The 144,179-nt window shown below is 41.7% G+C and overlaps 6 protein-coding genes across 14 annotated transcripts in view; 3 read left to right on the forward strand and 3 right to left on the reverse strand.

Moving 5' to 3' along the window:
• Positions 1 to 2,049: 2,049 nt before the first annotated feature.
• Positions 2,050 to 8,245, forward strand: SAXO3 (stabilizer of axonemal microtubules 3; the record flags this gene model as incomplete). The annotated part of the gene is made up of 5 exons (XM_083378962.1): positions 2,050 to 2,205; positions 2,451 to 2,639; positions 4,993 to 5,154; positions 5,707 to 5,834; positions 7,493 to 8,245. The coding sequence occupies 5 exons, from the start codon at positions 2,050 to 2,052 to the stop codon at positions 7,833 to 7,835; spliced, it is 978 nt and encodes a 325-aa protein (XP_083235088.1). The 3' UTR covers positions 7,836 to 8,245.
• Positions 8,246 to 42,653: 34,408 nt separating this feature from the next.
• LOC310650127 (lutropin subunit beta-like) lies at positions 42,654 to 45,198 on the forward strand (the record flags this gene model as incomplete). Its single annotated transcript, XM_083378963.1, has 3 exons — positions 42,654 to 42,658; positions 43,318 to 43,546; positions 44,425 to 45,198. The coding sequence occupies 3 exons, from the start codon at positions 42,654 to 42,656 to the stop codon at positions 44,653 to 44,655; spliced, it is 465 nt and encodes a 154-aa protein (XP_083235089.1). The 3' UTR covers positions 44,656 to 45,198.
• A 232-nt stretch (positions 45,199 to 45,430) lies between these two features.
• On the reverse strand, positions 45,431 to 69,262 carry MED25 (mediator complex subunit 25). 5 transcript variants are annotated; one of them, XM_083376913.1, is made up of 20 exons: positions 69,207 to 69,262; positions 68,160 to 68,305; positions 65,551 to 65,596; positions 63,700 to 63,824; positions 62,438 to 62,536; positions 60,276 to 60,396; positions 57,021 to 57,177; positions 53,829 to 53,956; positions 53,655 to 53,748; positions 53,285 to 53,481; positions 53,038 to 53,160; positions 52,858 to 52,940; positions 51,551 to 51,608; positions 50,384 to 50,491; positions 49,500 to 49,670; positions 48,827 to 48,928; positions 48,624 to 48,692; positions 46,601 to 46,774; positions 46,169 to 46,376; positions 45,431 to 45,690 (listed from the first exon to the last, which is right to left on the reverse strand). In XM_083376913.1, exons 2-20 carry the CDS (start codon positions 68,294 to 68,296, stop codon positions 45,581 to 45,583), a joined length of 2,310 nt encoding a protein of 769 aa, XP_083233039.1. In that variant the 5' UTR covers positions 68,297 to 68,305; positions 69,207 to 69,262; the 3' UTR covers positions 45,431 to 45,580. The 5 variants fall into 5 exon arrangements, with proteins under 5 accessions (XP_083233039.1, XP_083233040.1, XP_083233038.1 ...); XM_083376914.1 differs by having other exon boundaries at positions 52,882 to 52,943; XM_083376912.1 differs by having other exon boundaries at positions 48,827 to 48,925; positions 52,858 to 52,943.
• A 236-nt stretch (positions 69,263 to 69,498) lies between these two features.
• Positions 69,499 to 80,994, forward strand: FUZ (fuzzy planar cell polarity protein). 3 transcript variants are annotated; one of them, XM_083378497.1, is made up of 12 exons: positions 69,499 to 69,735; positions 70,724 to 70,845; positions 72,226 to 72,310; positions 72,680 to 72,748; positions 73,196 to 73,300; positions 74,357 to 74,554; positions 74,638 to 74,733; positions 75,215 to 75,321; positions 75,483 to 75,553; positions 75,697 to 75,798; positions 76,251 to 76,489; positions 80,089 to 80,994. In XM_083378497.1, the coding sequence occupies exons 2-11, from the start codon at positions 70,763 to 70,765 to the stop codon at positions 76,454 to 76,456; spliced, it is 1,122 nt and encodes a 373-aa protein (XP_083234623.1). In that variant the 5' UTR covers positions 69,499 to 69,735; positions 70,724 to 70,762; the 3' UTR covers positions 76,457 to 76,489; positions 80,089 to 80,994. The 3 variants fall into 3 exon arrangements, with proteins under 3 accessions (XP_083234623.1, XP_083234622.1, XP_083234624.1); XM_083378496.1 differs by having other exon boundaries at positions 69,524 to 69,728; XM_083378498.1 differs by having other exon boundaries at positions 69,606 to 69,728; positions 70,782 to 70,845.
• AP2A1 (adaptor related protein complex 2 subunit alpha 1) lies at positions 78,733 to 114,387 on the reverse strand. 3 transcript variants are annotated; one of them, XM_083378495.1, is made up of 24 exons: positions 114,250 to 114,387; positions 108,216 to 108,284; positions 103,580 to 103,722; positions 102,194 to 102,387; positions 101,401 to 101,530; positions 100,409 to 100,510; positions 97,439 to 97,547; positions 96,019 to 96,169; positions 95,070 to 95,238; positions 92,427 to 92,564; positions 92,087 to 92,269; positions 91,424 to 91,521; positions 90,828 to 91,059; positions 89,904 to 90,068; positions 89,048 to 89,208; positions 88,279 to 88,335; positions 85,894 to 85,965; positions 85,384 to 85,466; positions 83,532 to 83,622; positions 83,281 to 83,403; positions 82,610 to 82,726; positions 81,008 to 81,077; positions 80,147 to 80,281; positions 78,733 to 79,902 (listed from the first exon to the last, which is right to left on the reverse strand). In XM_083378495.1, the coding sequence occupies exons 1-24, from the start codon at positions 114,314 to 114,316 to the stop codon at positions 79,825 to 79,827; spliced, it is 2,937 nt and encodes a 978-aa protein (XP_083234621.1). In that variant the 5' UTR covers positions 114,317 to 114,387; the 3' UTR covers positions 78,733 to 79,824. The 3 variants fall into 3 exon arrangements, with proteins under 3 accessions (XP_083234621.1, XP_083234619.1, XP_083234620.1); XM_083378493.1 differs by lacking the exons at positions 85,894 to 85,965; positions 88,279 to 88,335; XM_083378494.1 differs by lacking the exons at positions 85,894 to 85,965; positions 88,279 to 88,335; positions 92,087 to 92,269.
• A 28,750-nt stretch (positions 114,388 to 143,137) lies between these two features.
• LOC310650129 (testis-specific serine kinase substrate-like) overlaps positions 143,138 to 144,179 on the reverse strand; it is a gene marked incomplete at both ends in the record, with an annotated part of 12,786 nt that continues 11,744 nt past the window's right edge. The window contains one exon of the mRNA XM_083378965.1: positions 143,138 to 143,291. Coding sequence (XP_083235091.1) covers positions 143,138 to 143,291 — 154 coding nt within the window. The remainder of the gene's footprint in view (positions 143,292 to 144,179) is intronic.

The raw sequence follows: 144,179 nt of genomic DNA on the forward strand, positions 1-144,179 counted from the left end.
TAGTATACAGAGAGATTAGGAGGAACAACAGTAGGAAGTAATATGGGTTCAATTTAGATAATCAAATCACAACTCCCCCCTTCACACTATACAGCATAAAACATGCTTAGCCAAAGATAAATATCATTCCAAGCTGCAATGTGGGCTCTCATCAACAAAGGGCATAATCAGATAGTAATTTCTATCTGGAAGGGAAATAGTTAAAAGTGCTATAATCTTAATTCATTCTTTCCAGTATTTTTTTCTGTGCATCCAGATCTCCAGTTTATTCAGAATTGTTCTGCATTCATTCATTCTGCCTTCCTACAAGGTGACTCTGCACACTTTGCAAACATCTTTTAGACATTGAAAAATGAGGTACTGTACTACATTTAATTTCTCATGAAACATCCTTTAATACAGGGGTCCCCAACCCCCAATCCATGGATTGGTACTGGTCTGTGGCCTAATAGAAATTGGGCCATGCAAGTGACAAGGTAACGAGCAAAGCTTCAATGCACATGCGCAGTATGTAGGTTGTGCACAAAACCATCCCCCCTCCAGTGTGTGGAAAAATTGTTTTCCATGAAACTGGTTCCTGGTGCCAGAAATGTTGGGAACCACTACTCTAATATATTCTTATGCCCTTCCTTGATCCATTTGTTGCTATTTTCCTTTTGTTCAATTGTGTCCAATTTTCAGAGACTGCCTGGACAAGTTCCTGCAATTTTATTTTTCAAAAGTGGCTCCTCATTGCCTCCTTGCTAGGGTTGAGGAGAAGTGACTGGCCAGTGATCACCCAGCTAGCTTTGTGTCCAAGGCAAAGCAAGAATTCATGTCCTTCTGGTTTCTAGTCTGATGCCTTAACCACTATACCAAACTGGGTCTAATACAGGATCAATGGCTACTGTTATGGATTTTGTATAAAACCTAGTTGCTTTTGCAATACAATCTTGCATGTGGCTGTTCAGAAGTCAGTTTTATTGTTTATAATGCAGTTTGCTCCTTAGTACTCACTGCAGGAAGATAGGCTTAATGAGCATAATAAGCTCATATAATGAAAAGTGTAACTTTATATTTGATTTCTTTTCTACAGGTATTTGTGCTGATTCTAGTTTTGTATGCTCTGTCAACAAAACTATTCATTACATGAATTTGTAAATTTCAAAACTAACAGAACAGCTTATAACAACTTATACTTTTAATAAGACACAAAGTTCTGTGGATTCTTCAGATTTGATGATCAAAATCCAAATTTGGCAAGACTACAATTATCTCAAGTGTCTGGACCAATGTTTCTCAACTTTGACAGTTTTAAGATGTGTGTACTTCCAATTTCCAGATTTCCCCAGCCAGTGAACTCAATGAAAATGCTATGTTGAAGTTTAATGCTACATTATGCTACATTTAAAACATTTGCTAGTGTTTAAAGTGACTTGAGACACTCTGTATATTGCCCAAGTCCAAGTGGTTGGTTTTTGTCCTAACCATCCCAGCCTTTTAAAGCACGGCACAGCACTTTCCACATAACCGCTAGATCAAATCTGCATTATTTGGTCCCAAGTGCCATCTAATGGTTGTTATTGGAATTGCAAGTTTTTATAATTGGTGAAGGGTTGCAGAACGAAGAATATTAAATAAGTCGGATGCTGGGAAGAAGAATTATCGTAACAAGTCTGGTAACTGAATGAGAACTCGATTGCACTTCAAGCTACGTTTAATCGCCAATCCAATTTCTTAGAAGAATAAATTCAAATAGCAACATGGTTGCGGAAAGGAAAGGAGAGGGGGAGGCAGAGAATAGAGATAAAATATCATGGAAACGAACATTTACTTTTTTCAGATATTGCTAGTCCTGATTCTCCCCACCCCAATTCATCATAACCGCTGCACTTCCCTCAGTCGAATCAAAGGAAAAGAGCCACAAAACGTTACGCTGAAGAGTTCTGTTACCCGGGCAACCTTTATCACAAACATTCTAGAAGTCCCACCCCTTTCGTGATCTTGCATTCGCCGCTGCCGCTAAGGCAACACTCCATTAGTAACCATGTCCAAAAAGCAGGAGCAAGCATGGCAGACACTTCCTCCGCCTTTCCCTTCGGTTGGGAGGTGGACTCCGGCGCGCTGGTACCTTCCGAAGGCCGCCGACAAGACTGGAGACTGACTAGCAGTGGAGTGGGGCTCAATTACAGCCCATCATTGCCTTTCCCGCCGCCTTATGCGCGAGTAAGCAAGCTGATATTTAGCAGGATAGCTGGTGCAATCCGGATAGTTTGTAAACACTAAGGTTTGGAGAAGAGGAGGCGGCTAAGATCCCTGGGTTCTCTGCGAGAGGGCTGGAGTGACACCAAAAAAACAGGACGGGATGCTTTGAGGCAGATCCTGTTTGTATCCACGTGGTCCCCACATTTTTTGATTGTCCATTCTTTTTCTGTGTACTCACTGTTCCTCCTGCAACTTTCCATTGTTAGTCCACGATCCAGGAACCGTTGCCACCTGCCTCCCAGAAAGTATGGCAAGATGAAGTCATTCCCCGGCTGGCTACCACTGCACAACTTGCCCACTGCATGAAAACTCATAGGGAACTGCTAGCTCAACCCCGCTACTCTGTCTCTGCCTCACATCAAGACGTCCGCTATAACAAAGATTTGAGAGAGAAGGTAAGAGATTCTGGGGGAACTTTAGCAATTGGGTGCTCTTAGGAAAGTGTCTTGGAAAAGGCATTAAGAAGCAGATTCCTGATTTTACTAGAGAAATAGTTAAGGTCCTATCTGGTTCCAGGAAGACCTTAGTGCAGCAGGATGAAGAGCTGACAATCAGACCCAGAAGGAACAGCTCTGGGAACACTTACAAACACTTGAATCATTTAATGCTGGGCTTTGCTTTTTTCACTTCCCTCCTGACCTCTTTTCCTGTGTGCAAGACTCTTCTATTGCAAGCCTGAAGGCAGAGCCTACATACCAATACAGTACAGAGTACAGAGAAGAGCAACCAAGATGATTAGGGGACTGGAGGCTAAAACATACAAGGAACGGTTGCTGGAATTGGGTATGTCTACTTTAATGAAGAGAAGGACGAGGGGGGACATGATAGCAGTGTTCCAATATCTGGGGTTGCCACATAGAAGAGGGGAGACAAGCTATTCTCCAAAGCACCTGAAGGCAGGACAAGAAGCAATGGATGGAAACTAACCAAAGAGAGAAGCAACCTAGAACTAAGGAGAAATTTCCTGACAGTTAGAACAATTAATCAGTGGAACAACCTGCCTCCAGAAGTTGTGAATGCTCCAACACTAGAAGTCTTTTAAGAAGAGATTGGACAGTGATTTGTCTGAAATGGTATAGGGTTTCCTGCCTGAAAGGAGGTTGGACTAGATGACCTCCAAGGTCCCTTCCAACTTTATTATTATTATTGTTGTTGTTGTTATTTAAAAATACCCATATTGCTTGGCTTTATTTGCTTTTTTCAAATTTCCAAAACAAAAAAAAGTCTATCTTGTTTCAATTACCATAAAACACTCTAGGGAACAAGTGATAATAATAAAAATAAAATGTATTAGGCACAAGATATTTTGTCACCAAAAGTAAAATCAAGTTACAAATTACCCTATGCTACTCTGATACAGTAGGTGAAACTGGAGCATCTCACAACTTTATTTATGGTAACATTTTATATAACATTCAATAATAAAGTAACATTGTTTCGCATAATTACCAGCCAATGATGGTTGTAGGACAGAGGGATTTGTGAATAACACAAGTAACCTTTCTATTTTGAACAATAAATATTTTAAGAAAGTCAACTCTCAATATGAATCAAATCAACAAGGATAATCTTAAAAATAAGGAATTTCTCCCTTCCCCGTAGTCTTAGGAACAGTATTAACTTTCATTACATTTAATCATCTGTCCCTCTTTTTAATATAATTTTTAAAATTTGTTTTTATAAAACATATAAAAACTAACACAAACTAATAAAATGTAGAAGCAGGAAAGAAAGAATAAAGTGAAAGTGTAGAAAGAATCGAAAAGAACAAAAAGTAGCTTTCAATTTCCTTTACAGAAATAGTTACAAAATTCTCTTACTCTGATTACAAAAAACATGTCCTTTTTTCTATTTTTTTTTCTAATAATCAAAACCACAAATCACCTATGCATTTTTTCTGTTTCAGGCAAAAAAAAAAAATAAGTGGTTTCTAATTGACCATAAATCTAGATTACATTTTCCTCTAATTCATCAAAAATAAAAAATGAAGTTTGTTCCTTAGCGGTTGAAACCTTTCATAGGTCCTCCCTTAGTTATATTTTTTGCAAATAAATTTTAAATCTTTAAGCAAAGTCTCTTATATTTCCATAATCTAGAAAGACTAATCACAAAAGATAAGACATCACAAGAAGTCTTATCTTTACTGCAAAAGAAAATCTCTCTTCAGTTGTAATTGATTACTTCTTAAAGTGATTAAGAGAATGGGGAGAGTAAGGCTGTAAAGTCCCTAATGGTTCCACTGAAGTGTAGGTGAAAGTCTAGGATTCCCAGCAGCTCAACTCCTGATCTAGCTGCAATGCCTTTTCTGTTTTTGCAGCTTAATCAGAAGGAGCTGCCATCAAGAACCAATGTAATTAATCTATGAATCTCTCTTTGATCCAGAGAAATAAAAGCCAGCCAGAAATCATCTCCCAGCTGGCTTTCAAAGGCTACAGCAGCTTTCCTCACTTTGGAGAATATCAAACTGTCACTCCCTTCAGCAGAGGTCCCCAACCTTTTGGGCACCAGGGATCGGTTCTGTGGAGAGGTTTTTTCCACGGACTGGAGTGTGTGGTTTTGTGTGCTGCCTGCATCTCACAGATGGGGCTTTGCTTGTTTGTGCAGACCGGTTGCTGGCATGCCGCAGCCTGATACTGGTCCATGGACCGGGGGTTGGGGACCTCTACCCTATAGGAAACAACTCAGCTGTCCTACTTTCTACTATGTATTCTGTTTCCTGAACTCTCAACCTGCTCTTGTCACCAACAGCTGAAGCTTAGAGCCTGGAGGTTCCCCCTAACTATGGGCAACCAGAAGAGTGAGATCCAAGCAAATTTTCGTGGTTGGCCCAATCTCCCGCACAACCCCACCTTTCATGCTGGGCCTCAGCCATTCAGGTTGGCAGCTCATCACACAGATGGAGCATCCAAGGTATCTGGAATTTCAGAGACAAAAGGAGGACACCCACACTTCTTTTTCCTGAAGAGTCAGCTTTACTTGCCAGAGTCAGGATCTCCAAATTAAGGATGTTTCATTGTGCATGTTTTTGCAAAGTTTTCTTGCATACTGTGTGTCCCCGTCTTTTTGATACTAAGCAAATGAATGTTTAATGTCCTTTAGGCTCTTGCCAGATCTATGTGCAGCTTGTGTATGCTGGAGGCACATCAGCTAGGGGTGGCCTGGGGTTAGGGATGACTTCAAATTTGCAGAGGAACAACTTCCAGAGATAGACTTTGGTAGTTTATCTGACAGGGACAATATATAGCTATTTAAATTTCCTACAGTGCATTAAGTCTACTAAGGGAATTGTGGAAATTTTAAAAAGCGGATGTCATGGGGGAGGGAATTAGGTGGCCTTTCTAATTGATGCTGGACCTGACTGAACAGTCATCTTCTTAAAGATATCTTCTGCAGCAGAGAAAATGTTGCTTAGCAAATTCAGAAAATCCTGTCCAATAGTGGTCTTTATTCTTTTCACTATAGTTGGTGGTAGCCACTACACAGAACAATGTCCTCGCTGGAAGACCCTTCTACATCTGTGACAAGGCAGTGCTGAAGCGTAATGAACCCTACTTATCTACCACTGCCCAGGACTTCCGGATCTTCACACAGTTAGTGGAACATCTGTGGTATCTTTTCCCCACTCTTTCAGTGTCATATAGGTAGTCCTCAACTTAGGATCAAAATGAAGCCCAGAATTTCAGTCCTACATCATTCTGGTTATTTTAGAGTCTCAGTGGTACTACTAGTTTACATAACACCTTCAGAATCTGTATTTACATCTGTAAATGTAATTCTTAATTTACAGCGATAATTGGGATTAGATTCTGGTTGTAATTCATTACTGTTATTAAGTTGAAGCATCTATGTAATAAAAACAATTTTATGACATTTTCTGCAGCAGTCATTAAACAAATCACTGCGCTTGCTGAGCGAACTTTAAAGTCATACCTGTAAACCCATTCTTTCCACTGAGAGTTTTTACCAGACAACAGGCAAAAAAGTCATAAATTGTGGTCACATGACCATTTGACCTACAACAGATCATAAAAGCGCTGGTTGTCAAGCACCTGAAATGTGGTCACATGACTACAGTGTATGGCATGGCATTTTACAACAGTCAAAAGTGTTTTACAGACCATAAAGCATCCTATGACCCTGTCATAATTTTAAATGGTTATTAAACGGTTGGTTGTAAATCATGGATTACTTGTATTAGTTGCAGGGGAGCAAAGTGGGAGGCATATGCTCCTAGGTTCTTCAAAACACATAGCTGGAAAAAGGATACTGGACTCCACATGATTTTGCTTTGATTCAAAAAGCTCTACTTTTATAAGACATTTCCATTCTTGCTAACCTGAATTTTCGGTATTCTTTTCATTAGCCCACGGAGACTCATTTCACTTTAATCACTGTAAGTTCCATTCTGCCAATTGTGCCAAATATGCTGATCAGTATATATATGACACAATTGAGCCCCAAATTTCCATAGCTAAGCAAGACTTTATTAAGTGAGTGTTGCCCTATTTTATAACCTTTCTTGCCACAGTTGTTAAGTAAATCACTACGTTTTTAAGTTAGTAATACAATTGTTAAGTAAATCTGGGTTCCCCATTGATGTCGCTTGTCAGAAAGTTGAAAAGGGTGATCACATGATCCCAGGACATTGCAACAGTCTTAAAGTCATGTCAGTTGTCAAGCATACGAATTTTAAGTATGAAAAATGGTCATAAATCACTTTTTTCAGTGCCACTGTAATTTTGAACAGTCACTAAATGATGGTTGTAAGTTGAGGACTACCTATATCTTGTTCTGCACAATTCATCCTACCTATGCTAGTCTATAACCATAGTAAATTTTGATTCATCCTATTAATTTTGCTAAGAAAAAGTGAGGAGCTCCCAATCTCTCTTCTAGAAGCTTGTAAAACCTGTAGGCATCACCCACAGGCATCGCCACTGTAGTCATAGGGACTAGAAATATTTCTTCTTTGAAATTAAAAATTAGCTTCTTAGTAAGCTGAATTCTAAATGTAGTGCTCTATTTAATGCCCTCGAAGCAGCACAAACAGACTTGAGAATTTATTCTTGCATTACTATATATAAAGGAAATATAAGCATCTGCTTCTAGAATGAAATAAACCTGCCCTTCTTGTCTTCTTATAAAGTAATTGAGTCTCACTCCATACATAACACTGCACATATTTCCTGCTTTTGTCTACCTTCCTGAAAAAAATGATTTCTTTTGTTCTATCTCCATTCCTTCATAGGAAAGAATTTCAAGGGTATACTCAGAAGGAAATTCTCAATTTGAATTCTTATCCTCTGATTCGTGAACCTGGGCCTATGCGAGATCTCCAGATGTTTCCAAAGGCTACCCGGGTACCCCACCTGATCCTGAACCCTGCTGTGCCTCACCGTGGTTTATTCAGCCTGGCCCAAGAAACCTACCAACTTCCCAATGATCACAAGCGAACCTGGAACCGCTTCTGCCCTGTGCAGCAGCCACCAACAGTTTCCTGTCGGGTGCCTGTGGTGGAAATCACGTGTGTGCCACACATGTATGAGACTGAATATAAATGCTATGGAAGTGGCAAACCTATGCCAGTGTGAGATGGACAGAGATTTGTACTCACTCACTAGTCCCTTTTTCTACTTCATCCAAAAAGAAGAAGAAAAAATATTTTATCATGTTTACTTTTTGATCATTTTGTTGAAATAACTAAAACAAAAACTCTAGATGCGTTCAACAAACAGAACATTTTGACTTATACTTTGCTATACTGTCTTAGCATTTTAGCTTCAGAAAGCTGTGACCAAACTAGGCATAAGTTGCCATGCATCTGTGCTCACCTGAAGAATATTAGGCCCACAGCAGTAAGCAAACCAATACAGGATTAATGTGCAAGAATTGATTCTTGCACTACTGTATATAAAGAAAATAGAAGCATCTCCAGAGGGGACTTCTGGAGTGAAATAAATCTGCCCTTCTTGTCTTCTTATAAAGTACTTTAATCTCACTCCATACACAACAATACCAGAACTACATGTAGCCCTCAATTTAAGACCAGTTGTTTAGCAACCATTTGAAGTTACAACAGACTTCCATGAGGATACTTATAATCTGGTTCCAAAGTTCTAATGGTTAGGCCATCGACTGCATTTTGGATGTTCAGAAAGTGGTCCACATCTACAGCTGTTTGCAGTGTCCTGCAGCCATGTGAACATGTTTTGTGATGTTTTCTGAAAACTGGCATTTCTTGTTTTTGGCAAAAAACACCCAATTGTTTGTTTAATGACCACGTTTGCTTAACAACTGCAACAAAAAAGTCATAAAATTGGATCTGTTATATGAGTGATCCATTTTATGATTGTCACAACTTACAGTGATAACGGGCAAGCTCTATTATGGTCATAAGTTGAGGACTACTGTACAATGACACTGAATTCCAAAACAAAAAGTCATAAGGGAATAGCAAATAAGAACTAGCATTTGCTAGGCCTAGCTAATTCTTCAGGATTGATAGCCATAGTCATTTGCTTCAGTTACCCACAAAACAACCCCGCCCCCTCTATATTGGCTCTTTGCTATGTGGTTCACTGATGCCTCAAGCATGGATAGGTCCTCACAGTCAGCAACCAGGTTTGTTACATCATGCCTGCTTCAGACCCCATTTTGTATAGCCTGAACCGTGAAATGTATTGCTATACTAAAGTTTGCTAATTTTGGCTTAGTCTATTATGTAAAATCTCCCAGTGTGTGGTTTATTTGAATAATGTTTGAGCAATGAATTAGTGCAATTGTTTGAACCCAACCTGAGAGATAATTTTCACATTTATATTCCAACTTACTTGGTTTATATGAGATTTTCCAATTTTCTCTTCAATATCACCTGGGAAGTCAGTTAGCTAGAGAGAGAATGACTTGGCTTGCCTGAGTAACAATGGCACATCTCAAAAAAGAGGCATAGGATTGTATTGTTCTAAGCAGTTCTATATTTGGATACAACACCCAGAACAGATATATAGGATTCTCAGCAAGAGAATATAGGATTCTCAGCAAGAGTGAGAAACCAATAGCTCTTAAAATGACATTTATCTTCAGCCCCATTGTCAATCAATGATTAAGAATGATGGTATCCAATAAATAACATCTGGAAGGCCACATAGTTGGGGATTACAATTTTGGATTGACAATGAGCAGTTGCAGATTCAGTTCCATTGCTAAACTGATAGTCACAAGGTGTCTATCTTCCTCTAAAAATACACGTTATAGGATTGTGATATGGATAATATGTGAGACAGAAGCAGTATTTATGATGTGAACTTCTGGAAGAGAGATGGGATATCAATGTATAGGTAGTCCTTGATTTTTAACCACAACTGGGACCATAATTTCTATCACTAAACGAATGCAGTTGTAGTCATGTCTATATTATGACCTTTTTTGATGCAGTTGTTAGAATCATGGTGACTATTAAGGAAATCACATGGTTATTAAGAGAATCTGCAAGGGACTTTGCTTGTCAGATGCCATTCAGGGAGGTCATAAATGGTGATCATGTGATTCCAGAATGCTATGATCATTGGAAATACGTTTTCCAAGTGCCCTACTTTTGATCATGTGATGGGACTGCAATAGTAAATGAGGGTATGGGTCATAAGTCACTTTTTTCAGTGTCATTACTTCGCATAGTTATTAAATGTTTGTAAGTTGAAGACTATCTGTTATTACATAAATAAGTTACTGCATTTTTGTCTCTTCATTTCAGAGAAACATAATGACATGGGCAGGCAAAAAAAGCAATCAGGGTAACAGCGACTTTCTTGCTAATTTGACCAGAGCTGACCACCCTTTAGCAGCTAGTGATGGGACCAGTCTACCCTGCCTCTGGAGATCTACAGCAGAATTGGTCTCCTGATCTCTAAAGCTGAAGGAAGGGCCAGTTTACCTGCCTCTGGAGGGCTAGGTTGGACCAATCAATGCAACAGCATTGAAGTGACCTCAATTGCTAAATTTCATTCTAACAGGATTTGTGGATCTCAGATTCTGGATGTGTTCTGTATGTTAGCCCATTTGAGTTAACTTGGTTTAAAAAATATTGGACTATCACTATGATATCCCCTTTCACCCAGTTTAAGACACTACAGTTTTAGTAGAGATAAATTCCAATGGAGCCTGTCTATCACAGTTGTAGGGCGGGACAGTCATAAAGTAAATCAGTGGTTTGTATGGGTGCAATTTTGAAGGGGGAAAAAAGCCAAATGCCATTTTTTAGCAAAAACATCATAAAACAGTCTCATGACTGTGTTATGCTGCAAACTGCAGCCTGACTGCTGAGCACCCGAAATATGGTCACTTGACCAGGGCAGCCCTGGCATTTGAAACTTCAAATCCAGGTTGTAAGTATCCCCAGACAGGTCAGTCATAACTTTGAATAGTCACTAAGCAACTGGTAATACAGGGAGTGCAGAATTATTAGGCAAATGAGTATTTTGACCACATCATCCTCTTTATGCATGTTGTCTTACTCCAAGCTGTATAGGCTCGAAAGCCTACTACCAATTAAGCATATTAGGTGATGTGCATCTCTGTAATGAGAAGGGGTGTGGTCTAATGACATCAACACCCTGTATCAGGTGTGCATAATTATTAGGCAACTTCCTTTCCTTTGGCAAAATGGGTCAAAAGAAGGACTTGACAGGCTCAGAAAAGTCAAAAATAGTGAGATATCTTGCAGAGGGATGCAGCACTCTTAAAATTGCAAAGCTTCTGAAGCGTGATCATCGAACAATCAAGCGTTTCATTCAAAATAGTCAACAGGGTCGCAAGAAGCGTGTGGAGAAACCAAGGCGCAAAATAACTGCCCATGAACTGAGAAAAGTCAAGCGTGCAGCTGCCAAGATGCCACTTGCCACCAGTTTGGCCATATTTCAGAGCTGCAACATCACTGGAGTGCCCAAAAGCACAAGGTGTGCAATACTCAGAGACATGGCCAAGGTAAGAAAGGCTGAAAGACGACCACCACTGAACAAGACACACAAGCTGAAACGTCAAGACTGGGCCAAGAAATATCTCAAGACTGATTTTTCTAAGGTTTTATGGACTGATGAAATGAGAGTGAGTCTTGATGGGCCAGATGGATGGGCCCGTGGCTGGATTGGTAAAGGGCAGAGAGCTCCAGTCCGACTCAGACGCCAGCAAGGTGGAGGTGGAGTACTGGTTTGGGCTGGTATCATCAAAGATGAGCTTGTGGGGCCTTTTCGGGTTGAGGATGGAGTCAAGCTCAACTCCCAGTCCTACTGCCAGTTTCTGGAAGACACCTTCTTCAAGCAGTGGTACAGGAAGAAGTCTGCATCCTTCAAGAAAAACATGATTTTCATGCAGGACAATGCTCCATCACACGCGTCCAAGTACTCCACAGCGTGGCTGGCAAGAAATGGTATAAAAGAAGGAAATCTAATGACATGGCCTCCTTGTTCACCTGATCTGAACCCCATTGAGAACCTGTGGTCCATCATCAAATGTGAGATTTACAAGGAGGGAAAACAGTACACCTCTCTGAACAGTGTCTGGGAGGCTGTGGTTGCTGCTGCACGCAATGTTGATGGTGAACAGATCAAAACACTGACAGAATCCATGGATGGCAGGCTTTTGAGTGTCCTTGCAAAGAAAGGTGGCTATATTGGTCACTGATTTGTTTTTGTTATGTTTTTGAATGTCAGAAATGTATATTTGTGAATGTTGAGATGTTATATTGGTTTCACTGGTAAAAATAAATAATTGAAATGGGTATATATTTGTTTTTTGTTAAGTTGCCTAATAATTATGCACAGTAATAGTCACCTGCACACACAGATATCCCCCTAAAATAGCTATAACTAAAAACAAACTAAAAACTACTTCCAAAAATATTCAGCTTTGATATTAATGAGTTTTTTGGGTTCATTGAGAACATGGTTGTTGTTCAATAATAAAATTAATCCTCAAAAATACAACTTGCCTAATAATTCTGCACTCCCTGTAAGTCAAGATGTGCATCACAATTTTTATTTAAAAATATCAGTAGTAAACTGTCCTTGCTGCACACATTTCCTGATACACTGCGGCATACTGTCTGTATATGGTTTGGAGATGAGTTTGAAAAGAAAAAGTAATATTAAAGGATTCAAGTGCAGTTTTTGATAATGAGTCTTAACAATGTCAGTTCATTGTGGCATTCCAAGCAAACATTTGTGAATGTAACTTTTCTATTGCTTAGTTTATAAATACCCTAGTTTTTGCACATAAAGAAGAGAAAGAAATCGTTGTTAATAATAAATATGGTTTTCTCAATTTTAAAAAGAGGCATAGATGCCGTGCTAATCTTAATGTCAACTTTATTAAAAAGCTAATAATAAAACCTAAAATTCTTGGTAGGTATTCGGAGGTCCTTCCCTGAGCCAGGTCACCCACTGCAGAAATCTGAGAGCTGCAGCCTTCTTCCTTCCGAATCCCTTCTCTGCACCGACCCCAATTAGGGCTTCTCACATTTTTCAGTTATAAATCTCGACCAAGAAGCATCCCTACGTATCCTGCGGCCGAGTAACCGAGAGATGCATAAAACCTGGGACGCGCCCGGGATGTGACGTCAGGGAAACCGTTGGCCAGCCGCGCCGGTTGTAGTGGGAAACCGTTAGCCACGAGCGCCGTTTGGAGGCGTGGCCTCGGGCTCAGCAGCTTCTCAGACAGAAGCGAGGGCGGAGCGGAGAGAGGTCAGGGCGAGGACGACTTCAACAGAGCAGCCTCCCGTTTGCGCTTTAACAGAGTCCTTTTGGGCAGCTATGGGTTAGTCCAGGGGTCGGCAACCTCGGCTCTTTTATGACTCGTGGACTTCAACTCCCAGAATTCCTGAGCCAGCTATGCTGGCTCAGGAATTCTGGGAGTTGAAGTCCACGAGTCATAAAAGAGCCGAGGTTGCCGACCCCTGGGTTAGTCAAATTGGCAAGCAATATCCACACACTAAAAAAGGACGTGTCGACCTGCAGCAGGCCACACTAGCAGATGGCCCCATGAGTGCCATTGTGAGCAACCGTGAAATTATCTCAGTCGATCTCTGCTGGGATCCAGCAAGGTGCGTGGGATAACCGCCTTCCAGAATTGACAATAAAGATTATCTTATCTTAAATCCATTCTGGGTTTTATTTTTTTTAAGCAAGCCGTGGATGAGGTGAAACATGAACATGGTCTGTATATCTGTGCGCGATATGTTGAAGTTGTTAGTGATTCCAGTGTAAACTTGTCTTGGGTTTTTAAAAACATTTTCCAGTTATAAAGATGGCTCAGTTTACTTTCAAACGGAAAAGGGAGAGAAAGATGGGAGAAGTGGATGAAGCAGCAACTCTTATAATTCGGCAAAAAGATGAATTGAAGGAAAATATGTGAATAAATTGCCTGGAGTTGGGTTCATTAAGCTGCTCGTCCATTTCTTGACTTTCACCAAGCTCTAATTTATTCATCCCATTGGTTTCAATATGATCCACAGACCAATTGCTTAATTCACACCTTCACAGTTAATCTTTTTTGTTTCCTTTTTTCAGTTTAGATCTTCAAATTGTGCCCTGTAGTGCAAAGTGGTAATAACAGGCTTTACAAAAAACTGGCAGATTTTTAAAATTGCTTTGTCACCTGGAAAGGAATTCTTGCAAACTCAGTGGTTGGTTAAGTTGGTTTAGTAAAAATGTTGGTGGAATAAGAATAAAAGTAAAAGTATGATTTGTTCACATAACACAGCCTCAGATCATATTTATTTATTTAGCATATGTCATATCATTTATTTATTTATTTATTTATTTATTAGTTTTTATAAACCGCCCTTCTCCCGAGGGACTCGGGGCGGTGTACAGAGGAAGGAAGGTATACAGATTGAACAATAAAGATAATAAGAAACACTAATGAACACAAACTGGGACCCCAATTAACGCTATCATGCCAGGCCAGCCTGCTGAAACAGGAAAGTTTTTAAGTCGCGACGGAAGGTACGGAGGTCAGGGGCCATCCGGATTTCTGTTGGTAAGGTGTTCCAGAGGGCTGGCGCACCCACTGAGAATGCCCTCCCCCTGGGGGCCACCAGCCGACATTCCTTGAGCGGTGGCACCCTGAGGAGGCCCTCTCTGTGGGAGCGCACAGGACGGTGGGGTGCTGACATCGGCAGAAGGTGCTCCCGAAGGTAGTCCGGACCCATGCCATGTAGGGCTTTGTAAGTCATCGTTAGCACCTTGAACTTCACACGGAAGGCAGCCGGAAGCCAGTGCAGCGCACGGAGGAGAGGTGTGATATGGGAGTATCGGGAGGCTCCCAAGAGTGTCCGTGCCGCCGCACTTTGCACCAGTTGAAGCTTCCGAGTGGATCTCAAGGGCAGCCCCATGTAGAGAGCGTTACAATAGTCTAGGCGAGATGTCACAAGGGCATGGGTGACTGTACGTAAGGAATCCAGGTCCAGATAAGGCCGTAGTTGGCGAATTAGTCGAACCCGGGAGAAGGCCCCCTTGGTCACAGCTCCAATGTGGTCTTCCAGGGAGAGCTGCGAGTCTAGGAGGACACCCAGGTTGCGGGCCCTATCAACAGGGGGAAGTAACTTGTAACCAATGTTAAGCAGTGGGACGTTCTGAATCTCCTGGCTTCCCGGTACGTACAGCCATTCAGTCTTGTCCGGGTTCAGTTGAAGCCTGTTTCTCCCCATCCATTCCCGGACCGCTTTCAGGCAGCGGGACATCACGTCTAGGGCATCACTGATATTGTTTGGAGTTGAGATAAAAAGCTGGGTGTCATCAGCATACTGATGGTACCCTACTCCAAAACTGCGAATGATCTCACCCAGCGGTTTCATGTAGATGTTGAACAGGAGAGGCGAGAGGACCGACCCCTGAGGGACTCCGCAAGCGAGAGGCCTCGGGGTCGACCTCTGTCCCCCTGTCAGCACCGACTGCGAGCGACCCTGGAGAAAGGAGGAGAACCAACGCAGAACCGTGCCTCCCACTGAGGCGTCGCAGCAAGATACCATGGTCGATGGTATCGAAAGCCGCCGAGAGGTCTAATAAGACTAGGACAGAGGAATGGCCCCTGTCCCGGGCTCTCCAGAGATCATTCATCAGAGCGACCAATGCCGTCTCCGTGCTGTAGCCCGGCCTGAAACCCGATTGGTACGGGTCTAGATAAACCGCTTCATCCAGGATCTGAGGAAGTTGGTGCGCCACCACGCTCTCAACAACCTTCGCAAGGAAGCGAAGATTGGAGACTGGACGAAAGTTATTCAAAGAGGATGGGTCCAAGGTGGGCTTCTTGAGGAGAGGTCTCACCACCGCCTCCTTCAAGGCGGTGGGGAAGTGACCCTCACTCAGAGAAGCAGAGATGACCGCTAGGAACCAGCCTCGTGTCGCCTCTCGAGCTGCATAGGCCAGCCAGGAAGGGCACGGGTCCAGTAAGCATGTGGAGGAGCTTAACCTTCTCATAATCCTGTCCACTTCCTTAGGAGTTACAGGATCAAATTCTTCCCAGATGACGTCGACAAGACTGTCCATGTCTTGTTCTTCCATCTCAGCCCAGTTGGAGTCCAGACCAGTTCGAATCTGAGCGATTTTATCCAGCAGATATTGACCAAATTCCTCGGCTCGACCCTGCAAGGGTTCCTCCCTCACCTCTTGGTTTAATAGGGAGCGAGTCACCCTGAACAAGGCAGCTGGGCGATTATCTGCGGACGCGATGAGGGTGGAAAAGTAGTTGGATTTTGCCACCCTTATCGCAGCGAGATAAGACCTGGTGAGGATTCTTAGTCGCAATCGGTCGGATTCGGATCGACTGGACCTCCAACGGCTCTCTAGGCCCCGTCTCCGACGCTTCATCTCCCGGAGCTCCTCGGTGAACCATGGGGCTCGCTGGGATCTGCGCCGGGTCAGAGGCCGCAAGGGTACAACTCGGTCCAGAGCCTCCGTGGCTGCCTTTTCCCAGGCTTCCACTAAGGCTTCCGCCGAGCTGTGAGCAGGGGGTGCATGCGAGTCCCTAAGCGCTGCCTGGAACTTATCAGGGTCCATTAGGCGCCTAGGGCGGTACCATCTGACTGGCACCGTGCACCCACGGTGGGGGGTGGCAAGGGGGAAGTCTAGCCGCAGGAGGTGGTGATCGGTCCATGACAGGGGCGTAACAGTTGTGGCACCCCCACCGACATCATCACGCCACCGTCCAGACAAGAACACCAAGTCTGGGTTGTGGCCTCTCTCATGAGTCGGCCCAGAAATTATTTGCAACAGGTCCATGGCCGTCATGGAAGCCATGAACTCCCGAGCCAGTTCGGACGATCCTCCCAGGGACGGTAGATTAAAGTCGCCCAAGACCATGAGTCTTGGGAATTCAACCACCAACCCTGAGAGGACATCGAGTAGCTCGGGTAGGGCCGCCGCTGCACGATTAGGTGGTAGGTACGCCAGCAGCAGACCCAGCTGCGCCCCTGGGCCGAATCTCAGTAGGAGAGACTCACACCCGACCATCTGAGGGACGGTGGTCTCTCGCGGGCTAAGGGATTCCCTGATGATAACTGCCACTCCCCCGCCCCTCCCATGAGCCCGGGGCTGGTGCAGTACCTGGAAACCTGGCGGGCAGAGGTCAACCAGAGGAACACCCCCCTCTGGGCCCAGCCAGGTTTCCGTGATGCAGGCCAGGTCCGCATGCTCACTCTCCAATAGGTCACGAATGAGGTGAGCTTTGTTGGCTGCGGACCTTGCATTCAGGTAGACCAGCCTCAGCATGGGAGGGTGCGCACCTTTGCTCCCGGGTCCTCCGGGGGAGAACAGAGGGTCGGAGCGTCTCACCGCCTCTACAGAGCGGAGATGACACTCCCGGTGACGATACGGCCCTCTGTCTGTGCACCTTCTGCCATTCCCCACCATCCTAGGGATGGGACGTTCGTCAGTACACCACTGGGTGTTATCGGCGACTGGCCCTCGTTGTACGCCGTCGCGAACGGCCGTGGGCCTGGCATGCATATCATACATGGACTAGCAACATAAATTCACATTTCAACTAGATTAATAGAACCCAATAAAATATAAATGCCAAAAAGACCTATGTTTAAATATCAATGTCTAGACCAGCAGTCCCCGATCTTTTTGGGCTTGGCAGAATGGCGGCCGGGGGAGGGGGAAGAGAGGGGATGGTTGTGTGCCAGTGGCAGATGGCCATATGAGCTCATGCAAGTCCATTTGTGCTACTGGCCCAAATGGAGCTTCCTGAGCACAAATGGCTGTGGCCCAAGGGTTGGGGACCCCTGGTCTAGGGCATCTAACCATTGAAGTGCAGCATTGTTTACATTTTGAAAAATCAGATACTGGACCAGTATATGTCCTCAGTTTATAGCCGGTCACAATGTATAGTTTGATATGGGACCCCACAGTCGCACTAAGGATATTATGCCCTATTTATACAGAGAGGCCCGGCAGATGCCACGTGAAGTGTGAATTCTACTTAGGATTGACCATTAGTAATTCAAAGCTTGGCACCTTTTTTGTGCAGTCATTTATATGTCTTCCTATAACTGGACATTCAGCAACCCATTTGGCTTTCCATTGGGAATTGATGTTAAAGTTGTTGGGCAGATGTGAAGGTGCCAGTGGGGTCTTGCTGTATTTGAGTCTTCCTGCTGATAAATGAGGAAGGTCAACATGCACCTGTAGCAGTGAATTTTTCATATTTTTTCTGTATTCTCTCACTAGTACATCTTGCCTTCATAAAACTGGCAATGTAATATGGCTCAGAACAGGAAGGCAGCAAGTTAGAATGGTTTTAATACATCTGTTTATAATCCTCATGATTATATCAGGAGTGTGGTGTCTAAATGGCAGTTGTTAGCCATACAGGGGCACAGTATTCTGCTGAGGAGGAGACCAGTCCTAGGGCTGATGACCTGAGAGTGACAGCTGAAGATCAGATCATATGCACATTTATCTGGAAGTTTCTGTATACAGGTAGATCTTACAACCAGTAATTTAGTGACCAAGTGTGCTGCCCCCCACACACACATGTAACTGGTTTAGTGAGATTATTAATATTCCCATTAATTCCCTTTACCAATACTCAGAATTGTCCCAATAAGTCCAGCCACAAGCAAGCCAAGATTAATTCACAAATTGGTCAGTAATCCATAAACAAGTGAAAGTTGCTCAAAGAAATGGCTCCACCAAACAAACTTAAATCCAACAGGCAAAAATGAAATATACACATGAAAGGTGCAGGGCACAATTCCAAGCAAGGTGAAGCAGGAAGCACAACAAACAAACAAATGGCCAGCAAACCAATACATTGTTCCCAGCAAAGCCTCCCTCTGCCTGCTGTCATACATAGTCAGCTTCCCATGCAGCCCATCAAGATGGGCGGGGTCTTCTCCCAAATAATCTGGTCTCCATTGCTGCTCAATTTTCTCTGTCCTGTGTGCTCTCAGATCAGGTGCAGAAGGCAGTTCCTCTTTGCTGGCTGGCTGCCCCTGCAAGCTTTCCCCATCTAAAGTCCTTTTTGATTCTCTTCCAGCCAGTTGTTTAGAGCAGGGGTCCCCAAGTCCTGGTCCATGGACCGGCACCGGGCCACTTCATACCAGCAACTGGGCCACGCAAATAAGTGAAGCCCCATCTGCTGGATGCAGGTAGCACACAAAACCACGCCCCTTTTGGTCCGTGGAAAAATATTTCTCCACAGAACTGGTCCCTGGTGCCTCAAAGGTTGGGGGCTTCTGGTTTAGAGTCATTAATTAACTGAGTTCCTGACATGCCAGGAATGCCATCCCTTGAGCTTATCTCTGAGGAAAATTCTGGAGTTGTCCAAGGGAAACATCACACCAAGTTACAAAGGATTTCCCCGGTGACATCTTGGCACCATCTTGCCACAGCCATGCCCCCACGCCTGCCTTGTTGCTAACATCTTGGCACTGCTATTTTCGTGCAAAACAAATTGCCACAGGAAACTTGCCATGGGACAACTCAATACAACCCCCCACACCTCCCTTCACAGGAGATGGCTATCAACCACGGTATTATGATAGGCCATGTCTCCCCCCAGGCATGGCCAGTTGGTCAGGTTAGAGTGCACTCACCTGCTTGGCTGTCTTCAATGTCATCATCACTGCCTGCCTACAAGAGATGTGTTCTGCCTATTGCCCGCCCACCAGTGTCGGTCAATGACTGCTGCTTGGTCTGCCTTTCCAGGGAGGGGGGTTGCCTTCCTTCTCTGAAGGCTTCATCACCTCACTTTCTTGCGCCACCTGTGCAAAAGGCAGGCTAAACAGGAGTCATTGACATTCGCCAGACAGCTGTCACCATCCCTGCTTGTTCCTCTCCCTGCCCAGGACCTGTCAGGGCCCAGCGCAGCACTCCAAAGGAGAAGTTCAAAAAGCCAAGACTGGCATGGATGCCACCCTTCCACGAGGGTAATTGTTTCTCCTCAATACTTTCTTGGAAGGGTGAATTTTATAATCTTTTAAACAACTGCCAGTTTATTTTGCTTTTGTCTCCCTGTGTTCACTCTTTTTCCCCCCCAAAAGTCCACTTGTGGGATTTTGTTTTTTAATGCCACAAGATTTCCAAAATGTAAGCAAATCTATGGTGGTGGGGAGGATAGAACACTAAGGGGCTCTAATTCCTTGCTAAGTTTGACCCTTAACACAGTTTCCTTTTCTGCTGTAGAGTATAATATACAAAAATCTCATGGATTGCCTGCCCCAAATCATCCAGACAAAGGGATTCTGAAGGCGGAATGGGACAACTTGCTGCAGCCAACTTACCATGGCCAACTCTCCATGATACAACTCTGTGCAGGACAATTCAAAAATTCATTTTAATTATTTAAAATTATTAAAACATTTAAATTTTTCATTCACATTTCACTTGGTCCCTCCTTTGGGATCCTTTAATTATTGTACTATTTCTTCAATATTAGTGTAACTCTTGTCCCATGGCAAGTTGGCCATGGCAAGTTGTCCCGTAGTGAGTTGGCTGTGGTGAATAGTTATACACTCTTCTGAGGGGTTTACAAAGATGAAAGAGCTTCTTCTACATCAAGCCATACACAATCTTCAGCCTTTTCTTCTGGGCTCAGCTGCACCAAGCAAATTTTATTTGGTTTCAGGAGTGAAGCCAGCTATGTGGGAAGGAATGCCCACCCCAATTTCCATATTGCTAGTTATCTCAGGGGGAGACCAGACTTCCCTGGGAGTCAAGCCAGTTTCAGATATTTGATGTTAGCAGGCCGATGACTTTTATTACAATGAACGTTGTTGATTGGTCCTACTTGGCCCTCTTTTCTTTTATGTACTCAGTTAGCTTTTCTCATGTCTTAGTCCCCTTCCCTTTCTGGAATAGGACAACTTGCCACGGCCAGCTCAGCATGGCCAGCTCACTATTGCCAGCTTGCCACTGCCAAGTCATCTCTGCCAACTCACTGCCATCAAGTCATCACATGGCCAACTACAGGGAGGCAGGTAGCCAGATGGAGAGTCAGGTGAGCAAGCAAGCAAACGGGCAGAGCAGAATGGGGTGGCAGCTGGGGTATCCCATTTTCACCTCCTCCCTCAGCCATCATTGCTGCCATGCTGACCCATGGGCCAAAGAGGATCAGGGACAGCAACTGGTGGTGTGTGTGAAAATGTGACACTCCTGACTGCTGCCACCTCCCTCCCTTCCATCCTGCCTATCGCCATTGTCCCTGGCCTCTGGCCAATCCTTGATAGCAGTGGTTGCAGCAACCATGGGGTGTGTGAAAATGGGAAGTCCCCGGCTGCCACCACCACTCTGTGCTCTCTCCATCTGCTTGTTCGCCTGCCCACCTGGCTGTCCATGTGGAGTTATCCCTGTGGTGAGCTGACCGTGTGTAATTGTCCTGCGATGACTTGATAGTGGTAAATTGACAGGCAACTTGGCGGTGGCGAGCTAGCCATAGCAAGTTGTGCTGGACCTTTCTTTTCTATCCCTACAATTTAGGAAGAAGATATCATCTAGATCTTCTACCCAGAGCAATAATATGGCAGTTACAACTTTTGGATTGAGGAGACAAATGCATCAAGACAAAATCTTTTTTCTGACTTGAATTTTGTGAAAGAACAAAGCACCATCCCTCCATTACAGCAGACTGACCACTGTCTATTTGGTAATGGCTCCTGACTCCAGTCATTTATGAGAATTCCCAAAAGCTTTACCCAGGATTCTATTGGCTCATTTGCATTCAGTCTGCAAAATTATAGGGCTTCAATAAAGGTTGAGAAAGAGGTTCCGAGTTTCTCAAACTGTTTCCATGTCAACCAATTACATCCACAGCTAGCCTTCATCTATGCCCCTTTTAATTGGTATTACAACTGTTTGGCCCCTAGGTGACGATAGTGTGTCATCTTGCTCTTTAAGATTTACTGTTCCCATTTTCCCCCTCATCTGTATCTCTATACTACTAAAAAATCTTGTGCCTGGGTTTTTCTTTTTTTGGTGTGTGTTTGTGCAACTTTGAATTAGACAAAACGGTACATCATAGGGCAACAGTTTTTGAATCAACATGTCCCAAATGGGATAACTTATAGAATGTGCCCAAATCCAGCTCTCATGACTCCTGAAGAATTGGTATTTGGGAAATTTATGGCCAATTCAGTGTTGCTTTGCTGCCATACTGTCATGATCAGCCACGACCAGATGTTTATCATTTCCAGTGGTTCTGACAGTTTCCCACAAAGCCATGGGGAAACCAACAGGAAAGTCAAAAGTTGCACGGCTAACTCCCTCCCATTCGATATTTATAGCTCCTCTGTCCTTGTGATGCACTGCAATGTTGTACCACTGTGCACTACTAACAACTCTTGCTGCACCCATATGCATTCTCCCCAGCCCATGCATAACTCCTGTACATCCATCCCAACCTGTGCTGCAATGCCTTCCTGCATGGTACCTGTCATGCACTAAGGATGGAATGTCAGGGCATGGGACAGATCAGGATGGCTGTGGAAGAATGTGAGAGAGATGCTACATGGTTTGGGGAGGGCACATGAGAGTACAGTATGAGTTGGCAGGAATGTGCAGTGGTGCAGGAATGGCCAAATGGCAGAGAGGTGCCATATCATTCAGGGAGGGCATGCAGTGGTGAGGCACAAGCCAAGAAAGGTAAATGGGATGCACAAGTGGCCATCATGGTGTGACTGCAGTGGAGTTGTGGAAGTTGCACAGTGGGAGAGACTTGCCCAAGGTACTTGCAACACTCCCTGCTGGATTCCCCATTGCTTTATGGGAAACTGTAAGGGAGCATTGGAATTACGGTTAGGGTTCACATGCTGCAGCTCCCTGCAGGAGTACAGTGGTGTTGCTAAAATTGAAGCAGCTACAAATTTGCCAAAATTCAGTTCCCTTGGGGTCATTATAGTGACATTGTGGAAGATTACTTGATTACAAGGAAGGCAGTAACATTCTTTCACTTTCATGGATCAATGCCTTATCATGGTGAAGGAACTTGTGCAGCTGAATGAAGCTATGAGCTATGTTGTGCAAGGCCATCCAAGATGTACAGGTCAATCAGAGCAATTGCTAGTAGTTCCAGAAAGAGTAAAGCAGATGGACCAAAGCCAAAAGGTGCACAGCTAAGGATTCTGTAAAGCAGGGGTCTCCAGCCCATGGGCCGGGGCCCACTACTGGGCCTTGAGCCTTTCAGAACTGGGCTTTGGAAATAGTGGGCGAGCACATGCATGCACACTTCTCCACTCATGTGTGCATGCTCCATTTGTGAAAATGATGGGTGCATGTGCCCACCAGTTGCACAAGTGGACCTGTGTGTTCATGTTTTCCCGCCACATACATGGGACCATCCCCTCTTTCACACACAAATGCCACTGGTCCACAAAACCGAAAAGGTTCAGGAACTCTGCTGTAAAGAACAATATTGGATAGAAATCTGAAATGTAAGTTCTATGAATCAAGGTGTAGTGGGGCTAGCTGAAAGGCTTTGCAGGAGCCTCCCCAGGGAGAGGGAGGCTCAGACAGCTGCTGCCAGTTTTCTGCAGAAGGAAAGAAAAAGGAGGAAAGAAAGGGGGTGGGGTGGTTTCTTTTGCTGTTATCAGAGAGAGACCAAGTGAAGTTGAAGAGGGATTTGAAGTTTTAAGCTGATCCCTTTCTGTGAAGGAGAGGGAAGGAGAGAGTGAGAAGGTGGAATTTTACTGCTTTCTTTCACAGGGATATCCCAAGCAGAGGCAAGAGAGAGAGTGAGGAGACAGAAAGTTGCTGTTGTTGCTAAATTCAGATTTTAATAATAAAGGGACAGTGGGGAGGGGTTTTGACACTGACAAGACTTGAGACTATGAGCGACAACAGAAGAGAAAGAGAGGCTGGTCATTACTGCTTTGGAGACTAGCGGCTATCTGAACTTTGATTGTTACTTGTGCAAGTTATAGACGTTGTGGGGAGCTGCCCTTGTGGGGCGAGCTGTTACTGCAGAACGCTGACTACCTTTGTTCATGTTCTTATCACTGCCTGGAGGCGGGGTTTTCCCCACCTCACTTGTTTCCAAACAGTCACTGGCAAATCATTGACTATTGCTGCTATGACTGTCTGGGGCTGTTAAACACTGTCACACATTGACTATCAGGGCTAGGGGCAGGTCATCTTTGTTCCTGAAAGCCCCACTTTTGATGATGAGAATCTGCCACCTCCTCACTTTGCATGAGCTTCTGCTAGAAGAGACACTTTACTAACACCTTGAGAGCGCAGCTGCAGAGTGCTATGGAGGGGAGGGGGGCTGGGTGGGCCTGGGCTTTGGTGGCCTCTGAGGGGGTAATGCTACACGTGGGTGCTCGTCTGGAATTCCCTGCCTGCCCTGTCTCCTTAGTAAGGGAGGGTTGGTCTCATATAGGGATATGAGCCAGGGGAACAAAATGGCTAACACGGCTATCAGGTGATGCAAACAGCAGAATAGTGAAGTAAGGACAAGCGTAGTAATTGATGTTCCTGGCAGTGTTTCGTCAGAGAAGCAAATTTTAAAGACATTGAGGGTTCTTGTCCCAGATCAGACAGTATATGTGATAGATACGAGGGTGGATCGAGATTCCCCCCATTTTTATGTACTGCTGGAATGGAAGAAGAGTATTCCAGAGTGCTTTCAGGTTGAAAGTTTGCAACTGACAGAAGATGTCAGAGTAGGGGTGATTTTTCTGACTGTATGGGACACACCTTCGACCACACCACTAGGCCAGAAGAAAGAGAAGCGTACTTCCCTACCCACAGGGATAGCGGAAGTAGGGTTCACATAGGCGGGGGGGGAGTTTGACTTCCATCCAAAACCTGATGGGGGGTTATTGCATAGGGGCTGGATATAGGAAATTATGTACTTTTTCGGGGATGCAACTAGTGCCAGAAGGGGAAGAGGAGTATTTTTTTATTTTTATTTTTATTTTTATTCCATTTATATCCCGCCCTTCTCCGAAGACTCAGGGCGGCTTACAAGCTTAGCAGTAGCCTTTATTCTATGTATATGCCTGCTTATTAGGGCTTTCACACACCCCCCCCAAGCGGCATTATTACAAAGTCAGCTTAATTGCCCCCAACAATCTGGGTCTTCATTTTACCTACCTCGGAAGGATGGAAGGCTGAGTCAACCTTGAGCCTGGTGGGATGCGAACCTGCACTAATTGCAGGCAGCTGGTGTTACTTAAGGAGGCATTAGCCCACTGCTCCACCAAGGCTCCTTATGAAGGAGTATGAAGTTTGGATGGAACAGGCAATACAAGCAGTTTAGGAATGGGATATACTGGACACCCAGAAAAGGCAACAAGTTAGAGAGAGTTTAAAGAGTTTAAAGGGCCCTGCTGCAGAAGCTATTAGAAGCCTAACATTGAGCTGGGGACATGCATGACTATCTCTCTTTGTTGCATGATGAATTTGGATCTGCTGAGATGGTCTCTAGCTTACTCTAGCTTACTGTTTCATTTGGAACACATGTATAAGAAGAGGTTGAGAAGCTATCTGAATATATAAGGCGCCTGAATAGATTATTATATCAGGTTGTGGAGAAGGGGGGATTAGATCCAACCGAGGTGGAACAGGCCAGGATAGAACAACTCTCCCGGGGTACTAGAGGGAATGTTTGGAGTATCACAAGCTTATAAGAAGAGTACGGGCAACTGAGGTAGTGGAGGGGGCGACACTTGAGTTGCCGGTAGGACAGCCCTTAGGCCTAGGAGTGGGAAAGGCCAGGGAAGACGATGATCGGTTAACAACAATGCAAGCCCAGATACTGGATTTAACTAAGATAATAGCTTCCTGGACAGAAATGGATGGCCCGCCCCTGAATGGAGGCTGGGTTGGACCAACTGATGGGGAGATGGGCTCATCCACCCTGTTAATAATTCAATGAGACAAATAGTTTGTTACAATTGGGGTGTGGAGCATTATAAGCGTGTGTGTACAAAACCGTACAGAAGATCAGGGAACCCAGTGCAGTGAGGGAACTAGCTGGATGCCCAGTGATATCAGTCAGCCTCGACATCAAAAATGGGAGTGACAGGAATACCCCCTTTAGTGAGAAATCTCCGTCCCCTTGAATTGACAGAAGCTGGAGCCATGGGGCCCCAGCAACAGTTTGTGGAGAATCAGGTGTGGGTCGTTGAACCAAACACTGGGTTTCCCACTACTGGGGCTCCTCAACAGCTGGTGGGCCCTTCTCCAATAGTGTCAGTGCAAGTGGGAGGTATTTACACTAAGGCCCTTTTGGATTCGGGTGCGCAAGTCATGTTATTATATAGAGTTTTTTATGACAAATATTTGACGTATATGCTCACACAGGAACTGGGTGATTTGAAGATCAGGGTATTGGGACTGAAAAATTTCCCTATGATGGATATTTACCCACACAGTTGACATTTGGGCCTTCTATTGCCAGGTATATGGAGACCTTTGATACTCTGGCTATTATGTGCACTTGCCCCCCGGGAGTTAGTCAGGATTCATTGATTGTGGGGACAAACACCAGTTTGGTTAGGCGGAATGACCCGATAGCAAGGGATGTTCACTATGTACTGCAGACATTATGTCAGAGTTTGGTGCGGGAGCATCAGGCCCCTGCAGAGGGGGTGGGGCAGTTATGGAAATTGGATAGGGAAAAGAGGATAATACAACCAGGGGAAGTGGTGTGTCTGAGGGCTTCTGTTAACTTAGATTGGGAACAGCCTGGCCCATATCTCATTCTTGAACCTGTCCCTAAGGGATGGAATGGTAGAGTGGAATTAATTTCAGAGGTAATCTCCACGTGGCTTTTATGGCAGGCAAAAGGGCGGATTTCGGTTGGGGTTTGGAATATCACAGGCCTTCCTGTACAGCTGAGGGATTGGATGTTGTTGGGGCAGGTGAGGGGGAGGTTTCGATGGATCAGTTCTATCCCAAGAATACACACCTTTCTCTTGAGTGGTGGGAGAGAGCAAAAGACCAGCTTTGGAAGTGGAGATGTTTATTCTTGAGAGATGATTTTGATGTGGGCTGTGCTAGGAGTGCCCAGCATGTAATCTGAATGAGGGAGGATAAACCTTTTAGAAAGAGATCTCAGCGGATCCCCTTAAGCGACCTGGATGATCTTAGGGAGCATCTAGCAGAGCTGAAAAAGACTGGGGTCATTAGGGAATCCCAAAGTCCTTATGCTTCCCCTATAGTGGTGGTCTGGAAGAAGAACGGGTCCCTGAGGATGTGTATAGATTACCGCACTCTTAACCGGAGGACTATCCCTGATCAGTATACAACCCCTCGGTTAGAGGATGCCCTGCAGTGTTTGTCAGAGGTGAAGTGATTTTGTGTGCTGGATTTAAGAAGTGGTTACCATCAGATCCCCATGCATCCAGAGGATAGGGAGAAAACCGTGTTCATCTGCCCACTGGAGTTTTATGAATTTAATCAAATGCTCCAGGGGCTGTCAGGTGTTCTGGCAACTTTTCAAAGGCTCATGGAATGGACAGTGGAGGATATGAACCTGATAGAGGTGTTGGTCTACCTAGATGATATTGTTTTTGATGAGACCCTTGAACAGCATGAGGAGCATTTGGAGAAAGTATTCATAAGGCTCCACGAGGAAGGGCTGAAATTGTCGTTAGAGAAGTGCCAATTTTACCAACCATCTGTCACTTATTTAGGTCATGTCATTTTGGCCGAGGGGGTTGCAATGGACGCTGCCAAACTTGAGGCAGTTGTTTCTTGGCCCAGGCCCCAGAACGATATCACCTGGGTGTGAGGAACACAGATGCAGATGCTTTATCAAGGAGGTCCCAGGATTCAGGGGCAGGTGTCAGTGAGTAGATACAATTGCCCCCTGATGGCATTCAAGCACTGCATTGAGGGGTTGAGTATCGAGTTAGGGAAGCAATTGGGGCTGAATCAGTGGGGGTTGCTACTGCAGGTGTCCCCAAATTATACTGTAATCCCATTCAGGTCAGAGGGGAAGGGAGGTTTGTCCTGACTAAGCAAGATCTGAGGAGGGACCAGGCAGAAGATCCCCTCTGTGGCCTGGTCGAAAAAGCTTTGAGAAGTGGTCAGAGGGGGGTTCTACTTGCTGATTCACCAAGAGGAACCTGAGTACGGTATAAGGAGTGGGATCACTTATAGCTTCATGATGGAGTGGTTTATCAGAGGGGCCCTTCGGATGGGCCTGAAGAAAGGTGGCAACTTTTGCTTCCAGAGAAACACAGAGAAGCAGTGTTGGTTGTGCTTCACGACGAGCACTGGCATTTGGGGCTGGAAAAGACTTTTAAGTTAGTAATGGATCGATTCTATTGGCCCTGTATGAAGATGGAAGTCAGGGACTATTGTAGGTCTTGTCTGTGTTGCGTTCAGAGGAATACCCTACCTTCAAGGACTGTGCCGATGGGCCATTTGCAAAGTTATAGGCCCTTGGATTTGGGTTGCATTGATTTTTTTTGCCTGGAACCGGATGTAAGTGGGCAAGGAAACGTATTGGTCGTGACTGATCATTTTACCCATTATGCTCAGGTCTTCCGACAAAAGATCAGTGTGCTGTTATGGTAACCAAAGTATTGTTGGAGAAGAAGTTTTTTGTACATTATGGGCTGCCTCAGTGCATACATTCCGACCAAGGGAGGGACTTTGAAAGCAGGATTTCTAGACAACTACTGGGCTTACTGGGCATTCGGAAGTCCCGTACTACCCCGTATCATCCATAAGGAGATCCGCAGCCTGAGAGGTTTAATCATACTCTTTTGGACATGTTGGGGACACTCACTGAACAACAGAAGCAACACTGAATGCAACATATTTCTAGCATCGTGCATGCATATAATAGCACAAGGAATGATGCCACCGGGTATTTCCCATATCGGTTGATGTTTAGTAGGGAAACCCACCTGCTGGTAGACATAGTCTTTGGCACCTCAATGGATGACACCTCAGTTAGCTCACATCGTAATTATGTAGATAGATTGAGGAAGAATTTGAAGGAGGCTTATGAAAAGGCCGCAGAGGCCGCAGGGGTTCGAGAACGGCAAAATAAGAGGAACTATGATTTGAAAGTAAGAGTTCAGGGTTTGCAGTCTGGTGATTGGGTGCTATTAAGGAATTTGGGTGCCTCTGGGAAGCACAAACTGGCAGATCGGTGGGGTCCCCAGTCATATGTTGTTAAGGAGAAGCTGCCGGGAGTACCAGTGTATCAGATACGACCAGAGCAAAGTTCAGGACCTTTGAAAGTGTGGCATTGGAACCATTTATTGCCCTTGAATGAGGCAGTACAAGTCACACAGCCAGTCATTGCAGCTGAGCCCCATATAGTGGGAAAGTTAAGAACTAGAGTGAAACCTGATCTGTCTGTAGGAAGGGAAACAGAAGACTCTGAAGAAGAGAGTTGTATAGGTTGGTTGTGGTCATCAGGGGATATTGGGATCACACACCCCACTGTGGGTAATGAGGGGGAATTAGAATAGTTTGGGCCTGACATTTTGGAACCCATGCCTAGAGCTTGTGAAAAGGAGAGGACTCCTCAAAGATTTGAGGTAGGGGACCAGCCTGGGGGATTATTGGGACAGTGGGGGGTCATCGACCCTAGAGATCACAGTGTTAGGGGAGCCATTAGAGATGGATCAGGTCACTTCACATAGTCCATGATCAACAGCATTAGAGGAGGAGTCATCAGTCCTGGGTACCTCCAGGGGTGGGAGGTTACAAGGGTACAGCGCCCGTGATATTGCCAAGCCTAAAGTACAGAGACCAACATGGGTGATACGGCCAGTGAAGACATTAACATACGATGCCCTGGGCCATATCATAGAGAAAGAGTGATGCTTACTGTGTAATGAAGGTTGATTCGCCCCCAGATAATACAGATGCTCAGCAGAAAGTTCCCTATTCTTTGGGGGACCAAAGAAGCTGGTTAGGTTGGGGGAGTGTGTAGTGGGGCTGGCTGAAAGGCTTTGCAGGAGCCTGCCTGGGGAGAGGGAGGCTCGGACAGCTGCTGCCAGTTTTGGGCACGGTGAGAAGGAAAGAAAGGGGGTGGGGGTGGTTGATGTTGCTGTTGTCAGAAAGAGACCAAGTGAAGTCAAAGAGGGATTTGAGGTTTTAAGCTGATCCCTTTCTGGGAAGGAGAGAGTGAGAGAGTGAGAAAGTGGAATTTTACTGCTTTCTTTCACAGAGGGGATATCCCAAGTAGAGGCAAAGAGAGAGAGTGAGGACAGAGAAAGTTACTGGTGTTGCTAAATTCAGATTTTAACAATAAAGGACAGGGGAGGAGGGGTTTTGACATTGACGAGACCTGAGACTGGGAGCGACGACAGAAGAGAAAGAGAGCTGGTCGTTACGGCTTTGGAGACTAGTGGCCATCCAAACTTTGATTGCTGTTACTTGTGGAACTTTGGCCACCTAATGAGAAGGAAAGACTTACTGGAGAAGAGCCTAATGCTGGGAAAGATTGAGGGCAAGAGAAGAAGGGGACGACAGAGAATGAGGTGGCTGGATGGAGTCACTGAAGCAGTAGGTGTGAGCTTAAATGGACTCCAGAAGATGGTAGAGGACAGGAATGCCTGGAGGAACATTGTCCATGGGGTTGCAATGGGTCGGACACGACTTCGCAACTAACAACAACAACCTGTGCAACTTCTAGACGTTGTGGCGAGTTGCCCTTGCAGGGTGAGCTGTTACTGCAGAACGCTGACTACCTTTGTTCATGTTCCTATCACTGCCTGGAGCCGGTGTTTTCCCCACCCCACTTGTTTCCAGACAGTCGCTGTGAAATCATTGACTATTGCTGCTATGACTGCCTGGAGCTGTTAAACACCATCACGCATTGACTATCGGGGCTAGAGGCTGATCATCTTTGTTCTTGAAAGCCCTCTCTTTTGACGAGTGTCTGCCACCTCCTCGCTTCGCATGAGCTTCTGCTAGAAGAGATACTTTACTGACACCTTGAGAGCGCAGCTACAGACCACGACCTGTATGTTTAGCTTTTTAGTAAATAACAAAACCCATATCTTGAGAAGTCATCAACAATTATTAAAGTAAATTTGGCCCCTTCCATTGATGGAGGCCAATTAAATCAGCATGCACTAACTGAAAAATCCTGTCAGATTTCCTATTACTTCTTTGATTTGGCCTCTTTGCAAATAGCACAATCCAAACAGTTGTCATAATTTTTATATTTAAACCTACAGCCAGCTCAGGCATTTTCTATATTACTTCAAAGCTTGCATGACCCAGCCTTCTGTGTAATAAACATGCATACCCATTATGCTTTGGTTCATTAGAAAAGATTGTCTACACACTGCCATCAGTTTCCTTGTGGTTCAAAACATATAAATTGTTTAGTTTCAAACCTTATGCACACAACCTCCCATTCTTTATGACCTTGCATTTACCCTTTGCAAAACTTACTTGTATGAATGTGTCTAAGCAAGACACACTCAGCATATTGTGATCTAAATCTGGTAGACATAAAACCTTATCAAACGACTTACCAATACATGGTACATATGCTGTTCCTTGCCCCTGTACTAAATAATAATAATAAAGTTGGAAGGGACCCTGGAGGTCATCTAGTCCAACCTCCTGCTCAGGCAGGAAACCCTATACCATTTCAGAAAAATGGCTGCTAAGTTTCTTCTTAAAAACTTTCAGTGTTGGAGCATTCACCACTTCTGGAGGCAGGTTGTTCCACTGATTAATTGTTCTAACTGTCAGGAAATTTCTCCTTAGTTCTAGGTTGCTTCTCTCTTTGGTTAGTTTCCATTCGTTGCTTCTTGTCCTTCCCTCAGGTGCTTTGGAGAATAGTTTGATTCCCTCTTCTTTGTGGCAGCCTCCGAGATATTGGAACACTGCTATCATGTCCCCCCTCGTCCTTCTCTTCATTAAAGTAGACACACCCAATTCCAGCAACTGTTCCTTATGTTTTAGCCTCTAGTCCCCTAATCATCTTTGTTGCTCTTTCTAGAGTCTCAATATCTTTTTTACATCATGATGACCAAAACTGGATGCAGTATTCCAAGTGCGGTCTTACCAAAGCATTGTAAAATGGTATTAACACTTCATGTGATCTTGATTCTATCCCTCTATTAATGCAGCCTAGCACTGCTTTTTTGGCAGCTGCAGCACACTGCTGGCTCATATTTAAGTGATTGTCCAGTAGGACAATCTTTATGCAGCCATATTGTTTACTTTAGACAGCTGTTATTTTTCTTCTTCTTTGGTATTGTGCTAGACTGGCCTTTTATAATCTCACTTTTCAAAATTTCCTAAGCTTATTGAGTTGTTTTCCCCTTGAGGATTCTCATCCATGGAATCCTTCCCAAGGTTTCTCTAAGTTTGTCGAAATTAGCTCTCTTAAAGTCCAAGACTAGTTTGACTGTGTTCTATTGTTTGTGCTTGCATAATGTTGAATTCCAATATTGCATGGTCACTCCCCATCCAAGGTTCCTATGGCTTTAACACCTTCTATCATTTCATCTCTGTTAGTGAGAATTAGGTCCAATATGGCTGATCCCCTAGTTCCCTTCTCTACTTTTTTGGGAGACAAAGTTGTCTGTTAGGTTTATCAGGAATCTGTTTGATCTTCCACTTGGTGCAGAGTTTGTCTCCCAGTTGATGTCAGGGTAATTAAAGTCTCCTATTACTATTGTGATGTGCTTCCTACATACCTTAGTTAACTGACTAGCTAAAAGTTCATCTATTTCCTCTGTTTGGTTGGCTGGCCTATAGTATACATCTATGGCAATGTCATTTCCCCCCCCACACACCTTTATATTGACCCAAATGCATTCAAGACAGTTTTCATCATTGTTGTGCTCTATTTCTATAGAGATATAGTTATTTCTTATATAGAGAGCAACTTCACCTCCTCTTTTATTTGGTCTGTTTCTTTTAAATAATTTGAATCTCTCTAGCTGTGTGTTCCATTTGTGGGTTTGATCCCACCAAGTTTCCATAATGGCAACAATATCATATCCGCCCTCATTTACCTAAATTTCTAGTTCACCCTGTTTGTTGCTCATGCTCTGTGCATTAGTGTATAGACATTTGAGTCCTTTATGACTAACCCTAACCTGTATGGTGCCTCCCTTATTTTCTTACCACTTCTTTAGCCAATTGCATCATGCAGGAGCCAGCACTCTCCAACCAATCAACTATAATGTGTGTTTTGGCTCATTGTACAACTCCACTTCTACTAAATTTAAATATCTTAACAGTAAGTAACAAGAAATTAATTGGGGCTCCATGAAGCTTCCCATTTTATACTGGTTGAGGATGAATTCTGGCTTTTGAAATAAAAGTCCACACCTCTTAATTTGCTATGGTTGAAAAATATTGATAAAAATAACAGTATTATGGACTTAGGTTGGCCCTGGCATTAATTAGAATGATTTGCCTGCCTCAGGTAGTTGATTTTGGTGGCATTTTTTTTTATAATGGGAGTGAGAACAATAGTTGCTGAATTTTCTGCCTAGAGGGCCAATATAGCATGGGTAGCTGTCAGAATCCATTTATATCTCATTTCATAATTGTATAGGTAGAACAACGTGCTATTACTGGGGATTCTGCCATCTCTCCGAGGGGGGGGGAGAGGATGGTTACTAAAGCGATTTTCAAACAACAGGGGATGTTTTAACGGGGGAAGGGAGGGGGACAGACAGGTCTGGTTTGTATCTTCATTTACAACTGAAAAGGAAAGCAATAACCATAAAACCAAGGAGAGTTCCCTTTCCCATGGAAGGACCTGACACCTAGCAACTGATGACAGCCTGACCAAATGGATGAGGGGAGGGGCTGAAATGGGAATGGTTTATATAGGATTGAAATGTAACTTTTCTCAGATTCTGTCTTGTATTCCCACAATCGATTCCATCCTAGTAAACATTTTCCTTTTGGACTAAACTTGCATCCAAGAGTTCTTATTTCCTAAGATGTGGATTGAGGTGGGTCCTGACAGTAGACGGAATCTGCTTTAAGAGTCAACCTGGAAGGGAAAACCTTACCGGGTTTATTTGCAACAAATAAAATGTCTGGCGACGAAGCAAGAGAGGAGGGAAGCCCCATGGAGGGGGAGTCTTCCCCCCAAATGGAATCCCAGAGACATTGGGAAGCTGAAGCAGCATATTCCCCCGGGGAAGAAGCGGTGGAGCAGTACGACCGAAAACCCCGGTGGTCGATGGGCGTTGGAAGGAAAAGTGAGTGGGAAAAGGCTTCGGGAGAAAAGACCTTGAGGCGTAGTAACCACCAACCGGAATGGAGGCAAGAGATGGAGAGTTCCCTGCACGCCAGCGAGGAGGAGCGGATCCTGGAAAAGGCCATTGATCTGATGAAAGCAACCCTGAGTTCACTGAGGGAGGAGAGAGCTGAAAATCGCAACCGAGGCAGCGCCTGGGGACGCAACTAGAAAGGTAACGGAGGGGATCCAACACCTGAAACCCCGGGGCCATCCAATGGAACAGGAATTGCTGCCTCAGCAGTACCCCCCCCCCAGAACCACAGAAGGGGACCAGGATGAGGAGCGATACCGGCCACGGCGCAGACAACGCTCCAGCCAAAGACTCCCGCCCCTGGAAGTCAAATTCAAGGGGGAGCCATCACGACTGGGATTTTTCCTAACCCAAGTCCTCAGCTACATGGAAGAGTACGGACGGGACATCCCCAGTGACAAAACACGCATCCGAATTGTGCAATCTGCCCTGGACGGGATGGCTGCAGACTGGGTGGTGAACCTGCATGACTCCAACGCCCCAGAACTCAACGACTTCAACCGATTCATGTCATCTTTGAGGCGACGGTTCGAGGATCCTTTGGCTGACCGTAAGGCCCGGGAGAGAATCAAAACGGTGAGGCAGGGCAGGCGAGCAGTGGCTGATTATACCCAAGAATTCCGAGCCATTGCCAGCAAGCTGAACTGGCCAGAAGACATCCTCCTTAGCCACTTCAAAGATGGTCTGAACTACGACCTGTATGATGCTTGCCTGCCTCGAGGAGACCCACCCCACCTCGACGACTGGTACATCCTGGCGGAGGAAGTAGAAATAGACTTACTGAAGAGACACCGCAGAGGAAAACCATGGGGCCGCCTGCCACCCGAGCAAACACGCGAGGGGGAAAAACCACCAGCCACAGCCAAAAAATCAACAAGTTGCTTCAACTGCGGGAGAGAGGGCCACCGTGCTGCAGAATGTCGTTCAAAAGCCCCCCCACGAAAACCAGAGGCATCATCCTCCAAGAAGCCGGGGAAGCCCCAAGGCAACACAAAAGAATCTTCCATGAAGGGGACAGAGGCTGTAGAGTCCACAATTCCTACCAGGAACTGGGACTGGACTCCGGCCTGCACCGCAGGGACGGTGGACAACTCGGAAGACAGCTCAGAGGGAGAACCATTGGTAAGTGGACCCCTTCCACCCATACTTAAGACAGTGACTATATTAGCTTCCCCTATGCCTGAAGCAGCCAAAATAAAAGCTCTGATAGACTCTGGGTGCATCCGCTGCCTTATCAGCCCAACGCTGGTGGAGAGATTGAGCATCCCAGTGAGGAGGCTAAAACAACCAATCTCTTTTAGTCAATTAGATGGGACAATAGCAGGGGGAGGACCAGCCACCCTAGCCACTTTACCAATCCACCTATCACTGGGGCCCCATGAAGAGGACATAACGTTTATAGTGGCCCCAGGCATGGAATGCCCAATGATCCTAGGACTGGAATGGCTGAAGAAATGGAACCCCAGGATAAACTGGAGGACAGCAGAACTCAATTTCCCAAAGGGGGGGCAGAAGAACTTAGACTCCAAAAGCACCCCCCCCAACCCAGAGGGAGGAGACAGCAGCAGTGGGGAAAGAGAAGGGATTACCAGAGATACCGGAGGAATACAGGGACCTGGCTGAGGTTTTCAGTGAGGAAAGAGCAGATGAGCTTCCCCCCCACCGCCCCACAGACTGCACCATAGAATTCAAACCTGGGGCAAAACTCCCAAAACCCAGGATGTATGCCATGAGCCCAAGGGAGATGGCAGAATTGGAGAGATTCATAAAGAAAAACTTAGAAAGAGGATTTATTGAGCCTGCCAAACCCAAAGTGGCCGCCCCGGTTCTGTTCAGGGAGAAGAAGGATGGGTCCTTTCGTTTGGTTGTGGACTATAGAAATTTGAACACAATTAGTGAATGTAATCTGTACCCCCTTCCCCTAATGAAGGATATGTTATCCCACCTATCGAAAGGAAAGATTTTTACCAAACTAGACCTGAGGGAAGCATACTACCGTATTAGGATTAAGGAAGGAGACGAATGGAAGACTGCATTCAACTGCCCAATGGGGTGCTATCAATTCAAAGTATTGCCATTCGGACTGCAAGGGGCCCCCGCAGTCTTTATGCAATTAATTAATGACGTGCTGAGAGAGCACCTATATAAGGGGGTCCTGGTTTACCTCGATGACATCCTTATCTTCATAGAAACCAAAGAGGAACATATCAAACTAGTCAGAGCAGTCCTGAAGAAGTTGCGAGCTGCCCACTTATATGCTAAATTATCGAAGTGTGAATTCCATCAGGAAAAAATCGACTACCTGGGATATCGCATATCTCCAGAGGGCATCGAAATGGACCCTGAGAAGGTCAGGGCAGTACTAGAGTGGGAACCCCCCCGCACACGGAAGCAATTGCAAAGTTTCCTGGGGTTTGCAAACTTCTACCGCCAATTCATCCCCGCATTTGGCCAAATAGCCATGCCCCTCACAAATTTGTTGAAAACGAAGGGGGGGGTCACCCGTGAAACCCAGCCAGCCTCTGAAATGGTCAATGGAATGTCAAGCAGCATTTGAGAGGCTAAAGAGACTTTTTTCTGCTGAACCTGTCCTAAAACACCCAGATCCCGACAAACCTTTTGTAATACAGGCAGATGCGAGTGATGTAGCGGTAGGAGCCGTACTATTACAAGAAAATGATGGGGGGACATTGCAACCATGCGCATACACATCCAGAAAACTCACAGAAACAGAACAACGCTGGCCAATATGGGAAAAAGAGGCATTCTCGTTGAGGTGGGCATTACTAACATGGCGCCAATTTTTAGAAGGAAATAAAATACCTTTCCAGGTCTGGACAGACCACAAAAATTTGGAAGCACTAAAAACGCCCAGGAAGCTCACTCCTAAGCAAGCCCGCTGGTCCCAACATTTTCACCGATTCAATTTCACTCTCAAACACTTACCGGGGGGAAAGAACTTCCTGGCAGATGCATTATCCCGCATGCCCCAATATAACAGCACAAGAGTTACTGACTTTAAACCACTTGTACCGGAACAACAACTGGCAGCATCAGTCACCACCAGGGCACAAGAAAAAATGAAGCCGAAGGTAGATAGCCAAACTGGAATAGAATTCAGGAAATCTTTGGAAAGTGATGAATGGTTCCAGAAAAATAAACATGTGTGCACAATTAAAGATGGAATGCCGTGGGTGGGGGAGAAGCTATATATACCTGCCACACAGAGAATCAATTTCATGCAACTGTGCCATGATACAAAATCAGCAGGACACTTTGGCTTTGTAAAAACCTTACACTTAAGTAAAAGGCAATTTTGGTGGCCATCTATGAAAAAGGACATAGAAAGCTATGTGGGTAGCTGTCAAATTTGCGCGATGGCCAAAAGACTGCAAGGGAAACCGCCAGGTCTGTTACAACCGGTGGCAAACCCCTCAGCCCCATGGAAAGAAATAGCCATGGATTTTATCGTAGAACTGCCAGAAAGTAATGGAAACACTGTAGTCTGGACTGTCACAGATCTGTTCTCTAAGCAAGTACACTTCATACCTTGCCAAAAAATCCCGACTGCAAAAGCATTAGCAAAACTTTTTGTACAGCATATTTACAGATTGCACGGGGTACCACAACGCATCATATCTGACAGAGGGGTGCAATTTACGTCGGCATTTTGGAAAGAATTTTTATCCCTCTTAGGAACCACCCAAGGACTGTCATCTAGTCACCATCCTCAGACAGACGGAGCTTCTGAAAGACTTAATAATATACTTGAACAATATCTGAGATGCTATATTAATTTTCAGCAGTCCGACTGGACGGACCTACTGCCTTTTGCAGAAGTAGCATATAATAATGCAGTCCACTCAAGCACAGGTTACACTCCTTTTCAAGTAGCTACAGGGCAGAGTTTCAACCCAATACCAGAACTAACCCCAAAAGTACCGGTTATCCCTGATCTGAAGGAATGGATTGCTCAATTACAAAATACATGGCCAATCGTTAGGAAAGCGTTGGAAGATGCCGGAAAAGCATACAAGACACAGGCAGACAAAAAAAGAACCGATCCCACACCATTTAGGGTAGGAGAGATGGTATATTTATCCACAAAATACCTGAAATCACTCCAACCCTGTAAAAAACTAGGACCAAAATATATTGGACCCTTTCCAATTAAAAGAATCATAAACCCAGTAACAGTTGAATTAGAACTACCCAAAAATCTTAGACGAATACACCCAACCTTCCACTGCAGTCTATTAAAGAGAGAACAACAATCACCACTACGAGAAAAAATCCCACCACCACCCCCCCCATCATGGTGGAAGGAGAACAACATTTTGAAGTGAAAGAAATCTTAGATTCCAGAAAACACCATGGAACGATACAATATTTAGTGGCATGGAAACACCTCCCCTCCTCAGAAAATGAGTGGGTTAACAAACTCCATGTTAAAGCACCTAAGTTGCTTAAGAGGTTTCATACAGAATACCCAAACAAACCAGGCTAACATTTATATGTTTTCTTTCCCCACAGATGGACTCATCTTTTTTCTGAAAGGAGAGCCGAATGTCAGAATCCATTTATATCTCATTTCATAATTGTATAGGTAGAACAACGTGCTATTACTGGGGATTCTGCCATCTCTCCGAGGGGGGGAAAGAGGATGGTTACTAAAGCGATTTTCAAACAACAGGGGATGTTTTAACGGGGGAAGGGAGGGGGACAGACAGGTCTGGTTTGTATCTTCATTTACAACTGAAAAGGAAAGCAATAACCATAAAACCAAGGAGAGTTCCCTTTCCCATGGAAGGACCTGACACCTAGCAACTGATGACAGCCTGACCAAATGGATGAGGGGAGGGGCTGAAATGGGAATGGTTTATATAGGATTGAAATGTAACTTTTCTCAGATTCCGTCTTATATTCCCACAATCGATTCCATCCTAGTAAACATTTTCCTTTTGGACTAAACTTGCATCCAAGAGTTCTTATTTCCTAAGATGTGGATTGAGGTGGGTCCTGACAGTAGCCTTGAGGATTATGGATCTTGAGTATGTGTGGTGCTCATGGTAATATTTGTGGGAAGTGCAGCTTCAACTGATGTTATCAAGCCCACAGGTTACCTTTCAGGAGGTCTGCAAGGAAGGTGTCTCCCATGATAATCACCATGATTTGTTCATATTTGCATTTCTACCTTTTGCCAGGGGCCTCAAAGCAGCATAGAAAACAGCTCATTTTACCCTCACAATAACCCTGTGCGGTTAGGAAGAAGGACTTGTCCAAGGCTGCACAATAATCCCCAAGGCAGATATCTCTAGGGAGATGAATGACTTGGAACCAGCTGACGCTTGTCCTGATGTCTTAAAATACATTACCCCACTTATCTGACGTAAACAATGTCTCCACCACCACTCACAGGTAGGAAATTGCTGCTAGCAACCTTTCTGCAAACCTTCACAGGTGTATTGTTTTTCCTTGGGAGAAATTGCCAAGCAGCCAAGGCCAAATGACCTCAGTTCATAAACCCTGCTGGCTTGGCTTAGTTGTGATGGCAGACTTTTGAAACTGTTATGGTACCCACAGAGGAACCAATACTATAGCTGAAAATGCAAAACTATGTCTATGAAAATGGGAGGAAATTGTATCCATAGCTTAGTTGTCCTGTTGCTCAGAAATACTTAAGTAATTAATCACAATGGGGACCAGAACAGAACTTGAGAATGAGCCCTGTCAGGAATTGGAGGCTATGCGGCTGCCAAAAATATTAGATACAGTTGGATTTGGTAGTCAGGTCCTTCCTTCCCTAGGTCCTACAATTAACTAACCAGCTCTGGGCATTTGTGGAAGCAAGATTGACATTTTACCTCCTTGGCAAATGTTTACCTGGATCTCAGCTGGGAAACTGTGAATTTGAGTCAATTCTCACACTGAAGAATGGTTGACAGTTAAAAAGAAAAGAGAAAAAAGCTTCTTCCATTACTATTGTTTTTCTCTTTGAATCCAAGGTGACCCTTATATACTGAGGAATGGTGTGGTGACTCAGCGCTTAAGACGCTGTGCTTGTCGGCTGGAAAGCCAGCAGCCAGGATGAGCTGCCATCTTCACCCTAGTTCCTACCAACCTAGCAGTTTGAAAGAATGCAAATACAAATAGTTAAATAGGTACCACTTCAGTGGGAAGGTAACAGTGCTCTGTGATGTCATGCTGGCCACATGACTGCAGAAATGTCTTTGGACAGCGCTGGTCCAATGGGCTTGAAATGGAGACGAGCACTACCCTCTATAGTCAGCAATGACTAGCAGAGTAAAATCTGCAGGGACTCCCTTTACCTTTACCTCATATACTAAAGAAAAATTATGTGGAGGTAATGCCCAAAATACTGCATGAAGTTTGAGTCTGGTGTGTGTATGGAAATCTGGAAGATAATCTCCTATTGGGGGAAGGGGAACAGAATTTTCCACAATGCTTTAAGTCAGCTTTTCCCAATCTGGTGTCCCTCAGTTCCTCTGCAGCTCTCCGCTAGCCTTGACTATAGTCCCACTGGGTCCTTGAAGCTCAGTTTGGCATCAAGGACACCATAATCAGCAATCCAGGTGGAAAGCAACCAAGGCAGAAAGAGATTTTTCACCTAGCAACACCTGATGTAGTCCAGAGTGGCAGCCTTGGAGACGCAAAAAGCCATGGTTGATGGAAAATACTGCATGGCTTTATCTGATGCTATTGTGAAACAGAGCTTAGGACAAGGCAACCCCACCATGGGAGGGGGAGCAGCAAACTCTGGGCCCCATCCAAGTTCTTCAGAAGCCAATTTGTGGCTCTTACAGCCCTTTTCCTGTGTACTGTAGGCAGAAGTGAATTTTCTTTTTCTTCACATTGGGAAGGAATTTCAAGGAAAAAATGATGCTTTAATTACCAAACTCAGAAAAACAGACTGCCTTGTTCCTTTCAGTGATGTCCCATCAGTGATCATGGACTCAAACCAGGGCTCAAAGTACAGTCTGTAAGCAGGAATTGAAAGTCATGATGATTTAATTCACCAAACTCAGTAAAAACGGCCTGCTGTGTCTAATATCCTCTTCTCTTCCCTTAGAACATGGAGTCACCAATCTAAGCATTTAATACATCAAGAGTTGATGGAGTCAAGAAGTAGCGTCAAATACATTTCCCTCGCCAGAACAAGCAGTTTATTCTTATTCCTTTACCTAGCATGGTCATTCAAAGAACAGAATGCAAAATTTCCACCAATGAAATATTATTATTATTTGGACATTTCATCTTTCCACTAACAAAGGATTCAGGCTTCCCAGGGCATTTCTCACTCTGAGAAGACCTACCTCATGCTTGAAACTCATTTATTCTTGTTATTACCACATATCTTTTGATCCTCATATTCTAACCATCTTGATCCCAATTCCTGCTCATAAAACTTGAGTTCTGTCCTAGTCTTCACAGTATCAACGAACTTCCCAGATACAAATCCTGGCTAGAAGACCATTGTGATCTGACTGTAAATCATTACTAGCTAGCAACAAAAAAGACAGAAAACTCTTTTCCCCCAGTTGGTGACCATCAGGATTTTTGCAGATCAGATCTGGTAGCCCTACTGTAACATACAGTAGTATCTAGGTTATTGCCCACAGAAGAATGGGAAGCTTTTCTCTGGGTTTATAAATGAACTTGGATCAGTCTCTTTCAGCTATATCCACTTCACAGTGTTGCTGCAAAGATAGAAAAGTAACTAGGGTGGAGGGAGGAAGTGCAGCAGGCTGTGGAACTTTCAGATTAAACGAGGACTTGAAACACCGATTGAAGTGAAATTGGTTAAGTGTTGGCTCCTTAATCTAGGAGCCAATATTTAACCAATATTTCCAGAGGGAACTGTGACTATGTTGTTAAAATCCTTTGTTGTTGCATCTTGGTTATTAATTAGATTTTTGCCCTTGAATCTTTTTTATCAGCTGTATGATGGGAGGAGGAAAGCCCTATAAAAAGCAAGGGAGAGGCAGATACACTGCAATTGGATGACAGCCCTGGAGACGCAATGAAGCTAATGCAGGTATGTACAAATGAGGAGGCAGTTAGCTGGGTCAGTGATGGTTCCTGCACGTTAACATGATCTACTGAGGTTGCCAATCAAGGGATGTTGCTTTAGCATAATAGGAAATTGCAAAAAAAGGTTAATTGTTGGATAATAGAGGCTTCCCAATGGTTAGGGACTACCTATATGAAGAATTGGTGGGCTCGCTTTGAACAGAGTCTAGGCAGCCCATTGTTAGGGATACTATAAATACAAAGCCTTCACTAACAGAGCAAAGTTGAACAATTCTTTCCAGCTCTCACATCCAACAAATCTATATTTACTTTCTCCAACTGTCTGCCCTCTGGATGAGCTGGATACATCTAAATTAGCCATGCAGGCTAGGAATTCTGGAAGTTGTGCTGAACACAAAACAGTGGGGAAAGGTTTCTCTACATGCATTCGGCCAAAACAAATATTCTGTGGTGCTTTTGCTTCACTAGGCACTACTGAGCAAGCATGGATCGGTTATATGAACTCTTTTGAGGAAATACCTGCTTGAGACAATTGACAAAATAGATCTTTTTCAAAGATTTCGGTATCTTATATACCCAGAAAAACTATATTTTATGTTAAATATTTAGATTCATGTATATTAATTCAATTATGTGGTACTGAAAAATCAAATAATAGATAATGGAAGGACAAGTTCAGGAAGGGCACCCAATCCTTCCATAAATAGTTGGATGCAGATACCCTTTGCCCCCTTCCCCCCTTCTCTTAGTGTAAGTATAGAAATACAATCCTGGCACCTTTGTTCATTCATTAAAAATTTTTTGTAGTATTTAAAAAAATCAGCTTAACATCCAGGTGTTTTTTTAGGCATACAGTGACTTTGTGGTCAAAAAGATCAGGATGTGTTGACAGAGGTTTGGGCAATGATCTGGAACCTGGAAATATTCACTATGAGTAGTCACAAGAGAAATCAGTAACAATATTTGCATATTTAAATTAGATGCTAAATTTAGGAGTCACTATGAATGAACTTTTGTGTGAAAAGCTTGTAATCTGTGCAGTTCAATATTTTTGCTGACAACAAACTTTTGGGCTTAGAATGTGCTCAGAGGTATTGCCTTTTATTTATGTTTGTCTCTTATGACCATGACTCTTATAAACAATAATAAACCAGATCCAGCAGACAGAAGACTACCTACTGAAGCTATAATAATAATTTATTAAACGTGCAGGCTGCCCAACAATTTCAGTCCCATTTGCACAACATCCCTTAGAGCTTATGCTATAGGCTTATGTTTTGAAACTGATGCCAAAGCTATGAAATCTTTCTCATTTCTTCCCTCTTTTACATCCAGGCAAAGAATCCGTTGCTAGCAACATACTTGTTCCTGGCTGCCACTCACTGCGCCATTCACCAAAGTGGTTTGGCCGGCAGTAACCAACCCTGCCGCCCTGTCAATGCTACCATTGCAGCTGAGAAGGACGACTGCCCTGTCTGCATGGCCATCACCACTTCCATCTGTAGTGGTTACTGTAAGACCAGGGTGGGTAGACGAGGGAGGAGTGTTAGGACAACATTCCTTGTCCCAAGCTAGCACAGATGGCCATGATGTGGGCTAATGTGCCTGGAAGGCACCTAGATGAGAAAGCTATCCCAGCACCCTTTTAAGATTCAAGACAATGCAATGATCTTGTAGATCTAGATTATGCTCATTGGAACCGTTTGTGGTTAATTTGACAAAATGTCTTGTTGGGGATTCTGAGAATTGTCTGCAATTGATGGGGCTGATGAATCTTGCTATCTAAGCATTAGCCCAGAAAGGGGATTGGGAGGAGCCATTTGGAGCCTTAGCATTAAGGCTGAAAGGACATTGTAACCTTCATAAAATAGGACCAATTATTTGACTCAAGGAGTCACTACTCTTCACCTGCTTGGCTACCGTACTACTGGGGAAAAAACTACACATGGCCTCTGAATTATACATTTCCTGTTACATATTACAGCCTAGCAGGATTTGCTTTCCATCTTGGAAGAACAGGCAACCTCTTCCTATCAGAGGCTTTGTGCATCCTTAGTTTCCCAGATAGAAGATATCACTTGGAGAGTATTATTTCTTCATTATTTGCCTTTAGCTGACCACTTTGCTGCCCAGTTTGCCATTTTATCTTCCTACTACTCATTACAAAAGCAGTCAATGTCCCAACCAATTCCTCAGCTTTGATAGCATTGAGAAGGGATCTCTGGAAGTTGCTAGTAGCAGCATATCTGGAGTAGTGGCAAGCCATACACACTCAAATGGGCAGGTAAGAGAAATTAGGTCAACACTAGGCAGAAGGGTGGCACCTGTGCCATTTTTGGTTGCTGCCCTGTGAAAGAGTAGGAAAGAAAGCCCGTCATGTCTAGCCACTCTCTCTTTTACAGGAAATGGTGTGGAAGCCTCTCTTCTCCTCCTTCAGCCAAAAGGTCTGCATTTACAAAGAAGTACAATATGAGACTACACTTCTGCAAGGCTGTCCCCCAAATGTTGATCCATCCTTCACCTATCCTGTAGCTCTCAGCTGTCATTGTGACCTCTGCAACATGGACTCCAGTGACTGTACTGTTCAGGGCACTGGGCCTGACTCCTGTAGCAACCAAAATCGTCTTGCCTAATAAAGAAGGGTGACTAATAAATGCCATGCTAGGCCAATAACAGTGCATATACTTGTAGAGATGCTTTATTGAATGGAACTCTGGCATTCAAGTCCTTTCGTGCTCACTCTATCTCCTTCTCAGTCTTCTAACAAGACCATACATTATAGGAACCCACCCTGACTATAACCTTATCCCATCTCTGCTTCTGAGAACAGTGTAAACTCTAAATTAATTGTAGCATCCTGGTCTGATTTATATTTCTGCTCTAAGAAAGCCTGCATTTTAGAAAGCAAAGTCAAGCAGTTATGCATTTGGAAACCTAATTTGATTACAATGTATACAGATGCTACGATTTGGACAGTGGTAAACCAGAAAGGTTGCTGTGGGAAATATAAGGAAGGAAGCGATGAGATATTTGAATTAGGGTTCCAAGCTTTTGAACTCCCAATTGTTGAGGAGAATGGGGCATGAAGGCCAACACATTTTTGCCCCTTTGTCCACCTATTAAAATAGCTCCTTCTCCTTTCAAAGATTTTAGATCATTAAATATACGCTCTTTGAAATATCTGGGATCATGGGCCAGAACTTCAGAACGTACTTCACAATAGGATCACTTTTACTTTCCCTTTCCTTTCATTCAATTATCTCTTCATACCAAAGTGAAAACCCACTGGGGAACTTGGAAGGCTGGACTGAACTTTTAGTGTACAATAAAGCACAGCAGAACTGGGAGATATTCCTAAAACTGCAGTAGATGGAGTGAGAAACAGAATTAATTTAAGGAAAGACCAACTTGAATGAAAGTGTATAATATTTCTTAACAGAGAGGAACCCAAAAAAAATTACAAACAAGAAAGAATATTCCCCGGAAAGGAAGCATCTTCCCAGTTTACAGAGATGATTTCAGCACTGGGTAACACTGAAGGAGTATCCTCCTCTGTCCTCAGATGAGGTCCCGGAGGATATCATCCTCCATGATGCTGGGAGCAGGAACCTGCTGCAGGCCTGGTTGAGAAACAGGGCCCCGGGGACCAGCATTCATTAGCATTTGACCTGGGAGAGAAGGGACAACACCAAGAAGCTTTAGAACAACAGTGGAGAACTCGTTACAGGATTAGCTGTAGTGCTCTGCTTAATTTTATATCCACTGGGGCATTTTGAACAAATGCTTGACCCAGAAGGGAACCCTAATCAAAGATTTGTGCCTTCATTTCTCTTCCATCTCCAGGAATAGCTAAGATATTGTTTCCATTAGTCAATGAATCCCTCTTTTAAGATAGCCAGAACATTGGGAAATAGCATCACCAGAGCTCTTGCCTCACTATAATTACTGTATTTCACATCTGTTGCCCACGTTCTACAGATAATAAACCCGCTCAATTAGGTAATAATATTTCCTCTCAAACCCATCTCTTCCACCTCTGTGAATTAATGTGCCTTGATGAAAGAAATAGCTCCTTTCTCCAAAAGCAAGAATCCCACCCCAACTCTTAGATGCAGCTGTTTCTGGGGTGGGAGAAGCTTACCATACCTTGCAATTGTGGCCGTGGTGCCATCTGGGCTGGCCATTGCTGTCCTGGAGCTTGGTGCATGAGAGGCTGTCCAGGAAGCTGGAGCTGTTGCTGTCCAGGAGGCTGATGCCCAAGGGTCTGCCCCATGGGCTGGTGTGGTAACATTCCTGAAGACCCTTGTTGTAGATGGTGAAGGGGCTGCTGGGATTGAGGAACTCCAGCTTGCGGCTGTATATGGAAGAGAGGAGGAAGCCTATAATTCTTTTCTAGCTATTACAAGTGCCAGAGGAAAGCAGCAAAGCTAAGCCAAGCAATGCAGCCACTTGTCTTTGCTCTTAGAAGCAAAGGAGCTGCGGTGCTGGACTGCTCTAACATTTCAGCAAACATCTTCCAATTTTAAAAAGTGGAAAAGTATTAGGGAGACCTTGTGGAGAGGGATTGACAGTACTCACCGGTTGTTGACTCAGAAGAAGGCTTCGGAGCTGAGGGTTGGCTCCTGGGTTTTGGGGCCTAAGCATGGTCCCTCCTTGGGTGGCCTGTGGCCCAGCCTGGGGGGGACCCTGTGCTTGTGGAGGTTGGTTGGTAGGTGGGGCAGTTGGCTGAGGCTGCTGCACTCGGAGCTGCAACTATGAAAAAGAGACGGAATACTTTGTCGCTTGCAAAAATGTAAACAGCAATTGTTATGAGGGTGAAGGTTCATTCTCCGGGTTTGTGGGTTGGTTTCTGAATGTTTCATTACCAGACTAGGTAACATCTTCAGCAGAGTTTAGGGCAGTGATGACAAATCTTTTAGAGACCAAGTGCCCAAACTGCAACCCCAAACCCACTTATGTATTGCTGGGTGCTGGGCGGGGGTGGCTCATTGTGTGTGTGTGGCCCACTGGGTGGGCGTGGCTGCAGTGGTAACAGCAGACTGGGTGGGACTAAAAAGTTCAATCAATCAATTCCAACTTTGTGGGATTTTTTTTTCTCGCAAGAAGTTGAAATTGATTGATTGAACCTTTTTTTTTTTGCACACGGCGGTGGAGGCCTAAAGTGAAAAGGTTTTATAAAACCAGCCGAAGGCCTAGGACTGGGGCGACGGTGCGCGTGCCCACGGGTTTAGGGGATGTCAGTGTCAGTCTTCTTCTGTTTATAAGGGCTTCAGGTGTGGGTGTGTCAAGTGAGGGTCTGTAATGGATTTTGTGATGGGTCAGGTGTGAATCATCAGTGAGTCTTGTAATGGGTCCTGTGATGGGAAGGTTACATCAGGTCAGGGTCATTGGGAGGTGGAACTGCTGGTGGGAGGGGGTCTTGCGTGGATTGGTTGAGGGCCAGTGCTGTCTCTGGTTGGCTGTGTGGCAGATCTGGATTCTGAGGGGTTTGCAGGCTGGTTGTAGTCAATGTGTCTTTTGATGGAATTGCTCGTGGAGTGCCAGGCTTCGATAAACTCACAAGCGTGGTGGGCAGTAGCATGGCCGATGATTTTTGTGTTGCTCCAATCGAATTGGTGCTCTTTGGTATCAGTGTGGGTAGAGATTAAGGATTTGGGATTGTGGCATTTGACTGCCAGCTGGTGTTTGCGGATCCTGGCTTTTAATTAATGTGAAGTTTGTCTCACATTGTTTCTTTCATTCTTCTGTTACTTGTCTTTGATTCTGGATAATTCCTGGCAGAGTGTGGTTGTGGGCTACTGCTATTCCTAGTGGTTGGAGAATTCTGGCTGTCATTTTTGATACCCTTTTATGTATGGTATGGTTAGTTTTTGCACAGTGGTTGGCTGTGTTGTGTGTTGTGGTTTGGGTGCTGTATGTCAGAATATGAAGTTTTTCAGATAGCTGTTACAGAGAAAGACCTCAAGCAGATGTTTTTCTTCCACTTTTCTTGGTGTTGTGGTGCTGCAGTGGGTTCTGGCCCTTCTGAAGAGAGTCTGGACACAGCTTCTTTTGTGTGCAGTGGGGTGGTTACTTGCGAAGCGGAGGATCTGGTCCATGTGCATGGATTTGCGGTAGATGTGGGTTTCCAGTTCTCTGTTGACTAGTCTCCTTATGTTGATGTCAAAGAATGGGAATCTGTTGTGTTTCCACTTCACGTGTGAATTTGATCCCAGGGAATATGTTACTGAGTAGGTGGTGTGTTTCTTCCAATTTAGGAATGTTTGACGAAGCGTGTCCAGAATTTTTGTTAGCTGGTGGATAGAGCTATGAATGACAACTAGAATTCTCCAACCCCTAAGAATAGCAATAGCCCACAAACAGGGTGGTATGGCAGGCTATGTGCAATGTCCCGAGGTCTTAGCTTGTGTACCACTCAGTTATGAAATGAGACTGTTGAATTAACCCAGAAATAAAGTTGCTTAGCCTCCATCCTCTTTTCAAGTTCAAAGCACCATGCTATAGGGTCAAATAAGTGGAGTTGCATGACAATAATGATTCCAGGATGGGATGAATCCACTTCAAAAAAATACAGCAGTTCCTACCTCCATAAGGGACTCACCAAACCCTGCTGCCGTTCTTCCATGATCCCCACCTGAGGCATGCCGGGGCTCACCTGTTGCCCACCCATCTGTAAAAAGATAAAAGGAGAGGCAAATCCAACAAGGAGTGACCAGTGAGGCAAGGAGACAGGCAATGCATTTCTAAGTCCAGACATGCTGCCCAAAACAGTTAGGGCAAAATTTGCTCTGCCTAATGTCTTACCTGCTGTTGGACTCCTGGAGTTACTGGCAAAGTGCCAGGCTGCTTTGCCAGGAAGGGCTGTGTGTTGGGTGTGGACCCCATAGGTTGAGAATTCCCCATCTGCTATAAAGAGATGAAGAAGAAATAAACTACAGCCTTCCAGAATTAACTATAGTCCTATAGACACTACTTAGTATTACACGATGCCAGTGTTAAATGTTTATGGAATGCAAAATATTTTGAATGTACACCCATGCAGAAGCACAAAGACATTTTGTACACGTGTGAAAATGTTGGTTCAGGAATTAAAGCTAAAGGTGCAATATGCCTAGAAATGGCATGGCTCCAGTTTATTACCAAGCAAAAAATACTGTAAGAAATGTATTAAATGAGACTTGGAACTACTTACAATACAATCTGAGGTAATTTTTCAGTTATAAAATTTCCATCCTGTTTTTTCATCATAACATGCAATTCCAAGGCAGGAGTTTTATACAAAATGGTTGGATATCAATAGGTCTTATCTACCAGTTTACTAATTAAACACAAAACATGCTAACTAGAAGTACAGGGAAGCCTATAATTTTGGAGAGGTAGCTCTAGAATTCAACAGATTCAGTCTGCTGAAAAGTTTGAACATATAGCTGTGTGTGTGTGTGTGTGGGAAATAAGACCAAGTGGATCAACTACTGACCTTTTGCTGCTGAACTTGTTTATGGTTAGTGATGACTTGGCGGATCCCGTTGACAAAACCACTCTGGTCATAAGGAATGAGTCCCATGAAGATTTTCTTCTTGGAGGAGTAGAGCAGCATCAGCACTCGCACCTCACAAGGTGTTGTGTGCGGGAAGTGGACACAGCCAGCCTGCTCATTTGACAAGAAAAGTACATCTGCTAAAGGGGTGGGGGGTTCAGAGAAATGTCTTTCTAAGGTGAAATCTTTTGCCACCTTATTATTTGTATTTGTATGCTGTACTGCTCTTCTCTCAGGGACCACAGAATCATTTAGTATCAGAAAAGAAATATAAAAGTCAAGAAGAAATAAAGAAAACTACAGTGGCCCAAATCAAATGCATTAGGAAAAACTGAAGAACAAATAGGTATACCTAATGTAATTTATGAAATTGAGTTTCTAATGCATCTCCAAAATCAGGATCTTGAGAGAATATGAGGCCGCACTGATACATTAATAAGATCATGATTTACCAGCTACAATTCCAGGATTTATACCATCCTAGGCAAGTGAATTCAATTTGAGATTTATAACATCCCAGGTAAGTAACTCCACCAACAAACTAAGACATTTTCCACTAAAATCACTTTTTATGGCTACCATAAAAAGAGTCAGTAATACTGCATTAGAAATTTTATATACTGGAGTACCAGTATATACATTTTATACGACGTATCTTGATACTTTTGACTATTGTATCAGTTTACTCATCAGGCAGCTTTCCAAAGAAAACAGACTGCCTTAACTTGTCCATCATGACCAACCCTCAACTAGAAGCTTCTACTTCTTCAACATAGTTGAATCTCTTTGACCATGCCCACATCCTAGCAATTGTAGAGTCTTACAAATCCATTGCCCATGATGCGATAGAGTCCCTTGAGGGATTCCAAGTCCTTATTGGTGAAATGGAACTGCACCATGCGAGAATTTCGGAACAGGTGACCCAGAGTTGTCTGTGAAGAAGGAATGGATTAATTCAGGTGGAACCAAATCTTTGTATACTCCAAGCTATGCCAATTTGTCAATAATTTCAATTAAGACAAATTTCTGGGAAATCCAGTAATGCTAAAAGCAAAGGTGAAGGATAAAAACTATTCTATAATACTAATTTTATAGATTTAAAAATAACAAGTTATACATAATACAAGAGATTTCGAAATAGTCAGGGAAGAAGTTTCAGACAATTCCATCAACTTAACAATATATCTTTTTTTTCTTCACACATTAGTACATAAGAAAAGCTTTTCCAGAAGAAAAGCTTGCCCACCTGCGGTGTGAATCTGTCATACTCATAGAAATTCCATGTAAATTATGAATAACACTATAACTTCCTGATATTCTTCAGTACAGCAGAAGCAGACCATCTTTTACTGTTTAATCCTTCTAAAAATTATTCAGCATGGCGAGGCTGTTCCCATATCCATAGTTACAACTAAGATCACTATAGCAACAAGAATAGCAAGCCCAATAAAGGCCATAAATCAGATTTTCCAGACACAGCCTCAGTACTGGAACTCCTTAATTTCCATAAATCTTAAGGACTGGCCTCTTTACCCAAGTACCCCTCTGGTCAGGAAAAGGCTCTAGAATAAAGACTGGTGGGATGAGGGTAGATTTTAATTTCATCCAGCAAACCTTGCAGGGCAGATTAAGAGACATGGGAAGAGGGTGAATTTAAACCAGTGTTTCTCAACCTTGAGATGCACAGACGTCAACTCCCAGAATTCTCTAGTTAGCATAGCTGACTGGGGAATTCTGGGAGTTGAAGTCTGCATATTTTAAAGTTGCTAAGGTTGGGAAACACCATTTTAGACCTTGTCTCCACAGTGATCCCTATAGATGAGTCTGTACAGATCCAAGTTCTAACCAGTGCACCCCAGCAATCTATCCCAAACAAAGTGATGGTAAGATTTTGGTAGTATCAGGGTGCCATTCATTCCTCAAAATGTTGCCCATCCTTGTGAAATATTAGTTCACACTTTGCCTTCAGAAATCACATACATTTCACTTACCAAGAGCTGTTGGGGAATTAACTGCATAATGAGCTTTTGGGGCCACTGCTCAGCCTTCCTACAACAGAGCAAGGAGAGAAGAATCAGCTGTGCATTTCTCATCTCACCTCCGCTTAAAATCATTATTATCTTACACACATAAATGAGAACACAATTCTCCAAATGTTAGTGTACTCTATATATTATGGTAACATACCGCTCTTAACAGCACTTCCATGCTTCACTTTTATTGGTTAGTTTATCAACAAATATTTATGGAAGATAGTTTTTTAAAATTTTTCTAAGGATTACAAGGGACTGCCTTGGGAGAATATAAGCAGGGCCAGGAATAGTATTTCCAAAATAGTATCAGATAAAGCACATCTTAGTCTGTAGATGAATTAAAAAAAATCTTTGTTCCCTATAGAGGAAGATAGCTCAGAGAGTTTAGGAATGATGATTGTGAAAAGCGACTTAGGTAAATGAGGAAATTGGAAAGAGTACCATGGAGAAGGACATGATTGACTGAAACACTGCTGACGCTGAATACTGCAACATTTTGTTGTATATCTAACTTGTTTCATCTACTTTAATCACTGCCTATTAAAACACTCAAAACTATACACAATTGAAAATAATAATTGGCACACATTTGGAAGCAATTAAAAACTAAAGTAAGAAATACAATAGCAGGTAGCATGTACAGTATGTATTCCTCATATAGTTTTTAAGTCTTTAGCTTAACTGTAGCAACTTTAAGATGAGTGGACTTCAGTTCCCAAAATTCCCCCAGCACGGGACTTAAACCTGGTTTAAAACACTGGCCTAAAGATTCCTGGTGGGAAAGGCTTCCCCCCCATGCTTTAATCTGAGACATAATCAGCCGGGTCTTCAGGGGAGGAAGATCCACAGTTATAATCACCAGAAAGGTTAATTTAAGGATTCTAGTAGTTGTTTTTTTTACAAAAAGGAGAGAGAGATAGGGGAACTTGCTCCAGTAACTCCCAACTTTTGAAAGTTAAGTTCCACTCCCTTTGTTACTTCCATTCAGACTCTGTATTCACAGAAGACCATTTAAATTAGAAGGGTAGCCTGTGGCTGGAAGAAAACTACCACCATCCAAATAGACAAAATGGTGATGTATTAGATTTGACTGCTTCCTACTCATTGCACCGCTGATATATTTTTCTGTCTTCCTCCACCATAAATCCTCCGAAATTCAGCTTGTTTCTACTAGTACCAGGACACCAATTTTGATTCCACCTCCCTGTTCTCAAATCATCAACAACATATCTTTTTTTCCTGTTAAATGATCCAGAGGCACTCACAAGTTCTCTCCCTGATTGACATACACTTGGCAAGGCAGGGAACGTGTGAGCTTGGTATTGGAATCCACAGAAGTTGGTTTCGGCTTCTGGGAAAAGAGGATGGGATACATGGTCAAAATGCATCAGGATAAAGAGCTCTTGTGAATCTTTCTTCTTTCTCTTCCACAATTCATCTCTCACCTCCTGCCATTCCAGCACCCCAGTCCATGCCATCACTTTGTTTGGGATAGATTGCTGGGGTGCTCCGATTTGTGCCTGTGCTGGCTGAGTCACATTCATACTGTTGGGAGGCACACCGCTAGACTGAGGAAGAAGAAGAGGAGATGCACAAAAGTCAGTTGGCAAGCCGGTCACATCCAGATGAAGAAAGCAAGATTTGAGTGAACGTCAGCCTCCCACTGCCAAAACTATCAGGGCTCATATGTACCATGGCTGAGGCACCAGATTGTGGGGGAGCTTGCACAGGTGGCTGAACCAGCAGGCCAGAGCCTGTAGTTACTGTGGAGACCAGACTAGACTGAGACGAGGCAGGAAGCTTTTGAGTCAGAGCTGGAACTGAGCCTGTTGGAAGGGTCTGCGTAGGAGCTTGGCTGAAAGCTGGTTGCATGGTATTCAAGGAAGGGACTGTTCAGAAGAAAGAAAACAACAACGTGGATGTGTAACCCACCATAATCCTCACCACTTCTGGTATTATTTTGTTTTTTTTGTCCTCTGTTCTAATATCCTCCCCACCTCCAAGCCTAAACTTTGAAGCACTGCTTTCAGACCCAATTCCGAGATGACACACAGGGACTCACAGCGGGTGCCTAGGCCGGTCTTTTGGTTCTTGGCGGCTTCCACAGCAGACTGAGCAGCTGCCTGGGCTGCAGTGAGAGTAGTGGGTTGTGTAACCTAAACCAGAGAGAAGTAATCAGAAGATTTTGGAAAGGAAAGGTCCCAACCCACTTGTTACTTGAGGGCAAAGGATGTACCTGATACGGCTGAGAAACTTGGGGCAGAACCTGTGGCTGTGCTGGAGGAAGTGGGGGAGGAACTGGGGGAGGCTGGGATACAGGTTGTTTGGGCTGCAGGTTGTTATTGGTTGCTCCTGCTCCTCCTACTGCATGTAGAGAAGAGAGGCTGACGTTAAGTTTACACAATAAGTAATATACAGGATTTGCAAGAGATATTATTCATCATCACGAGAGGCAGAGTCCCTCCTGCCAATTACACCTTGTTCACATACATATACAAATACAAACATGGGAAAGGGGTGAAGATCCACAAACCTTATTTCCATCGTGACCCCAACATTATGGAACATTCCATCATCACCTGTGGTTCAGGAAGCCTACCCTGCCAGGAAACCTACTATTTAATCTTGAGCAGGGGGTTGAACTAGAAGATCTCCAAGGTCCCTTCCAACTCTATTATGCTGTTTTTATTTATTTATTTGTTTGTTTAATTTATTCCCCCCCCATCTTACCATAGGGTAACTCTGGATGGCTTACAGTTACACTAAGCTAAAACATAAAAAGTTAGAATCAAACATTAAAACCAAAGTCACATGGGAAGGGCAAGGACTGTGTGAGGGGAAGATGGGATTCGTTATTACCCAATCAACCACCTCCACTGTGCTGATCCCCCAACTGAGCCCCCCAGGCTGACTGGCATAGCCACATCTTTAGGCCCTTACAAAAAGATAGGAGGGTTGGGGCTGACCTCACATTGGGAAGGGGGGGCAAGATGAATCTAGAGGGTAGGAGCAACAGCAGAGAACGCCCTCCTCCTGGACCCCACCAGCCGGAATAATTGGGCTGACGGGACCTGCAGCCATGCCTCTTCTGTTATTTCATTCCGTTAAACATTTGGCGTTTTGGAACTGTCTTCATCCCATTACATCAGTCTGCCTCACCCAGTCAGGCAGGGAAGGTATGTTGCAGCCAAAGAACTCCAACTGGTGGGATCCAGGAGAAGAGGCTTCTCTGCAGTTGTCCTTGCCCTGTGGAACACTGTCCTCCCTGAGGGTGAGGTGAGCTGCCTTATAAAGATGTAAAAAAAGTGGCTCTGCACCTTTGCTTGGGGCGCACAGATAAGTGCGCAGCCAAGAGGCTGGCTGGTGCCATAAAAGCCCCCCTCCTTTTAATAAATTCTTAACATTCCTTGCCTCTTTGAAATTTTATATATTTTTATGCTTTTAATATTTTATTGTACACTGCCAGAAATCCTCTGTGAGGTTCTTAACTATGACAAACAAACAAGCATAGAAATAAATAAGTTACAGTCTATCTTTTTAAAAAATAATTTGATCATAGGCCATTGTTTTTAGCAGGTTTGCTGATACATTGGAACTTGGGAACTATTTTCATATTTTTGGCTCTCACTGTTGTGATAAAATCACTCACTCAAATGAGTTTGCTATATCAATATTTGTACAAATAAAGTAAAATAAAATAAGCAAGTCCTAGCTGTACTTGCAATACGTCCTCCAACTCCCACCAAAATTGCTATGGCTGCCTCTTGGCAACAACAGGTTACCCATCCCAATGCAATAATTGTAGCCAATTGAAACATACTAGCATACTAAACTTAAAAATAATTTAAAATGAAGAAAATGAGCAGGATATAAGATGCACCCAATTAGCTGAAACTGAGACCAACCTTGGTCAGTATTACTTGTAATGCTCTTACAAATTAATAAATTATTTCTAAAAAGCTGTATATACCAATTTTTTAAATTGGAAAAATAGGTGTGCGAACGAACTAAATGAAAGCATTAGAGGTGAATAAATACTACAGTTCCTACTTCTCCTCCTTGGAGGGCTATGTATACTTTTACTATGATATCTGGATTTGATGGCTTGTGTAAGTTCAAATATATTTACATAGCCTGATCAGTCTCCTGTTTAAATCTGCTTCTGCTTATCCTAGTAAAGACAAATCAGAAATAAAAGTTCACTGAAACCCAACTTCTACAAATAGCTATTCCTCCATTTTCTAGGATTTCTTGCTTGGCATTTTGCACAGTGAAACAGGGTGCCATAAAAGCTGGTTATCTGGACTTCTGATAAAAGGAAAACCAGAGATTCCTGGGACACTAAAATCTAAAACAAATGTCATGATTTTTTTCTCCTTAAGTTACTTCATGACTGCAAAAACCCTCTCACCCTCCTGCCACCCCACAAAAAAACAAAAACAAAAAAAACCCTAAACAATTCCTGTTCTTGACTCTGAAGACACGATCCCTTTGGAAAACTAATTTGGGTTACCAGGATGACAGGTCACAAAAGTGAAATGCTTGCTCTGGAAAAAAGCATCATGGATGACGACAAAAAGCACTCCCCGTATCTTTCCCCCCACCAGCTTCAAGGACAAGAAAGAAGATCAAGAAGGTACAATTAAATCAATTGGAATTATATTAGCTGTGATTTGTAAGTCCCATTAAATTTTAATAAACCTGATCTAAATACGAGTGCTAATCTAATCAGATGTCCCAAAGCTTCTTGGACGAGAAGTGAAACATCTTTGAGGAAAAACAAAGTCCAGTTGCCTTTTGGGGGGGGGGGGGAAATCACCTTTGGGATAACCAGGGCCTGGATGGCTGAGAATCTCCATAGAAATCCAATCAGATCATTACAACAGGAACCTAATGAGCATAATAATCAAATATTTTGTAATTAATTTCAAGTTATAATAAGAAAAGAGTCAGGCAAGTCCAAGGACCAATATAAAAGAGCCTTGGTGGAGCAGTGGGCTAATGCCTCCTTAAGTAACACCAGCTGCCTGCAATTAGTGCAGGTTCGCATCCCACCAGGCTCAAGGTTGACTCAGCCTTCCATCCTCCCGAGGTAGGTAAAATGAGGACCCAGATTGTTGGGGGCAATAAGCTGACTTTGTAATAATGCCGCTTGGCGGGGGCCGAAAGCCCTAATAAGCAGGCATATACATAGAATGAAGGCTACTGCTAAGCTTGTAAGCCGCCCTGAGTCTTCGGAGAAGGGCGGGATATAAATGGAATTAAAAAATAATAATAAAAAATAAAAAATAAAATGTCCTCTCTTCCTTGCCCTCTGTGGTATACTGAAAACCTTATATTCCTCTTTTCATTCTTCTCTAGGTTAAACTTGTAACGATCCAGTATGATCTATTCTAGCCCCGTCCACATTTCCAAGACCAGCTCTTACCTGGAAGTACCATGCCACGGATAAGGATCATGTGCCGGGGATCCTGGCTGTAGTCTTTCAACTGAGTCTCCAACATGTTCCCTGTCACAGATTTCTCAAAGAGAATACGCAGAGCTGGTAGTTTCCGTGGGGAGATAATAGAAAAGTGAATTCCCCGCTGGAGAAGAAAAACAAGAGTAGATAAAGAGAGAGAAGATCCATACATCTCTTCCCTATTTAGTTTTGAAGTGGAGACAGAAGAGAGATTTCTACAGGCTCTCGCTCCTAATGTATGGGCATTACTTCTAGCTACCAGTAGCCTTCTAGCATATTGCAAAATGACTCACAACAGGAGACAATTTGTAAAGACATGTTGCACCATATTTGTTAAAGCTAAGCTACTCGTGTTCTGCTTAATTCCCAGATTGTAGACCACCATCTTGAAGGCAACATTGGTGGAAAGATAAGCTACAAGTACAGTACAAAAATCTGCCACTTCCCCAACCTGGAAAGTGTCCAGATTTGTGAAACAAATTCCAAAATTCCCCAATGCCATATGGCTGGCAAACTCAAGTAGCAAGAATCGCATAAATTTTGGATAGCTATCTAGTCAGGATAAAAACGTAATCTTGAAAGAAATAAGTTTCCAATAACTGTAGCTAACCAGTTAAGGGGAAATGTTTCTTTTCAATGGGCCCAATTCTGCACTGTGCTGTTTCTGCCACTTGCTGAACTCCTTATCCTCCTGTGCCTAGTCCTCACAGTCTCTCACTTCCAACCACCAAGCCCATGGCTGACAACTGTGGAATTTGAAACCCACCAACTTGGTGGGTGCCCAGTTTAGACAAAATGAGGAAAAACATCTAGCCTCTATTCCTTCCCATTTTCTTCATTCAGTCTTCCTCAGTCTTAGCTATTTCACAAAATTTTACAAGGTTATTTCAAATGTTTTATCACGTGGTATTTGTCATTCTTAATTGCAAAGTAAATTTTAAGCATCTTTCTAACAATGTTGGAGGCTGTATTAGTTATAGAAGATTTTATTGTCATCTGATGTGATAATATTTAACGGGTCTGTAGAAAAGAACTAGACTTGGCTTTAACGAAAAAGTATAAATACGGTCAATACCATAAAATATTTCTTGTTTAAGGAAACGTTCACAATAGAAAATGCAAGTGATTCAATTTATAAATGAAAAGTTTTCATAACAAAAGGAGAAATAAAATAAAACCTAGAAGCTGTACATATTAAGTTGATTTGTATCATTACTAAAAGTATGCTCTCAATTGAGGATATATTATTTTAGCAACAATTCATTTATCTTCCTCTCTGGGAATACTAGATTCCTTATTAAGAGACAAAAGGAGATTACTGAGGCCACCAGAGGTAGATAATCCCTATAAGAGATCAGTTCAGACATTTGCTAAAAGAATATTTGTCGTTTTCTCACACCCTGATGCTTGAAAGAGAAAAAGGGGTATCAGAGGATTGATATCCCTCATTACATTAGGCTTTGGCCACTGTTTGCCACCAACTACTGCATTTCATCATAATGCTCCTTCAACATACAAAAGTACATCTCATATCTGGCTGAGATCTCCATTTTCCTCCAAGCCATAATATGTAGATATTTGAGAAGACTCAGATAGAGGAATGGTCGGCAGCCTTAATACGAGGGCAATTCGGAAATAAACCTCCATTTGGTTATCAATGACAGACACTCGCAGATACTGAAGTTTCATTATACACATTAGAAAACTACAATATTACATTGCTTTTCGACATAATCGCACTTGTCATAACATCTTACAAGGTTTGAAATTCCTTAGCAGTAGTCGCTCAGCGCCAAATTTGGGCAATGGTGTGTGTGTGTGTGTGTGTGTGATCAAAAACATCCCAACGGAACTGTTTCAAATTTTCTTGAGTATATCTAGCATTATCATGAACCAACATCACACCAGAAGTGGTGCCACAGAAAATCCTGCCAAATGTTAAAATGGCAAAGGAGTTGTTGTTAGTTGCGAAGTCGTGTCCGACCCATCGCGACCCTATGGACAACGTTCCTCCAGGCTTTCCTGTCCTCTACCATCTTCTGGAGTCCATTTAAGCTCATGCCTACTGCTTCAGTAACTCCATCCAGCCACCTCATTCTCTGTCATCCCCTTCTTCTCTTGCCCTCAATCTTTCCCAGCATTAGGCTCTTCTCCAGTGAGTCCTTCCTTCTCATTAGGTGGCCAAAGTATTTGAGTTTTAGCTTCAGGATCTGGCCTTCTAAAGAGCAGCCAGTCTAGGACTGACCGGTTTGATCGCCTTGCAGTCCAAGGGACTCGCAGGAGTCTTCTCCAGCACCATCGTTCAAAGGCCTCAATTCTTTGGTGCTCAGCCTTTCTTATGGTCCAACTTTCACTGCCATACATTGCAACTGGGAAGACCATAGCCTTGACTATACGCACTTTTGTTGACAGGGTGATGTCTCTGCTTTTTAGTGTGCTGTCTAGATTTGCTATGGCTTTCCTCCCCAGGAGCAAGCGTCTTTTAATTTCTTGGCTACAGTCATCTGCAGTGATCTTGGAGCCCAGGAAAATAAAATCTGTCACTACCTCCATTTCTTCCCCATCTATTTGCAAGGAATTGAGAGGGCCGGATGCCATGATCTTGGTTTTCTTAATGTTTAGTTTCAAGCCAACTTTTGCACTCTCCTTCTTCACTCGCAGCAAGAGACTCTTCAGTTCCTCTTCACTTTCTGCCATTAGAGAGGTATCATCTGCATATCTTAGGTTGTTGATATTTCTTCCAGCAAAGGAGTACTGCTAGTGAATTAATTAATTAATTCAGAAATCTACTATAAAACATTACAAAAACTCAGACGAGCCATCCATAACAAGTGTTGGGGCATGCAGACTTCCGGTGTAGTGTTGGTTCATGATAATGCTCACTGACACACTGCTAAACGTGCCCAAGAACTCTTGAAGCAATTCCATTGGGATGTTTTTGATCACACACACACAAACACACACTCCATAGCCCAGATTTGGTGCTGAGCAGCTACTATTAAGGATTTTCAAATCTTGTAAGACGTTATGACAAATGCCTCAATTTGAATGATGATTATGTCAAAAAGTAATATAATGTTTTAGTTTTCTAATGTATATAATGAAAGTTCTATATCTGCGAGTGTCTGTCATTGATAACCAAATGGAAGTTTATTTCCGAATCGCCCTCGTATATCTTACCCAAGTGAAATGAGAAATGGCTACAGAACATTTTCTACCCACCTCACCAATCTTTTGAACCAGATTTTCTGTTGTATAGCCTGAATATGTGGTACTTTCCACAGCTGGAAGCAGGTAGGGAGGTGAGTTGCAAATAAGGATGCAGACTTTATGTGTGGGGCCTCTGTTTGGAGAGCACAAAAAAAAGACAACGAATGAAAACTGGGGAATTACACATTCAACACACAGTGCATTATTGTAAGTAGTCTTTCACTTACCTAACACAATTGGGGCTCGAATTTTCTTTGCTAAGCAAGGCAGTTGTTAAATGAGTTATGCCTGACATTGGCTTGGTTGTTAATCATTGTAATTATCAAGTGAATCGCGCAATCATTAAATAAATCCAGCTTCTCCTGTTAACTTTGCTTATCAGAAACCAGCTCAGAAGATTACAAATGGGGATCAGATAACCAGGAAGCTGCAACTGTCATAATTACGTGCTGGGTGCCAATTTTGATCACATGATGCGGAGGAATCATAACAGTCATAAGTGCGAGGACCAGTTAAAAGTAACTTTTTCAGTGTCATTGTAAGCTTTTGAAACATGGGCAACACTGTTACAAATATGCCCTGTTTCGATGTTTCTGGATGGGAGTATCTTGCCTGAAGAAATACCTCACACAAGTGAGGGATCTAACAAACCAAGCATACTATTTCTTTAGTGTGAGTGTGAATGAAATGGAATTTATCTGCCTACTGGGTGGTTTTCATGTTTTAAACTCCATACTATTTGGATTTTCCTGCTTTATAGGTCACAGGAGGTTTACCAGGGGGCATTTAAAAACATAGGGATGTGGAAAATGTATATTTCTTTCCTCATGTAATAACAACAACAACAACAATAGAGTTGGAAGGGACCTTAGAGGTCTTCTAGTCCAACTCCCTGCTCAGGCAGGAAGCCCTATGCCATTTCAGACAAATGGTTGTCCAGTCTCTTTCTGGAGGCAGGTTGTCCATTGATGAATTGTTCTAGCTGTTAGGAAATTTCTTCTTAGTTCTAGGTTGCTTCTCTCTTTCATTTCCATCCATTGCTTCTTGTCCTGCCTTCAGGTGCTTTGGAGAATAGCTTGACTCCCTCCTCTTTGTGGAACACTGCTATCATGTCACCCCTCATCTTTCTCTTCATTAAATTAGACACACACAATTACAAGAACCATTCCTTATATGTTTTAGCCTCCAGCCCCCTAATCATCTTTGTTGCTCATCTCTGTACTCTTTCTATAGTCTCAACATCTTTTTTACATCGTGGTGACCAAAATTAGATGCAGTATTCCAAGTGTGGCCTTACCAAGGCATTATAAAGTGATATTAACACTTCATGTGATCTTGATTCTATCCCTAACACTGTGTGTTGGCTTTTTTGGCAGCTGCATCACACTGCTGGCTCATATTTAACTGATTGTTCATTAGGACTCCAAGTTCCCTCTCCAAGTTCCCTCTCACCTTTTGAGCAAGGTACCGCCTCCTATAATGTACCTGTGCATTTGGTTTTTCTTGCCTAAATGTAGAACTTTAATTTTTCACCATTGAATTTCATTTTGTTCATTTTGTTATGTCTCTGAACAAACTGGTAGCTGAATAATTTTAATTTTAAAATTATTTAATTTATTTTTTTTAATTTTTAATTTAATTTTTCTTTTAAGTGATTATACACTGGTTCATAGATTTCCTATATCACAATTGTTTCAAGAACTCTGTCAATCTACTTTCACTTCCTCACTGCCTTAAAATTGTAAACAGATTGAATATTACACATATTAAGGCTCCTACTTTCATGGATCAGCACCTGACACTATAAGAGCCCTTTGGCAAAATGGGAAGCGTGTAGCATTACTTTAAAAGAAAACAAATTTGCATGAGGAAGATTACAGCACAGGCAGAAGCACAATTCTTATGCCATAACCTCTTCTTTCTAGACACTGTATGATTTACTGAAGTTAACATACCTAAAAGATATCATAAAAATAAAAATAAAAAAATCATTATTTCATCTAATTTGTGGTAGATGCATTTAATTCCAGATGCATTAAAAATTGCACAGCCACAAAATTAATCTCAGTCCTGAGTCATGACCATTGGTGCTAAAATTAAAAACAGATGGGCATTCTCAAGCACATTCACTGAATGTACTTTTACACTTTCTACCCACCCCTACAATCACTTACATTTGTTCTCTCATCTTCTTGAAGTCATCAAAGAGTTGTAGGGCAGTACTAAGACCTTCTGAGATGAGGCTGCAGCTCTCACCACCACCCCCCACAAACCTGGAGAGACATGAAGGATATGAAAACCATTTTGTGCTGAAGACCAAAGCCTTATTCAATTTAGATCAGTTCTCTGTGTGATGGAACAAACCAAAAGGCTACCTAAAACCAGTAGTATAGTTATATCCAAATCAGGAAACCATTTATGATTTTAGATCCTGATTTGTTTTTCAGACTTTGATCAGGCATGAGCCCACAAGTTTAATTCTTCTTTTGTGTATGTAAACCAAATTACAATAATCTGAACGAAACTATTTTTATGCTCTGGGACAAAATTCTGCCATAAACAAAGCTGCTATATTTGATTCAACATTTGATCCAATTTTGTGTCTGTGTGTCCGTTTGAATCAGTCCCTGGAGTTCTCTTGACGTTTTTCAGAGGTGGTTTGCCACTGCCTCTTTCCTAGGCCTGAGAGCGCGACTGGTCCAAGGGAAGCTAGTTGGCTTTGTGTGTTAGGCAGAGCTAGAATTCATGGTATCTCAATTTCTAGCCTTGTTTCTTAGCCACTACACCAAATCGGCTCTCTTGAGCCATCTAGCTTACTTCAATTTATTTCAAATCGATGAGCTGCAAAGGCTTAAAGACACCATTTTTTACCCTGGGCCAGCTACTAAATTTTTTTAATCTAAGATGTCTGAATTTAAACTTGAAACTTTATATAATACTTATTATGTTTGAATTCCAGCATCTAACTACCCCATAGTCCTTCAACCTGAGTCTCCCAAATGAGCTGTAGTTGAACTACTGTAGTTGAGCTGGCAATTATGAGATTTACATTTCAGAAATCCTGGAGGCACCAATTAGATATGGTAGTACAATGGTAAGTTTTATCACTTATAACTCACATATTTTTCAGGAAACCCATAAATCTTCACTTTTAATTCATTTCTTCCTAGACCGAGACATTTACATGAATTTCTAAATTCATTCTGTTCAGTTATCTAGCCAAAGATACCACTTATCACAGATTATAGGCTAAAACATGTCACAAGGAGAAAAAAAATAATCTTATGGCACAGCACTGACTAAATATTTGTTCTATTAGCAAACCAAGATTATTTTTCTCATCTGAACAAGACCGTCATTTAATAATTTAAACCTTTGCACTCAGATAAATGTATTCTATAGAAGAAACAGCATTAACGCATGGTCTTATACTCACTGAATGCTGTCTAGCCATGTAACAAATTCATATGCGCTGCTCGTTGGTGCATGGCACTGTACGTATGATTCAGGAGCGCAGTCTACTGTATTAAACACCACCAGACTGTATTGGGTACCACCATACTGCAGAATAGGTTGGAAAATAGAGCTTGGTTACAGAGTGGCGATATGCAAGACTCACATTTTACCCAGATTGGGTACCAATACTTTGTCTTCATAACAGAGAAAGTTGGTTGTTAGAATTGAAACAGAAATTTAAAGCAACAATGACATTACCAAGTATGGCAAGACTACACATTTGGCTGTTCTTCCTATAACCAAGGAGAATATACCATCTTCCATTTATATAATATACCATCTTCTCATAAAAAGAAGCTCCAGTCTAGGTTGGCAATTAACTGGCATCAACATGCAAATCACAATCCTTGGGAATATGGTTTAAATTTGTAAGGATACAGTTCAATATATTCTGGACGTTGTAATTCTGATGATCTAAGAATTATGATCTGAATATTCATTCTTATTCCTTCTTTATACAAGGGAGCATTACTGTATTCAAAGTGACTTTACTGTGTATTTAGTGATATAAACTATTAGTATTTTATTCAAAGATGTAACATATATTGAAAAATTCCCTTTCTATGTCTAACAGACATAACTAAATATATATATATATATACTCAGAGAATTCTTACAAACAAATACGTCTAGGTCAAGATCTGAACCATCCCAGCATCTCAGAAAACTTGCAGATCCAACGCAGTTTTTAAAAGAAACTTTCCCAAAAAGAGACAAAGCAACTTCATTTCCATCATTAAAAAAAAGAAAACTCTCAATGAATTTCCCATATTCAGGAAAAGAATATTTTTTTTCTCTCTTCAGCACCACCCCCATACCAGGAAATAATAAATCATTTTCTTTTTGCAGCATCCTGTGATCACATGACCAGGTTTTATAATATTTTTATGAAAACCTGGCATTTCCTTCTGATTTTCTGCAAAAATGGCCCATAGAAAATAATGGATTTACTTTAAAATTGTGGATTCACTTTTGGGCCAGGTCATTCATTTAACAAACACTGCAAAAATGATAATAAAAACAGGGCTTGTCACGTGATGATCTGCTTTACGAGTGTCTCGACATGATTTACACTGCTTTCATCTCCAAAAGATTGCATTAGAATGTGCAGAGATGCAAATGTAGAATCCTTTGGCAAGTTTATATAGTTATAGTTAAAAAGGTAAAGGTAAAGGTTCCCCCGCACATGCGTGCTAGTCATTTCCGACTCTAGGGGCCGGTGCTCATCTCCGTTTCAAAGCCAAAGAGCCAGCGCTTGTCCGAGGACGTCTCCGTGGTCATGCGGCCAGCATGACTAGATGCCAAAGGCGCATGGAACGCTGTTACCTTCCCACCGTAGTGGTCCCCATTTTTCTACTTGCATTTTTACGTGCTTTTGAACTGCTAGGTGGGCAGAAGCTGGGACGAGTAACAGGCGCTCACTCTGCTATGCGGCACTCGGGATTCAACCCGCCAAACTGCCGACCTTCTGATCGACAAGCTCAGCGTCCTAACTCACTGAGCCACCGTGTCCCTCATAGTTATAGTTACTGTTTCAATTCTCATATACTTTTTGGGAAATAAATTCACAGTTGCTCAGATCTACTGAATGCCAAAATGGCACCGGCTATTCTCATATCTTTGTTTCCCCTCTTTATTTTTCCAAGGAATACATATTCCTATCTCATAGAATTAGAAAAGGCTTTTCAAGCCCAATCCTCTGCTTAACAGACAGCATTTTCCAGCTCCCTATTTGTCCAATTTACAATCCCTAAAATATTTTCATACTCACATCTCCTCCAAAGTCTGTTTCAGCTGGAGGACCACCATTAAAGTACCTGAAAATGAAAAGAAGAAACCCTTAGAAAACAAAAGAAGAGAACAAGTTATCCTCAATAATATGGCACCAGAAATCCAATGATGATAATAATAAAATCATGGTAAAACAGTAAAAGAATTGAAATATCAAATGACTAAATCATCAGGAGCCCTCAGATTTCTGGGCATTTTGTAATTAGATAATATCAAGCATGGGCCACTTAAAAATAAGTTTAGTAAAGAATATAGCCAGAGGGTGAGAAAACTGCTAAATACAAAATTCAACTGTGGAAACATCAAGAACAGGCATTGATGCAAGTTAAAATTGAATTTACTGAATATGCAGGAAACAAAATATGAATATCAAAGTAATGTAACGAAAACGTACAGAATGTTTGGCAAGGGAAAACATTACATGGTCAATTTCTACAAAAGAAAAAGAACTGACAAAAGGAAAATCATAATTGAAAGATTATGGCATAAAAATGGCTCTGGTTGTCCCAGTGGCTATTGGCATAATACGTACCTGACCAAAAATTTCAGGTGGCACACATAAATACACATATTGACAAAATTTCAATCTGTCAATTACAAAAGGCTTGTTTGGATCTGCGCACATATATGCCAATACATTACAACATCCTAGATTCTTGAGAAGAACTTGATATGTATGAAGGCCAATAACAGCTAAAGAACTGGCAGCTGGGATTTCATATTTCTGTGTACCTGTAACAGTGATGACAAACTGATAATATGCATGTCACTGGTGACATACCACACAATTTTTGGCGACATGCTAGGCCTCTGGACACTCTGGAAATCACAGAAGAGGGCTTTGTTCTTGGGCAGCTTCTTTGGCATTTGAAATGTGCGAAATATGTGAGCCTTGGTGGAGCAGTGGGCTAATGCCTCCTTAAGTAACACCAGCTGCCTGCAATTATTGCAGGTTCGCATCCCACCAGGCTCAAGGTTGACTCAGCCTTCCATCCTTCCGAGGTAGGTAAAATGAGGACCCAGATTGTTGGGGGCAATAAGCTGACTTTGTAATAATGCCGCTGGGGGGGGGGGCGAAAGCCCTAATAAGCAGGCATATACATAGAATGAAGGCTATTGCTAAGCACATTTGATTTGTGCTTAGATTGTAAGCCACCCTGAGTCTTCGGAGAAGGGCGGGATATAAATGGGATTAAAATAAAAATAAATAAAATAAAAATTCATGTAAGCATTCTCATGTGATTTTCTAAGACTCTAAGACTCCAGGCAAGGGCCTCTTGTGCAATTAGCGAGAAGCCTGTTTTGTTATAGGGTGGGTGGGGGATTCACATGCCAGCAGTGTCAAGGTAGGCATTTTCTGAATTTTTGACATGCCAAGCCCAAAACATTTGCCATCACTGACCTATAGTAATTTATTAAACTTGTATGCTGCTCAACTCTCAAATGACTCTGGGCATATCACAATAACAACAAATACAATAAAATAAAGATAAAAGGGATCAAGCATGATGAAGCATTATGGTCTTACTTTCCTTCATCAAAAGTCTGAGTGAATGAAGATCCAGATCTTCAGACCTCTTCTAAATATCTGTGGGGACCATTTGGATTTCAGGGGGAAGATCCAGATCTGTTTTTTTAAGAGTGCAGGCACTGCTACATAGAAGGCACCCTTATAGGGTCCTGAGAGGTCACTACTTGATCAAATGCACCAACCCTGAGCAGATTTTATGGGAGCCAGGCAATCCCTCAATAATCTGGCTCTATATCATGCACGGCTTTATAGACAAAACCCAAGTTGATTTTTTTTTGCTTTTATCTTGCTCAGGATACTTTGAAATCATTAAACTGCATGAATGGTATTCTGGTTCAGTTATCGCCTGCCAGTTTGGTAGAGCTAAGAATAAAATTGTAAAAACTCTTAGTGCTACCTGAAGACCATTCTCTTATCTGAGGCATATAAAGTAATATTATGCCTTCCTGGTTTTTACAGCAGGAGTTGATTGGAGAAACTTTATAACATTGGTAACAAGATAGTTGGTTTAGATTAGGCTACAGGCTTAGCATATGGCATACAGTTTGCATGGCATACAGTTGGAAAGCTCCGTATCTGTTATCTAAGAAGATTCCCTCACTTTGATTAATGGTAGTGATTACTCTGACACTGCATATATTGTTTTATCTAATTTAAATGTTGTGAATCTATTATCAGTTTGGGTTTGTTAATTTAATCTGGGATGTTCATTTTATTCTCAATTTACCTTCTTCTAGGCTGCCTGAGACTTCACCATTTGCAATCTAGAAGGTTATTCTTTCTATACACTTGAAGTTCTTTTCTTCAACTAGGAAAAAATGGGCCCTCTATTTTACTACCAACTTTGTTCTAACATACTCCAACATAGAAATGCATCACATATATTTCATCAGAAGAGTTTCTACAAACCATGAATAAAACTAGGCTTACTAAAGTCAGAATACAAGTTGTATATACAAAATAAGTCAATCACATTTTACTAGCATTGTTTTCTATCTGCAGCTTCCACTGACAAAATCAAGGGAAGCAAATGATACCCTAAGACTCTGAATACTCACTCAATTGCAGGAAGAAGATAATGCTTGCGCAAAGACTCAAAGTAAGGTCCAAGATTGGCAGTGCCTTCAATAACAAACACAACATCAGCAACCATCCCGATAGGTTGAGCAGGCATGTCCAGCATTGGTACGACCATCTCCTTCAGCTACCATAATGTGAGAACATAGAAGAGTAGTAAAACAAAATATTAATGACAAAAGCTGGTTGAAATAATGAGTATTTATTCACTATTAAGAGGACTGAATGCTGTACAACATAAGTGAAGTATCTCTAGACAAAAAAATTATTTATATTAGACTAGTGAAAGAAAAAGAAAAGTAGATTAATAAATGAAAATGGAATGAAAGCATATGTAAGAAGAGGAAAAAATGGACTATCATTATCCCTCATTAGCTCAAAGTAAAAATTCCTGCTACCCAAAGCTTTACCTCTAAATGTTGCTTTACTAACTCGCAGCAGAACTAGCCTTCTGAGCCTAAGATTATGAGAACCCCAACAAATTGATCAGTTCCAGTTTTTTTCACTCTGTACGTTGAAAACACACGGAGGGCATTGGACAATGCTGATTTAGACCAACATTTAATTCCCAGGGCAGCTAACAGATATTTATAGGAAGCCTCTTCACCTTTACTATCCTCATCAAGAGCTATTCCCATAGCCACCAGCTAGTTGCCACGCCCTTTAGTTGTAAGCACGACGCTCATGGATCTACCTCTTTAAAAATCAACCAGACTTAGTTGTACAATGAGTACAATGTTGTTACATTGAGTTTCGTAAATTAAGAAACTGAAAAACAAATATTAATTCCGCGACAGCTTAAGCTTTGTTTGCTCTCATTTTAAAGCTTTATTAAAACCAAAGCCACGAAAAAGGAAGGGGGTTGTTTTGGATTTGCTGAAATGAGACTATGGAGGAGAAGCAGGAAGGTTATTTGTGCCACGAACTCGGATCTTCTTTCCCCTTTCCCTCAACACTTCATTAAATGCCTCTCCCACTTTGAATTCTCTCCCCCCTCCCATTTGCACTCCCCACCCCCATCTCCGTACCCGAAGCAGACATCCGGCTTCTAGAGTTCGCTTGTTTTACAGCCACAGGAAACGCTTCCCTTCAGGTCCGCTTAGGCACGCATGCGCACATGAACGAGCCATCAATTTATCTTTCATTCCCTCTCGATAATTAAGAGTTCTTTTACTTATCCCCTTCCTCCCCGGAAAGAGTGAACGAATCACAGACCGGTGGGAGGGGGCAAAGAAGAAAAGAACCAATCATGCATGAGCACTTGTTACCATAGCATCAGCTGTGCTTACATCCCGGCATACCGTGGATTACTCAATATGGCGGCAATGAGTTCGGATAGTAGGAATGTGGTGAATATTAGGCAAAAAGAATAGAAAGAGCGGAGTCTTACATTCCGTAGAGTTGCTCCCGCTGCCAGTCTAGTGTGGAAAAAGACTGCCAGTCTCAAGATGTGGGAAGAGGCGGAGAGTTCCGTGACCTTGTTGTGCCTTACTGCCAGTAGTGGAGTGCCGTTATACTGTAGGAGCAGAGGAGGGTCTACAAAGCAGCAGGTGAGAGGTATCTATCCTGCTTTTTGTTCCAAATGATAGCGAATGAGTTTAAGAAATATTTATTTTGTGGAGTTCTCGGTGTCTTGAGAAGGGTTGTTTGCTTGCAGTTACTCAATAAGTAACATCAGTGGTAGTGAATGTGGAGCTTATTCCTTGTTCTCCAGCATCCAACACTCAGATAAGCAGGGATCAACATCAAACAAACAATCAAGCAGAAAACAATATCCTAATCAAAGAAAAAACCACACACCCACCAACTATGGCAGGGCAAGTCACTGTATATTAAAAGGTAGCAAACTCCACCCTCACTAGCACATAGGACATAATGAAATTGGCAATCAAACAACCAAATTCAGAGAGCAACAAGGACTTCCACAGTTCAACTATGAGCTACATATGTTCTCTTCTATTGAAAATATATGCTTGCCGAAATTTTGCATTAGTCCAACAGTCTAAGAAGTTGTGTAGTTTAGTTGGGAACAGTGATAGTTCAGTGCTCAAACACTTCAATTTTTTAAAATTAAAGTTTTTAAAGCTTAGCATGATAAAAAAAACTCAGAAGAATTAAAAATGCTAGTCATCCAGGTTATGAAGATTGGTAAAATGATATGATTAGGGGACTGGAGGCTAAAAAATATAAAGAACAGTTGCTGGAATTGGGTATGTCTAGTTTAATGAAAAGGAGGACTAAGGGTGACATGATAGCAGTATTCCAGTATCTCAGGGGTTGCCACAAAGGTGAGGGAGTCAAGCTATTCTCCAAAGTTGGACTAGAAGGCCTCCGAGATCTCTTCCAACTTATGCTATGCTATGGTATGTCCCTAGTTTGGCAAGGGCTCTGCCATAATCCATTTTGCTAAGAGTTTTCTGTTAAGAAAAGTGAGGGAAAAACAGTAGCAAATACCTAAATAGGTAGTTCAATTGCTTGGCTGTCTATTGTCATTTCATATGATCTTGTATGAATATTAAACTAATGTTTATCTCTCCTTTCCCAGTTACCCTTTTCTGTAATTGGCTCCCTGAATGGGGTTCATATGTTTGGTTCCAATTTAGATGTCCAGCTGATAGCAGCCCGTACAGAGAATACTCACGTGATGTGGAAAGTGTTTCATAATAGGTATGCAGAATCAAGATTATGCATGCCCCCAATTGCCATGTTGCTAGCAGGCGGTCTGTTTCTTCAGTAGGCATTAATGATTATTGGCTAATTTTTACAATAATTAAAGATCTTTCAGATTTTATAACTTGTCCTTTAGCATTAACAATTTTAGAATACTGAAAAAATTCAACTATTTTTAATTGGTTCTGATTTCCTAAATTTCTCTTAGTATGAAGTGTTCTAGCCCTCTCCATACCAAATCAAATTCTTGAAGGAGAAAATTGTGTGATAAGGAATTAAAGATGCCTGTAACAATCTGTTTTATAATTTTTGCTGTTTTCCCATTGGCTGTTGATAAGCATGGAATTATATGAAATAACACATGATCCTAATGGTACTCAATATTTATTTTCTGGAATATTGGCTATTACATAACTACTTACTTCTGATTTGAATAAACTAAAATCAAAACATTGATATACAAATAGCCACAATTCAGTTTATTTTCTTATTTAGATTTTCCAACTCTTTCATGATACAACATTGGGCCTTCTAACTGAAGCAGGCATTCTAACATATTGATATTATTATAACTTTTATTGCATGGTGAGACAGCCTAGAGAAAGGTTTTGTTTCATTCCACAAGTTTGCTTAGGTTCAGGGAGGTTCACTTTGCTATTTCTTTCACCAAAGTGCAATTATTTCAGTTGAGGAGGAATTAGAAAAGGCTAGGGTTAAGAAATTTGTTCTTTATTCTTGTGTCTCGAGATATATGCTGCCTTTTTTTTAGACTTCTGACATCTAAACTGGAATGGTTAAAATGAGAAACAGCTGAAAACAAGGGTAAACAGGGAATCTTATTTCATTTTCCAGTTCTATTAATCTTCAAAATGTATTTTATATTCAGAGAAATTCTTCCAACTATTTCAGCTTTACACAGCTGAAATCAGCAGTTTTTATTCATATTTTCAACTAAATATGTTTCCAGAGCTCTTAAATATACAATATAAAAATGGGGAAAGATTGGAATGCAGGAAATAAAAAACAACTTGAGGTATAAGTTCTTATTTACAGAGTTGTTATAAACATTGTTCAGAGAGTAGATGGAAAGATGTTCTAACAAAATTCTTTTCCTACTTCCATATTCATAAAGCTATTTTTACTGACTGTGGACTTTCCTGCTGAGTTAAAGTATTCCTACAAATTATCAGTCTCTTGCAGCTATCTTATCTATTGTTAATGATTTTCAAGTTCCAGTAAGTCTTGGAGAAATATTGGGTTTCTTCTACATAATTTGAAAACCTGCAAAATACGGGAAAGATATATATCTGTCTATCTGCTGTAAATGTTTGGCACTCAAACACTCTCTTCAATTCTTCTTTTGTTTGTTGTTCCCAGCATCACTCTCATTGCATTGTCCTCAGAAGAAGATGCCAGTGACTTTAGTCTTGGAAGGCTTCTTGAGAATGTTTTCAATGCCATGGTGAGTGATCAAAAAATGATCTCTGTACAGGAACCTGGAAGAAAACCTAGTCTATTGGGCAAATAAATAATTCCAAGTAAAACAGTTGAATTATATGCACGTATATGTTTGTGCATATGCTTAAAAATCCTATGAGCTTGTACAAGCCAGATTTTTCTCATCATGGTAAATTAAATGTGATGTAACCGGAGTTTCTTTTTCCAGTGATATAGAAGATTGGCAAGTCTATTTTTACAGGAAAAGTTTGTAAGATTAAGGATAATTATGAAAATTATCTTTCTTCCTGTGCTCTTATTCTCCCTTCTAAACTCACCTGATTTCCCGAGGGCTTGTTTCTACATCTGAATGGCATGATGTATTTTAATACAGGTACTAGTACTGGGCCTGGAGGAACTAACAAATATTCACAACATTGAGCGTCTCAAAAAGGATTTAAAGGTAATGTCTGACCCAATTGTCACTAGAGATATGAACAGAGGAGTAGGTGTATATCATATTATGAAAATGGAAGGGAAGAATGTGGGCTGCAGAGTAAATTTTACTTAGGAGATAACGAGTGATTCATTTTTTAGGAAATGTTTGCTTTTTTTGTCTATAAGAGACTTTGATCAGTTGAGAGACTTCTTGTGATGTTGCTTTTGTATCAAATCTTATATAGAGGAACTTTTTATGCCTACTCTTTGCCCTTAGAATGACCCGCCTTTAGCTTGCAGCTTATATCTTCTGCAGGCGTGCAGGACTGTATTACATCAAGAAATTCTAGCAATGGAAGACAGTGAATTAGTGGTAGCAGATTTTTCACTGTTCATTTCACTGCCTAATAAACTAAATGTTTGGTATATTTTAATCCTTGGCCATTTAATTATTTCTTGCACAATTCTCTAGTCATGTTATAAACTGATTGACAGTTTCCTGGAGCCAGCCAAAAGCTGTGCTGATCTGACCCAGTGTGTGGAATGTGCTGTGATGCCTTCCCGAGCAATTCTGCAGGTGAGACAGTCTAATTTTCTCTTCCTCCTTCAGCATGTCTCAACACATTCAGTCTTTCAACCTGGGATTTTGGAAACTGATGGAAGAATACTTCGGAAAAAAATAAATCTATGAACAATTTCTCCCTCAAAACACTTACCGGTATTTCAAATTAACTTAGAAATGTGGAGTGTTTCAAATCTGAAGCTTTAGTTCAGGCATGAACATAGGTTTTACACCTGTTGTTGCTTCCTTGCCAAAGCAACAACATTTCTGGATTTGTACAGTAGCTGTTTAATCAGAATAAGATATAAGTGGAAGTAAAGGAAGTGTTGATAGTGTCCACTCTAGTCATTTCCTGCATCTTATCATGTTTGTATTTATATCTCATAATGGATGATGAGTTACAAATTGAGAGATAAGGGAAATTTGGAGAAGTATCTGAAGGTGAGGCCTCCTATTCTGGAAAAAAAAATTGTTTGAGAGGTGGAATGTAGTCATCCATAACAGAAATGCAGCAGGTCAATGGCTGTTCAGAGTCACTATATTTATACTATTGGGAATAGTCCTGGCAACATCAGGCACTGTGCAACTAAGTACAGATTTGAGATACGTGTCTGAAGATAAACACCATTGCTTTGCTATGCAATGAATCCCGTGTTAACCTCTGTAAGCAGACTAGTCTTTTAATTTATTCTAGAATTATAAGTTACAAAGGTGCTCATTCCTCTTTGCCTGCCTGTGTCCCACAATCACTTTGTATTATTAAGGCAAGAGGAATTGCCTTGTCTACTGACTAGATTTCCAGCACTAGCAGGAAATAGTATTTTGCTTACAATCTTATTTCCCTTCCAAAATAAACCAAGATAATTTGAAAGTAAATGGAAAACTGAAGAAAGTGGATAAAAGATAATTAGGAGTTAGAAGGAACTGTCCACTTTTCTAGATATTCCATCTAGTTTATAATAACAAGGCCTGGCTTCTTATCTTTTCTGTCAGTGTTTTTAATTATTCTGACTTATATCCATTACTTTGCATAGATAATCTTAGTGCTGTCTTGTTCTTTTCCTGATCCAGGAATGCTTAGAAGCCTTTGCCTCTGCAGCAGAATCCCGGTTTGGTTGTCTGCTTGTGGGTGGTCATATCTTATGTGCAACTGAACAGTGGTGGCAGCTTGCAGCCCCAGAGGCCATGCTACTGGTGTGGCTTGTACATTCCCTTCCTCCACACACTTCCCGCGATCTGCCTGTTTACCTTCCCCAAGGCAGCCCCACGGTGAGCAGGTTAAAAATTTGAGGAGGAAGTGAAAACACACAAGTCCGTATTTCTGATTTTCCCCTCTCCCTTTGTTCCAGTAGATTCCCCACCGTTTCCTGACTTTTCAGCTTGTGCCTGATATGGAAGTAGTTTTGCTCTGTGGGCCTAATCCCTCCTTACAACGTCTGACTGATGAGGTGAGTGTGCTGTATCTCAAATGTATCTGATCTGTTTATCTAGAAGAGCAGTTTTATCACCTTTCCTAAAGTACGCTGTTGATTAAAGTTACTGTTCTATTTGTGGTCCATTGCTGATTTACATGATGGGCTTAATGAAGTCAGGCTTGGTCAATAGCATGCAGCTCAGCTCCTTCAGATTAAGGGCCACAATACAACACCCACCCACCCCCAATTTCTGGGGGAGAGATATGATAACATTTTTCATCTGACTTCGGAGATTTTAAGAATGGGAATAGGAGCATTTTATTTCTTGGTGGCCTTTGCTCTCACTCATACCCTTTAAAGTCCAGACAAGTAAAAAAAAATCAACATTAGTGGCCATTTGCTGTTGACTTTTAGTGGCGATTTCAGTGTGCTGGGGTTGCTTAAGGGATAGCAAGATGCCTGTTGATCTGCAGAGTTGGGGCCAAATATCTGTTGAAGCTTTTTCTTTCCATAGCTAGTTAATCAGTTTTGGCAACCACTGCTGGATCTGCTGAAGGCAAGTGCCAGAGACCCTGCTAGATGCCTACCACCTGGCATTGTCCTTTCTCCTAGTGTCCTGGGGTGAGTTTCAAATTTCTGGCTGGTCCAAGAAACTGATTTCATTGAGGATGTGGACTCTTAAACCACTTTCTGTCCTCTCTTTTTAAAATCTCCTGTGGCATTCAGGGCAATACTTTTACCATTCTGTCCCAAGATATAAACCATGAGCTCATTTTTTACAGGTTACTGCTAATTAATCAAGACCAGAGGAAAAGCCTCTTTACGGTGCATCCTCATGGGGCTTCAACTGAAGGTATGGCTCAGTCTTATACTAGGAGAGGACAAATTAAGGACCCCTTCTATTTTAATAACTGAAAATCATAAAACACTGACAATTTATGGCACATGAAAGGGTGGCCTACTAAAATCTCATCCTGATTTCCTCCCTTCTTACAGGATCTGAAATGTCCATGAAGAATCGGCTCTGTGCCCTCCGTTCTTTCTATGTTTTAGTTACTTCCTTATACTTTCCTGGTGAGAAGCAAGAAGAAAACACAGGTATGTTCCCACCTTTCTGTTGAGAGAAATATTTGCACACTGAGATTTTAAACATCTGGCTGTTCATAAAAATTGGCAGAACTCCTGTGTGACTAAAAGAATCAATAGGCACCAAGTTATTTCCCACCTTGTGCTTGTATTGCACATGACAAATTAGTCACTACATTCTTTTAATAAAACTAAAATAGTTGAACGTTGAGATACTTTTTGGAGTAAATAGCAGTATTTTTTTAATATCTAATAGTGCATGCTACAGTTGATCTTTTTGTTGCATTTCTTCGGAGTATACCAAACCTGAGAGGTTCCTGTAGAACATAATCAAAAGACCTCACAGGGTGCTGTGGGGAAATACGATGTGGAAAATACATTGGATGTGTTCACCGTCTTGAATTATGTGTAAAAGTAATAAAGGTGGAATATAAATAGAAGAATAAATATTTTCTTTTCTCCAGTCCCTCTGCAGGAGGACTTTCATGCTGGTTTCTCCCACTGTCCTCAGCACTGTTATATGGTCTACACTACACACAAAGCCTATGTTATCCATGGGAGGCAACACCAGCTCTTCTTAATCTTGAAGACAGATGTACCTACCTTTGCTTTACGATCTTTAGCAACCTGCACACTACAGGCTCTCACAGCTGAAGATTCGGCCTTTTGAGTTGCCTTGTTGAACCCGATGAAATTTGGAGTGGTGAGCTAGAGCCCCTCAATATAGTTAGAATGAATTTTTTTTCATTCAAATGTTGTGATGAAATTTTCTCTGTGCAATTGATAATTGGGCTGCAGAGAAGGAGTTTGAATTTATGGAAGTACTTTCAAAAACAAGAGAAAATGAACAATCCTATGCAGTTCCATTCTCCTTCCACCCTCTTATGTCAGTAGGAGACAATACAGCTAACAATAGCTGTAGGTAAGAATTTTGTCTCTCATAACTTAATGAACATTATGCACTTGCATAATTTTGTCTTTCTATAATAACTTAGTATACATTATACATCAAGAAAGGTGCTTGGGCCAGTCTTAGCCATAACCATGATGTGTAGAATACAGCAAATAATCTTGAGAGCCAGTTTAGTCTAGTGGTTAAGGCACCAGGCTAGAAACTAAGAGAGTGCAAATTCTAGTCCTGCCTTAGGAATGAAAGCCATCTGGTGACCCTGGGCCATCCACACCCACAGCCTAATCCACCTCACAGAGTTGTTGTGAGGAAAAGAGGAGTAAATACTATGTAAGTTCACCATCTCGAGTTATTTATAAAAATAATAAAGGTGGGATATAAATAAATAGGAATGCAAGCTGCACTGTGAAAGTTAGAGCTATAGAACTAAATTTTCCTTTTAAGTTTCAGCATAACGAGCAAGTACACTTAGATTTGTATATCATTTCATAGTGCTTCACAGTCTTCACTAAGTGGTTTTACAAAGTCAACATGTTGGCCCCCAACAATCTGGGTCCTCATTTTACCAAACTCTGATGGATGGAAGTCTGAGTCAACCTTGGGCTGGTCAGAATTGAACTATTGGCAGTTGGCAGAATTAGCCCGCAGTACTGCATTCTAATCAATGTGCAAACTTTCACTTACAAATAGAAGAAAGCTCTATGTATTAATCGGTGGAGGAGAGGGAAGAGAGTTATGTTAACTGAAATTGGTACTACCCTTCTTACAGTATTTACAGCCAGCTGTTGTACACTATGCATTTGCTTCTGTCATTGTTTCATTAGGACATGCACAGAGCCTTGATCATATACAAGTTTTTTTCACCGTATAATAAAAATTATACTGAGTAGGGCCATTTTGATCTACATACTTTAAAATATCCTAATGAGTTTTGAGGGAGTTAGGCCAACCAAACCAGGCGGCCAGATGCAGAGGACTCTCATTTGCATCTTGGACACTGAAGTGTATGGGGGGGGGGTAGAGTCATCATAGTGAGTAGTATTTTTTTCTCTCCAAAGACTTTGGTCATGATACTGTTTGTGTTTGGCCTTAGGTGTTGGAAATCTCAAAGGGCAAAGTAATGAGAAAGTGGAATTTTGCAAAGACTGTGCTTTCTAAGGGAACGTAACTGAAATGATTGTTTTCCATTTTAAGTGTTACACTTTTTAAAACTATGGTGGGAATGGAAAAAGCACAGACTTTTCAAGATGCCTTCCTCCACTATTGCAGGTAGTTCTCACACTAATTGGGATTGGAATGTGGTTGTAGGCAATATTTGTAAATATGACATCATGCAAATTGAGGACCAGTCATGAGTACCACTTATTCAGTGTCATTGTAAATTTCAATGGTCACTAAACAAGTGACTTATGAGGACCATCAAGTGAGGAAGACATTATTTTCTTCTGCATACATAGTATAGAATAACAGAGTTGGAAGGGACCTTGAAGGTCTTCTAGTCCAACCCACCGCTCAGGCAGAAAACCCTTTATTATTTCAGACAAATGATTGTCCAATCTCTTCTTACAAACTTCCAGTGTTGGAGCACTCACAACTTCTGGAGGCAGGTTGTTCCACTGATTAATGGTTCTAACAGTCAGGAAATTTCTTCTTAGTTCTAGGTTGCTTCTCTCTTTGATTAGTTTCCATCCATTACTTCTTGTCCTGCCCTCAGGTGCTTTCGAGAATAGTTTGACTCCCTTCTTTGTGGCAACCCCTGAGAGATTGGAACATTGTTATCATGTCACCCTTATTTCCCTGTTTTTATACAAAGGAAGACAGAATTTCCATACTTTCCACCGCATGGAGAAAGGAATCTTGATGAGGCTCAGTTCTTAAGCTTATATGTAACTAGTTCCATACAATTTAGCTGAACATCCTATTGCAAATGCTAGGGCCAGGCACACTGAAAATATAATGTATGGTATGGAACTATTCTCTATCCATTTCTACCCTGTCCACATATAAAAAGCAGTATGCAACAAATCAGTCAGCGGTGTGGGGGTGACCCAGCCTGGCTTGATTCTGGCTCTCCCCCACTCTCACGGTTTTATTAGAGTCACATGGAGATAGATACAGGCATTCAAAACCCAGATAAACTAAGATGCGCTAGTTAACAGCTACACAGCAGAGTAACATGGAGCCCGGGCCAGCATGGGAAGCTGGGACATCCCCAAACTAACATGATCTCAACCCTTCCCCTCCCTCTCTTTTCCAAAATGCACGGAGGGCAGCATTCCAGAGTCCAAACTCTTGTAACTGCTTGAGGCACTCTTTCCTGGGAATTGAAAAGATGGCGAGTGGAGGCAGAGAGGAAAGACATTTTCCTCTCATTTTCATGTAGTTTCCTTCTAGAGCTGAAGAAAGAGGCAGGTTGCTGTCAAAATTACGTTCCCACAAATACACGTAACTGTAACACTGGAATGATCATAGCAAAGGAAAAGGAGAATTTACATCCCCATCCCTGGGGGAAACACACAAGGCAAATAAACACAAAACAACTGCCTACAAGAATACCCCCTCCTTGCCATATACCCACCCAATCCTATTTCCCCCCAGCCAGCTCAAGGGGAGCCAGAGAAAGCTATCCCTTTCCTCAGCAGAAAGGAGAAAGTCCATGGGTGAGAAAATAAAGATACATACTGTAAACAAAACTAAAATGCCAGCTTAAATCATATAAAAATAGTGGTAATGGGTGAAGAATTAAGACCACAGATTTCAGCCTCATCCCAAAATGAGACGGACCAGTTTACAGCATGGGACGAAAGCTAGCTTTCTTCCAAAAATTGCCCTTTTGCCCAAGGGGGATGATTACTACTGAAAGAATGCCCTGCGCCAATACCCAGCATCCTTCCCCTAACCCAATTTGATTTTGTCCAACCAAGGGTCCATACTTTTGCTCCCCCCTTGCTTATCCCTCTTGATGCTGGCCCGGGCTAGGCAATGAGAACACAGAGGTTATCACAATAACAGGCAGGGAGCGGTACAGTCTTTCCGGAGGCCCCTGGTTTGGAGAGGGTTGGGATGAGATGGACAGAGGCATCTAGTGTGCAGGAATGGCCTCCCCTTCCTATGGTGTGGCAGATGCTTCAGAACTGCTGGGAGAGCAGCTCACAAAGGTGCTTTGAAACGGACTCCTTACTGGTACGAAGGGTCAGCCGGTACATCTGCAGGATGAAGGAAAGCTGGTTAAAAAAAAGAGCTTAAACATGATGTTCCTTCAGTTCTCCATCAGTAGTTTGGTGCTTTGGTACGCTTTCAGCTTTTCATCTTCTTCAGTTTTATCTATATTTCCTAATACTTCCTTAGAGCTCACAGAAACCTGTTTTCCAATTTTTATGCTTTTATTTCAGTGCCTACTTGTATGCCTGAATTCAGGCCTTCAGTCCCAGAGGTCTCAGGAGCCCTCACCTGTGCCTGAGCATTGGGTTCCAGTCGCAGCAAGCATCCGACCTGTAGCGCTTTTGTCTGGATGATCCCAGCTCCTACGTAGTTCTCAGGGTTTGGATCCACCTTGTCCAGGAGTGCACTGCCAAAACCTAACAGCTGTTGGAGGAACAGAATGGAGCTTAATACGATTCATACAATCATAAGAGAGGATCTCACTGCAAATTACGCCCCTCATAGAAAGCTAATAATAGGAGAAAGCTACACTTGCAAAACTGTTTTGGAAGTCTGCAACACAGACATTTATACAACGGCTGCCTCTTCTAGCTTGAAGTTATGCCAATTTTCATAAGATGAAAATTGTGGAATCAGCTTCCCCTTTCCGGATGGCCCCGGATCTCCAGTCCTTTCGTTACGACCTCAAAACATTTCTTTTCCATCAGGCTGACCTGGACTGACGATAGGGGTTTTTTTTAAAAAAATGTTTTTAATATTTTATCACTGGGGCTTGTTAGTTTAATCTTTTTTTAACATTTGTATTATTGTGTTTTATTGTTGTTAGCCGCCCTGAGTCCTTCAGGAGATAGGGCGGCATATAAGTCCCAATAATTAACTAACTAACTTAACAAATAAAAAAAATCTGGTGATCAATGAAAAAAATCAACAATCCTAAATATAATACACTAATATTCCCAATCTATTACTAAACAATTGAAGGAAATGTGTTTCATAATTGCCCTGGACAATCACAGTATCCAAAGCTTTTAATCTTCACTCATCTGAGCAAATTACTAGACATAACTCTAATCTGAAATTAAAATAGCTGAATTAATTATGCTGAAATAAAAGCTTGCAATTTTTTCATAGCCATTCAAAACAACCTACCTTTGCTTTTGTCACTTCTGAATCCATGGGGTGGTTTGCCTTGAAGATTTTCTGAGCTTCCTGCTGTGGCCTGCAGAAGAGTATCAGATCAGTAATTCAGGTCCTATCTTTCTAGTCATCCATCCTGTTTACGTGCGTTCTGTACCTGAATCTTACATGATGGTGATGGAACCATTCATTCAGTCAACAGTGGCAATTTTAAAAGGCAAAGATAAAAAAAAGGCAGAACTTTGCCAAGGTCATGTGATTATTATTCACTGATCAGTTATTCACTGATTATTCAGCTGAAGAATTCTAAATATCCCCACCCCTCCAAAAAACAAATCCACCTCATGTCCCCTTTTCTCTCACAAATACAGGTAGTCCTCGCTTGATGATCGGTTGCTTAGTGACCTTTTGAAGTTATGGTGGATCCTCCAAAAGTTACTTATGACCCATTCTGAAATTATATCCATTGCAGTTGTTTGCCTTTACAACATACCGGCATCAAGCTCCCTTCGTCCTGTGCGCTCCCACAGGGAGGGTCTTCTCAGGGTACCGCCGGTAAAAGATTGCCGGCGGACAATACCCAGGGGGAGGGCCTTCTCTGTGGGTGCGCCGGCCCTCTGGAATCAGCTGCCTGTAGAGCTTAGGACTGCCCCTGACCTTCGCTCATTCCGCCGGGACCTGAAGACCTGGCTCTTTGAGCTCTCTGGTCTGGTCTGAGCATATTAATTGGGATTTTAATTTTTTTAACTGGAGTTTTATTGCAAGGTTTATATAATCCTTTTAATTGATTTTAAGTTTTGTAACTGTTGTATCTGTTTTTTAAATAACCTTGTGAACCGCCCTGAGTCCTACAGGAGAAGGGCGGTATATAAATTGAATAAATAAATAAATAAATAAACTGACTACAGGGGTGCTGCAACACTTCCACCACCTATCTCCAGGTCCCCACAGGCCTCCGCCCCCGCCCCCCCTCTCTATCTCCTGTCACCCATCACACACTTGCCTTTTGAAGATTTCAGGAGCTTTCTGGAGCACTGCAATATGAATGGCTGCATGGTGCATTTTTTATTTCCGTTTTCTAAACGGTTGCATCGAATTCTAGTTGCTGAAGAAATGGTGGCTACTTCTGGAATCAACCCCCATGGCTGCCTGACCTACTGTGGTTGCACAGCACTGCAGACTTTCTAATCTGGTGGATGGGGTGGGGGGGGGGGAAAGGCCTATGGGGACCTGACTGGGGAAAAAAAGGGACTTTGGGAATCCAGTGGGAAGAGAGAAAACAGGGCCAAGGATTGTGGGGATTTCAAGGGCAAGAAACAGAGAATGGGATATCTCGAGAAGGGGGAGATCTTGGGAGGCCAGGACAGGCAGACCTGGGCCTACTCTAGGCCTCCCTTGATTTTGTCCACTTACAAAGCATCTCCTGCTCCACTTAACAACCTTCACATTTGTTTAACAGCCACATCAGGAAGAATAAAGTTTGTTAAGCAAGATCATCTCAATGACCATGCGACTGTAATGGGCAAGCTCCACTACGGTCATAATTCGAGGACTATATACAGACTATAATTTGTGAATCCTCATTTCCAGATATTCCATATTGTGAAAACTTACAAGCTGAGTTGTTTCCAGCGCTGGAAAAAGTCTTGCGACTGCATCTCTGTTGCCTGGAAAAACTTGTTGACAGTGATAGGCAATTTGAGAGTGAGATTCTGCAATGTCCCACCATAGCTATCAGAAATAAGAAATGAGGACAAACAGACCCATGAGTTCATATTATTTGATAACATTACTGACAACTTTAAAAGGGGGATAAAGGCAAGAAGAATGAGGTTAGTGTTAACTACTGGCTATACCCATTTCCTAAGATTAGGGGCCCCTGACTATCAAAAGTGGAAGCAGGTTTGGGGGATTGTTTTCTGTTGGGGGCTTTCTAGAATATTGACCAGTCTAAGCATATTTTGAAATAATTAGCAGAAATGTAATAAATTTGTGGCTGATGGAATTTTACAAAATGCAGCTCACGGAAATGTGGGGGACAGGGATGAAGCAAAGCAAATGCTTTGTCAAGGCAAAGATTAAGATGCAAATTAGTGATCATTGGAAGTATTGCTTGTTTAGTTTGGCCCACCCTCTCCAGCTTTTCAGATTCTGACTCTTCATTATTCTCTGTTCAAGCACAAAGGTCTGACCATAGCCACTTTGGAATGCCTTTGATTACTCAAATATAGAAACTCTTTCTTCCTTAGAATTGAAGATTAGGCTGAGATGTCAAGCAACAATACCGGAATTTGATGTTGATAAGGGGGGCCTCCGTGAAATCGCTCAGGCACTCAATGTTCAGGACCTGTTGAACTTGAGCCCCTCCCTCCACCAGTGGCTCCACTGCTTTCGTCTGAATGTTGAGCTGTGCACTGGGCTAAGGAAAAGGTTAGCAGAGCTTCTGAGCAGTGCACAAACAGAAAATCTGAGGACTTGGAAGCCACCCCAGCAAAGTCGTCTTTTTCTCACTGCTAGCACCACACATAAAAGGATATGGTTCTGCAGGTCACCAGGATAGCTGACTATTGGGGTGAAACTCTGGAACTGGACGGATGTTTTGTTCCCATAGAAAAGGTACATGCGGCCTGGAAGGATGGAAATATATTATGGGATATCTGTGGCCCATACATTGCATTACATCATAGTTTATTTAATTACAAGTGTCTGAATTCAGACAATAATCAAGTCTGGAGTTGATATTGCAATGACTCTGGTATCAATCAGAGAACCCCCAAACCAAAGTAAATGTAAAAACAATATGGTGTGATTTTTGAGGGACTAAACATCTCACCAAAAAAATCTAATTATTCTGAGATTTTAACTATTATTAAAGTATATTTCTGTGGTGCCATCAAAGATTACTGCGTTCATTGATTAACTAATCTACAAAAAAAAGTGGCCTGATTTAATTTAAATAAATCACACAAACTGTTACAATTAAATAATTTGTGAATTCAGTCCCATTTGGCTAGTGTTAGACTGGAAAGAATACATCCTTCTCACAATCCATCAAAATTAGGGCTGTGCCATTCCCCCACCCACCCCAACGTATCTTTGTGCTAGAAACTGTCATTTCTATTTATCAATTCCTTTCCTCCTTTTCTCTCTTTTGCTTAAGTTTATGAAAGTTAGGCAAAATGTTCTTCTCTTTTTTCAACTGTTACAGTTAAAGACTATGGATTCACACAAGCCAATAAGACACAAAAAAAATCTTAAAATGCTATTAGGCTTCATTCATTTTTGCTACTTGTGGCTTTGTGAGTTGTATGAACCATTCTGTTTGGTTCCTGTTCAACAGATTGCGCAAATCCAAAAAATGCATTAATTCAGTATTAACCCATTATTTATTAAATGTGTTTGTGCAGATAATGGATACAACATGCAGAGTAGAAAACCTTCCTGTCTTAGGGCACTATAATTGAAACATCTGATAAGCGGTATCACACAATAAAGTTGATTTGAAATATTTTTTTTACGCAAGATGGGGTTCAGTTATAGAGTCTGGGGAAGGGCTGTAAAGATCAAGCCAGACCTAGCAATGACCGCTGTACCTTTTTGTAAGGGGAAAGTATCGGGGTGCTTAACACTGTAGGGGGACTGCCTCTCTCCAATTAATCTACCCATTCCATCAGGTCTATCAGAAGGGGCATGCTTTGAGTCAAGGAGATTCATTGGGCAGGAGCCAATAGAGACCCTTTTCTGCCATGGCACCCACCCTCAGAAATGTTATTACTCCCCAAGATGAGAGAGGCCCTAACTCTGCTGGCCTTCCAGAATACTCTGAAAACTTAAGATGTGTCATTGGGCTTGGGAATCTCATGGAAATGTGAAGCCGATTAAATGATTTGTGCGGTGTAGAAGTTTAGATTGCATTCTCTCTTTATCTTTTTACTGTAGCTTTTAACTGTAGTTTTTAATTGGTTTTTGATGGCTGAACTTAGTTTTGATTATGTGTGCCTACCAGAATTACATGCAAATAGTATGGGCAGCCATATACATTAATTGTTTGCCTGACTGTCTAGAACAAACAACTTAGCGAATACAGAAGATTTTTTTCTTGAGCTTCATGGCTGTGTGTGGACTAGAAACTGGGTATCACAAAACTGTTCACCTCATATTGGCTCCTCACAGAAATATTATGTTGAGACCAGAATATATAAATATATAAACCTAATATCCACCTAGCCATACAATATGTCTTCCAGTCTTCAACTCAATTTCTTGTCTATAATGTATCCATTTTTTAAAAGAAGGTTGTCCTCATATAAGGACAAAGGACATGGTTGTTCAGAGTCTTGAACAAATCTGAACTTGCCTATTGTACTCAACCTACTAGAAATACTTACCTAGATTCTGCCGGAATTCTGACTTCACCCCAATTTGCAACAGCTGGTTCTCAAAGAGCACCCCATTATTCTTACAGACGAACCTGTGATAGTTCATGAAGATTTGATTAGAAGCAGGCAGAGACTACCTATTATTTGTAAACGTACATGACATTTCTCTGGTAATGTCAGCCACTTTCCCCACATTTACCAATTATGATATAAAACCATTCATTCATCCCTTCCTTCCACTAAGATATCGAGCTCAACCTGTTGATTCCTTAAGCTCATGCATTAAAATTTATCTACTAGGCAGAGGTGACCAATTTTTCCCCAACCATCCCATCTGGAGAATGCTTGCTGGAGGTGAAGTTTATGCAACAGGGAATGATGTCGACTGAGGTTTCTAGCATCAGTGTTTCAGGCCAGAGGAAGCCATACCATGCGTATGTCAAAGGGGAGCGGCACTTAGTCCAGTCCCCACCCCAAATCCCAGCATCCAGGAGTCGCAGTCCTACCCCAGGATCTTACTTGTGAAGCAGCTCATCGGCCTCAGCAATAGGTAAAGCAGAGTCCTCAGAGACAGAAGCAGCACCCCCTGAGCTGGTGGTGGTGAAGGGGCATAGCAAAGGGGCCAGCAGTTGGCAGAGGCAGGGAAGAAAAAGAGCAGAAAAGATGAGTCACCTGGTATAGCACCATGTTAGTATCAGAAAGTGAAAAGGAAGAGGGAATCAAACCACACGCATCTAAACATAGAGAGAACATGCCACGGACCAGGTACCAAGGCAGAAGGAGAACTGTGGAGTATTCCTGAAAAATACCAGAAAAGGAAAGGTTTCCAAATCCTAGCTTTTCAGATATTGTTTGATTCCTACTTGCATCACCCCAGACCAGGTTTTAGGGAGATGATTGAAGCAGTAATCCAACAACATCTGAACTCCTGACCCTGTAAAGCAGGGGTGTCAAACTCAATTTCATTGAGGGCCGCATCAGCATTGCGGTTGCCCTCAGGGGGCCGGGTGGATATGGCCAGGGTGGGCGTGGCCTACTGGGTGGGCGTGGCCAGCTCTACATCGTTCGCATCAAGGGTGCCTATGGGGGCCTGGGCAGGAGTGGGACAGATCTGAGGGTCTCTGGGCTAGGGCCCAGGCAGTGGGGGCCGTTCCCTCACTGTTTCCAGGATGGCTTCGCGGGCCGCATGAAACCACTTCGCAGGCCAGATCTGGCCCCCGGGCCTTGTGTTTGACATGTCTGCTGTAAAGGATGAGAGCCAAGCTACCTTTTATATGTTATGCTTTTATATTTTCACTAAAGAATACAAATTCACATTCCTCACATTTAAAAGCCAGTGAAAGAAAAGAAGTCCAACATTTATGGGGACCAAGAGTTTTTCCAATATATGGTACATTCTCTATCATTCTGAACTGACCTAATTAAAGTATTGCTTCAAATGGATTGTCATCTAGAAATCCTTATGCATAATCTGGATTTCCTGACTTCTTCAAATACCACAATTTATTCTCAATCCTAAGAAACCCAATTCTGAATTGTCTGACTCAAGTCCCTTGAAAGAGATTTCCTATGTCTGAAACCCATAATCTGCCCTACTTCACACTGAAGCAAACCAATGGCTCTCTCATTTCTACTCAAAGGCGCTTGACTTTCTAGTTTCCATGTTCTGGATTCTGAAGTTCTTGGTCATATGAAGCACAGAAGGAGTTTGAAACAGTTAGGGATTAGGATTAGATCAAATGGTGGTTTAGGAAAAGCTTTAGATTGCAAACTCTACAGGCTATAGCAGTGATGGCGAACCTTTTAGAGACCGAGTGCCCAAACTGCAACCCAAAACCCACTTGTGTATCATCAGGTGCCGGGTGGGCGAGGCCCATTGGGTGGGCGTGGCTGCAGCGGTAACAGCAGATGGGTGGAACTAAAAAGTTCAATCAATCAATTCCAACTTTGCGAGATCTTTTTTCCCCCTGCGGGAAGTTGAAATTGATTGATTGTTTAAACCTTTTTTTTTCTTGCACACGGTGGCAGAGGCCTAAAGTGAAAAGATTTTATAAAACCCAGCTGAAGACCTAGAACTGGGGCGACAGTGCACATGCCTACAGAGAGGGCTCTGCGTGCCACCTTTGGCACCCGTGCCAAGGTTTGCCACCACGGGGCTATAGCATCTTTCTGGTAAGTAAGGATTGTTCTTTATGGGGTGGGAGGCAAGGAAGCACTTAGTAAATATGTGGGTATCACAGAAAATAGGTGGCCTCTTTTTTTGTTACTATAACAATGTCAAGACTGTTTTAGGAGTACCATTATGTAAAATGTTTATTTTTTCTCACCTCAAGTAAGAAGAAACCTGCTGATGATTTTTGGCAACTATGGTTGACTTAGACATTCCATATGGCCAGACTGTCTCCTCCTAATCTAGCAACACACCAAGAATGCCCTGGAGTGTTTCTCACTCCACTCACCTTTTCTATGTAAACCATTATTTTATAAGTGTATCATAGTTTCTAATATCCAAATGGACAGATTCTTGCTCCTGCAATCTTAATTCTAAATTTTATCTTGGAAATCATAAAGAAATCAAGGGGTAAACAGAAGCAAAATGCCAAAGTTATGAGTAGCACATGCTTACATTTGGCTATTTCCAGCTGAATATGGGGAATAGAAAAATGTCCCCAAAGTTTCTTAAAAAAAGGATTCTGATGCAGAATTTGGAAAAAAGGAAGGCATGGAGCAGGTATTCTGGGAGGTAGTTCTAAGCATATGGGTGAGCAGTGATACTGAATAGAGCAGAAATGGGACAAAGTTAGAGCACATTTATAAGCTCTTGTATAGAGAATCTCTACACATCACATGAGAGAGAGAGAGAGAGAGAGAGAGAGAGAGAGAGACTGATTTTCAACCCCTTACTCTGTGTAACCCTCCACCAACAGGGATGCAGGATTCTCAGGAGTTGCCTCCAAGTCACTGTTTCGTCCAAGGTTAGAAGTGTGGAAAGGAGAAAAAGAGAGAGGAAACCATTCCAAAAAGGCAGCAGAGAGAAAGAGAAAGAGAGAGAGAGGGGGGGAGGGAGGGAGGGAGGGAGGGAGAGAGAGAGAGAGAGAGAGAGACAGAGAGAGACTCACACACAAGACAGAGAACAAGGCAAAGCCGTGAGAAATGACATGGGCTACTTGCCCATCTTTACAAAGGAAGCCCCAAACTCCCAAGCTACTCGTAAGTGAACACCCGTAGTTCAATCTTGCCTATTCTTTCCAAAGATGTATGTATAACATGGTAATTATTACAAACACAGGCACTTATATATCTACCTACTTTGTCCCTCTTACTCTTGGATGAGGATCTCAAGCACAAGAAGCCCTCCCATCAACGGCTACTCAGATTAGATAGCAGATGATGATTTATCCTTTGAGCTGGAACTTTCTCCATGGAATAAGGCACTCAACCACTATGATTCATTCCTCACCAACGTCCATGGCAGTTATATAGATCAGAATCTCTATTCTGGATAGATAGAGCAATCACTCTTGTAATCCTCTGAGCTCCCAGAAGTTGTCTAGAAAAGACTGGCACTCTCTCGACAACAAGATGTGCTTAGGCTGATCCAATGCGTCGATCCCTGTTCTGTTTCTTAGGAAGTTTGGGGCAAAGACAGCCTGGACCTGAGTCACCATCTCACCTTAGGAAATTTTCTTCTGCACCAGAGGCCAGGCCACTTGTGGTAGATGGGCTGTCAGAGAAAACATCCACTAGAAGGTTGCCAGTGGGGGCAGGGGCACCAGATGCAGTCGCTGGTGTGGCTCGGAGACCTAACAAGTCGGCAGATGGGGATGGCGTTGACTGCAAGAGGAAGAAAATAGTAACGGGCAGAAAAAAGTGTTTTCCTGATCCTAACTTAGAAACTGAACTCGGTTATCTATCTCTACCTTAGGAACAGGAATAAAGATCGGCTCTTGGGTCCTTTACTCCTGTGCTGTGTCAAGATAAAATATCTGCAGTTAAAGTATTCCTGGAAGTTCCATATCAGTTTCATTACAGTTCTTTACTGTGGGATTTAATGACCCTGTTAAAATGTTTGCAAAAGTTCCATGTTCAGTTGACATGAAAGGCAAGGGGAAACAGTAAAAAGAATAAAAAAAAATGCAAACTAGACTTGAAATTAAATCTCAGATAACACAACTCATTTGTCTGCCCTCCGAGATATGAATTTAGCTTTTGGCAAAGACCAAGCAGGAGTAGAAAGGAATGCTACTATGGACGATACAATAAATTACATATGACAATCGAAGAACATCTACTAAAATTTCGTATCGTACCTACCAAAATGTCGGTGTAATTGAAGGAAATGAGTAGGGCATGAAAAATCATGTTTGATAATCTGACAGGGGTTGTGAGAGATCAGAACTTATAATTCTTACTCCCTGTGCTTCCCCTTCCCACAGACTTCACATGCAGCATCCTTTTTCTTTCTACAGAGCCTTCCAAGCTCCCCACTCTCCATTTCCAGCACTGTCTTTTTTTTCCCCTGCACTCACAGCAGTGCTGGCTGAGGGCTCCATGCCTCCATTGATTTCAGAATTTGAATCTTTCTTGCCATCTTCTAACTCGCTGCCAACCCCAGGACCCTTTTTTTTCTTCAGTTTTGCCAAGATGGAAGATTCACGTTCAGGGAAGGGTGGCATCTCCTCCAGTACTGTAGCCTAAAGCAGTAAGGGTGAAAATTGGAAACAAGTACCAACGTGCCCTGTCAATCAACCCTGTACTTATGAGAAAAGACTGGAACTTGGGAGTTACACAAAATAATAAAAAAAATCCTGAAGACAATGTGTCCACCCACTGCATGAGAACTATCTGCTTTATTATACCGGCCCTGTGTAGCCATCCATTTTCTCTATGATGTTTGTTCTGCAATGGACTAGTCATCTGCTTGGAACGTCTCTAATGCAGAGTAAGTGGCTTGAAAGTCACAGAGGTTCCCCATATATCTCTTTTAGACAATCCCCCTCCCTCCAGCAGTGTGATTTTGCACTTTTTAAACCTCCAAACATTGCAAATAGTTGCATTATATTTTTTTGGGATGACACATATTGGTTGTAGGCAATGCATTTCAATCCCAACTCTGCTCCTTAAAGGAAAACAAATAGGCTAGAAATTTTAGTTCCACTTCCTTTGGAGGCATCACTGTAATGCACTTCTCAAAGGCCAATATTCAACTGAAGTTCCACCCCAGCCCATTCCACTATCAGGTAAAAGGGTAAAAACTGGCTTTGGACCAAGTACAAAAATGCAACACTTTTGTTTCATTCCACCAAAAGAGAAGTTTCATGTTTTCTCTTTTCCAATGCTCTCCGAATCTTCTCAGATTATGGCTGCAACTATTTATAAGGGGGGAAAAAATAAGAATTTGTTTTCCCTGAGAGATGGGGCTATCGGTACCCCTCTCTCAGTTCTTCCCTCACCAGGACATCAGTGCTGGCAATAGAACTGAGCTTGAGGTATTCAACAGCACGTTGCTGCAGTTCCACATCAGCATTGCGGATCTGGCTGTCTGAGCGTAGAACTTCCTGAATGGTGCCCTTTGTTTCAGGGAAGAGATTTATGAACTTGATGTAGGTAGAGAGAAGTAGGGCCCGAGTAGAAACACTGCAGAGATGGAATTTGGAGTGGAGGAGGTTGAATTGAACCAGAGGGCTAGTGGAGAAAGGAGAACAGAGACAACATGAGTCAGAGCCCCTGAGAACTTCAGGTGAGGAAATGTGAAGGAAGCATTCTCATAGGATTTCCTCACAACATCAAAGAACAATGGGACAATCCTCCTTAATTTAAGTGCCCCATAATATGTAAAACAAGAGAATGATGAAGCCCTCCAGATGTCCTGAGGCTGCAACTTTTGGAATTTTCTTTAGTCAGGCTGGTTGGGAATTCTGAATGCTACAGTCCCAATACAATCCCAGCATCTGTTCTCTCCCCTCCCTCCATAGAAGCCACTCTTATCTCACCTTACTCCACCCTACCCCCTATCCCAGGTCAATCCATTTCCTCTCATATTATCCACCTGGAACGGGGATCTCCAGCAATGAGGTTCCCAAATTCCCCAAGGATGTAGCCTCCAACTTTCACCATGTTCTCATGACAAGCAGGAGCCTGGAGGGCCTAGAAAAATAAAAGCAAATACAGTGCATGGTGGGCAGTCGGTAGATGCAACTTGAAAATAAACCCCTATTTTTGTTTATTATGACATCATTGCTTTTATAAAGAAGAGCAGGTTGGATATTCTTTGAGCAATTTTCCTAACCAATCCCATGAGATCAAAGACTTAATCAAGTTTTTCAGACTCTTTTAGACTGACTGATAAACTCTGACACTCCAGAATCATATACATTCAGCATCAAACATACTGCAAAACTATATGTGTATAAAGCTCAATAGTTATACCTTCCAAGTTCATAATATTGCCTTGACAATCAGCCGTAATCTACTTTAGAACACTTAATTTTATTCCCTAGCATCAATAAATATTTGTAGACACTGAAGAGGCTCAGTCCTTATTCCTTATCTATGGTCACATATGTTTGAACAATGAAATAAGAATGGACAATCCATCTAGTTTTTATAACCAGACTCACATACTCACAAAGGGAGGGAAAAGAAAGCCTTCTCCTCAAAACTCTAGAGAGGTAAGAAGGGATAGCCAATGTCCCAAGTCAAGACCACCCACCTCAAAGACTGTCTTGGCTGCATAACCTTGCACATCATCCCGGTTAATGACAATCTGGATGACACGGTACCACACCTCCTCACTCACATAGTCACCAGCAATGCGGATCAGATTGAGGATGGTATCTACATACCAACTATAGTCTACTGCGTACTTCTCAGCTAAGATGGCCACCTTCAGTACCTGACAGAAGAAAAAGAAAATGTTGCTGCCAACTCCCAACTGGTCTGCCCTCTCCATATCAGTTTTCATGTTGAGGCAGGCATTTTGTTTCTCTGCAATCTAATGAGATGAAAAGACCCAGGTTCCTCTTCCCAATGAGTTGGCAACCCCTACTCACAATCTCTTCGCGGATTGAGTAATCTGCTGTTTCTAGGTAGCTAAGCATCTCTGAGACGATTTGCTTGGCATTTGTACGGTCACACATCGCATAGAGAAGGTCGGCAGCTCGCTGGCGCACGCTCACATCCCGCTCCGTCTGTGAAAGGAGATGGAGGTTAAATAGAGACAAGACCTTTTTACCTTCAGCATTAATTAAGTGCCAATTACACCTCCAGTTTAACTCAAGCAGATACAGGTCGCAAAATGCATTAATGAGATCAATGCAAAAGGAAGAAAAGTATGTCATATTTAAAAGATAGAACCAGCCCTTTCAATAGGATTTTCTCTTTCTTATTTTCTCCCGTTATCTCAGTTTTGTAGTCCATTACTGATCATTAAACTAATAAGAATTCCCAAAAGACAACAAAAGGAACAGAGGTTATGGCAATGCAGCAATGTGGTTCCTAAAATCTAGATACTGTAAATTCTGTATATGAAACAGAATTTTCAGTAAGAAAGAAATTTTTAGTCAGACTCAAGTAGTAGATAGTTGTAGGACTCAACTAGCAGCGCTCACTATAGACTTAACTTTTTCTGTTAAGATTCTGTTTCTTCTATGACTTGTGCAAACTGATTTCCAGTTACGTTTCTAGGTGAAATCAAAGGACGTTTACAATCAATAAAGCGCTACATGTCTTGGCAGCCAGGTACTTGCAGGACTGCTTCTCTTATTGAAACCAACACTTCTGATGCATTCTTCCCAGAAAAAGCTACCGGTAGTTCTCCTATGAGATGAAAGGGGGCTGTGTCCTGAAGACACGTTTTTACACCTATGTCTCTGGAGTAATGAGACAGTCTTACTTTAGAAGTTAGAGCAGCTTGGTAATCTTGCCATAGTTGATTAAAACTGAGTTCTTCAAAGTCATTTGGGGATTAACTAGAGCTGGGATTTTCAACCGGTGGTACGCGTACCACTAGTGGTACATTGGTACCTGGCAGGTGTTACGCATATGACAGGTTAAAGAGCACTGTAAAAAAAAAGTGTAAAAGTGGATGAGGTGAAGCAGCAGCAGCGCCGCACAGGCTTGTGGGAAAGTCAACTGGCCCAGGATCAAAACGCGCAACTCTAGCTGATTGGGGGTGGCAGGTGGCCTCACGCAATCTTCAGGCAGAGATTCAGCTGGAGCTGCGAGAGGCATTGCCTGCCTGGGTCCTGTGGAGAGCCCAGGATCAGCAGGATCAGCGCATGCAGCTCCAGCTGATTGGGAGTGGCCTGGGTCCTGCTAAAGGGGAGAGAAGAGAGGATAATAAAGGGGGGTGAGAGAAGAGAGGATATTAAAGGGAGTGAAAAAAGAGATTATATTAAAGGGGTGAGATAAGAGAGGATATTAAAGGGGGTGAGAGAAGAGAGGATATAAAGGGGGTGAGGACTACCTGTACTACATACTTTTTTCCGGGGGGGGGGGTTGGTCATCAAGTTTTTGACACCTTGCTAGGCGACTGGTGGTACTTGAATATTGCCATATTCTAAAAGTGGTACAATCGGTGAAATGGTGGAAAAGCCCTGAACTAGAGAACATTATCTTCAGTTAACAGGAAGTAATGTGTAATTTGTTTTAGTTTAGCACTTGTGGACATTTTAATTTTCGTTATATTTGAATTATGTGTTAACATCTAGGGATCCCTGTAGACTACAGCAGCAATATGTAGATGTAATAAACAAGTGGCAAATAAATGCAGATATGATTTAACTCCACATACATATCTATTTTTAAAAAAACTGACCCCATTGCCAATATTTTCAGGATTTGTCTAACTTCCTTTTGAACTATAGAAAGAAACAAAAAACCTAGCAGGATACTAAAGTCTAAACACAGTAAATTTATTCTTGGATCTTTACCAGGCGTCTGACATTTCATCAATGTATATTGAAGTAATTAAAATGACATTGATAATGCTAGAAAGCTGCTTTGTAAAACAATCAAATAGATCAAAATGAAAAGTACAAACTTTGGGTTTCTAACTCCAAATGCCATATTTGACAAAATGACTGTAAATTCTACATAACTACTGAGTATTTCCTTTTGACTTCAATTGAGTTTTTCCTAGGTTTCCCAATGCTCTACAGCAGAGATGAGCAAGCTTTGGGCCACATTTTTTTCATGCACATATATATGGTAGTGCTGAGATGGCTACAAGGAGTGTTAAAGAACAGATGCATTTTCACCTATTATTTGCTGAGAAAAAAGCTAAAAATTGAATGACTGAAAATTCTGCCAATGAATTTTAGTGGTGTAATTTGGAGGCTGGGGTTCCTTATGCAACCCAGAATTCATAGTTTGTTCCTTTTTGTAATTTAAGGCTGGAATGGAAACCTCTTTTAACCATGCCTACCTACCATCAATCCAGGATGAGGTGCTAAGATTGTGACACATAGTATAAATGTTTCATTCACTGTTAATAGAAATTACATTTAATAGCAGAGAAGTTACTAAAGAACTTTGTTTGGGAAATGGCTGTGTGACTGAGCTTGCCTTCTCCCTCACTATCTGGAAACAGAACTGAGAAATTTGGGGAAGTCACTCTCTCAGTCTTACACCTTCACTCCCCATGAAAATTGCTTTTCTCATTTTGCTCTGCATATGCAATTTCAGAATCTGACCTTTAGAGCATTGATGACTGTTTCAATGTGGGTCTTGACAGCTTCATGTGAGAATTCAGAGCTGGCTAAGGTACACATGCTCTCCAGTGCTAGGTATCTAAGGTTGGTCTCTCGATGTTGCAGGAACTGGCCTAGTTGATTGCATGCACGCACCAGCAGGTTAGGTTCACTGCAGAAGAAGGCAGGATTAATTGCAGAGTAGGTGCAGCAGGGAGTATTCTGTATCTAGCTCAGCCTGACTATGAGTCTCTCCACTTTTCCAGTGTGCCAGCAACCCAGCTCATTCTATAAAACCACTCTTTCTTATTTTTTTCATTTGGTTTTAATGGTTCTATTGGTTTCTCTGATTCTGCTCGCATTTAATTTGAAACTCCTGAAAGTCACACAATATTTTTCCCCAGAGGTTTGGATCAATCAAAGCAATACTGAAGAATTTTGGGTCTGTGGGCTAAAGAGAGATTATGTTGTTTCTGTTTAGCCTACTGATGTCTAAGCCAGATCTTGTTCCTTCTGCACAAATTGGGAAAACTCACAACTGATCAGATTTTTTAATCTGCTTCTTTGTAACAATCAATTGAAACCAAATTACCTTTATAAAAAAAGATCTTCTGAGATGAGGGGCATTTAGGAGAATTCTTTTGGCTAATTCTCCCCTCCTCAAATGTTGCAAAGACACGTATCCTCGCCCCACCATCCCATTGCAACTTAGCTTTCAAAAGGTCTCCAATGTATCAACAGTAGCAATGGAGCTATTCAAAAAGTTAGTTGTGCAACAAGATGAGCATTTTTGAGGAGAAGCAGAGTATTATGGAGAACAGGATATGAATGCAGCTCTGGAGGTGCAGGGAGGACAGGATTAATTGCCAACGTGGATGCCCTTGAAAGAGAATGTATTTCCCAGCTCCAATCTCATAGACTTTTAGTACTCGAAACCAACTTAGATGCTTGCCTGTCATAGTGGATGATGAGACTGATAGCTTCAAAGAGGATGGCATTCTTGGCATTGGAGTGCTGGACTTTCTTGGACTTCGGGGGTTCCTGAGCCTTGTTGAGGATAGTCTCCAAGCATTCAACCAGGCGCCCTTTCACTGCTGCATCTTCTGCAGAGAAAACAAAGTACGAAGTAGAAGAGTAGCAACTTTGGAGGGATGCGTTAGCTTAATAAGTAAGAATCCTAGTGTTGTGGCCCTGACCCCCGAGCCTGTCCTACCCAAGGAAGAGGACTCTGAGGATGATGGGAACTGGCAAGGCCTCCCTCTCCGGGACCCTCCCCTCTGGCAAGGCCTCCGTCTCCATCTGAAGGCCGATAGGAGCAGCCTGTGATTAGCCAGGCTGGGAGTGAGCCAGAGCAGCTGCAGCAGATGGAGAGCAGCGGAGATGAATCATGGCTAGATCCCCAAGAACGGCGCAGAGCCAAGCATTTACAGCAGCGTAGGAAGAGTAGGAGGGTCAGGGATTAGCTGAGTCACTGAGCCACACCCCACAAGGTACAAAAGGGGGTGTGGCTGCTCTCAGGACTTTGTGACGAACAATAAGTTAATCAACTTCTGGTCACATCTTCAGAAGTCTGTCGGATTTATTACCTGTTTGAAACCCTGGCCTGAATTCTTGACAACGCTTCTGTACTTCTGTTTCTGGACTGTTTGCTTGGACTTATTTTGAGTAATTGTTTGGAAGTTATCTCATTCCAGCTGACGCTTGAGGTAACGAGCTTATTTTGGCTGACTGTTTGTATTTTGCTGCCAAGGCCTTATCAGAAGGCAATTACTAAAGCCTGAGGAATTAACCCTTGCTAGTCATGCCTGCTAGTCTGTCTGTTTGTACCCTGGGAGGGGGGGGGGGAACAGAACACCTAGTCCCTATAAGTCGTTCATCATATCTCTCCACCCACCCCCTGAGGATCGATATGGCCATCCGTTCTGTTGTTCTGAAAGTCCCCACAGGGCAATGCAACCAAAGCTCAGTGGTTTTGGAATACTACAAAAATAAGAGGTATTATCAGGGTCTCTTCCTTCATCAAATGCCAAGGGAGAGGAGAATAGGAAGGGCACGAGCACCATATTTGTGCAGGCTCATTAATAGAGCAGGAAAAAGGGATGTCCTTAAACAGGCCTAGAAAAGAGATTTAAGTAAAAACTTTATTTATTAAATTCATATCCTGTTTGCCAGAATGCATTCAAAGCAGTCAATTATCCTGTGATAAATAAAAATTGCTGTTGTGATGAAGAGGTAAAACAGACTAATAATAAAAGGATGTGTCGCTTCTGTGCCTTTTACTAAGGAAATCAGCAAGAGGTTCAGGCAAATATTCTACACCAGGAAGCCGGCATATTCCAGTGCTATCGTTGACTTCACTGAGCATTCATTACCTGGGGGAGGGTAACACTGCAGCAGCCGCAGAAGCTTGACTGAGAGCCAAGGGGCTGGCACAAAGTAATAGGTGTAGTCCTGGAGGTCTGTGGAGGCCGAAGAGACAATCTGAAAGGAGAGGATACAAGCAGGGCAGCCCAGAGAGTCAGTCAGAATCTCTACATCTGGTCTATCAAAACAATCATATTCCCCAATGATCACTATGCCACTATCACAAAAAATTGTCGTTCGCAACTCCCTAAAACTAGCTATATCACAAGACTCAGGGGCAAACTGTAGGACGATAGATGGCCCTTATACCTCTACTCCCAATTCAAGGCCCCAACTTCCCAAGCTACTATTATGGTCAAAAAAAGAAGGCAGGCGTGTCGTTCAGCAAAAGAACAAAGAACGGTGTGCTTAGCTTTGTCAGGAAGAAGTTGGAGAACACAAAACTCTACATATCCATATATACTGTTGCTCTACCATTACGTTGTATTTTGTCTGAATAAATATTGCATACACTGCAACATGTTAACAATTTGCACAGTCTTAATTAAAAGAGCAGGAGGGAATGGAGGAAGCTATCAGCCAGGAAGAAAAGCTGCCATTAATGGGGAAAACGTATGAGAGAAGCTCCAAGAAATCCTCCTCCACATCCTATAGGCAACTGTGCATGTTCTCAAGGTGCTGCTCTGCTCTCAAGTAGATATTTGCTCCAAAGCAGGCAAGCTCACAGCTCTGAACAAGGGAAATGATTAAGGCTCCACATCAAAGACCCCTTCCTTTTGTCCCTCCACCATCCAGTGACAGGAGGACAAAGCCATTCATCACAGCCATGACTAGGATGCTGTCCTCTCTGTCATCTGCCCAAGTTAGTCTGCAATCCTCACTGCCTTCTTTTGGGTATCTAAGCTCAACTTCTGTATCAGACAATCCACACCCAACAAATAATAGAACGCACAAGGGGGAAAAAGAACAGTCACTGTATTTTCTTTGTAGAATTAAGATGTTGCAGCCTCATGCACAGACACCTTAATTAGTCACACAGGAGCATTCCAGGTGTTGTTGTTTCCACTTTTTATTAAATAAGCTGTTCGTTCTGATTTGCTTTATCTTAAAATGCTATTATTATATCTCTCTGTAGACTCCATCTCTCTGTCTACAGTCAAATACTACTCAGTGGTCTCCATCTGATGCTACAGACTTGCTTCTAAGCCCCCATAATATTTTAGACATTCTAGAATATTTATGTAATATTTATTTCCCTTATTTTGTATTTTATTTTAATTAACTGTGATTTCTGTATTCTCCTGCTGATCTATAACCGAATAAAGAATTGTTAATGTTAATTAGCCACAGTGGATTCCAGGATCGTTATGGTTTCCCAACCAACATAAATTCTATCACAAATGTCTTTGGAGATTCTCAATCATCCAGATCATGGTTGTCCCAAAGGTGCTTTTCTAAAAGGCAACTGGACTTTCTTGGGTTTTTTTCTTGAAAATATTTTGCTTCTCATCCAAGAAGCTTCTTCAGTTCTAATGGTGGAAAATGGAAATTTATATTTTTTTGCAGCCATCCCCTCACTGACACACTGTGGGTCAGTTGTTTGCTCTCTGAGAATTGTTGAGGCCACTTGGGGGTTTATCTGTATCCTCTGAGTCACCTGAATCAGAGTGTCATGGGGTCCCGCATTGTGGCCAATCTCTACATGAAAGAAGTAGAAACAAAAGCCCTAAACACCTTTATACGAATTCATAAAAAAAATGGAAGCCTTCACCAAACACATCAACACTGTGGACAGGAACATTAAGTCCACATAGAAAGATGCTAAGGAAAATAGTCTGGCCTTCCTGGACTGTGCAGTACATATTAAGGAAGAGAGAAGGCTTAACACTGAAGTTTACAGAACACACACACACACAGACACAGAGAGATCAATATCTACATTTTGATTCTCACCACCCACTGAAGTGCAGACTGGGAGTGAGCAGAACCCTACACCATCAGGCTGACAGTCTGCCTACCAGCAAAGAGGGAAAAGAAAAACAAAAATACATCAAGGAAACCGTCAGAACTTGTGGCTATCCCAAATGGATCTTCATTAAAGCTACTAAAACATCTGCAGGAACTCCTCTATAACAGGCAAAGAAGAGAACATCAAATGGATCAATGATGTCATTCCACATGTTGCAGGAATATCTGAAAAGTTCAGAAAGATTTTGAACCAATATAACATACGCGTGCACTTTAAACCAAGAATACATTAAGGAAGAAGCTTGTCCACAAAAACACCCAGACACAACTGAACAACATGTTATATGCAGTGCAATGCAGTGAGACATATGCAGATCTGTACATTGGAGAAACAAAACAACCACTTCACAAATACACGGCACAACACAGGGGAACAAGCCCATCAGAATAGGATTTGACAGTCCATCTACATCTGAAAGACAAAGGACACTCTTTTGAAGACAGCAAAGTTCTCATTCTGGACAGAGAGGACCACTGGTTTGAAAGAGAGGTCAAAGAGGCCATCTATGTTAAAACTGAACAGCCCTAACTCAAAAGAGGAGAAGGAATACCACACCACCTATCTTCTGCTTCCAGTCCTTTCAGTAGTCCCAAGAAGTTCCACACTCATTTGCATTCTGAATCAGGTGCCTCTGAGGATACAGATAAACCCCCAAGTGGCCTCAACAACTCTCAAGAGAGCTAACAACCGACCCTTAAAGCGCTAATGACCAGATGACTGCAAAAATATATATATCTTTCCATTCCCCACCATTGAGTTAGAAATGAAGAAGCTTCTTGGATGAGAAGAAAATTGTTTTCAAGGAAAAAAACAAGGAAGTCCAGTTGTCTTTTGGAAAAGCACCTTTGGGTTTTTCACAAATGTTAAAATAATGCTGAAACAAAACATGGCAGTGCAATGATACTAAGCAAAGAAATGGATTCTTGGCTCTTCTCCTTTCTTCACTCACCCTGCTGAGCCTGGACACTGCTAGAGAGACACATGTCTTGAAGTCATCAGGATTTTTTTTGCAGAGACAAGCAATGAGGCTGACAGCAGCTGTGACCACACCCTGTATTGTGAGGAGGTGTAGGGAGAAAGATGGAAAACTGAGACCACGTCTATAGGAGCTGTAACAAGCAATCAATGAAGAAACTGGCAGTAAATCACAGACTGTGGTCATGTAATGTCTTGCTTAATGATCACAGGTGAATTGCTTAACTACTGCAAAGGAAATAACTACAGTGGAATGACAAGATTTTTGCTTAGTGACCTATTGCTATGTGAGCCAGGCCCAACTGTGACCATTATGTGAGGACACCAGCTAGGATGGGAACGATGAGAGCTGAAGACCAAAACATCTGAAAGGCATCAAGTTGGAAGAAGGTCAATATAAAAGTCTGACTATTGTAACCTGTGTTCTTATTAATTTTATTTATTTATTTATTTATTTGATTTGTATACCGCCCTTCTCCCCAAGGACTCAGGGTGGTGAACAGGGACATAAATATCAAAATGCACAAATACAGGGATTGAAAACAAATTAAACCCTAATGCCCAAATGCAGAAGATAAATTACATTAAAACAATAATTAAAACAAAACCCGTCAGACCAGACCGGATTGCTCAAACAGATAGGTTTTTAATTTAATCTTATTAAATTAAACCATTTTCTGTAACCATAAAGTACAGTATGTCAAACCATACATTAACTAAATAAACTTGATATTTGGAATACAATAAGTCACAAAATTAGGAAGATTTAACTTTATGAAATTTTCACATATATAGCATGACTACACTTCTTTTAATAGCTTGGTTCCTGAATTTAAGGGAGTAAGAATGTAATATTGAAGGGATTCTACTACACGATAATAAATTGGGAGGACATACCCTATGCAAATTGCAAGGGTGACAAATGACTTCATGTCCAAAGAAGGGAACTCAAGAGAGACAACATACCATGTGCTGGTCATTCAAAAGATGCACCACACGTGAGGTCCACTCTCCCATGGGCACCAAATCAGGTGAAGTCTTGTAGAGGCGCAAGAGGCAGAGGGCAGCACTCTGCTTTACACTGTCCATAGTATCACTGAGGTGTAATATGGACAAACAAAAGGGTCAGATAGTTGGTATTTTATCAGAGGAATGATAATGTCTTGCTAATGGGAGATTTTAGGTTCAATCTCTGACATTACCAGATACAAGAATCAGGCAGCTGATAATAGAGAAAATACTTGTTGCTTGAGGTATTGGAGAATCTCTTGCAATCTTCCTCCATTTGAGGTATGAGCAACTGAGACCTTTCAGATACTGCTGAACCACAATTCCCAAAAGCTTCAACTGAGAGACCCTTGGTGTTGTACTACCTCCAGATATTACAGAACATTGCTAAAATCTGCCCAAACCCAGGCTTTTGGGGTATATCCAGGCTACAATTGCTGAGGTTTTCACTATTCCTTTTGGATGGAAATTCTGGGGATTTTAGCTTCAATGAAACTGGAGGGTCTGGGATTTTTATTTATTTTTATTTATTTTAATTCCATTTATATCCCGCCCTTCTCCGAATACTCAGGGCGGCTTACAAGCTTAGCAGTAGCCTTCATTCTATGTATATGCCTGCTTATTAGGGCTTTCACACACACCCCAAGCGGCATTATTATACATAATAAACCAGCCTCTGATATACCTAAATACCATAATGAAAACTACCCGTCTTACTCCATAAGTCCTTCCTGTACTGACTCTATCTTACCCAGCCACCAGTATTCGGGGAATCTCGGAAGCAAAGGCCTCTGCCATCTCACGGCTGCCAACATTGGCGATACAATGTAGGGCCAGGCACATGAAGGTGGGATTGCGACTTGCCAAGTCATTCTTGATAGCATTGTTGATGAGACGGATCAGCTCACTGTTGGAGTTTACCAGCACTGAAATGAACAGGTATCCCTAGAGGAGTAGATACAAAAGGAACAGAAAGAATAAAAGATAAATTAAGCACTGTAAGACAACCAGGGGCATACCTTTATTATAGGAGTAGAAAAATCAATGATCCTCCAAATCTTGTTGCACTACAAATTTCAGCAGGCCTAGCCAGTATAGCTGTGATCAGGAATGCTGGGAGTTGTAGTTAGGAAGAATTGCATTTCCCACAATCCTGCCTCAGTGAGGCAAACGGAATGCTGAGGATCACTTTGTTCTTTAGCAGACAAGGGTTGTTGTAAGGTTGGCTAGATGCCCCAAAGTGATAACAGCGTGCTAGTGAATTAATGTTGATATCTTCCATGGAACACAAGTTTGTAGGGGCACTTCCTCTGGCACTTTCATTAGCTGCCCGACTAAGCATGGGGAGTATTTTTTCCTTTTTTTAACTTTCAACAAGCTCATCTACAACTTTATTAGAGAATAATAATACTTCTCATCTTCTTATCAGAATGGCTCCTAATTCAAAGACAAAAAATGCATCTTGTTACACTAGTAGGAAAAAGGGAAAAATCTCAAATCTCCTCTGAGGCCTACTTCACATAAAGTAACAATCAAGATGGGAACATTGATTCTGGATGGCAACAATCCATAAGATTATGAAAGTGAGGCTAGAAGGAGTTGTGCATTTGCGTGCTGTAACTTGGTTTTTTGCATTCAGTAACTTGCAGAAATGAAGGCATTGCCATAGTACATGTAAACTAAGCCATCACATGAAATCACAATATGGTTTGTTTAGGCAAATGTATATGCAGCAGCTATGTTTTGTTTACTTAAATTTTAGGCAGAGCATATTGCAATAAACCCAGACATTTGACTGTACATTCCTGGAGCTAGTATAGTTAGAAGGTCAGACTAGATTTAGTAGAACCCAGACTGATCAGGTGCCAATTATCCTCTCTGCTTCAAACTGAAAGATTTGTTGGGAGAATTAAATAAACCTCAGCATAGCAATATTGGGGGATGAATAGGATAATCTATATATAACACATAATTCAGAATCAGAATTTTCCAGATAAATTTACAGATTTGTTAATAGCCTTTTCTCTCCACTGAAATCTATCAGGTGTCATTTACTTTTCACATGGAAAATCAAAATAATGAGCGAGTAAAATTCAGGATTGTTTTTAAAGATCGCACTACCATTGGGCTTACTCACAATCTGTTTTTCTGTATATTTGTTGGAGCTGAGCAAGTTGACTGCCTCCATGTGCCCAAAGTCGATGTCATGGCCCAACAGGAAGATGAAAAGCAGCTTGCAGACATACTTCTTCTTGCTGTAACCATCCAAGGCTTTATCTCCTGAGAGGAGAGAGAGAGAGGTGGGAAGTGGGGCAGGAGAAGATCACTTGCCCTGCTGAAAGGAGAGAGGCATCTGCAAGGCAGCTACAAGGGAGGGGAAAAGGACAGCTACAACAGTACCTTGGCCTTCTGTTACAAGCGGAAGGCCATTTTTTCAGCAGGAGTCAAGTTCACAGGAAATATCTTCTGTTCTCCTTTTTATGTGGCCAAAATTCCTGATAAGATTACTTTTCTCTATTACTCTTCTACAGAACCAATTTGGAGGAGGCTAATATAAGCTAAAGATATGCAGATGATACCACTCTAACGGCAGAAAGTGAAGAGGAACTAAAGAGCCTCTTGTTGCGGGTGAAGAAGGAGAGTGCAAAAGTTGGGTTGAAACTTATCATTAAGAAAACCAAGATCATGGCATCCGGCCCTCTCAATTCCTGGCAAATAGATGGGGAAGAAATGGAGGTAGTGACAGATTTTATTTTCCTGGGCTCCAAGATGACTGCAGATGGGGACTGTAGCCAAGAAATTAAAAGACGCTTGCTCCTCGGGAGGAAAGCCATGACAAACCTAGACAGCACACTAAAAAGCAGAGACATCACCCTGTCAACAAAAGTGCGTATAGTCAAGGCTATGGTCTTCCCAGTTGCAATGTATGGCAGTGAAAGCTGGACCATAAAAAAGGCTGAGCACCAAAGAATTGAAGCCTTTGAACTCTGGTGCTGGAGAAGTCTCCTGTGAGTTCCTTGGACTGCAAGGTGATCAAACCGGTCAGTCCTAGAGGGGATCAACCCTGACTGCTCTTTAGAAGGCTAGATCCTGAAGTTGAAACTCAAATACTTTGGCCACCTAATGAGAAGGAAAGACTCACTGGAGAAGAGCCTAATGCTGGGAAAGATTGAGGGCAATGGAAGAAGGGGACGACAGAGAATGAGGTGGCTGGATGGAGTCACTGAAGCAGTAGGCGTGAGCCTAAATGGACTCCAGAAGATGGTAGAGGACAGGAAGGCCTGGAGGAACGTTGTCCATAGGGTCGCGATGGGTTGGACATGACTTCGCAACTAATAACAACAACTATAAGCCACATAATATTCTATTCTGATTCTCTGCCTTTAGGTTGGGATGCCAAGATTGGGAAAGTTCTAGTTCATCAGATATCCCAATGGCATAAATGAAGCCCCCAATGGGTTTAGAAGTTCTGTTTACTACAGAAGTCACACTGGGGAAACAGCAAAGGCCTTGATGAACACTTCCTGTCAATTCTTAGCTACTCTGATCAATGAAGCCGAGAACACAGAGTTCTCCTTTTCTCCATTCACATTCTGATAAAAAATGTGCTTGCTTCTATCTATAGACATCAGTGAATGCATTCATATGGTACACATCAATGAAAAAATAAAACTATTTCCAGGAATATTATAAAACACACTTCCAATGCAATCTATAGACCGATTTTGGACAGCAACTGGATCCTTCACACTCTCAACCCCCAACAATGATTGAAAGATTTACAGTAAAAGAAAATGAATGTAGTATAATTTGAACTTTGGGGTAAGAAATCATTCTTGTGTTCCATTTTGACAGTTGTCCTAAATGTTTTTATGAGTGTAAAGGAAAGGTTGGCAATCAAACATTTGAAAGTGGAAGCATTGGGGATCAAAGGCAACCAAGAGAAATCACAACCAAGTGTTCTTTCTTGAAAATGATTTAGATGCAAATGGGTTAAGAACTTTGGACATAATATACTGATGAAACAATAAGAAAATATGTGACTGAAAGATTTATATTATGTTATAATTTAAAAGGTAATTTTAATGATGTCACATTAGTTCACCAATCCAGAAAAATTATCCAGAATGTATGAAAGTGCTTCAAATCTATGTTGGAAATATGGGAAATATGAAGGGTTAATTTATCCTGTCCAATGGACTTGTAAAAAAGGCAGAAAAGTTTGAATTTAAAGACACATAAATGAATTATACCCACAATGGAGGAATGGCTGGTGAAGATGACACAATTAGCACTGATGGCAAAAGTAACTTGTCTGATAAGAGAAAGGATAATAACTACATTTATTAGTGACTGGAAACTGAAAGAAGAAAAATTAACATAATTTATGTGTTTGATGATTTAGAATGGATAGATTATGGAAAAAAGATTATGTTATAACCTTAGAGAGAGGATAAAATATAAATGTACATGTGACTGTGACAAAATCTGGTATGGAATTAACAGAGGGGAGAGTAAAGAGAAACATTAGACTTGAATCGATGCTACATAGGAAACAACAGAGGATCCCCCTAATTTCTTCCTGGCATTAACAATGCTTTAGCTTAGCAAGATTTTGTCTAAGGGCAAGCATACAATAAAAAAACTGATTGATCTTTTATACATGTCATTCTTGGCTTTCCACACCTGAAGTAATTGCTAACAAGATCCAAAGATCTTTATAACTTTTTCCTTTCTATTTCTTTTCTTTTTTTAATGTTTACTAAAATAATTTTATATATAATAAGAAATAGAGTCAAAGAAAAAAACTACAGTAAATGTGGAAAAACAAAAAAAGGAAAAGCAGACTAAAAAAATAGAAAAAATAAAAATAAAAGAAGAGAAACATGAAAAATATAAAGAAGTGGTTTCTGATTTAACACTTGGCAGTTATTTATACAATTTTAATCAAACCTCTTTCTCTAAGATTACATTATAATTCCCTTCTTTCTATAACTTGTTCTTTCTAATCATCAACCACAAAAGCCATAAAATCATTTTCCTTTTTAAAGAAAAAGTTGATAAGGGATTTCCAGTAATTGATGAATGTCAATATAGTAACAAATCTTTCTCTAATTAAAAAGTTAGTTTAGTTATCTCAGCAGGTTTTGTGAATTTTCCCATCTGGTCTTCCACAGTGGGAAATGTTCAATCTTTCCATATTTATGTATATAATAATCTGACAGCAATAATTATATATTGAAATAAACTTTCTGGCAGTTTTTTAAGTATGCAACCATTGGTCCTAAAATCAAAGTTCTGTCTTCTGTTGAATATTAATCTTTGTTCATATTTCCAACATAATTTGGAATGCCTTTATAAATTCTAGGTAATATCGCTAGAAATAGCTATATATACTATTAAAGATTTTTTTAAGAGAATAACTGTAACATGGTTATGATCAGTTTGGAAGAAGAATAAGATTTGCAGAGAGGGACTACATAAACCAGGAATCTCTTGATTTTTGAACTTCTATGGAGACGGATGTTTGGAACCAAAACTCTGAAATAGATTCAAACACAGAGAGACAAAGACATTGTGTTATTTAGAAATCTGAAGACTGAATTAGCATATGTTTGTTTGTATGTATGTATGTATGTGTGTGCGTGCATGTGTGTGTGTATGTGAAGTCAATTCACTCTGTGTTGGGCTAAGAGCAGAGCTGTCTACTTTGGATAAGAAAGTTTTGCCTGAAGTAATTGAACTTGCTGCTTCTCCTTTGGAGCTCTTATTCTCCCTTTTAGCTACCCCTTCGGCATAAGCAGTTGAAGTGTGCATTCTAAGAAGCCAGTTCCCTGATTTAATACCTTAATCTTAAAATAAGAGATAACAACAAAATGGCACTTGTTAAATCCTGTTAATCCAAGCTGAAGCACTTGTGCCTTATTTTATATAGAATGATGAAGGAGGAGATGGAGAAGGATTTCCTCTCCAGAACAATATGAATTGTGCTGCAAGAGTCCAGATCTATGGAAATTGAGTCAATATTGAGATCAAGGAGGGACAGAGTTGCATCTAATTGGCTAAATGGAAATGGCTTCTGGGAGAAATAACTCTTGAGTTTCATTAGATGGGAATTTACTTTATAGTGCTACTGGTATGTAGAGTACTAACACAAACAACTCTTAGACTTAGAAGAGACAGGAAACTCCTAGTTCAATTTGAGAGCTTAGAATTACAGGCATCCATTGGAAGAGCAAATGATGGCACATATGTAATGGTGTCATTACACAAAATACACAAACTACTTTTGGCAAATGTATGACACAAGCAATTAGAGCATGTGCAAGATGATGTTAATAAATGCATGTCGCCATTTTGACATCATTGTGTTTTGTTACAGTCAATACTAACTAAAATCAGATATTTTCTACTTTACTTCATTGTTCTAGTTGGAACAGGTTAGCTTTTCAGCATTTCAACCTTGAGTTCAGGGCCATTCTTCATCTGCTGGCCACAGACCTGCTACATACAGTTGCTTTCAACGAAGCATCAGTGACATGTATAATACAAGATAGATGATAGTGCTTAAACCAGCCTGAAAAGTGCTAGAGAGGAGCCTGGTTGTCAAGGGAGTGAGAGAACAAAAACAAGAGACAGTGAATAAACTGGACTGAGTCACTGATAGAGCTGCTGCAGGAATTTGTGGTGAGAAAAAGCTGGATTATATTGCAAAAAAGTAAAAGAGGGTTTGGAAAAGGGAGAAGGAGAAAAAATACAGTGCAAGAACTCACCCTTAAATTTGGATCGGATATTGGCCAACTCCTTGTTAATTCGTTTAATTTCAGCCTCTTTACTCTTACCTATAAATGAGAAGCAAGGAATGAAACATGGACAATACCCAACCTCCACACACAATCATCTGTGTCTGCATAATGCTCATTGCATGAGACAACAAAAATAAACATGAGGAAAAAAGATAAATGCCAACAATTGATGACAAACTACCACATATGCTTCTTGAATAAAACAGCGTGAAAAAGCAAAAACTTCCCCAGCCTATTCTCCTCTAAAAGAGTTGGTCTATAATTCCAGAATTCGTAGCCATGTGCACTTCCCACATATCTGGAAGTACCCCCTCAGAGATGGGTGCTGTATACTAAAACCAGGAGCTACAGGTCAATCAGGGGACTCAGAATTTTGGTCAGAGCAGGAGGAGGCAGTCTGCATTATTGTACTGTTTTTCTTCAATCAAAATACATTCTTCTCAAGCCACTGTTTGGTAATAGCTCATGAAAAGATATTTAGGTGGAAGGAATGGTATAATTTGCTTCTGGTACCAATTTAAGGTGTTGGTGTCTATTCTTGCAAACATTTATAGATGTGTATGACAGTGTACAAAGAAATCTCTTTCCATATATTCCTTCTCATCTACTAAGACCATCCTCAAAAGCCCTGCTCCAGGGACATGCTAGTCTGCAATTAGTAGATGCCCACTGCAGTGATTCTAGTGAATCCCAGTAGTTGTCCCAGACTATGGATGCCTACCAAGTAAGTCAGGCCTGGTACCTACTGTTCTTCTGGGCCAAAGATGCTTTAATTCTTTTTCATACATGTGATTCATGACCATATTCATATCTGAAATGTTATGCTATGACACTTTTTTAACCAATCTTTATCTGCTGTCCATGATGTTTTGTTTTTATGTTGTATAATTTTCTTCAATTGTTTTCATAATAACTTTTAGAGTGTGTTAAGCTATTGTAAAAAAATTATGTTAGGGAGGCACAAAAGCAAAATAAATAAATAAAATTCAGAGAAAAGTCTTAGTGTGTACACATCCCTGGAGACCATTTTTCAATTAAAATCCATTTTTTCTAGCTGTGGATCTTCTACATCTTAGAGTCCCTTGGTATTTCCTGAGGTGATAAGCCCCAGACATCAATCCAACAGAGCAGTGGATAGTGCACCCATTCTTGGATGGTTGCAAAAACCACTGCAACATTGCTACACAAAAGAGAGAAAACAGATCTATATCTAGCAAAGCTGGAGAATAAATGCTCCCAGGAGGCTATGGGAACATTTGCCCATTTAACAGGCAGAAGGTGATCCACAATTAAGTTAACTCAGCAGGATGAGGGCTGAAATAAATAGACAGTATGCATAAATGCTCCTAGGATGGAGCTGCTTTGTACATGAGGCATATTGGCTGTGGGACATGGGGGGAAAAGTGATTTCTTGTCCAGGATTTAAACCATTAAATATTAAGAAAGAAGTCTTTGGAGAAAGCTAGTACTTGATTTGGAGAAATTGATTGTAGGAGGCCACATCGGTACTTCTATTTTAAGTTAAAAAGTACAATTTTAATAAACCCAGGTGCTAGTAGAGACTGGTAATAATTCTATTCATCAATAACAGAACATAATGTCCTTTGGATTTTCTTTAAATAAATGTAGAAGAAAATTAAATTGCTAAATTCTACAATGGAAGTAAAGCTTTGAGCCCTTTGCTTTAAATAGTCTAGCAATATCTTTTCTACTGAATTAGGATTGCCAGGTCTTCCCTTGCATTTCTTCTATTAGGTTCCCTTATTTAACACCATGCAACCAATAGGTACAGCATGACCTGTTTAATAGTGGGGAAAGCTGTGCCTAAAATAAGTGAAGGATCCAAATGGGAGGGAATATTATTTGATTTGAGATTTCTTCAGAAGAGAAAAATAATAATTTAAGAAACAAAAATAATTAAAGAAAGTAGATCCATCTGCCTTTAAGTGTGAAATAACATACTAGTATATTTAACCCATTCATTCCTCTCTCAGTGAAAGCAAAAAAAATACATACCCTATCCAATCATAGAATCATGTCTTAAAATGCCAGTTCAAACCAGAAATAAACTTTAAACCATAATTTAATAAATCAGCCTCTCACACAAAAAACAAGAATAATGAGATGCACGCATGTATTAGCTTGCCGTGTTTTCCCTATATTAGTTCATCAAGCCCTCATCTTGAGTTTCAAGTTAACTGACAATGCGATTGGAGTTATCACAAGGTAGGTGCTATTATTTACATCATACCATGGAAGCAATCCTCTCAAGGCTATTGTATTTCTTTATGTTTATATCCTGGCATGCATATTCCAAAGATAAAAGGAAGATGACCAAAGAAGACTTAGAACCCAAAACACATGCTTCCTTCTTCAACCTGCCAAAAGCAAATGATCCAAACACTACTACCGTACTTCTATTCTCTATCTTGGGACAGGAAAATTGGCCTCTAAAAAGAGAAAGCTATGTTTCCTCACACTCCTTCCTTCCTTCCTTCCTCCCTCCCTCCCTTACTTCCTGGATGTTCAAACAAAAATTACACTCATAGGGGTCTCTCCCTTTGTCCCAATAGCACTCTGTTGAGGGAATCTGAGGCCTGCCAACTTTTATTTGCTTAAGAATTGCAGTTCCTTAAGAACAGGCAATGTAAGAGCTCTTTGTTCATCTCTCTGGGTAGCTGCAACTATATTCAGAAGTGGGGAAATTCCTTTTCCAGAACATGTTAGATTACAACTCCCATCATCCTTGTATACTGGCTTATAGTCATGCTTATCTGAGTTAGAATTCAATAATATCTAGATTCCTCTTTACAAGATCAAAGAACGTAGGAATGCATATCTAAAGAAATCCATGCCACAGGAATTAGCGGTCATCAGATCTGTAAAATGTGTTTTTTGTATTTATCACATCCTGCTCTTCCAACAGGAAGTTCACAGAAGCTTTCAAGGGCCTCAGTTTCACCATAACTATGCTTTCTTGCACATCAGAAAGTTCTAAGCCCTGTTTGAAATTCCTTAGTTATGTGGCCATCAGATCTCATGCAATTTTGTTAGAAGGCCTCTTGCATCTCCCTCTACCCAAAACAAATGTGTTAAATAAAATTAAGATGCAGCCTTCTCTCTAGCTTTTTGAACTCAAGCATAGCTCCTCCCACGTATTCTTCAGTGCTTACCTGGCTTCTTATTGCTTCATTTACTGCTGCTATATAAAGTCTAAATTAATCTGATCTGTAGAAATTTCTCTCTACTCTCATAAATTCCAGCATCCATTTCTGCTAGTTTAGTGACTGAAAGATCTTTCTTATCATCCTAAAATGTGGACCCCGAGGCTTTGAAAAATATATGCCTGACTTCTACTGATTAAATCTACTATACTTACAATAACAAAAAAATCCAGGTATTATTCATTTATAAATATCTTTATAAACAGAGTATTTTCTGAAACTTGGGATGGGCATTGGACAAGAAGGACATGGTTTCTTCATTTTTAATTGCTGCTTTTACAAAGAAATGTTGGCAGCAGTAGTCTATGCATAACAAGCTGCATCTAACAAAATATCATTTTCCCCACAGCTGTTAAAGCTACAGAACCTTCCTTTCCAAACAAACTTTGGCTGTTTTAGGTTTAGGACACTACTTTTTTGGAAGTGTGTCACAATCCTTTCCAAATTTCCATAATTCCTGGCTGGGAGTAATGGGAGATATCTCCTGAAATCTGGAGACCACAAGAATGCCTAATCCTACTTTAGCTGAAACTTTCAGATGTAAAGAATGTGCATTACCACCACAATGGAGTTAAAGCATCTTCTGGTAATATTTTCGGAGATGTTAAGGCTAGCTGGCACTAAGGCCAAAAATTCTAGACATGGAAAGCCTCCCTCCAAGCAAATTGGCTTATATGGTCTGCTGGTGCTAGGCCAATTCACATGGACTTTAGCTACAGAACGATTTCAGTATACAGAAGTTGTTGCAACATAATTACAACTACCTAATCAAATCAGCTTTTAATGTTCTCCAGAATAGTGGAGTTATCAGCTTACATCTAGACTTTTTCATTGAACTGCAGGGATGGTTTAAAGCAGGGGTGTCAAACTACCAGCCCGTGGGCCAGATGCGTCATGCTGAAACCACACCCACCCCATTGCTGGCAATGGCAAAAAAAATCACGATATGTCACGACACATCACGTGACGTTGCAAGTTTGACACCCCTGGTTTAAAGGAAAACTAGCCAGCCAGAACCTAAAAAAGATTGTGTGAGCGCTGTTGATTCCGCTCCGCAGAAAACTGCTCTAGCAACTGCTACTTAGTTTTACTGCATGTATTATTCTTGCAAAACTAACATTGCTGAAAAAAGGAAAGGTGGGGGCAATGATTAGGATTCCTAAGAAGGAACTAGAGGGGTTGGCAACCTTGGCTCTTTTATGACTAGTGGACTTCAACTCCCAGAATTCCTGAGCCAGCTATGCTGGCTCAGGAATTCTGGGAGTTGAAATCCACAAGTCATAAAAGAGCCAAGGTTGCCTACCCCTGAAAGGGGAAAAAAGATTGACTCAAACAAATGTAATATTAGTTAGTATTCAGCCACAATGAAATAACCATACCAAATGGCTTAAATAGAAAACTCTAGATCTGATTTAAAATCTCTGCATTTAAAATATACTGTAACACCGTTGGGTCGCCTGATCATTAGAGCTTTTTCATGACTAAAGAAGCACTTCTGAAAAATAAGGACCTGAATGTTTGCTATCAAAACCAATACTTGAATATTTTTTTCAGCATTACTGAAGGAAGCTAGAAATATATGCTTTTTAACCACACTCTATCGGGCTCACCCATTTGACTTAAATGACAACTAGAACTTCTCCAGTTTCAAACCTATATTAATGGGACATGAATGCCACAGAAAAGCTAACAATTTATAGTGATTAGAAGCCTTCCCCAGTTTAATTTGTTTTCCACAGGACAATGTGAATTCCTCAATCTTTCTTACTCTTATGCAGATTCTGACCAACAATCTCTTATTTTGCAGTAACATCCCTGCAATAAGGCTTATAAATACAGATTACTAGCAATGAGAAAAACTGTACAGATAAGTAATTTCAAGGAGTTTTGTATCAAATATAGTAAACCTACCTTTAAGGCCTTCTGCAAAGGTCCAAGGGCTCTTTTTTAAGACTTCACACACAGACTCCCAAATACATACAATCTTTCCCCAAATTTACATGCCCTAGAGTCTATGGCAGTTAGCAAGCATACTGTACTTATCCATCTGTCATGTGACAACTGTCTACCTCCAAGCAATATCTTTGAATATATTTATAAATGGAGGCAGCAGGAAATAGGATAGATGGAAACCTCAGGACCCTTTTCTTATTCTCCACCCACTCCGGTTTCCCTATAATGGCCATGATCCTCAATTTCCACCTCTCTAAACAACTTTTCTGCTTCACTCCCCACCACCCTCTTTAAATAATAAAAATTTCCGGCTTACGCAAAATAGCCACAGCAGACGCAAATCTCAGGTCTATAGGGGGATAACTTCAATTAACCAGTATCCTTACTGACTGTGCCATCTTTACTCAACTTGTATCCTCTTCCAATTACTGACAGACCTCTACCTATCCAAACGGCGGGCATGTCTGGTGACTGGCAGTCTCGTCCTTACCCGGACATTAGGTCGCCTCCCCCCCAGCCTACCTGCTTTCTCTTTTCCGAAGCCCCGCTGAGCAGACAATCGGGCTGCGAGAGTCTCTCCCCCAGGTTAAAGTCTTTTGCCTTCACTCGACTAGCACCCCACCCTCCAATAAACCCATCACCACGCTTACTCTTCCGCCGCCGAGCACAATCATGGGCCGTTTCCACCCTCCCGTTCAGGAACCCGCCCGAACTCTCCCCAAGGTCCAATTCCACCCCGCACCCCCTGTGCGCATACAATATTCTCTCGGTTCTGAAGGATCCTTCTCTGCCTCCCAGCCTTCCCCATAGGCGCAATCACTTACAGTTTCGGATATCGGAGATAAATACGGCCAGGCCCCGCATCCCGTCTCCCTTGGAAACGGCCGGCATGGTGACGAGATAGAGGATCGGGACCACGGCGATGCTCCGTTCCGCGCCCGAACCTGGCCCAGCTGCGCCGAACCGACCCAAACATATCCGATTGGTCCCTCGTTCCGTCCGTCACGAAACGTTTTCACTTCCTATTGGGCAGAGGTGCCGCTTTTCAAACCTGCGGTGCTTTCTATTGACAGAAATAAGTCAGCCTTCTAAGGGATTGGGTAAATAGGTTTAGATCCCGCCTGCTCTTCTCCCTATTGGATCTGGTGAACCTTAATGTCAAGTAAGTCCCCTCTACAGCTCTGCATTTTCCATCGGGGATAGGTTCACAAGAAGCCCGCCTGAGCATGCCTCCCCCTGCGCCCCTTCGCTTTGAATCTCTTGATAGATTTTAAGAAATGTCATTCAAAGGCCGCCCCGCCCATTTCCTCCTCGACTTGAGGGATGCTTCTTGCGAAATCAGCAAGCGGAACCTCCGCTCGGGGCTGGGCGGGGGACAGTTCTTGGGAGCTCTTATTGGGCAAGAAATCCACGTCCCCCAAGCCCATCCGTGGCTCATTGGCTGAAAAGGCTGACGGCGGAACGGCGGCAAAAGAAAGGCTGTGGAGAAGAGGCTTGGAGACCGAGCTGCCTTCCTGGGAAAGAGCGACGGGCACCGTCAACAAATTCCAGCCAATTGGCTTTGAGAGTAGAAGACACAACGAGCAAGGGCGGCCGGGCGATTTCTGTCTTTCAGATCCTCAGAAGATTTTTCTTTCCCCTTTAAGGGCAGAATTTAGTTAAGGAAAGAACCAAATGTAACTCTTAATTCATTAGGACTAAAACCACAAGTATATTCCGTTTTTTTAGGGTGGGCCACAATATCCTCCAGCGTCTACATCTTTGTTTCCATTCCTTTCCCATTCTTTTAGGGTTTTTTTTACCTGTGGGAGAAATGTTTTCCCAGTAATACTTTTATTAAATCATTTTTCTCTCTTTTCCGTGTGAGTATGAGTTTAGGAACTAAGAAAACTGAAGGCGCCAGCATTGTTTTACCATGGCACGTGTAAACCTATGGCTTAGCTTATTTGCTACATAGAGCCTTTAAGTAACCTGAATACAGCTTCGAAAACTGACTGAAACAGTTTGATTAGCTCATAACGCTAAGATGAAATGTTAAAGCTGTGTTTGACATAAAATGGCATGGTCTGTATATCATGCTAAGGTATAGGCAGATTTTCATTTACTAAGATAAAAGAAGTTACGATTTAGTGTTATGTGGAAACTAGCCAATGAATATATTGCATTCATATCATTCAACACCCCCATCCTAGAGAAGGAAATTTTGGGGGGATATTAAAAAAGGCAGAATATTATATTTCCCCAAAGGAATAATAGAAAATCTTAGGCAGAAATCACCCCACAAGTCTCTCTGCCCCAACCAGAAACTAGCTTTTAGAAATGCAGATTTGGTGATTCATTCAGGAAGACTGGGGCCAGGAACCTTGAAGCTGATGGGATCACAAAGATCCCTGAAATCTACATCCCCCACCCAAAATCTAAAGACATGGCCTTTAGGATATAATAGGATTAACCCACCACCATTAGAATACCAAAAGAGCACACTGAACCTCAGGTCAAAGTTCATTACATAGGAACAACTCCAAACAAAGCCCAAAGGAGGTATAAAAATCCTCCACTCCCAGCTCCATTGTCAGTCACCCCAGAAACATGCTGCTGTCACTGAAGTTTCTGGCAGCAAAATAAACAAGATCTTTCTAAAGCAGTCTCCATTTTGTTTATTCCTGGATTGGATTGGACCCTGATTTTTATTTCAACACTGCCTTTTCTTTGGGAGTACAAATTGGCATATATGGAGCCCCGGGGCAACTGTTTTGAGGTCATGACAGCAGCTGGAAGATCCCTGCCCTACCTACAAGTTGGCTTGTAGATAATAGATGTTTCCTAGTGGGGTGCAGACAAGGAAATTTGTGCTCATATTAGATATTGGCCTTGCCTATAATGGCCAACATTGTGGTGAAGACCATCTGGCAGTCCAAAGAAATAAATGAGGCTGGAGACACGCCAGTAGGGATTGAGAGCACCAAGAATCAGCTGGGAAAGCCTACTAGCATCAAAGGCTTCCCCCGAAAGAAAAAAGCTGTCTCTTTCAATGGCTGGGTCACCTGGGAAGGTAAAGGGTGGAGGTAGAATTCAATAGCTGCAGCATGTGAGAACATACAGGAAACAGGATGCATAGTAGCACATCTGTTTTGTATTCAGAAGGTTTCAGATTCAGTCCACAACATTTCCAGGTGAAAAAGCCTGTAGTAGTAGAAGATGCACAAAAAATAAATCTTTTTCTCCACATCATGGAAAATTGCTGCCCACAGATCTCAGCTTTGTTGGATACAACTCCCAGAATTTTTAGGCTATATAGTCAAGGTTTGTAGTCCAACACTGGACTAAGTCGGCAGTTGACCTTATCTGATCTAAAGCAGGTACTGCAATAGTGGTTATTGCTATTAACCAAGACATAGGAGAGACCATCTTGCCTGGAGGTAGTATCTAACATCAGCATTGTGTTGTTTCTAGCATGGTCTGGTTTTGAGTTCTAACAAGATGCAGAGGCACTGCTCAAAAGCCAGTCAACCCTTCTGCATACATTGCCTTGATTCAAGCCCAGGAATTCACACTCTCGGTTTACTTTTTGGGGCAAATATATGAGTATATGAGTCTGCTTTCTCCCTATGCTTTGTCAGGATGCTTTTTGTTGTACTTTGACATGTTGTCAAAGTACAACATGTGTACATTGAGATTAGCTGAGCCTCCCCCCCGTGCTCTCTCCCCCCAACACACAGTGACAACAAACCCTCCATCCTACCACACCATGTGAACCAACTACACCACACACCGGCTCCCAAGTCAATTCTGCATAAATTCACAGAGATTATATCCCATTTAAAAGCCTAACAGCCCACGGATAAAAGCTATTTTTCAGCCTGTTGGTACGGCTGGGTATACTCCTATATCTCCTGCCAGATGGTAGGAGAGTAAAGAGATACCGTCCAGGGTGTGAGTCATCCCTGAGAATTTTCCTCACTCTTCCAAGGCAACGGGCCCTGGCGATGTCATCCAGTAGTGTCAGGGGACAGCCCACAATGTCTTGTGCTGTGCTCACTACCCTCTGTAATACTTTCCTGTCCGCGGCTGTCAGACCAGCATACCAAACCACAATACCATACGAGAGGATGCCCTCTACCGGTAAAAGAGGGTCATTAGCTGTTGTTCTACCCTGTTCTTCTGCAAGACCCTAATAAAGTGAAGCCTCTGTTGGGCCTTTCTAGCCACCTGGGTTGTGTTAACTTTCCAGGTCAGATCTTCACAGAGGTAGACTCCCAGAAATTTAAAGGAGGAAACTCTCTTCACACAGTCCTCGGCTCGGCTCGGCTTTCAACACCATTTTGCTGAGCATTCTCATCGAGAAGCTGACTGACTTGAAATTCTCCCCTGCCATCTGCAATTGGATTCAAGACTTTCTTAAGGATTGGTTACAAACAGTGAGGGTCCGGTCTGCTTTGTCCACCCCACTGAAGCTTTGCACTGGCATGCCACAGGGCTGTGTGCTTAGCCCCTACCTGTACTCTTTATACACTTATGATTGTGGATCATCTGACCCATCCACTGCGATAATCAAGTTTGCAGATGATACAACTGTGGTGGGTCTTATTACAGGTGGGGATGAGACAGCATATAGGGCGGAGGTACAAAAACTATCCATATGGTGTAGTAACAACAACTTGCACCTAAACATTGGCAAGACGAAAGAGATGGTGTTAGACTTCCGGAGAAAAAAGGAGGAACCTGCCCCACTTTACATCAGGGAGGACTGTGTGAAGAGAGTTTCCTCCTTTAAATTTCTGGGAGTCTACCTCTGTGAAGATCTGACCTGGAAAGTTAACACAACCCAGGTGGCTAGAAAGGCCCAACAGAGGCTTCACTTTATTAGGGTCTTGCAGAAGAACAGGGTAGAACAACAGCTAATGACCCTCTTTTACCGGTAGAGGGCATCCTCTCGTATGGTATTGTGGTTTGGTATGCTGGTCTGACAGCCGCGGACAGGAAAGTATTACAGAGGGTAGTGAGCACAGCACAAGACATTGTGGGCTGTCCCCTGACACTACTGGATGACATCGCCAGGGCCCGTTGCCTTGGAAGAGTGAGGAAAATTCTCAGGGATGACTCACACCCTGGACGGTATCTCTTTACTCTCCTACCATCTGGCAGGAGATATAGGAGTATACCCAGCCGTACCAACAGGCTGAAAAATAGCTTTTATCCGTGGGCTGTTAGGCTTTTAAATGGGATATAATCTCTGTGAATTTATGCAGAATTGACTTGGGAGCCGGTGTGTGGTGTAGTTGGTTCACATGGTGTGGTAGGATGGAGGGTTTGTTGTCACTGTGTGTTGGGGGGAGAGAGCACGGGGGGGAGGCTCAGCTAATCTCAATGTACACATGTTGTACTTTGACAATAAAGGTTTATTATTATTATTAAAAACTCATTTCTGATTCCAACCCAAGCAAATGGGAAAAAACCCTTTCCATTCTGTTCTTCATCTTCTGGTTCCTAGTATAGTGCTGAAGAAACATCGAGGTTTTCTGTGTACATGGCTCTTAATACTGCTTAAATAAGATATTTGTCTGTTCAACTAGATAAGAAATTGTACCTTGAGATGCATGTCACTGACATTTCAAGAATCCTGGCGTTGTATTTGTTTGATTTATTTTTTCCAATGACTTTTCCTAAAGACTTTGAACTAACTTAGACTTCTTATGGGTTAGGGTTCCAACAGTGGCTGAGATAGCATCTAAAAAGATCATTTGAGGCTTGATTTGAACTTGTGAACTCTGAGGTAGCAGACAGGGTTATCCGTGACATTAATTTTGCCATCAGCAGCTTGAATTCATGCTCCACTGGTTCCTCTGTATGCATGTATCTGCAGTTATATTTGAGAGGGAGTTAATGCTACCTTAAGGGAGGAAGTGGTGTCCTCCATCTCCTGAAGAAGGTGGTTCATGATCTGCTTGTATTGGATAACTTCTGCCAGGTTTCCAGACTTCTTTTTCCCCCAGGAAGGTTATGAAGAAAATAATGGGGTATCAGTTGCAGAAAATATTGGATAAAGTGGATAATTGGATCTCTTTAATTCCACTTTTCTCAAATCTGGGTGTGGTACAGAAACTGTTTAGTTTTAGGAAGGAAGGAATAATGAAAGGGAAGGGAAGGTAGGGAGAGAGGGAGAGAGAGAGAGAGTCTGCTGTGGGGAGCAGGGGACGAAAGACGGGATCCTCTGCTTCCCATCAAGCCAGCTTGGTCAGAAGATGAAGATGATGCTCCTAGCCAACAGGTGAGGAAATGAGTCACAAGCCCACATACCGTACCTGTTGCTGCTTTGTCAATTAAGTATCCAGCCCTGAAGCATTATTTTAGTAATAGACAAATAAAAAAAAATCCCTCACCTCTCCCCAGAAAGTATCTATGGCACTTTAAATAATAACTTGATTAAGTTGCTAGAGCTACTTTTATGCCATAAATTTTGTTTTTGAGGTGCATAAAACTTTTAATGCTATAATAAACTAACAGGTACTCCTACAAATTCCCCACCGCCCCAAGGTTTGTATTCTTGATGGGCTTTGAGTCTACATATCTTTTCAGTCCACATTCCACTTTAAATATATTATTTCCAAGTCTCTCATCTTCCTTAGTGAATAGAAAATGTCAGTCCCGCTGGAACTTCTTGTTTTGTCTATATCTGCTATTCTCTCTTCCAGCTTCCCTATTCAGAGGAAAATTAGACTAGTATTAATATATAGCAGGGGTGTCAAACTCAATTTCATGGAGGGCCACATCAGCATTGCGGTTGCCCTCAAGGGGCCGGACGAGTATGGCCAGGGTGGGCGTGGCCTACTGAGTGGGAGTGGCTAGAGTGCGTATGGCCTACTGGGTGGGCATGGCCAGCTCTACATCGTTCGCATCAAGGGTGCCTATGGGGGCCTGGGCAGGAGTGGGACAGATCTGAGGGTCTCTGGCAGGAGGAGGGTCTCTGGGCCAGGGCCAAGGCAGTGGGGGCTGTTCCCTCACTGTTTCCAGGATGGCTTCAGGGGCCGCATGAAACCACTTTGCGGGCCGCATCTGGCCCCCAGGCCTTGTGTTTGACATGTCTGATATATAGCAACCAAGGTTTAAGCCAAACAAATAATCCCTTACTGATCCCCTTCTGCAAATTCAGGAATGCTTCCACAGGGTGTCTTGGATGTTTGGTCAGAGGTTGCAATTGATTCAAGAACCAGAGGATTGTAATACTGTTTTTAGCAGCACAGTGGACTTTCTAACATCCCAGAGAATAATTGTGGGCTTCCTATAACATTCTAGAAAATAATTCCTATTTCTTTATGTTGGGATTAGCATTTCTTTGGACAACCAATTTGGATGTTTATCTTAATTTGCTTTTCTTTTAATTTGCTGTTAACTTCATGTTCTCACCAATCCTGAACTTAACAATGTATTTTTTTCCTGAAAAGAGTTTTTCTTGAAGATTTTCTTGCAGTCCTCCTTCTATACTGATGTGTTAGTGCCATTCCTTTTTCTTCATTTACTTTCTACACCTAAGCATGACCTTTTATATAGTTCCAAATATTTTTTGTCCCCTTTGCCTTGATCCCCCAGCTATAAAAGTATACAAGCTTAATTTCAACTTTATTGGCTCTTATATCACTGAAAGATTCTAACTAACAATAATGAACTCTTTAGGTCCCTTAAAAAGCCTTCTAGGTCTCTAAGATGTTGAGAATGTTTTTCAGATGATGCTGAAGAGCAACTGTCACACTTGGGAGGCGGGCTCAAGCAGGGAATTAGCTTGGACTGATTATGTAAGCAAGGTCTAACCATACCTCTCATGCTTGGAGCCTTGTCTTTCCTAGGCAAAGCTGCCAGTCTGGGGAAATTCCTGTGAAATACACATAGAATAATAAAGTAGTTAGTTGAACTCTATATGTGTGGGTCTGGTTGTGCAAGCCTGACAGTTGCCCTCTTTCCATTTCAAAGGCATTGGAACTGCAATAAATTTTGGGAAGTGTGCATTAGTCAGAAGTAAGTGTTAATTGTAATTTGCTCGATCAGCTCCCTGCTACATTCTCTCCCAGCAGGAAGCGGGTAATAGTGATCTCTTACTAGCCAAGGATTCTATCACCAGCCTTAAGGAGAAGACATCCAGGGTCACGTGCCATCTCCAGAATCTGCAGGTCTGGAAGCTGTAGGTTATTTTAGACCTGATGTTTTAGACTTCCAGGTTCACCATTCTCTTTCTGTTTTTATAGGCAGGAATATAGAATCGAATTAGTCTCTTTCCCAAGGCTACCAGTGCAAGAATGCTTCAATCTGACTCACTTGGCCAATTTGAAGGAAGAAAAGCTCAATTCAGTCCATCCTGTGAAATCAGATTTAATTTGGCTTCATTTGGTTGGCTTTACTCTTTGTGGTCTGCTTGGAAAAGCTGGTTGCTGGTGTCCAAGCAACCTGGGAGCGAGTTCTGAGAGCAATTCAGCTTTGGGTGCATAAGCCGTGGGCTTGCATTTACAAAACTAAAGTCCTGTTAGACCCTGCTCCAAAATTTGGTCAAGCTCATACCTGCTTGTTTAGGCGGAATGATCTGGCTTTCTATGTAAAATCTGTCAGGCTTTCAGAGACCAACCTGGAGCATTGTGAGATCACATTCTGGGTTTTCTGCTGCTTGATCCATTGGAGTAAGTCCCCAATTAATACATTACGTGTAAATACAATCATTCATATACAGTAATAACACAGTTATCCACAAACCAAACATAATTGTTCCAAACCAATTTGTAGGCACTTCTTTTCTCTAGGCACAAACCTTCCTGGTCTATCTTCCAACAGGAGCTGTAGGTCAAGGAAGATTCCTTGACTTTTGAGTTAACACCTACACCATCTTGACTGCGTTCAGTCTGAGACTATTCTCCCCATCCAGCTTCTGACAGCCTACAGGCATTGTCTCAGAATTATTGCATCTACATCCAATAATTATTTTATTTATTTGTTAAATTTATTTGCTGCCTATCTGCTGTGAGACCACTCTACCCAGCTTACAATAATAAAAAAGAAAATGAAAGGAATATAAATAGAACAGAAGTAAATAATAGAACTCACGCAATAAACAATGAAAAAGGAGCACAAGGAAAATACACATCAATATGATAACCAAAGGGACGTGGTGGCTCAGTGGGTTAGGATGCTGAGCTTGTCGATCAGAAGGTCGGCAGTTTGGCGGGTCGAATCCCAAGTGCCACGTAACAGAGTGAGCGCCTGTTACTCGTCCCAGCTTCTGCCAACCTAGCAGTTCGAAAGCACGTAAAAATGCAAATAGAAAAATAGGGACCACTCCGGTGGGAAGGTAACAGCGTTCCGTGCGTCTTTGGCGTCTAGTCATGCTGGCCACATGACCACGGAGACATCCTCGGACAAGCGCTGGCTCTTCGGCTTTGAAATGGAGATGAGCACCGGCCCCTAGAGTCGGAAATGACTAGCACGCGTGTGCGGGGAAAACTTTACCTTTACCTTATGATAACCAAAAAAATGGGTGAGTGGAGAGCAGAGGACAAGGGGGAGGAGAGGGGGAGTCTGCCATCAATTCAACAGCCACCAACAGCATGGAATTCCCCCCATTTGGTCCCAAGGCCAACTGGCAGAACCAGTCTTCAGGATCCTATGAAAGGATAGGAGGCTGGGAATAGATCTTGCCCTAGACAGTAAGATGTATCAAAGGATGGGTGCTGCAGCAGAGTAGTCTCTTTGTCTAATCCTAATAGAGTTTTTTGACTGGTGGGATCTGAAGTAGGCCCTCTCTGCCAGCTTGAGTAGGATGGGCTTGTCCTAGCAGGACAAGGTGTTTCATCAGGTAGCCTGAACCTATGCAGGTTTTATCATAATCTGATATTGTTTGTAAGAGGGCATTGCTCCATTGTAAGCCAGTTAAGATCAGACTTGCAGAAGCAGATGGCTGAAGCAGAGCTCCTTGCCAAGTACATTTTTCTCTCTAGAAGGAAACAGTATAAGGAAATGTTTATGGGCAAATGCTGCCAGATAGCTCAGAGCACACGAGGCAGGAGATGCAATGCTTGCTTTAGAATTGCTGAAGCAGAATTTAAGATTTATTTTTGCTTTTATTATATGTACAGTGAAATGACAGGGACAATTTCAAATATTAAAATAATTTTCCTTTTAAAAAATAATCCCAGATTTGGGTGTGGGAGAGAGTTATTGAGGTGCCCTGTTTTTCCCCAATGCTGTAATAAAATGGATCTTGAACTATTCCTTTATTAGAGTTTCAAATAATCAAATTTATTATTTAAAAGAGAGAGAGAAATGAGATAATTTTCAGCCTCCTCCGTGCCCCAGTTTCTTGAAAAGACTTTTATAGAAAAGGAGATGCACAACATTGAATGCAAATTCATGTTAGCTCATTCCTTTTGCTTGCTTCCTTGCTTGGGCCACCTGAGTTTCTTCCCCCTCCTGAAATTTCTTGAAAGAAAGCTGCCGAAAGGTGACAAAATGTGTGGAAGATGCCAAAATTAAGACCAGCATGCAAGAAGAAAACTCAGCCCTCTTGGAGGCGAGACAGAGGATGCCCATTTTTGCCCATCTCTTTTTAAGCCTTTCCCTTTTTTTAATCTTTGTCAAGGGATTCTGTTTCCAATATAAAAAAAAGTATGAAGCTTTTAGCAAAAGAGAGCTATTGACTACCAGGGATTAAGGAGATTGTAATTCAGATCCAAGGTCAACCATTAAAACTCTCTCAGGCTTACCTATGCACAAGATGATTGTTGGAAAATTTAGAAAAGGGAGAGAAATAAGCACCCTCAATAATTCTCGATTCCTTATGGCAAAGGTTTTTCTTAGCAACAATATGAATGAAACAGTTTGTTATTACCTTTTACATTTTCTGATATTTTGTTTATTACTCAGTCTCACAAGCATTATGGAGGTGTTAACCTTGGACTGGCTCTGAAGAGACTGTAGACCCTCAAATGTAGACACACATATGGTTGGTTTCTTCCAACCATATCTCTTTGAGGGGCTGGGTTGACAGAGGGAGAGTCTGGGGGTTTTTCAGTCCCCTGAAAGGGATACCATTAGAAGAAACCAGAAGAGTTACAACTAAACCTGTCAGCTTGAGTTTCTCATTCAAAGATGGAGTAGAAATCTAATTAACCATCATGGTTATTTATGCTCATATGATTTCTTAGTGGGTTATCTTGAGTATAATATGATTGACTGTCAAGATAGCTACATTCAGTTAGTTGCTATCCTCTGTAGACTTCTAAATAAAATGTGGAAGGAGGAGGAGGAGGAGGAGGAGGAGGAGGAGGAGGAGGAGGAGGAGGAGGAGGAGGAGGAGGAAAGGATGCAAAATCTCCATCTTGCCCATCCTCAGATTTTTGGCAGAACTGTCCCTTTTTTAAAAGGCTGTAAGTGTTTCTGCAGTTTGTCCCTTTCATTTACCTTTTTATTAAATTCAAAAGGTTTCTTTGGATTTCATCACAAAGAAAGGAACACAAAACCACATTCTTGTGAGGATTTTCTGAGTTGTATTTTCTAAAGGTTCACTTTGAGGTGAAGGATGTCTTTTAGATGAACAATATGTTCCTCCTCTTGCTTTAGCCCAGTTGTGTACCACATCTGCAGCCAAGCCAAGGTGACCAATTGTTCCAGCCAGCCCATTCGGCAGGAAGGAAAGGAAATGAAGAAACAGAACACTGAAGATCAGCCTGTTAAATAAGATAGTTGGAATCACATAATTGGAGTCCTGGCCCAGTTTTAAGCTTGTTGCAATACGCATAACAAAATGGACAGGATTTAATCAAGTGATCACAGCTGCCACGTTGACTTATTTGATCCATGACCCCAAGGGAAATTAAAGTAATTGACACACACACATGCCCACAACTGCCATCAAAGATAACTTTTAGGTTTTCTCAGGTTAGCATTTTCCAGGTGTATTGGAATACTACAATTGGAGTTCCTAACTAGCCAAGTTATATGGTTGGGAATTAAGAGCATTGTAGTTTATGACATCTTGAGGATGCTAGGTTAGAGAAAGGTATTTTGTTGCCTCTGGTGCTCCATTTTTAAAGATAAGATAATCTTTATTATCATTTTTTACTGTGGGCACAATGGCGCACATCAAAAATGAAATTTAGTTGTCTGCTTTTCTTTATGGAGTTGAACTCTATAGAGTTTTACTGTATCAGATTGCTAATCGGAAAAGAGAACAGCACATAAATTTACTGAATACCCCCAAATTAATCTTATTCTTTCCCTGTCGCTTCCCCTACTTTGCTTAGGAGAAACTGCATAACTTGCAGCAACAGGTTCAAGTAGAAGACTTTCGTTGGTAAGACCTCATGTTAATTGCTGGAACAGGGGATGGCGATTGGGGTCTCCAAACAACTTTTGTAGATAAGTAGCTTGGAGGCAACATCCCCAAGGTTGCCCATTTTGGGGGAGAGTGAACTTCAATAGTGCATCGCTGCTCTTGGTATCTCTCTGAGATGAGATTGGAGGGGTGGAGCCTTGATTTTGCTACAGGCAACAAGATGTCCTCCAACCTGGTCTTTTTCTATCACACCTCACTTTAGGAAATGGATGCTGGAGCTGGCCCAGAAGGAGGTGTTGCTGCTATTGGCTCATCTGGGGGTACACTTGGAGGGAGTGCTTCCCCAGCGGGAAAGGACACAAGTGGAACAAGGCCAAGCACTCAGGATGCTGCGGGAGGAACTGGATGAAGTTTCTGCCACATATGTGCCTCTCTTGAGCAAAGAGGCTCCCTTTTCTTGAAGCTGGATGGCCATGTCTCTCCTCCCGTCTCCAGTCCTCCTAAGTCCTATTGAGTTGTGGCCTCTTAATCCCAGTGAAAGAAGTATCAGATTTAAGAGATGATGGAGTCAAGAACTTTTAAATAGTGGCTTAAGTCAATAGGCAAGGAACGACACAGTGTCAAAGCATCTCTTTATTGTCTCAAGAAAACAACTGCCCACCTACAGGTAATGGCCGGTATTTATACACATAAGACCTCCGGTATTCCTCCAATTACCTGCCTGAATTCTCCCACCTCAAATACAAATGTTCCCACCAAAACTGTTGGGACTGACCATTAAGCTAGCCCATGAGGGCTAGCCTTGGCTTGGCAGGAAATGCGTACTTAGCTTCTCCACAATAGGCTAGGGTCCATGGCTTGCATCATTACATTCCAGTACATAACAAGAACAATCCACTGTTTACTGTTCCATAGAGCTAAGTTTTTCAGTACAACTAGTGTTTTAATGAAATAATGATAGCAAGTTTTTGTAGTGGTGGGGTTTACTCCCTACATATTTATAATAGGGTTTTTTCCCCATAGAGGTATGATTTAGTAAAGTTGACTACAAATTCCATTATTCACACTTTGTATTGACGAAGTATTATAGCCTAAACATCTGTAGAGAATATTAGTGTATTATTTGTTAGTGCTTTGTTGCCCTGTAACTGATCACTGTATTTTTTATTTTAAAAAGTAAATATCTAATTTTTGTGGATCTTCCAAGGGGAAGTTTCACTAATCTGCCAATGATCCCTTGTCTCTGCCTTTTTCCTCAGCAGGTGTTCTTCTGTAACAATGTACATCTAATTCTACCTCTCTTTGCTTCAAAATTATCAGATGATAGAAAAATTCAAATATCAGATTCAGAAAAAACAGGGCGTATGGGAGTCCTCCAGTGTATTTTTGAGAAAAATACCAATTCCAGATGAAATCCCTCATCCAGCTCTCCCACTTCCCCCATTATAATGAAGAGTAAAAGAGAATAAAAGCCAGAGAAACAGGGAGTCTGCAGCCTCTCCTGGAACACAAATACCCCAAACCAGGAAATCACTTTTCTTCTGCCAACCTATGATGTGAAAGGATTGTGTAAAATGATGTTGTTCCAATCTCAAGACCTGCTCCAGAGATAAGAAAGCTTACTGTTCTACGTGGCAGTCAAACTTGCATCTCTCTGCACTGTTACAGGGCTATGAATTTGGAAATTGTGGAAATTTGCCATTTCACTTACAGCTGCTGTCTTTTCCCTTCTATGCCAGGGCAAAGCGGGCATTGGTGTCTTTCACTCAAGTCCAGTCAGATCTGGATGGAGTCCTGGAAGACATATCACGGCACCTTCCAACACGGAAGAATATGGAAGTGTCTGATCAGCCTCCTTCTAATTATGCTGGATGTTCCAGGTATCTTGTCCAAACCTCTGAGTCAGAACGGAAGAATACAGGCCAACTTGTTAATGAGAATCAGAAGGCTAGACTACAGAAGGATGTGGAGATTAGGACATAGGTTTGATTCCCTTGATTTCACTTGGGACAATGTCATAAAAACAGCAGTTATTTGCTTAATTACAATTTATTAAACAAAGCATTACAGATTGTCCTCGATTCATTCCTGTAAGGCATAAACCACAGGTGGGCCTGTACTTTTGCTTGACTTCCAAGCCCGTTGGTGGTTGCAGGAGGTCTTCCAGTGACTTGTTTATTCCCAGAAGAGGTATGCTATACCAGAGAGGTTTCCTTTTGTTTCTGATCGGAAACTGTTAAGAGTAAAAATGTATTTCACCTATTGCAGCTCTGGCTTATATTTCCAGATTTACTTTCCCTTTTTGACTCAAAAAATATACCATAGAAATTTGGCATTCTGTCTTTGAATTGTGACAGTACAGTTTGAAATGTTTTTGACACTGCAGATGAGGTGCTGGACTGGGTATAAACTAGATAAAACCAAACATATTATATTATGACTTAGCATGATAGATTGACTGATTAAATTAATTTAGTAGCTTCCCAACTGACACAGGGCAGTGTATACTAAGAGAAAACAATGTGTGATAAATTCCCAACTTTAAAATTCCCAAAGTAAATTCACCCAACTGTCAAAAGAATTTCCCGGTTTGTTTGCAGGTGGGGAAAGCCTATGATGAAGAAATTTGAGGACAGCAGCTACCGCAAAGCAGGTCTTTATTTCAGGAGGGCAAAAAAGTGACAGCGAAGTGACCTCAGCGTTCCTGCCTTGCAAGGTGGTCTCCCAGTCCTGAGTTGCGATTTTTATATGCTTTTTGAGGCTATGTATGCAGATGCAGGAATCACCACGTTTGGGAACTTAAACAAGGGTGCCACTCAGTGGCTGAATATATAAGCACATTTAAGTTAATTTCTAAGAATTTGATAGAGTAATGCTGCACATATCAATTTAAAGAAGGTTTGATAGATGAAACTTTAAATGATCTAGCTAGAACTGAATGTCCAGGTCTCTTGAAAGAACTAATACAGCTGTGCCTTCATGTCAATGGGTGTTTACAGTAGATCTTAAGCCAACAACATGTTGTCAAGCCTACAGTCTCCCTGCTGATTGATGCTTATCTCTGAACGTACATCTTCAGAGATAGGTTAGGAGGCTCACCCTAACCTGAGTTGTGATTTTTATATGCTTTTTCTGCCCTAGGGCTGTAGGTTTGCTAATTCGTTCTTTTGTGCTTTAATGGTTGTTAAGTCGGGTTCACGGATCGATGAGATGCAGGCGTAGGTGTGTGTATAATCTTTATTGGTGGTAGCGTGGTCTGAACTGCCGGACAACGGTTACCTGGGCATGCTTTATACCTGCCCAGGTGAATGCCTGACCAATAGGTTTGAACCCTGGTTTCCCGCCGGCCAGGCAGCCAATCCCTTTAAATCTGGCTTTCCCGCCGAACGTAGTTTCTGCACGGAGCTGTCCAGCTCCGCGCTTCCTGATGCGGCTGCTACACGTGTATGCCCGCCTAGCATGCACTACAATGGTTGTCCAATGTTCCCTTTCTTGTCTGAAGTGATATTTCTTGTTTCCAGTTTCTATTTTGGGAGTTAATCCCATCAGGGGCAGGGGCAGGAGTTCTTGGTGGCTTTGCTATCTGATTTTCCCAATTGCTGGCTTGCCTCAGGCAAGCGGGGGGGGGGGAGGTTTGCAACATTTTATGAGGTGTCACAGAAGTTCAGCAAAAGGCTTTTACAGAAAAAAGTGTGTCTGCATGTTCTTCTAATGGGGATGAGAATATGGGAGTTTTGTCAGGGTAAATCTTCCAACACAACCAAAGCCAATCTACAAACAATCAAATGGCACAAAATCTCTCACCCAGTATTTGGGCAAAAAGCCAGGTCTTGGCAACTTTAAGCTGTATGGACTCCATTTTCCGGAATCCCTGAGCCACTTCACAGTTTCTGAGCACGAGTTGAAATCCATGTATTTTAATGTTACCAAGGCTGAGAAATGCTTTCTTATTGGATGGCCATGATGTATCAGAATAGCTACAATCCTTCTATCAAGGATTATGCAATTTTTTTTTTGGTCAAGCAGTCCATGAACAGTACGTTACCTAGGAATACTGACTTGATGTCATAGATTTTCTTTCATAGACCAGCAGGTAATTGGAGTTTTCACAATTCACAGAAGAGACGGTTCAATATTACAAAAACAAGTAAATTGACTTCTCACATGAGCAGTTAATTGGCTGCTGCTGAAAAATGCAGTTTTCTACAAAATCCAGTATCTGGCATTGGCTTTAGATTCCTGAGAACATCTGTTTTCATTTATTTTAAAAAAGTTCAAGTTGCTACAACTCATCTTATTGGCATGCATGTTTAGAAGAATCAAGAAGAGCTGGGTTTTAAAATGGCTGCTTTTAAAAACTCTCTTTCTAGCTTAGATGTTTCATACCTATTGCCTACCTCCTCTCTTTCTTCTAATGATATTTTGAGACACACACACACACACACACACACACACACACACACCACTTCGCCAGTTCTGGAAAAAGGGGAAATTGTCCTTAAGTTTGACAGTGCTTCTTTGTTGTCTTTATGTTAAATAAGCTCACTTCCAGAGAGATATTATTTTCAATGCAGTAAATTGCACTTTTCTGGCATTGCACAGAGGGAGTTTCCTTGACATTGTACTTGGCTGTTCCTCTCTCTTTCGAGTCTTTAAACAGTCATATTTTGTACATTTACTGACTGTGTAAATGACATTCCTTTTCCTTTTTATTTCACCTCCTGATTCCCACCTACAGCTACAGCATTGTGAATACAGAGGTGCTGCGAAAGATGTTTGAGCATGCGATGGCACCCATTTTGGAGGAGCTGAAGCAGCGGGCCCAATCAGAAGGCATATGCCCCAGCTGCCAGCGTTTGCAGAAGACGATGACACAGTGAGGCACAGAGTAGACTAAGCCCAGACCCTCCTGCCCCTAATAAAATGTTTCCAGAGTGAAGCCTTTCTGGAGCATTTTTATGACACTAAGTGAATGCAGGCCAGATTGAGACGGCCTTGTACTGGGAAGTCTGGAGGCAGATTCACCTTGGCTATGGAAGTACCATCTGCAAAGCTGCCTCATCCTGAATCTTGTTCCCATTCTACTCTGACATCAGTTCACCAAAACCTCTTGCAGAAGTTTGTCTAAACACTACTAAAAATAGTTTGAGAGATTGGAAGATGAACCTGTGATCTTCAGCGGGCAAGGCACAATTGCTTTGTCACTTAAGCTTTTCTTCCTCTCACCTTGGCTCATACAGGGAATTCAGTCCATAGTCCAAGAGTTAAATGCAGCCTCTGAAAATCCTGCATCTGCTTTCCTGAGCAATTCTGTTAGTGCTGAGTGGTAGATTAAATGTGACTGAAAGTCATTACATTGACAGGGAACAATCAGTGATATTAATTGTAATGATAAATGGAAATTAAATTTTGTTTTGTCCTGGCTCTGTTGATTTTGGACAGTGCAGTCTATTTTTCCCCAAGTCTAAATGTGACTCAACGCTGATTAGTGCCACATAACATTCAGCTATAGTTTTTGCACCAGGTCCTCAATGAGTGATTTTCCTGTGCACTTCTATGTTGCTCTTTTTTATCATTTGTATCCATTTTCCTATGAATAATTGTTCTCATATTTTATAGTGAGGATAATAGCAATAATGTTTTGTGTAGGACAGTAAAACAATGTGAAAAATGTTAGCTAAACATCAGGCTTTGCTCCTGGACAATAAATCTAAAGGCATTGAAGGAAAAAAAAATCTTACAACCATAGTGAATTCTGTGTGATGCAATATATTTTCTCTGTAAGTTTCAGATTTTTGGATATGGGATCTCAGAAGATGGCATGGGGTTGTTTTTTTTGGGGGGGTGGGGTGTTGCGAGGCCACTACGGAGCCTCTCTGCTGGACGAATTGCCAAATTCATTCATCAGTTTGAGGCTATGTATGCAGATGCAGGAATCACCACGTTTGGGAACTTAAACAAGGGTGCCACTCAGTGGCTGAATATATAAGCACATTTAAGTTAATTTCTAAGAATTTGATAGAGTAATGCTGCACATATCAATTTAAAGAAGGTTTGATAGATGAAACTTTAAATGATCTAGCTAGAACTGAATGTCCAGGTCTCTTGAAAGAACTAATACAGCTGTGCCTTCATGTCAATGGGTGTTTACAGTAGATCTTAAGCCAACAACATGTTGTCAAGCCTACAGTCTCCCTGCTGATTGATGCTTATCTCTGAACATACATCTTCAGAGATAGGTTAGGAGGCTCACCCTCAACTGACTGAAACAGGAAAAGCTCAAAGGTGCAGAGAGAGTTGTATTTATACTGTGAGGTCCAGAGACATCTAATTACCACATGCCCTGCCAAGACCATTTGCTTGGCTTTGCCAATTACTATAGAAAATATATACATTATTTTGTAGTTTTCACTGCATCTCTGGCCCTGCCCATTCCTCAGAAAAACACCAATTTGGAATGAAGATGCACAACATGCTACTGGAGCTTTAAAGACTGCTTTTGCATCAGAATCCATCCTCCTACAGATATGGCTACGGGGTGGTACTAGTAGACCATTCAAATATTCAACATTTGAAACATGGAAACATACCTTAGAGAAGCATGATACCCTGTATAAGTATGCACTGACCACTAGAATTTGAGCATGTTTGTAGATGCTCTAAGTTCTGGTGGTCAGTGCATACCAGCTGCAGGCCACTTGGTCTCTTCCAGACCATTTAATTTTGAGATTTTGGTCACTGTGAATCAGGATGATGCAAGGTGGCATGTCACCTCCTGCTCAGCTTATCATAGAACAAAAGACATGCCAGACAAGTAATGAGGACTTTTGGTGACACTACTCATCCCAACACATCCTTGGGCCACTGTATCCTTAGACTTATAACATTTACCAAAGGCAAAAAGGTCCACAACAGTTTTGGTGATGGTGGACACTTTCATAGTCTGCTCAGGGCTGCCTTCAATCAAAGACACAGCTCAGTATCTTCTGTTTACATGATAACTGATCACTTGGTCTCAGACTGTACCCCACAATTTACTGCCAAAGACAGCTTATTGAAAAACTGGACAACCAAGCAATAACTACAAAAATGGATACGACCTCCTACTTAAATCAGAAGATACCAGAGGAAGGAAGAGACCAGACTGAAGAGAAGATAAAGATATTAGAGCAAATACAGAGATTTCAACCATCAGCACAACAATTCAATGATTATAAATGGTTTAGCTTTTCTGGGTCATTGATGGCTAGACGGTCTCCCTCAATTCAAGCAATATGTGCTGGAATGAAGGGAGACCTATCTGACAACTCAAGGTTTTTGGTCTGGAAACCTGTTTGGCAAAAAAAAGAAAGCTAGAGTTAGGTTTTAAAAAAGAGAACTGTTAGAGAGCTACTAAAGGCTATTCTTTTAGTAAGGTGTGATCTATTAGGTTATGAAATAGAAAATATCTATGAGATAAAACTAGAATATGTTTATTTACTAGGCTCATTTTAGATATTATAATTTGTGTAATGAAACAATGGAAATTTGGGTTATGGATGATATTATGGATGTTAAAGGTTAAATTTAAATACTAAAAAATTAAGAATTAGATAGAATTCAAAACAGAACATGGATATGCATAAGTAAAAATAGATTGACAAATCTAGGTTACTGTATTAGTAAGCTGTGATGTATCAGGATGAGAAATAGAAATGTTTAGGAAATGAAACTAGAAGTTACCTATATAGGTATTAGGTTTATATTAAATATTATAAATTTTGTGTAGTGAAATAAGGGAAATTTGGGTTATGGATGCTATTATGGATATTAGAGGCTAAATTTGAATACTATAATCAAAGTTAAAAATTAGGAAAAACTTTAAAACAGGATATGGATATGTACTTATAACAAAAAATAGACTGATAATTTTTTTAACTGAGCATATTATTGTTAGAAATTTTCTAGTTTAAGCATGTTATATTAAATGTTAAGGCAAATAGAGAAGGATGTTCTGATAATGTAACCTGAGATAGGTACTGAAAACTGTTATTGAACCTTTGATTACCCAGTCACCATGATGCTTTCTAAATATTTTGATGTTAAATTGGAAAACTAATAAAACTTGTTTTTTAAAAAACTTACAATTCATTTAGTGACCATTTGAAGTTACAGCGGCACTGAAAAAAGTGACTTATAACCATTTTTCACACTTGTCACCATTAAAGCATTACCATGGTCATGCGATTTATATTTGGATGCTTGACAACAGATGCACATTTATGATGGTTGCAGTGTCCCAGGGTCATGTGATCATCTTTTGCGACCTTCTGACAAGCAAAATCAATGGGGAAACCAAATTCACTTAACAATTGTGTTACTAATTTAACAACTCCAGTGATTCATTTAAGAAATGTGGCAAGTAAAGTTGTAAAATGGGGTAAATTTCTCAATTAACAACATAACTTTTGGCTGGGAACTACCTGTACTGTATGGAAATATTCCTGCTATATTGAAATTCAGAGTGAATATTACACTGGATAAATATATCATTAGGGCTGCCCAGTAAATAAATGACCAATAGCCTTGCTTCTTTGTATGTGTGTCTTAACAAACCAGATGAATATCACACAGAAATCAGATAATCTGACTCTTCCAACTCCAAGTTGCCCTATAATAATAACCTACTGTCCACATTGGCTGTCAGCTGATTCACAGAAAACATCTTGTGCATAAACATTCTCCAGCCTGTGCCTTCAGCTGGCACAGTGGAAGCCTTTAGGAGAAGGAGCCAGGCAACCAGGCTCTTTGCAAGGAGAGAGCTGCTTGTGCAACCCTGGAATTCTGCCTAAACCCTTGGAGAGAGAATTTTGGGGCTGACTGTTGAGTGTCAAAGCATGGCAGATGGAGAGACTGTCCACTTACTAAGGGAAGGTTCCTTGCAAGACGTCTGATGTGTCATTATGCTCTTTCAAGATGTATGAAATTTTGCTATAGGCTTTAGAGAATACAACCTACTGACACTAATCCCCCATCAATAGTGGATATTAATCCAGACCCAATTGTGTGTGCTCCAAGACTGGAGGGTTTTAAGAAATTGGACAGCCATTTGTCCAGAATGGTATAGAGTTTCCTGCTTGTGCAAGGGGTTGGACTAGAAGACCCCCAAGGTTCCTTCCAACACTGTTATTTTGTTATTCGGACTAACTCCAAGATTAACATCAAGCCAACAATCAGGTAAATAATACCCCAATCAAGGAACTGCCAAATAAGCCAACAGTAAACAACCCAACCAAAGAAACTCCAAGACCACCCTCCACCAGCATGACAGTGCAGGCCATTAGAACATAAATTGAGAGTAAACCCCACCCCTTAATAGCACTGGTGATGTTACCTAGTTTGGATAATGAAATGTCAGCAAGTAAACAAGCTCCAAGAACAAGAAGGACCTTAATTCCCATCTGCCACTTCATCAGTGCTGCTTACTCCTCATTGCCTTAATATAGTTTACTTAAGAGTAGAATTTGCCCAAGGGCTCCATGGAGGTTGGGGAGAAGCCCAATACCCTATCCCAATCTTCCATCACTCCTTCCATTGAGAACATACTATCACAAAAGAGGATGGATCTTGGCTGTGAAGTGTACAATGCTAAAAGCATGACTGTGGGTGGCTATCATAAATGCCCAAAGTTTGCCAAGTGCCCAAACCATAATTATATGTCTGCAGGGGTGCTGCAAGAATCAGAGTACAACTGGAAGGGACCTTCAAGACTTTCCAATCCAACACCCTGCTCAAGCAGGAGACGGTGTACCATTTCGGATAAGTGACTGTCTAGTCCAGACATGTCAAATTCACGATGTCATGTGATGTTGAACAACATATCGGGAGAGTTTTGCCATTGCTGGCAATGAGGTGGGCGCGGCTTCCGCATGATGTGTCTGGCCCATGGGCCGGCAGTTTGACACCCCTGGTCTAGTCTCTTCTTAAAAACCTCCAGTGCTGAAGCACCCATAACTTCTGATGGCAAGCTGTTCCAGTGGTTAATTGTTCTCACTGTTAATTCCAGGTTGCTTCTCTCTTTGTTTAGTTTCCAACCATTGCTTCTTGTCCTGCCTTCTGGTGGTTTAGAAAATAAATTGACTCCTCTCCTCTTTGTGGCAATCTTTCAAATACTGGAATACTGCTATTATATCTCCCCTAGTCCTTCTTTTCTCTAGTCTAGCCAAATCCTACAACTGTTCTTCATATGTTTTTGTCTCCAGGCCTTTAATCGTTTCAGTTGCTCTTCTTTGCACTTTTTCCAAAGTCTCAACATCTTTTTTGTAATGTGGTGACCAAAACTGATGCAGTATTTCAGGTGTGGTCTTACTAAGACTTTAGAAAACAGTACCAATACTTTGTGTGATTTTGATTCTATGCCTCTATTTATACCGTACAACCAAATATTGTATTAGCTTTTTTGGCTGCTGCCATACACTCATAATATGAGCCACACCGGCTCATATTAAAGTGATCATATACTAGCACTCAGAAGTCCCTCTTACAATTACTGATTTTGAGCCAGGTTTTATCTAATCTGTACTTGGGCCTTTGGTTTTTCCTGCCTAAGTGTAAACTCTTCCTTTTTTCCACATTAAATTTCAGTTTGTTGGATAGGGCCTATTGTTTAAGTCTGTCAAGATCTTTTTGGATCCTGAGCTTGTCTTCTGGGGTATTGGCTATTAGTGCCAGCTTAGTATCATCTGAAAATTTGATGAGTTTCCCCCTTTGTTCCCTCATCTAAGATATTTATGAAGATATTGAAGAGTCCTGGGCCTAGGACTTTCTGGTGCTCCACTGATTATTTCCCCCCATGTAGATTAAAGATGACTTGTTGAGTATGGTTTGTCACCTAGTTACATATCCATCTAGTAGTGATTTGGCTATACCACATTTTTCCAGTTTAGCAAGAAGGAGGTTGTGGTCTACTTTGTCAAATACCTTGCTGAACTCCAAGTATACTATATCCACAGCATTTTGCTTGTCTACTAATTTAGTCACTTTGTCAAAGAATGAAATAAGATTGGTTTGGCATGATCTGTTTTTAACAAACCCATGCTGGCTTTTAGTTATAACTTTATTTGTTTGTAGATATTTGTAGATCTGTTTTTTATTATCTTTTCCAGTATTTTCCCAGCTATTGATGTTAGGCTGATTGGTCTGCAGTTTCCTAGGTTTTTTCCCCCTTCTTTTTTGAAGATGGGAACCACATCAGCTCTTTTCCAATCCTCAGGTAATTCTCCACTGTTCCAGGATTTTTGAAAGATATGGTACAATGGTTCTGAGATAACATCTGCCAGCTCCTTCGGAACTCTGGGATGTAATCCATCAGGTCCTAGTGAGTTATATTCATCAAAATCAGATAGGTGTTCTCTAACCATTTTATTGCTTATTTTAATTTTTATTTCTTGTCTGTCTTTTACAGTTATGCTTTTGGTACATTGGGCTATGGTTTCTTCTTGTGTGAAAACTGAGTTAAGAATGAGTTAAGCAGTTCTGCTTTCTCTCTGCTGCCTATTACTTCCTTGCCATCTTCCCTCTTAAGTGGACCTACTATTTCCTTGACTTTTTTCTAGTTATGTATATGTTGAAATAAACTTTTTTAAAATTATCTTTGACTTTTGTTGCAAGTCTTTGTTCATTCCGAGCCTTTGCTTTCCTGACTTCATCTTTGCAGAGTTTGGCTATCTACTGATACTCTGCCAATTCCAGCAACTTTCCTTATATGTTTTAGCCTGCAATCCCCTAATCAACTTTCTTGCTCTTCAGACTCTTTCTAGAGTCTCAACAGCTTTTTTACATTGTGGTGACCAAAACTGGATGCAGTATTCCAAGTGTGGCCTTACCAAGGCATTGTAAAATGGTATTAGCACTTCATGTGATCTTGATTCTATCCCTCTGTTAATACAGCCTAGCACTGTGTTGGCTTTTTTGGTAGCTGCAGCACACTACAGGCTCATATTTAGGTTATTGTCCACTAGTACTCCGAGATCCCTCTCACAGTTACTACAATTGAGCAAGGTACCACCTATACTATACCTGTGCATTTGGTTTTTCTTGCCTAAATGTAGAACCTTACTTTTTTCACCACTGAGCACTGGGCCCATGTAGATGCAGTTCCATTGAAGATCACATACTGATTGTGGCTGGTCAGCCAGCTGCAAATCCATCTGGTGGTGATGCTGTCTAACCCAATTTTTCTATCTTATCAAGTAGTATATTGTGGTCTACTTTATCAAATGCCTTACTAATGTCCAAGTAAATTATATCCACAGCATTCCTCTGGTCCACTAATTTTGTCACCTGGTCAAAGAATGCAATAAGATTTGTCTGGCATGATCTGTTTTTGACAAACCCATGTTGGCTTTTGGTAATGACTTTGCCTCTAGGTGTTTGCTGATTTGTTGCTTATCTTTTTTAAGATCTTCCCAGGTATTGAGGTCAGGCCGATAGGTCTGTAGTTTCCTGGATCCATTAGAAATATAAGTTAAGATAGGCAAGAAAATGGTAAGTGAGCACCTGTCCACTCTAGACTAGCTCAAATCGCCAGGACCAGATGGACTACACCCCAAGGTTCTCAAGGAACTGGCAGATGTGATCTCAGAACCACTGAACTATATTTTTCAAAGATCCTGGAGCACTGGGGAACTACCAGAGGACTGGAAAACAGTTGATGTATTTCCCATCTTCAAAAAAAAAAAAGAGAGAGAGAAAGAAAGAAGGAAAAAAAATAGATCCAGGAAACTTCAGACCTATCAGCCTGACCTGGGAAGATTATGGAAAAGAAACAACAAATCAATGAACACTAGAGGCAAACAAAGTCATTACTAAAAGCCAACATGGGTTTGTCAAAAAAGATCATGCTAGACAAATCTTATTGCATTCTTTGACCAAGTTGCAAAATTAGTGGACCAGAGGAATGCTGTGGATATAATTTACTTGGACTTCAGTAAGGCATTTGATAAAGTTGGTATAGGTTTTCCTGCCTGAGCAGGGGGTTGGACTAGATAACCTCCAAGGTACCTTCCAACTTTATTATTATTATTAAATGCAAGAGTAAAACGTTTCCAGCAGATGAACTTAAAACATTCCCTCCTGCTAACTTTGGGCTGTTCTTAAGAGTACAGAGAGAGAAAGGGAGAAGAAAAACAAACAAACACATTTTTCTTCACTCTGTTTGTTGGCCAGACAAACAGAGTGAGGGTATTTTTCTTTTTATGGCTTATTTTAAGCAGAATTTCTAGCAGAATTTTAAAATTCTTTTCTCTTTGGGTTAGAAACAATTAACAGTCACATTTACCTCACACACAAAGACTTTGACACACACATACACACAAAGACAAGGAAAAGAGAACAGAACAGGGAAACAGAAGACTTAGTTTTACACATCCTAGTCATTCCCACCATAAGTCTCAGATAACTCAAATTAGGGAAGGCCCAAATCTTAAACATACCACGTGGTTGGAGGGAGGGAGGGAGGGAGGGAGAGAGAGAGAGAGAGAGAGAGAGAATCACTATTTCTTATTTTTTTAATTTCCCTTTGAGTATGTTTATTTAGCCAAATTGATTTCCCAGCAAAGCCCTAGCAAAGTCCATTTTTTATTTATAGTTTCTCTACCTATCTCTTTTTCATACCTGCCTGAATGGGTAGCTGATTCCCATCCCAGGCCTCAAGCAAGCTTTACTGGGGAGCCTATCTCGACCCTTGAACTAGAACACCCCATGATTCAGGGGTTCACTTTGGTTCTATCAGGTCCAGCGCACTGAAGCCTCCTAGTGAGACTTCTGCCTACCACCACAGTTTTGGGTCAAAAAAGAATCCCTCACAGAGAACTGGGACACTCCTTTAGGGATCAACAACCACGGTTTCAGACTAAAAAGGGGTCTGTTGAGGACTCTTCAGCTCCTCTGCAGAAGGTACGTGGATGCTCTCTTACGGCTTTACCTTCACTTTTCACCACCACTGTTTGCAGACTTCAAATGTCTGGGAGGACCTCTGCTTGCTTTCCAGAGGTAAGGGACGCTCCTTGCCCGGGGCTTAATTTCTTAACTTTGCTTTGCTTTGCTTACAGGGCCTAACCAGCTAGTTGCCCAAATCCAAATCTCTCATTCACTCATTCCACACAGCCTCTCCCTTTTCCCTAACAAAAGGTCCTGTGCTCTGGCCAAACCCCCATGCTTTCCAGGGTCTGCCACTTGAACAGATCCTTTCTGCAGCTAGGAAAGACCAAAAGGAGCAAAATCCAACTGTGATTAGGGAAAAAAGGGTTTTCTCACTCGTACAGAGAAACATACGCACATTTCTTTCACTCCCATGGGCTTTAAAGTTAAAATTTAGAGATACTCACCTTCACCTTCTTTCCAAAGCAGCCCTTGAGCTCAAACCCCAAACTCCCTTTACTACCCTGTCTCCACATGGGCAGGGCCTGGAAAACCCATCACAGACACAAGGGGTCTGCTGCCACCAAGATGGGGCTTACCACTCTCAGTCCATTGGAGAGGTTAGCTTGGAGTCCCATTCTGGTGTGCCAAAATTGTAGGAAGAAAAGTCTTCATCATAGTTCCATCCAAGCCGGGGATAAACAACATGACTGCTTTAGGAAGAAGGTTACAGTTTATTTCAGAGAAAAGCCAGACAGAAAGATGGATCCAGCAGAAAAAGGACTGAGCACATGTAGGGAGTGGGTTTTATACCCCCTAGAGTCTTTTGTTTGGAGTTATTTCTTATGTCAGGCTTTGTATTTCCTGTGTCACATATTTTGACCTGAGTCTGTGTGTGCCTTTCTGGTATTCTTGATGGTTGTGGGTCAATCCTAGTATGTCCAAATATCATATCTTGCTTCCCTGGGGCTGGAGTATATAGATTTTATGTCTTTTGTCTTCCTAAGCTTCTAGCTCCAATCTTCCTGATGGTTTACATTTGCATGTCTATAGAACTGGTTTTCTGCTTGGGGGAAGGAGATCTGGGACTATTAAGAAAACTGGGCATGCTTTCCTGGTTCTTTTTTTTTTTATTAAAGAGTTTTACAAAAGCAAGATTTTACAATATATCCCCAAATCCCCCCCACCCCAAACCCACCCACTTCCCCCCCCCCACTTCCCAGAGCTAAATACAGGATTATAGTTATAATAATCATATTCTAAATAAAAATTATGCATAATATACAATTAACCAAATTCATAATGTGTTTTAACTCCCCTTTAACATAGATACATACAAAGTACCAACACTAAGATCAATAACAATATCCCTCTAAAATCTACTCATAAGCTAAATGGAACTTTTTAGTCCCATATTTATTCTAATCTATCCATCTCCTCCAAACTGAAATATATCTTTCCTGTGAATGATCTTTCAAGTAAGCAGAAATCTTAAACATTTCTGCAAGATTCGAAACTTTAAACACCCATTCTTCTATAGTAGGCAAACTATCCTTCTTACAATATTGTCCCACCAGTAACCGTGCTGCTATCATATTCAACATCAAATTGGTTTCTTTAACATCGCAATCTACAACAATACCCAATAAAAACAATTGCGGAGAAAACTTTATCTTTCTCTTAAAAATCTTTTGAATGTTCCACCAAATTTTAATCCAAAAAGCTTTTATATTTCTACAAGTCCACCACATATGAAAATAGGTGGCATCTAAACTACCACATCTCCAACATTTAGACTGTAAGTTAGGATACATGTTAGACAACTTCTTGGGATCCAGATGCCATCTATAAAACATTTTATAAAAATTTTCTCTTAAGTTTTGAGCCTGAGTAAATTTAACATTTCTGACCCAAATTATCTCCCAAGTGTCCAGCGAAATTGGTTCCTGAATATTTTGTGCCCACTTTATCATAAAATCTTTAACTAATTCCATTTCCGAATCAATTCAATTAAAGCATTATATATCCTCTGTATATGTGCACAATTTAAGTCTCTAATTTGTTTTACTAAATTTTGATCTATAATTGTGATGCCAACCTTTTGATCTGACTTCCACCTAGCTTTCAATTGGGTATATTGAAACCAAGAGTAACTTATGTTTTCTTGTCTTAACTCATCTAATGATTTAAGTTGCCAATCATTCCCTTGCAATCTAAGTAATTCCTTATAAGAAACCATATCCAAACTCACTCCCATAGTTACGCCCTCTATCGCGTGTCCGGGAATTCCCCAAATCGGTATTTTATAATTTAACTTATAATAATACTTTTTCCAGACACGCAATAAAGCACTTCTAAGAATATGGGGTTTAAAAGCCCTGTCCACATTCTTATCGTAAAGCAAATATGCATGCCATCCATATACCAAATCCCAACCCTCAATATTAAGTATTCTCTTATTAGTTAAATTAAGCCAATCACTAACCCACGTCAAGGCAACCGCATCGTAATACAATTTCAAATTCGGCGCCTTAAGTCCCCCTCTTTCCCTAAAGGTAAAGGTAAAGGTTCCCCCGCACATGCGTGCTAGTCGTTTCCGACTCTAGGGGCCGGTGCTCATCTCCGTTTCAAAGCCGAAGAGCCAGCGCTTGTCCGAGGACATCTCCATGGTCATGTGGCCGGCATGACTAGACGCCAAAGGCGCACGGAACGCTGTTACCTTCCCACCGGAGTGGTCCCTATTTTTCTACTTGCATTTTTACGTGCTTTCGAACTGCTAGGTGGGCAGAAGCTGGGACTAGTAACAGGCGCTCACTCTGCTACGCGGCACTCGGGATTCGACCCGCCAAACTGATCGACAAGCTCAGCGTCTTAACCCACTGAGCCACCCTTAGCATCTTGTAAAATCTTAAATTTAACTCTTGGTTTTTTCCCCACCCAAATAAATTTATTAATACCCTTCTGCCATTGATCAAGGTTGGCATCCTTTTTCAATATAGGTATCATTTGAAACAAAAAGAGAAACTTTGGCAGAACATTCATTTTAACAACTGCAATTCTTCCCAAGAAAGATAATTGTAATTTTTTCCAATTATTTAAGTCCCTTTGTACCTTCAACCATAGTTTCATAATTATTCTTATACAATGTTACATTTGAAGCTGCAATATATACTCCTAAATATTTAACCTTTTTCACTATTTCAAAACCTGTTAATTTAGATAACATCCCTTTCACTCATAGATAAATTCTTAGATAACATCTTAGTCTCATTACTTATTACTTATTATTTCCTGGTTCTTCAATATCTTTTTAGGAAATATATTTTTTTGCCCTTTTAATATTTCCTTCTCTGTAGCTTTGCAGATTGTACATATCAAAAATGGATCTGCTCCAAATCTCCCAGATCATGATCTGGCCTGCATCGACCCAAGGTCAGAAGAATGCTCTAGAAAGGCTTCACTCTGAAATCTTTTTATTGGGGGCAGGAGGGTCTGGGCTTAGTCTACTCTGTGCCTCGCTGTGTCATCGACTTCTGCAAATGCTGGCAGCTGGGGCATATGCCTTCTGATTGGCTCTGCTGCTTCAGTTCCTCCAAAATGGGTGCTGTTGCATGCTCAAACATCTTTCGCAGCACCTCTGTATTCACAATGCTGTAGCTGTTGGTAGGAAATGAACCAGGAAGTGAAATAAAAGTGTCAGTTCGAAGAGGGTTAAAAATTACTGTTAGCAGGAGAAAAGAAAGAGGAGAGGAGAGCGTGTGAAAATTCTAAGCTTAAAGAGAATTTTAAAAAGCTATTTAAAATCCAGGCCCTTTTCGTTCTTCTAAACATACTTGTCATTATCATAAGCTTTAGCAACTTGACCTTTTCCAAAGAAATAAAAAACAGATGTTGTCAAGAATATAAAGCCAACGACAGATACTGGATGTTATAGAAATCTCCATTTTCAGCAGCAGCCAATTAACTGCTCATGCGATTAGTCAAATTAATGGCTTCTCTTTTGTGAACTGGAAAATTGAAATTACTTGCTGGTCCATGAAAGGAAAGGGACGCGGTGGCTCAGTGGGTTAGGACGCTGAGCTTGTCGATCGGAAGGTCGGCAGTTTGGCGGGTCGAATCCTGAGTGCCGCGTAGCAAAGTGAGCGCCTGTTACTCGTCCCAGCTTCTGCCCACCTAGCAGTTCGAAAGCACGTAAAAATGCAAGTAGAAAAATAGGGACCACTACGGTGGGAAGGTAACAGCGTTCCGTGTGCCTTTGGCATCTAGTCATGCCGGCCACATGACCAGAGGACGTCCTCGGACAAGCGCTGGCTCTTCGGCTTTGAAACGGAGATGAGCACTGCCCCCTAGAGTCAGAAACGACTAGCACGCATGTGCGGGGGAACCTTTACCTTTACCTTTTACCATGAAAGGAAATCTGTAAAATTAAATCAGTGTTTTGGGTTAACATACTGTTTGTGGACTGTTTAAGGGGGTTTTTTGGGGGTAGCACTCGATAGAAAAATCTTAGAGTTTGTAACTGTTCTCATTCATCATGTCCATCCA

Source organism: Vipera ursinii (genome assembly GCF_947247035.1).
Source record: "Vipera ursinii genome assembly, chromosome: Z".
Lineage (NCBI taxonomy): Eukaryota > Metazoa > Chordata > Lepidosauria > Squamata > Viperidae > Vipera > Vipera ursinii.

Bases quoted from the DNA above. Each gene is read 5' to 3' on its own strand.
- MED25 (XM_083376911.1), bottom strand. From the start codon at position 68,296: ATGGTCGTACCAATGCTGGACATGCCTGCTCAACCTATCGGGATGGTT. The intron at 53,161-53,284 runs GTACATATGAGC...CTTCTTCCTCAG, and splicing joins AATCTGGTGCCTCAGCCATG to TCTAGCGGTGTGCCTCCCAA. The intron at 49,671-50,383 runs GTAAGACTCTAC...TCAAATGAGCAG, and splicing joins GCATCATGGGCAATGGATTT to GCTGGCTGTGTCCACTTCCC.
- FUZ (XM_083378496.1), top strand. From the start codon at position 69,627: ATGTGGGAAGAGGCGGAGAGTTCCGTGACCTTGTTGTGCCTTACTGCC. The intron at 73,301-74,356 runs GTGAGACAGTCT...TTCCTGATCCAG, and splicing joins CTTCCCGAGCAATTCTGCAG to GAATGCTTAGAAGCCTTTGC. The intron at 74,555-74,637 runs GTGAGCAGGTTA...TTGTTCCAGTAG, and splicing joins TTCCCCAAGGCAGCCCCACG to ATTCCCCACCGTTTCCTGAC.
- AP2A1 (XM_083378495.1), bottom strand. From the start codon at position 114,316: ATGCCGGCCGTTTCCAAGGGAGACGGGATGCGGGGCCTGGCCGTATTT. The intron at 103,723-108,215 runs GTGAGTTCTTGC...CTCTCCTCTCAG, and splicing joins TATCCGATCCAAATTTAAGG to GAGATAAAGCCTTGGATGGT. The intron at 95,239-96,018 runs GCAAGCATCTAA...CTTCTTCTGCAG, and splicing joins CTCATCATCCACTATGACAG to TGAACCTAACCTGCTGGTGC.